Source organism: Helicoverpa zea, chromosome 10, assembly GCF_022581195.2.
Source record: "Helicoverpa zea isolate HzStark_Cry1AcR chromosome 10, ilHelZeax1.1, whole genome shotgun sequence".
Classification (NCBI taxonomy): Eukaryota; Metazoa; Arthropoda; class Insecta; order Lepidoptera; family Noctuidae; genus Helicoverpa; species Helicoverpa zea.
In genome coordinates this window covers 8,394,199-8,520,841 of record NC_061461.1, presented here as the reverse complement: position 1 = coordinate 8,520,841, position 126,643 = coordinate 8,394,199, and the positions used below count along the sequence as shown (strand labels likewise).

Sequence of the window (126,643 nt, the reverse complement as noted above, 5' to 3'; positions counted from 1 at the left end):
CGTTCTTTACCTAACGAAATAGTTTTGTTTTTTTAAAACAAGAATTACAAAGTTAACTATAATAAGATTGTTCACAGAATTTTCTAAATAATAGTGTCTTTAAACTGGGAACAGAGCAGGAGGAAGATGAAGAAACTGACGTAAAAACCAATCAATACTTACTATCAAAATAATAAATTCGACTCTCTATTCACTAGAGCAATTTAATTTACAAATATTTCCACCCCTACTCAATAAGCAAGCAGTGTACCACTACAGAAATCTGCCAAGACCAAACTAACGGAAGTTTATAATTTATGGACCGAGATCCGGATCCTTCAGGCTACGTCTACAGGTAATGAAACATCTGATCTATAATGCACGTCTGAGATCGCCTTAAAACTACGTCCAAGATTATACGAGGAAGTTTGCGAGACGAGATATTTTAAAACTTTAATTAATTAACAGTTTTGGAGTTGAAATGGCAGGAAACTTAGTGATGCTTATGACTTGCTTGTGATGGTTTAGATTGAGGATTGTGTACCTTTGAATGTATAAATACATGTCTTTTTCTTCTTATCTGTATACCGTTTCATCTGTCTGGTCTTATATCGTTATTTCTTTACAAAAAGGCATTGAGAGTTGGGTGTAATGCGATCTTAAAGTGCTAAAAGATAGCTTTTATAGCACTTCGAAAAACTAAATTTTTACACATAGGTAAGTACTTATTTTATTTACAGAGTTATGAAATAGACATGTTTTTCTCCATTAGGTACTGTAGAAAGACTGCCCATTGCAGCTGACAGAATTATTCTTATATCCGTTGCACGAAGTAATTTTACTTTTGGGTCAAGAGAAGTGTCAACCAGCTGCTTATCACATCGAACGGGAAGTGAGCATTAAGTAGGTACCTACATTGTTGATGAAGCTACATGGGTTTTTGCAGAACTTCTACGATGGGGCTGTGTAACGATATTGATAGTCGTACCTCCAGCCTTAGGTACTAAATAACTGGCCTCCACATCTTCTAAAGAACTATAAGGACGTTTTTTACTTAATCTGAAAATTTACCGAATCCGAAAAAGACGGTTGAATATATACTGTTCACCTCGGAATTTAAAAATGTTTTCTTCATGTGCATAGTATATTGGTACCTATCATTCCTTCCTCCGTAATTATATAGTACTCGATCGAGTACTCAATACAAAATGAATGATATACTGCCATCTACCTAATCTTCTAAGAACCGTTTGTTATCATGAACCCCATTTTCCATTCCCCAAGCAGAATGTAACGCGAACTGCTCGTAACGCTTACAGGTCTCGACAGATGGCGCCACATAGCGTGTGCAGAATGTGCACAAATTATAATGTTTTATTTGTTAATATGTACCGACGAGTTCTCATTCCAGTTACTCAAGTTGAATTTTATAATGGTTTAAACCACCCCTGACAAAATCCTAATTTCTGTTTCTACTCGTGGCTTCTACAGACGTTTCAGAACGCCCTGACTTGACCAGTGACATGAAATTTTAATTTGTCGAGAGATGCATGAAATTCATAGTTTGTAAAGAATGTATTAGTTTTTACGAAATTCATGGTGAAATGAATATTTCTTTCGCAACAATAATTGTAATATTCTATGTGATCGCTAACTTTTTCTTCCAGGTTTGCTTTTGTCATGATATACCTTTTTTCCCGAGAAACCTGTCATTGCGAATTTTAAAAGGTTTTCCAGCGGAACTTGGAGAGCTTCCCTATCAGGTGCTTATATCTTTTAACTTACCTAGCTTTCATCCCCAATGCGCGGAAAGACCCTGTACCCCTATGGGATAAATGTTGTTTATGATGTCCTCCTAGCCGATTATCGGCTACGGCGGCTGCTCTCATGTAAGGAGATTAGCCAACTGCGCAGGACATATTATAGTGCACAAGCATTAGCGCAGACACAGGTGCACTCCCTATTCCTTCACTCTCATAGCCCGATGGGACGGCAATCCGACACGACCGGAGAGAGATCAGGCGCATGACCGACATTTACGCGCTCTCCGATGAACGGGTGTATCAATCACCAACTTCCAGGCTCCGGGCTCGTTTGTGAAAGTCTTCTAAAACCCACCAAGCTATTTCGGCCCAACTCGGGAATCGAGACCTCGTGCTCAGCAGCCACACTTGCGACTACTAGACCAACGAGGCAGTGAAGTATATAGTCCACAAGCGTTTACGCAGATACGGGTGCACTCTTTATTACCTCATTCTTATACCTAGTCCGAGGGGAAGGCAAAACTAACACGAAGGCTGGCGTACGTCGGCGTAGTTATGCATCAACGTAATCGAATTATAGTAACCAGAAATTTCTGTAATCTTGAAGCCAGGGCCCAATTTTTTTAGAGTAAAAATATTAATACATTTGAGCAACTTGCTTTTCCCTCTTAACTAAGCCTAAAGTTATATTCTGAGAATCGTGTACTTGTGTCTATTATATACAAATATGCTTAGAATTCATCAAGCTTCTTTTGTTCCTCAGATTGCTTTCAAAGAAAGACATCATCAAGATCAAAATTTGTTTTACACGTTTTGTGGTGGCGCAATCATTGGCCCTACTAAAATAGTATCAGCTGCACATTGCTTCCTCGACGAAAAGCCAACGTTTTTAGGATTATGTTTGGAGTAAATACCTATTTTTTATGCAATACATTTACAGTTGTGTAAATTAATAGCGTATCCTCATATAGGCATACTATAAACATTTTAAAAAATCCCCTTCAACTTTGTGTTTACGCTTGGTTTTTGAAACAATTGCAGTGTTTCTCAAAAAATCAGAAACTCACAGTTGACAGATTTTTATGAACAAGAATATCGAACATCTCATCTCATCTGCCTTTTGTACTATGTACATCTAATGTTGACCTAAAAAGGCTGCCTGAATTCAAATATATTACTTTACAGAACTCGTATAACAAATCTGGACAATATATATGCAGTTGCAGCCACCCTAAGAAATACAGCCCGCAGTATGCAGAAGCATGAGCAATGGCGGAGTATACGTAACATTACTTATCCTAAGGGATACAGTTTTCCTCATTACGATTTAGCTATTTTGGTGAGCTTATACAACTCTTCGATTTATTGAATTTGGCAGGTATAGTGAAGTAGAACACGACGGTTTTTAGTCAGTAAGTGTCTGACACTCCCTCACCACTGCTAAACCATAGCGGGAGGGGTCATTTGGTGATTTTTGACATCGTTAAAAAAATGGTATAGTTAAACTAGATGTAGATACCAGATTGAATGAATTCTAAGAGCTTAATTAAATTAAATAATTCGTACACGGCACGTTTATGCCATCAAAATCTACGGTAAATTCATCATATGTATTTTGGTCAGCTTATGCTGTATGGGTCACAACAAAAAAACTTGTCGTGAACACGAGCTCTAAAGGCATTCGTACACCCCGTATATAAAACGATTTAAGAATTGCGATCGACACAGAACTTCTATCCTGCAAGGCAGTTTATTTCGTTTGTAGCAAGCAATACATACGCGCATCAGCATCATCAGTCCAAGTCATAATATAAATTATTTATTTATTTTAAAACAACTTTTATTTTTCAAACGTATTCCTTCTTTTTACAAAAACGCGCTATTCAGAAATGCAAGGTCATTTGTAATAAGTTATCATCATCATCTCCCGAGCCTTTCCCTGAGCTTTTTCATCTGTGTTAGGGTGGGCTTCCAGTCTGCCAGATGCAGCTGAGTACTAGAGTTTTACAAGGAGGTACTGCCTATCTGACCTCCTCAACCCAGTTACTCCGGCAACCTAATGCTCTTAGGTAAGACTTTGTCAAACCTGGCTTCTTACTACCCGTAACGGTTACCAAAGGTGTTCAAATGACAGCTTACCTATAGTTTATCGTGCCCTCCGAAACACGGTCGCTTTTAATAAGTCATCATCATCCTCCGAGCCTTTTCCCAACTATGTTGGGGTCGGGTCACTTTTAATAAGTAAGTATAATATTTTTTTTTACAGTTTGTAATGGAACCTTTTGAATTTAATAATTATGTGAAACCTGTAAAGCTTGCCCATAAATTTGAAGACTATGAGGGTCTCTGCTTGGTTTCTGGGTATGGGATGATCTCAAGTAGGGTGAGTTTAAATATTAATTTCACATATTTTGTGATGAACTAGCTTCTGCCCGCGGTTTCACTCGAGTCCCGGATGGTGACAAAAACTATGTCCTATGTCCTTCTCCCGGGCCCTCTAATTTTCAGCTTTAACGGTTCAGCCATTCTTGAGTTATAAAATGTGTAACTAACACGACTTTCTTTTAAATGTATATATCGAATGTGTTTTTCATAATCACATTAAATGAAATGCGTTAATATACTGGTTAATATGTCCATTAACACAAAGAAAAAAGAAAAATACGTAAAAATAAAAAAATGAATTTTTCAAACAAAGTAAATAGAATAAAAATGTGAGAAAATTAGAACACCATATATAAAAGTCAGTCATTACAAACAACTGTAATTCTCCCTTGAAAACTGACAGCTGTCAACTGATCAAAACATTCGATACTCCTAACTTTATCTCTGCTTTACACATGATGTTGTAAATTATAAAAACGAAAAATGACTCCTGTGGTTAAACCACTGAATGGATTAGGTTATTTTTTTTACAATTCGCCATAGAATATCATAAAGTATATGTGATAGAATTTAATGTGATTGTGAACGACACACCCGATAGATTAAAATAAATTTAAACTTAGACTAATGTATCGCATTTTATTCGTACCAATCAAAACAAATTACGAAAACGGCCTCTACTACAGGCACCACACGCATCAACAAATTATAGGGGTAATGCCTTCTGCATACGCAGCGTTACAGCTTTTAATAAATTGCCATCTCACCTGGATATTGATCTATTCTGCACTAGCGCACAAAAGATAAGAAAATTTTTGAATACGGACTATTTTGATGGGAGACGCATGTAGTTCATTTACCTGTTTCCTGCTAAAATGTTCCCATCCTCCTATTCCTACTTGAATTAAGTATAAAAGTGAAGCAAGTGAAACACGTTTGTTTGTTAAAAATATGAACTTAATATAATTCTGTAAACATGTGGAAGCTTGTCATTAGCAATTATTTTATATACTTTGTTAAATAATTGGTGTAATTAGTCTGTAAGCTTTCTTTAAAACAAAATAAATAATTTTTTTTATAATATAATTATGCCTGATAACTGTGTGCAATAATTATCGCTTTTGGTAAATTAGTCTCGCTTTTCAAATTACATATTAGCCTTGAAATATTTCCGACGAATACAACGTACCTACAACTAAGAAAGAATACTGCCTGTAGTAGTTAACTGCCGGCAGCTTATGCATGTAGCTTATGACCATCAAAATAATATATAGGCATTTTATCCATGTGCGGGAAATAGGTATTAATATTATACTAAAGGGGATGAAACCGCTGGTGGAAGCTAGCAAAGGAAAAATCTAAGCGATTAACGCTATCTAACCCTCTTCCAAAAATATATCGGGTGTGTCGTTCATAATCACATTAAATTCTATCACATGTACTTCATGATATTCTATAGCGAATTGTAAAAAAAATAACATAATCCATTCAGTGGTTTAGCCACAGGACTCATTTTTCGTTTTTATAATTTACAACATCATGTGTAAAGCAGAGATAAAGTTAGAAGTATCGAATGTTTTGATCAGTTGACAGCTGTCAGTTTTCAAGGGAGAATTTCAGCTGTTTGTAATGACTGACTTCTATATGGTGTTCTAATTTTCGCACATTTTTATTCTATTTACTTTGTTTGAAAAATGCATTTTTTTATTTTCACGTATTTTTCTTTTTTCTTGGTGTTAATCGACATATATTAACCAGTATATTAACGCATTTCATTTAATGTGATTATGAACGACACACCCGATATATGTAAGGTGTTGATTTGCATCTGTGCAATATTTCAGGAGGTTGACATAAATAAACGATTGGAATTACAGTAGACGAGATATAGCTAATTATATAATTTCTAATTAATCATAATCCTTTGAATAATTTCAGCTAATATCTGACACTCTGTTGAAGGCTCACATACTCGTTTTTTCTAATTCCTGGTGCACTAAATATCACCGCAAAGATATGTCACTGTTCGTTTGCACATCTCGAAGCGATGCAGATGTTGGAAAGGTACAAAATACTACTATAGCCAATCAATTATCAACTTTAATCATACTGAAATAAAACATATTTTGTATTGCAGGGTGATTCTGGAGGTCCTCTAGTTTGTTCACGTAATAATATCAGACCAGGAGAGGATGAACAAATTTTGATTGGTGTTGTAAATGGATATTTTGATGTACATTCATTTTTCGCAAGAATATCCGAATACCACAGTTACATACAGAGAAACCGAAGCGAGAAACCTTCAGTAGTTTATTTGCAAGTTACTATGGCTTTAATACAATATACCTATTCTTTTAGTTTTGATTTATTTGTGTTTTATTGTATAAAATACCTTATATACAAGTTAAACGTTTACGCCATGTGTGATTTTTCTAAATTAAAAATCACAAACTCGAGGCAAGTTCGACGAAGTACTTACCTTTTTCCACACTCTTGTATTTACCTAGTGGGCGCTACCGTTTTTTGATTCACCAGATGGTGCAACTGTAGCGTGAGGTCCTAAACTGCGGCATTCAAAGTTCGTTTTATGAGCACCAAAACTTATATCTGCATTAGGTTATTATATTAGATCATACTTAATACAATAGAGCTATAGTGTGAACGTATTGGCGATGCCACAGTGTTGCGCAGATTCTAAAAAAAAACAATATTCTTAGTCTATGTCTATACAAAAAACATGTCAGAATGCCATAAATAGACATAAATACACAGCACAGAGTACTTTTGATAAATCAAAATGTCAGTTTAGCGCTCAATCTTCCCTTTAAAATTAATTGTGTAAATAATGTTTGTAGAATGTTTACTTTGCATAATTGTATATTCAAGAGTGTGTTTGTCACAACAATTTGAGAATTTTTCAAATGTTACAAATACAACTTTGCTTCCAAATGCTGAGTTAGGAATGTTTGTACCTCGTGTTATTAATGGTGTCCCTGCAAAATTAGGAGATGTCCCTTATCAGGTACCTACTGATTTTTTTTCTTCTTCTTCAATTTAAGAGCCTAGCTTTTGTCGGTGCAGCTCCTTCCATTTACGCCTATCTAGCGCCAACTCCTGAACTTCCTTATACGTCACAATATACACCTTCTCTTTAATTTGCTTGATGTAGCTGTACCTCGGGCGACCCCTTCCCCTCTTTCCTTCGACTTTCCCTTCCAAGATGTTTTTGATAAAATGAATTATGAAAAACATCGCGGAATTTTATTGGGGGGACTTATTTTTTTTTCTGACACACCATACACAGAGGATCATGGAAAAGTTTACTGGAGGTAAATCTGTTGACCACGTTGAACATTGGAAGCCTCTAAAGCGACTTTTATTTAAAAAAAAAACATCTACAGTATATCTACACACTGTGATTCACACACATGTGATAGATTCCCTGAGCTTTGAACACCCACCCCTGTTCCATATATCATTTAGGTAACCAAGGACTATTTCAAAATCTAAAATAGAATCTCCCACCTGGCTACCTACATATACCTAAAAGGCACAATGCGACGGTTTAGTCCACTCACTCACTGCTCACTGTAATGATATATTTTTCAACAGTGTATGGACAGTTGCCGATTTCAAAATCTGGTAAAAAAATTGGATTTTTAATGAAATAAATAACATCTCAAATTCTGCTCATTTTAGGTATCTCTGAAGGCTTTAATTAGTCGGCGTAGAGGTGAATACAAAACATTTTGCGGAGCCACTATTATTACTGAAACTAAATTAGTATCTGCTGCCCATTGCTTCGAAGAAAGCAAAAGAAGTAACTGTCACAAACTTTTGTTTCCTGGGTAGGTACCTACTCGTTTTGTAACGCTTTAATTAGTCTATTTCACGGTTTTGTCCAAGCTTTACTGCGCGATCATGGAACTAAATCTGAGAAAATGTTATATGTATGTGTACATTCTTAGGCTTTTTTAATAGCAAAAATAATAGCTCTCATATAAGTAATAACTGAAGGTTAGTGAAGAAATTTTTGTATTGCCTTAGCTAGGACTGAAGCTACTTGAAATCACTTTCTCAAGCTTTTTGGACCCCAGTCAGTTGTGCGTAGCTGACGACTACTTTTATGATCAGTATTTTCTTGTATGAGCCTTTACACGTGTCTTAAGCAACTCAATCGCGACGATTCGAAGCGAGTGACGCGAGCTTGTGTACTAATGTAGTTTCGTTCAGCACGTGCGGTTCTGACAAATCGAGGTCCACATCTAAACATTATTAAAGCCCATTTTTACCACCAACATAAACGTCCCTTTTCCGTAAAACAACTGTTAACATGCTTTGAAACTTGAAGCTGAAAATTCGTAGCAAACAATAGTTTTAAGAAAAGTGACTTTCATGTGGTCGGTGAACTTGGGATTTCATTAATAATCTTGTATATTTTTTAAAGAACAACCAGCAGTAGTTATTTTAAAAACAAATACGCAGTAGCTGGTAATCTTATGAACCTAGCAAAATATACGGCTGATGGACCCGACGGCCAGTGGAGGACAATGAAAAGCGCAGTTTTTCCTAAGAAATACCGTTTCCCTAAAGACGATATAGCAGTCGTTGTAAGTGTCCTTTTTACCTTTTCTTTTTAAAAAATGTTTTCGTACAAAATGCTCTACTCATTAACGAGCAATAGTTTATATTTACTTCGTTTCCATAATTGCTAAAGTTACTCTGTCTATGCCAGAAGTAGGTAGTTTTTTTGTGTAGCCACGGATAATAGCTAATAGATCAATAATTTTATTAAGTATTATTTTTATTATTCAATGAATAGTATTTCCCCTTTAGGCGATTTTTAAATGGGTGATTTTCTCCCTTTTAAAAACCTATTAATCACAATATGAGATAATAACTCTAGACTGAAAGAATGACCGACTTACTAATCAAAATCCTAGCTATTCTATAGGATTAACAATTTAATATAATTATTCACTTTGTTGTTTCCAGGTATTAAATTATGGTTTTGTTTTTAATAGCAATATTGGGCCTATTCCTCCCGCCTCAAGAAATATGGACTATAAAGGAAAATGTTTAGTGTCGGGATTCGGAAGAACAGGGCATAGGAAGAAGGTAAAGCTCTTTAAATGATTTTTTAAAGGTGGGTCCTACGTGGGCATATCAACGAAGCGCATTGTAGGATGTTCGCATCACCCGCCATGTCACGTGGGACTTTGAAAGAGATTCGCATCGCCACGTTCGCATCCAGATCGTACACATAGAGCGCAACTTAAGTATCATTAAAAAGTCATAATCAACAATTGATGATTGCTGATTGATGATCTACACGATAGATTCTTTTGAATCTAAATAGTGTATGACTTGTGACTTTCCAGTTCAACAATTTTCCTCTGAAATTACTCTGTTAGTCTAAACCATTGGTAAATTCGTCCAGTACGTTTATTACGAACATGACTTGAACATAACCTATAAACACAGATTAAAGAGATATGACTTTGACTTTGTTTTACAACATATTATTTTCTTCTAGGACATAGCAGACAGACTTCTATTGGCGCATTTAGAGTTAATACCAAGTAGTTTGTGTTCAAGAATACATCGCAGACGGATGGACAAATTAATATGCACGTCAACAATGCTTGCAGATGTTGGAAAGGTAAGTGTACACGTCAAGGTATACAAATCTAGTATAAGTTGATCCTTCAATTTGTAGAAAGACCATATAACGCGAGTCCAAGACAAACTGATTTTGTTAACTTGATGTGTGTACTCTTAAGAAGCTACCACGTTGCAAGCCTAATTAGCAAGAGCTGGTTTACTTAAAATCTGCCATACCTTTGAAAATCATTATCATCAGCGTCATCAACCTTTCTACCAACCCAATGCTGGGCACAGGCATCCTTACACACATCTTTGAAATCATAAAGGCTTATTAGACCCCAAAACTGGTAAGCAATTCTGTTAAGAATTTTAGGAGTGGACAAGCATAGTAAAAGTTTTCAGGTCAGGTCACTCAAACACTTACTGGGTTCTTGTAGACATTTCTGAGCAACCTCATTGATAAATAGGTACTATCCAAGCAGAGAATTTATATCCATGTGCTTACCATGCGACAACAGTCATGAGCAATGTATGTGACTAAAACATAACTAAATGAGTTTGGACACAATACAGTTATATTAGTTACACGAGTTACACCTAAAAGTAATTAAATGCTTATGACGTAATGCATATTTGCGTATCTGATATGAGATTAAGGCGATTATCACACTGCCCCGCATGATGCAGCGTAGTGCGTGGATGCGTTTTTTTCCGTTGTATAGAAATATCTCCGTTTGTATGGAAAACACGCATAGTCCAACACACTGAAAATGCATCCACGCTCGTTCATGCGGATCACGCACATACATGCGGAGAAACACGCACCCCCGCGCGTAGTTGCGGGGCGAGACGCAAGGTATGGCACACTGAATCCCGCAATGCCGCGCGTGATTTTGAATGGGCGTGACGTGTATATTTGAAAATGGAACTCGCTGTGCGTGAATTTACAAAACGCACCTACGCGCGTGAGTGCGTGAAAAACCCGCACGATGGTGCAGATCTGCACTCCCGCAGGAACGCGCGTAGGTGCGTCGACACGCAAGATGCAGCGTGATGCGGGGCAGTGTGAAGATCACCTTACCATTCAAAGTGTGAAATTCTTCATTTGTTTTAGTGTAATTTGTCATATTATTTAGTATAGCTTGTGCTTGCGGTTTTACCCGCATCCCGTGGGTACCTCTGCACGAACCCGAAATAAAGTAGCCTATAGTCTTCCTTGATAAATGGGCTATGTAACACTGGTTTTTTTTTCAAATCGGACCAGTAGTTCCTGAGATTAGCGCGTTCAAACAAACAGACTAGCTCTTCGGCTTTATAATATCAGTATAGATCAAAACACCCTGCGAGCCTCTTTCCTAACTATTTTGAGGTCGGCTTCCAGTCTCACCGGATGACGGATGTAGCTGCTTTACAATAATTTATTTTACTTTAATATTCGTAAAGATATATTTTTTATATTTTGTAGGGCGATTCAGGAGGTCCCTTAGTATGTGCAGGGTCTGGTGACCCAAACGATCAAGGCAAAGGCGTTTTAGTCGGAGTGGTCAGTGGACACAGCAGAGGCCGAAGTTCATTCTTCACAAGAGTCTCAAGATACTCCAAGTTCCTAAAAAGTGAATCTAGTCCAATAATAAATAAAAACGGCATTGGACCAATGCCAATCTACTTACATTTGTACAATGCCAAAAAATATATGGTCATATCAATCATTTTAATATATGAAACAGTATTCCCATTTTAATTTGTTTTATTTTATTTGTTTCTGTTTTATTTAAGGCCTGCCGGGGCTGCGGGATTGTTTGAAAGACCGCGGCCCTGGTACATAAAGGGTTTCAGAAGGAATATGATGGGTTTTAGTCAGTAAGAGTCGGACACTCCCTCACGTTGCTAATCCACAGCGAGAGGGGTCATTCAATGATATCCAATCAAAAAGAAAAGCTGTTTTTGTTTCAATTTTACCTTACTTTCCTTTTCTCTCTTACTTTCCTTTTTTATACTTTCATTTCAGTTTAATTTTTTCTTACTGTGAAATTTAGATAAATCAAAAGATACTCAAAAAAATATTTATTAATACAAACAATAATGCAAGTGATCATTACAAATTTGTTAGCACACATATTGCAACTGTTATCTTTGACCCATTTGTTGAATAGCCCCACTTTCATGTGAAGGTTTGGAAGGCCGATGTTGATGATCGTTGTCACGGCAACCAACACCCCTTGGTCTGGATCCACCTCTGCAGGATCACCCGTGTCGAAGCATATCAGGCCTCCTCCTTCAGTTTCCTGAAACACAAATTATTTTCAAAGAAAATGTAGGTATATGAAAATAGTCGGATCCTAGTTACAACTCCTCCGTGCGACTGATTAAAATGTATCGCTGACTCTTTCTTCTTTAATGAGCTATCCAAATCTTGATCATTTTTTGATAGCTCCTAAGAAACCTACTTCGACACAAAATTAAATAAATCAAAGTTTAAAATTATGAAAAAAGGATTTTTAAAGGCATAATTTATTAATGCTCTCTACGGGTACTAAGACAAAAAGAAGAATACAGTTAAAGCTTGGAATACATACAGAAAATGCATATCGGATTCGATTATCGAATAACGAGCACATAAAGAGTCTGCAGCTTCTGCACAAGAGCCTCTCGCATTCCGCTCTCGTCATCATTTCTACTTCTTCTGTGTACAAATACTTCACTTTGGACCAGCTCTGAAAGACAATCCTATTTTTAGGGTTCCGTAGCTAAAGGGTAAAACCCTATTGTTTTCGCCCCTCTGTTCGTCCGTCCGTCTGTCACCAGGCTGTATCTCATGAACCGTGATAGTTACAGAGTTGAAATTTTCACAGATTATTATATATTTTCAGATTATTATTATATTTCTGTTGCCGCTATAACAACAAATACTGGAAACTAGAATAAAATAAATATTTTGGGGGGTTCCCATACGACAAACGTGATTTGCTCATTTTTGCTCTGGTACGGAGCCCTTCGTGCGCGAGTCCGACTCGCACTTGGCCGGTTTTTAAACTTGATCAGCAGTAGAAGATTATAGAATATTTGATTTCATCTTTTATATCTTTGGTATCTATAGTATATTTATCAATTGTATGTACACCCTTAACTGCCCATTTTCAAGGTATTCTCCAGATAAACTCCATCCAAAGGTTGTCTGGAAGAAATCGCTGATTGGCGATAAGACCGCCAATTGTACTCTTCTTTGTACGAAATCACAATACATTGTGATTTCCTGTGTTGACAATTTTCTTGGTGTACAATAAAGAATAATCTAATCTATTCTAATCTTTTATTGATACTTTGATTTATTGATAGAGTGAATGGAACAACGCACTTTGACAAAACGGAACTGTACAACCTCGTGAAACTAAAAAGACTTAAAAATACTTCTAAGGGACGTCTCACCTTCGAAGCTTTAACAGCTGAAGCTGTACACATACCGTCGAAATCATAGTCTCGAGTAGCGAAGGGAATTTTGTTGACCATGGTGTTGAAAACAAAGGGCTTAGTGACATTCTGAAAAGAATACCATCATTAAATAAACACCATGCACTACATACCGCCAGAACAGAACATGATGACTCTCTAAGACCAATAACTAGTCTTAAAACTCAAAACTTCGAAAAAATCATTTATTCAAAGATTTGGTAAAGTAAGCTAATGATAATGACGTAGGCTCACCACAATAGCAAGGTTGAAAGCAGGGAATCTATAGAATTTTTGCGAATACACATGGTTCATTGATCGCCATTGTTGAACTTCATCTGAGACCGGCTCTGCCGCATATGTCTTAAGGATACCGGCCACCACTCTTACAAGACGGTATTCATGTCTTTTCCTGAAATCAAATGGCTTTTAAAAACTTTTAAAAGGCAGTCCATAGTCTGGGACTTGGAGTTTGATACGCCCGTGCATCAGTCTCTCTCCGGTCCTGTCGGGTTGCCGTCCCATCGGGCTATGAGAGCGAAGGAATAGAGTGCACATGTGTCTGCACAAATGCTTGTGCACTATAATATGTCCTGCGCAGCTTGTTGATCTCCTTATATGAAAACAGCTGCCGTAGTCGACAATCGGCTACGACGCTTTTACTACTTTTCCCACCGGATAAAAAGTTAAATATTCTAGATTTTTAGCTTACCTTTTCCTGTTTGTAAGAAAACAATTGGCTGAAGTTAAAACTCTTGTCTCCCCAATAATACTCCCAGCGCAGAAGGCACGATATAAAGACTTATATTTATCGATTAATCGGAAGATGAGGACCTTGAAATAAAAAAAAAATATCAATAAAATGATTAGGCAATGTAGATGAGAAAAAAAAGAAAAAAAAAAAAATCTTACATGATGCGACCAGCGCCCTAATTCTACCTTAGTACCATATCTTCGAAAATTGCTGCGTCTCTGAAATACATATAGATTTATATAATCTCTAATTGCTTAGTTTTTAGTCTCCTTGTTTTGTTTATTTATTTGTATTTGTGCTCCAATTGCATGCTTAGCTGGAAGTCGACCCCAACATAGATGGAAAGAAGCTACGCAAATGATGGTAGATGCACCAACAGCACGACAAAAAATTGTTCTTGAATATGTATTAAGTACAAAAGATCTTGGAACAAGAATATGAAAAAATATTTTATGTCATTTCAAAATAAAATAAAAAATCTAAAAACAATACCTGTCTCTGCAGAAAGGTTGCATTTTCGGAACTAAGAACTATGCAAGCACACAATACTATAATGATTCCGTAAAACGACCCGGAGAGAATCACCTTTGTAGATTTTTGTGGTCTGTGCGGTCATCAAACACTTATATACTTTATCGATAAAATATATATCCACTAACATCGAATTATGGTAAAAGCATTAGAAAGTAAAACCGAATCGAAGAAATATTTACGTAAAAAGAACTAGTAAAGAAACATGTCATCCATGAAACTTGTGACAATACATATTTGACACGGTTATGGAATTTGCTATCAAAATCTCTATGATCATTTAAAAACTAATATTTGCGTTTATTTAGATCTGCATATATATTTCCATTTTGAAAAAATCTTTCATGCATAAATATTTAATTGTACCTATATCTTCAGGGTTCATCTCACATGCGGTCTGTAGCAAAGTTAAAATTCCCTCTTTACCTACTTGGTACAAAGTAGGTATTTCTCCTAACGAAGAACATGTAGGTACATTGTTCTTTCTTGAATAAGTGCCTGTCGATAATTTTCCAAACAATCTGCTCTAAGATAGTGAACTTCATCTTGTCTTGGACGGTGAATAGATAATAATGGATCGGAAATCGGAATGATGGAATATGGATTTTTAGAAAGCCATTCCGGCTTTATGAGGCCACCGTAGGTCATGGTGTCATGGTGATCATGCCTTTACTAAATCAACAACATCATATACATTCATTAAATAAAAGTATTTAATTGTTAATAACCTTATCACAGGCGGTCTCTAGACTTACAAATAACAATCATGATCATCATCATCTCAGCCGTTGGACGTCCACTGCTGAACATAGGCCTCCCCCTTAGATCTCCACAGATACCTGTTGGAGGCGACCTGCATCCGACATATAACAATGTAATATTAATCAATAAACAAAGTCACAAAAATCATTTTTTTTCTTGATGGGAAATCATCAAATGACTCCTCCCGCTATGGGTTAGCAGCGTGAGTGTTGCTTTCGTACAATCCCGCGACCCCTGTCACTAAGTCGTAACTATACGTTAAATGGACAAAACGTAATATTACGCAAGTTAATTGATCTTCTAGGGACTACTTTATCTGAGCTTTTTTTTTTTTTTTGTAAAGTGCGTTTTTTGCTTGTCCCCCGGATTTGACCTAATTTTATTCTTAAACCCATTAACTATTTGAGTTTTTAAAGATACTGGACCAAAGAAAATACATTTAATTTTAATTTATTATATTAGTTTATGTTTTATATGTTTTTATGTTTTAATTAATTATTATTTTGTTTTAACAGCATTTAAATAAACAGGAGTAGGTTTTTTTTTACTTGTCCCCAGCTGAATTTGTATGATTGGATCAAGAACATTTAGAGATTTTTCTACGGACGATATACTTTTTTTAACGGATGTAGTTTCTAAATGTCATCATTTAATAATATTCATCAATTCATTTGTAATATTCTGGCTTATTTACATAAAAAAACGTATAAAATTACGATGATGAAATTTTGATCCACACTGAACATTCAGTATTGTGACCGCATTTTATAGTACTTTAAGCCACAATTTTTGGGTCCTAATACTTTGAAACAGGCACTACTTAAACATACTACTGCGTTTTACTTTACTTTACTATTAAAGTCAAAAGGACTTTGAGGAACGTAGACGTTTTGTTGCTGGCCCCGTACAAGAACAGAATTTATGTTCAGATATGTGTTTGAATTTTACTACAGCGTAACCAAATATTAGGATTGCTGTTTATTTCTAGAAACCGCCATTTCTTTAAGTTACTGTTTGTCTTTGTTGCTCAAAGTCACAACATGACAGACCCTATAAAGTTAAGTTTACATGGAAAACAGTGATGTTGTTTCAGAAATTCAGAATAATAGTTTTCTGTGGGGATCAATTTTATTTTATTCATGTTTACAATCTTTATGTAAACGAGGTACAATATTTTTTTGTTATTATTTGTTCCATTATTAAAAAGATATAGTATTATATAGTATTTCTTGATTATTATTAAATGTTGATCTGGAATATTACATAATTATAATAATAGCATCCATGTAGATGAAGCTTTATTCTTTTCAGGCGTTCAGTGGTGTGACTGTCCCTGTTTTTTATTTTAAACAAAAAAAAATTAAAATTCTTTATAAAATACTGTTTTGTTCTGTTTTCGCTCGATGGACAGGAATTTAATTTTGATTCATAACTAGGGATCACTGCAGAAATATATTTTTATTATAGCTTAATATTTTAAAAATTAATATCCGATGTGCATCAAAAGTCACATAATTGAAATTGAAGTTTGATTTTTGTTATAAAACGTTCAAAGAATTGTCGTGTTTTATGTTTTTTCCTTTTGACAAGATTGCTTTCTTTAATTAGTAATAAAAATATTAATAATATTTTGAGTAGTTTTTTGTTAATATCATACTCAATAGAGTCACATTCTGGAAGTGATCACATAGCTTTTTCCATTATTTACTCAGATATTTATTATTCTAGCTATATTTTTGGCGTTCCAACTTAATTTTCGTTAATTTCAATCTATATACTATTTAAAAATAAAAAAAGATTCCATAAATTAAAGTTTTTTAAAATAACGAAGTTACATACATGTTGACACAAATAAAAAAAAAAGCTCATCTCTTTCTTAGGTCAACAAACTAATAACACGATACTTGAATCAACTTCTTGTAAAGTTTATTTAGTTTTAAGTCTCTATTTATTTTAGTTTAGTTTTAAGATTCTCTTTAATTCTTTTTGGTATGCGGTGTTTACCTTTAAGTAATGTTTGCATTGTACCTTATAGATTAATTGTAATTACTGTTATTGAATGCTTTGATGTACACCATTGTTGGTAGACCTAATAAATAAATAAAATAAAATAAAATAAATAAATAAACAGCTCAAATATTGAGCTCAAGCTTCCAGGTTACCAGGTCAATATGTACCTATTGGTACTTATCGCACTTTGCAATTAGTCGGAAAACACAACAAAACTCATTATGCACCTTTTAAATTGGTTTATTTGATTATTGTCGCTTATAAATATAACAATGGGTTATTATCACGGGTATCATAAACTTAAACGCAGATTTATTACACATATTGGTCACGTGATTTAGCTTCTAATTTTATAACTATCCAATGGCAATATGAGATAGCATGAATTAACTAATTCGTCTTATTTACAATGCCAGGTAAATCTCAAAGTCCGGATCCAATAAACTACTTAACTGTACCAATAAATAAAATTATAATATCACAATAAGGAATCAATCTCTATTAAAACCTCTACCCATCATTTAACTTGATTTATCTTTTACATCCCACACTTCATCACAGTTTTGTTCGTGTCCCCAAAGATCCGTTCCATCTCCAGTGCGTTTAATCCTTTGTTTTATCATATCCTCCGAAACCGTCTTCAGATCATATGCCCATCCGATTGCTGCGAATAAATCTATGAATTTAGTCGTCAGATTGAGGCTATTGTTACCGAGTTCCGCTGCCCGATAATCCCAGGGGAAGACATGGTGGTAATTATGGAAACCTTCTCCACCAGTGGCGACCGACACAGCTACATTTTGTGCAGGTAATATTTTTGCGTCATAAGGCTTGTTTCCCCATATATGAGCAGCGCTGTTTACCAAAAAGGTGACATTGAGGTTCATGATGTAGCGAAGCATGGTGATATGCCAAGCATTGGACCAGGTTTCTCCCCAGAAGTAAACAGGTATCATTGTAGGTAAGGCGAAACAAACAGCCCCAATGAAGGGTATGGCGTATCTGCAAAGAAAGTTGAAGTTTTTACACGATATATGTTTATCTGTATGTGCTCTATGTGTGTATCGATAGGTATAGAATTTTAATTAATTTAGTAAATCTGATAATTTTTTCGTTCCTGACACTGATTACAGTTTAATACATAACAATCGTAATCAGTTCATCAAATTATTATCATTCTAATTAAATGTATATATGTAGCAAACTTACTTTTTCTGAAACCGCAGGACAGGATTGTTGTAAATATCGGACATATTGAGTTCTTTCCCTCGCTTTTTGACTTCAGGATGTTTTCTCACAAGTAGCCATCCTACATGGGAATAAAAGAACCCTCGGCTGGCATTGTGGGGATCAGCATCTGTATCGCTATACTTATGGTGGAGTCGGTGGTCCCTCACCCAGTCAATGGCTGAGTTTTGGAACGCGATGGAGTTGAATACCATTAAGAGTATTTCTAATGGTAGTTTCGCTTTGTAAGTTTTGTGGGCCCAGAGTCTGTGAGCGCCAGCCGTGATTCCTATTTCTGCTAACACGAAGAGGATGTAGCCTGAAAAATATTTTGATGTTTTAAAGATACTAGCAATGCGTAAATAAAGATTGATGACATAGAGCATAATTTTTACGAGATTACTTACGCTACTGCAGAACATCTTACTTACTGAATAAAATCGTAGCCCATTTAGCAGAAGTGAAGCACAAGTAAAGGCCATAAAGTCCGGCTATGTGCCAGTAACCAAACGTAATGAGGTTCGGATACACTATTTGATACTTCCTGGGCGATGCTTGGGGCACCAAATGTTGCAGTGTTAGTTCTTTCTCCTCACTCAAAACCGTAGTTGATTGATAGCTTTGGGCCATTTTGGGCCAGGTCTGGAAAAACATTTTTTTGTAAATAACTCGTTCGTATTATGTACTATGTAATTAGGACGAATAAGCATTCCTATTGTATACAAACACAATCTCAACAAAATACGGGTAAAGAGATATTTAAGGCAAAAATCATCGCGATACACATTGCTCAAAATGGCGTGACAGGCGCTAAAAATCGAGTTGATCTAAATTGCGATAAAATAATAAACTAACTCGGATCATCATCTCCCTCCCTCTCTCCAACCTAACCGAATGCAACTGAACATCAATGTTTTACTCAGGAACGACTGCCTATCTCATCTCCTCAACTCAACAAGCGAACAAGCTGAGACAACGAGCAAACTGATACCGCTTGATAAGACTGGTTGTGAGACTTCAAGGCTTCTGACTATTCGTAACAGAAGAGACCCCGAACGTCATGCATGATATTGTCACACGTCCACTACTTGACCGCTGACCTTATTCTGACCGTTCGATGGATCCATGACGCTCTGTTACTCAAACACGAGCTGACCTATAAATTGTACCTATTATTTGTCAAACAAACATTCGTCATATAGGAGAAACACGGAAACTACCATCTAAAAATAAACGACTAACCTATTAAGATAAGAAATGTTCTAATAACCTAAAGTTTTAAACTGACGAATAAAGGTATTAACTTAAGGTTAGTAAGCCCCAGCGGGGCCCAGCAGGGCCAAGGCCTGCCGGGGCTGCGGGTTGTTCGAAAGAGATACCGCGGCCCTGGTACATAAAAGGCCTATGACGGAACACGACGGTTTTTAGTCAGTAAGAGTCTGACACTCCCTCATTTCTACTAACCCACAGCGGTGTTTAGTAAGAAGATACAATTGGTAGAACTCTCCCTTCAAAATATAAATAGAAATACAGAATAATAGTAGTGTGATATATTGACAGCCTTTACAATAATACCAATTTTCTGAGATGGGAAATCATCAGATGACCCCTCTGGCTGTGGCTACTCATCATCCTCCGAGCCTTTTCCCAAACTATGTTGGGGTCGGCTTCCAGTCTAACCGGATTCAGCTGAGTACCAGTGCTTTACAAGAAGCGACTGCCTATCTGACCTCCTCAACCCAGTTACCCGGGCAACCCGATACCCCTTGGTTAGACTGGTGTCAGACTGGCTGTGGCTACTATAACGCTCTATTATTTTGAAGCCATTTATATACCACAACCGCGGTAACTCAGAGCCTGCAGTATTTTAAATATACCGACCTACTGCATTGAGTGGTTACTACTGATTTCCATATTTGGGTTAATTTCTTAGGTATAGATAAGATGTGGATTAATTTTAGTACCTTGGTAGCTACTTATGTAAATCCTGTGAATTAAATAGCAAATGCAGAAAATTCTTGTATTTAAGTACTTGCCAGTTGACCGAATTACCAAAAACAAGTTAATTGATCCAAGCTGGTTTACGTTTGATATCAGAGTTAAAATTAATTAAATACACTTGTTAATTATTTTACGCACTACTTTTTGCTTATTTACTCGGTTTGTGTTAACTTAATGTTTTAAATCAAAATATGCTAATCAATATGGAAATCTACAAAAAAATATTATTGAGAAAAAATCCTGTTATTTTCCATGATATACTCGGTGGAAATCAGTAGAGACAAAAATAATAAAAAAATATCTTAGTTAATGATCATCTTAGTAAATTTTACTGTAGTATAAATACAATCTAAGCTTTACTGAGGTTCAGAAAGGTCAAAGAGGGCAGGAAAAATTTATGAGCCCTGTACTCATATCATAAAAATGAAGTACCTAGTTGCCTACTATGTTTCTAAGGCAAACTAGGTAAGTTAGTATCTTCATGAAACTTAGGCAAAGGAAGCATTTTAAGTAATAACAACGAACAGCAGTTTAATTTTCATCAAAATCAAGTCAGAATTCGAGTTGAAGTACCTATGTAAATTTATCAATTCCTTTTGTTTAACTTAATTAAATTAAAAATCTCACACTCACGCATTTCCTGACAGTGACTGATTTATGGAACATTTTATTGTTTCGAACTTTTGAGGAGTTTCCGGGCACTTCAGATTTTGATTTATTTGTATTTTTTTTAATTACTAGCCGACCCGGCGAACTTCGTACCGCCTAATTAATGGAGGCATACCTATTTAGTAAGTCACAAACACACGACACAATACTTTTTTAATTTTTTCCTTATTTGCTCACCGTTTAGACCAACCCTGGACTACGACAAACATTTTAAAACCAAAATCAGCTCAATCGGCCCAGCCGTTCTCGAGTTTTAGTCAGACTAACGAACAACAATTCATTTTTATTTATATAGAAGATTAATAATTTGTTTTTTTCCTAAAATATTGGAGTTGGTAATTTCACGGAATTTTTGGTTTTCTGGTGATACAACTAGATCAAATAAGCTTCGCTTTGTCTTATGTTTGACTCATATAAAACCTACTAATAATATTGGCAACATTTAAATTGGGGCAATACAGTCACGTTGCATGAATGGGACACAATCTGAGTAAGCAGAGTTAAGCAACACTAAATTAACTAATACATGGTACAGTATCATAAGCAAAGGTTAGTACGTATTCTAAAAAAGTTAATTTATGTGTATTGCAATTATATTATTTGTCGATTTATGTCGTAATTATTCCTTCGTGTAATAACGTAACAAATCCAAAATATTAGTTTATCTTGTTCTTAACTGGTTTATTTTTCTAAGAACACGCAAAACCTATATTCACAGATATACTGGGATCAATTAAATCCACACTTAAATAGCAATCAAAAATCTTTTTATTTTTACAGTGTTTGTTGTCTAAGACATGTATTTATCTTTAGTCTTTAAAAATAGGTAATCGATCATTATTAACGAAATCACGTAAGCACTCTTATTTTTTTTTTTAATTTGTTTTTACACTTACTATTTTTTTACGCCCTCCAAGACTCACAACCTTTACTTGAAGATATAAACTCTAAATGAAGGCGGAGACCAAAAGTCGACTCTTTTAAAGTTTCATTGGTTTAGTCGTACGTTCTGCTAAGAAAAGGGCACATACCATGTTTTCAAATAATTAAGTTACACCTTTTTTAAATATAGTGTACCGATGCAGTATTTATTTATGTTTTGTGCACAAAAATAAAATAATTTTACGCTAGTGGAAAAAAATATGAGCAACTCAAAAAAAAAATACTTTGTCCCGGCGCCAATGAATTTTTTCTTATTTTGCATATGGCAAGGGCCCAAAAATTTTACCCAGTATTTTTATATTATAGGTATTCTTGTACTGAACAACGAAACAAAGTTTAATGAAAAATCTGATCAACTGTAATGTTAGTAAGTAACGTTCTAACGCATAGAGACATACTTTTTTGTGTACCTGATTCTTTTTCTTTTTGACTATCTCCAGTTGTTTTTACAGTTCTCTATACCTATGTATTGAAAAAAATATTATAAATTAAATGTCATAACGCAAAAGCCGATTAATTACGCATTATTAACAAGCCATCGGACAACAAGATAAATTGTTCGAATAGACAGTAGATAAATAGTTACGCATGATAGTGATGTATGTTGTATAGGTTAAAAAAATGGTATGGAAATAAATGTTTTTTTTTTCTCTATTAAAAGCAAAAAAATATACTGCATTGAATTATCGACTCGAAGCAAATTTTCCAAAACCTGTTTTTTTATATATTTTAGAGTTATGCCACTTTACCGTATGCACTTTAATGATATCTTAAACGCTCGTTAGCCGCTTTTATATCTTCTAATCAAGTTGCCGTATCAATAGTGTCGCACTACTTTGTAGAAAAAAACTCACGTATTTTAGATAATCTTAAACAATCATCTCTTTGATAATATCTAAATAGCACCTGGATATATTTTTGTTGTTTTTAAGGTGGGAGTTTCCTACAGTTTAATGGATTGGTTGATAATGTGACTAGACAGACAGACAGACCTAGTGCGAGGTGAGTCCAAGAGCGACTACTGGGTCTCGGGTTCAATTCCCGAGTCGGACCGATTTCGCTTTGCGGGTTCTAAGAATCTTTCATAAAGCAGCCCTGAGTCTGGCTGGAAGTTGCTTTTTACCATTTTTAGACACCAGTGCCTCGCAGAGCACGTAAAAGTCGGGAAATAAACCCAAATCTGCACGAATTGAAGAACTTGCTAAACTTGTCAATGAACCTGTTAAGGCTTATCAACTACAGTTTCAATCATGTTATAAGTAAACAAATAAAACAAGTAAGCGGCGCTGCTAACTCAGGCCGCTCAATCGCAAGCATTGGAAACACCTGAGAGACCCAATCAAGTTCGCTCTAGTGGTGGGCACGCAGTGGGCTTCGTACGTCCGTCGCACCACTCCGTCACCGTCCGACCGGAATGGCGTACATGCGCGTGCGATCGCTCTTCGTTCTAACTTGTAAGTCTAACTCACATTACCCATACAATAATAATTAATAACTTTTGTATAGTAGTGCAATTTTTCATCTACGTGCTTTTTTATCGTGTGTGTGCAGTGAACGTTTTGTTAGATAATAATCGGATTTGTGTTGTGATCGTATCGTGCGTTTAGTTTTTGTTATGCATTTATTTGCGGTAATCATGCCTTCTTGAAATCGGTTTTAAATTGCGTAAAACAAGTGGGAATAAAAAATATGGTCTTTGAACTACTTATAAGTTAGAACTTGTAATATTATTCTCGGAAAAATTCTTATTGGTGAATGTTTTGTGTTCTTTTATGTGTCAAACTGTTTTTGTTGGCTCTACCATCTGTGAGTCGTGTAAACAAAGTAATTTAATAGTTTCACCTAACTGTATGTATGTTTTGAGATAAAGTTAAGTAACTAGGAAGAAGTTTTGGGCTGATTCCTGATGGCTACTAGGTATTATTCACTTTAATTTGTTTGCTACAGTTGTCTACTCTACTCTTAAGTTTGCTTTTCTCCTACGACATAATCATAAGTTTCTCATACATCCGAACCCAGGAAATTACATAAGTAACCCATTAAGTATAATAAAACCACTTTTCTTCTTCGGCTAGGCCTTACATAGTATGTAGATATGGCTTTTTGAGAAACCTACTTGGAACTAATAAAAAACTAACGGGACCATGGTAAAACGACAGCTTGTAGGTGTGACTCATGTGACTATCTTGTCTATACGTTTGCATGATGAATATTTAGTGTTTCTACATTCCAGACACGATCACTATTCTTTATGACCAGATAACCCATAAAAACTGTAGGAGCTATAGTAGCCCGTTTTTTCATTGTCCAAGCAAATGAGATTCGTCGATTCACAAGTATATTCATATTTAAACTTCATGCGTAACCTTAATATTTATTTTCTTGAAAACCGGCTTTGAACTTGACCTGGTCAAATAATTTGGGACATAGGTAAGTTTCATCGGCATGGTCACTAACCATTCATCCATTTATAGGAAAGGATTTTTCGAAATAGCTTATATCAATTTCGGAACCGCGGGTAACATCCCGTCAATACACCTATACACATTGAAACTTAATAAGACGGCAGTTTTAACATTAGTACCTAACGCAAACAGTTACGTTTCATTGTTAGTTATGCTTTAGCATGTAACGATAGTGCCTCGTATTCGATGCACGAACTCAATAGCGTTACGTAGTGTAAGCAAACAGTGTTGAATGTATCTCAACTGGCAGTCAGGTGTCTTGTAACATCAACTTGACCTACGGAGGATCGGGCTTCTAAATAACATTGTCATACTTAAACAAAGACTGGTCCAGGATCAAGCATGAGGGGCTACAAGCGTGTTCGAAAGAGTTACAGCGGTCCTGGTAAACAAAAAGTTTCAGAAGGAACAAAGGTGGGTTTTAGTCAATCACTAAGTTACAAAGTCTGACACGAAATCCCGCTGCACCCACAGAGAGTACGTCAGATCTCCAATAAAATAGGATCAGACATAAACGCGTAAAATCCATATTTTAGTTGAAAAGATATAATAGTTTTCCCTGCTTTTAAGGGATTTAATGTAAAATAATTTGTTTATCTAATAACTTCTGTTTTCCTTCGGCCACCCCCAATAATGGTTATTATTTTTTCCCCCTTAATTTATTACTTGGTACTAAATAATCAAAATGACTTGTGTGAATGACCGTAAAATCAGAGCCCATCAATTAGTAGGTAGTCGAGTGTTAGGGTGCGTCCACATCTGGCGAATGCGCCGCGAACGCGCAGCACGCGAGCCGATCGCGAGCTGCGCGCGTGCAGTTACTGCAATAGTTCGGTGCGCCTCTTTAGCGCAACTCACGCAAGGCTCGTATAGAGCGCGCGATCTGCGCGCAATCAGTTCTCGCCCTTACAGTTCCGTATATTGGCTCAGTACTATCGAAGATGGCAGACGTCGCGCGCCGCCTGCGCGCCGCTCGCGTGCGGCGCTTAGGTCGCGCGCGAGCTGCGCGCGGGCGGCGCAGAAGCGGCGCACGAACAAAAATGCACGCGCGCAGCTCGCGATCGGCTCGCGTGCTGCGCATTCGCGGCGCATTCGCCAGATGTGGACGCACCCTTAGGTAAACATATCGTCGTGGTTCCAAATTGTTTTTGTTCTTGCTTCATTGATTATCATAATAATCATCTTGTGATACTATCAACATTTTTGTATGTGTAAACAGAGTTGGAGGAAACACAAACGTTAAGTTCGCTTCCCTAAGGGTGCGTCCACATCTGGCGAATGCGCCGCGAATGCGCAGCACGCGAGCCGATCGCGAGCTGTCCGCGAGCTGCGCGCGTGCATTTTTGTTCGTGCGCCGCTTCTGCGCCGCCCGCGCGCAGCTCGCGCGCGACCTAAGCGCCGCACGCGAGCGGCGCGCAGGCGGCGCGCGACGTCTGCCATCTTCGATAGTACTGAGCCAATATACGGAACTGTAAGGGCGAGAACTGATTGCGCGCAGATCGCGCGCCGCTCGCGCGCTCTATACGAGCCTTGCGTGAGTTGCGCTAAGGCCTCTGCCGCGAATTTTGCGGGCAGCGGGGCGGCGGCGGCGGCGGCGCGGGAGCGGCAGGATCTTACGAGTATAATCAAATGGACCGGCCCTCGAATACAGCGGCGCGGCGGCGGGCAACGAGCGGTGCGCTCCAGTCAAGCGGTGACCGCCCGCGGTGGGCGTCTGCATTGTAGGCATAGTGTTATACATTTTTTTTGTGACGTATCAAAATGTCTTCGGACGTGCAAGAGCTAATTATTTCGGCCATCTTTGAAAGGACACCCATATGGAACAGCAAACACTACAGAACACAACACTACACTGCTATATTGCCGCGCGATCTGCCCGCTAGTTTCGAGAACAGGTATGCGTTGCCCGCCCCGCTCCCGCGCCGCCGCCGCTGCCGCCCCGCTGCCCGCAAAATTCGAGGCAGAGGCCTAAAGAGGCGCACCGAACTATTGCAGTGACTGCACGCGCGCAGCTCGCGATCGGCTCGCGTGCTGCGCATTCGCGGCGCATTCGCCAGATGTGGACGCACCCTAAGAAAATCTTAATCGTTCTATAGTTAACGAAGAACCAATTATTACCATGGCATGGCATACCTGGCCCTTCTAAAAAGTAGCCTTAATCTGACTCTATCTATTACTAAATAGGTACTAAATCGGTTCAGTAGTTTGAGCGTGAATGGATGTCATTCCGAAATTTATGTGAAAGGAACCATCCGTTCCAATGTGTTTCCTACAATTTGTTTCCTCGATAGTGTAAAAGGCTTTTAGACACAACAACTAGGCACAGTCACATAAATAATTTATTTGATATTCTTCTTATATCGAGTGAGTTTATTTCTCTATCGTCATTGAGCCCCAGTGACTGAGTTCTGTTCGTCTGACGTATCTAGAATGTATTTGCTGTGCACACAGTACAAAACAACGTCAATCACTGACAATATCGGGAAAGTTCCAAGTTATGTAAAGAAAACGATTTCTCAGTAACATCCCATGTTGTTCAACAATAGGTACCTACATCTTGTCGCCTCTAGTCGTTTCTAACAACTCCGACCGTTACACTCTTCATTGTTTTAACTGATACGTACATCCCATAGTAAGGGGTCAAGCAGGTTTACATATTATCTCTGAGAATATATGAGGTGATAAATCTTTGTGTACTTTCAAATATTTGAGTAGCCGTGGAAAAAGTACCTATGGGAGAAATATTCAATCACTTGTTTCTTTTTTGTGTAAATATGCTTTTTGTACAAAAGATTTTTATTGAAACTTGTCGTTAGTGAAGGTAACAATTTGTTCAACAAAAAATATGCATTTAGAATTTAGAAAGCAATTATTGTCATTCCTATACAAGTAATGTCATAGGCTAATTATACAACAGCATAACTTTCTCCAATTATTGTTTTTGTAATCATTGATTTGCAAGACAATTTTACTGTCAATATTAATTACTTCCATGGAAATACGACGTCTGTCTAAGGTACTCTCAGACACGCACAGGTTTCTTCATGGTTAGAGAATATATCTACTCAAATAATTTGGTCTTAAGATTTTGATTTTAAATAGGCCTATAAAAAAGCTCCTTTGGCATGTTAATTGTTCTAATTTAATCTTTTGGTAACGGGCTTAAAACCTGCCACCAAATCACCAAATGGAAATTCCTTTTAATTTTATTGTTCAAGCACCAAAGAAAAATAGAGCATTTGTATGAGTAAATTTCAAGCAACAATCTTGTAGGTAATACTTACTTCTTGTATTTCATTAGACTTTGATTTAAGTCCTAGTAGGTTCCAATCTTAGATACCAGGAAACAGTCCCACTTTCCACGGCGTCTCAACCCATTGCTCTAACAAATGAAGCGTTTAAAAAAAACAGTGAAACCATCCGTTATTCTTTCAAGCCAGTATCTAACGTATACTTAACCAGACTTATAATCCTGGTCATACATTAACCAACACGTATACGCAACAACGATTATCAACAAGCTTCAAAAACCGCAAAAAAATTGCTTATAACGCTCCTACGCAGCTAAAATGACTGTAAAGTCAGCCATTAACATTTCTATTAGACCAACATTTGGTAACCGAACCTGTATAATTTGACGCCTCGTTGCTATCTTCATTGCTTTTACATTTATCGTTGGTCTAGTGTGACTATGATCTACATATACTTATGTGGTAGTTAAGCGTAATGACCAAAATGTAGATCAGGAACTCCCGTTGTGAGGTGTATATTATATTAGGTCACCGAGACGATTTATTAATTGTTCAATCAGATTTGGCTCCAAATATTAGTGGTCCAACTAGTCACTTTCCAGTTAAGTCTGTGCCAACTTTTCAGTTTACCTACATTTAAAAATCCGTAGTAGGTATTTCATTACTTGGAAATAAAGACTACAGTGTTTATATTCCATGAATTAGACAAAAACCTCTTGCACATATCGACAACATACCCTTCTATTGTAAAACACTGGAAATCATCAATTAAATATTACCTACACTTTACCGCGGATACAAATACCTACTCAACACTTAGGTACCTACTTATGTTCTTTCAATGTACGTAGAGCTGACTTCACATGCTTTACAACTTCTATTTAAGAACCTAATATAAACCTACCAATACATCAATCAAAGTTAGTACTATAGGGCTATGAAAAGAATAATAAAAAATATTTATTGTCCTCTCTCACTTTTATGGGTTATTTACTAAACACAAATTTATACCTAATGTCAATGCAATAAAGTTCAATATTGATTAACGACTTTGCAACTATGTACTAAGTCAAGGTTCTATATGAGTACGAGTTCTAGACTTCACTGCACTGGCAACATTAGCAAATAAAGGGAAAATTATCTATATTAAACCTTAACACACGATCAATAAGTTCAAAATCCTGTAAGTATCGAGATCTCCAACGATAGGTAACTAGTTGACAAAGTCTAAATCCAAATGCATAGAATTCTAGGCTCGTGAATCATAGAAAATTCCTACGCAGTTTATTGCAAAACGTGTTTATTCATAGTTCTTAATCTTTATTGTTTACAAATTGAATCTTTATACCTACGTGTTTTCTAAGATATAAAAAAAACAACACAAAATTGCATAAGGCTCGAATTCTGCGTGGGTAGCTGACATCATCTGAATCTACTAAAGCAGGAAGTTTTAGTAAAGACTGTTTACAAAATCTATGAGTAGAATACCTTTTCATACCTAATATTTACATTCCCCTATCTTGTAAATGTAAACTAACTAAAACATCTACTTCCATAGAAATCACATCATCTTTTTCACACAACAATGGAAAATCTAGACAATAGGAGACTTTTTCAACGATCTCAAACAAATTGTTTTCTTATACATACAATAGTTTCATGGCATAGCTTAATGAAACTCAAAACATACATAATAATATTATAAAACAGACGTCCATAAATATTTTGGCGTTTGTAAAGGCACGGCTCACTGATCAACGAGAAAGTTCGAATTGGCGCGCCTACCATTCGTATTCATTGTGTAATATATATAGAGCATGCAATTTACTCAATGAAACAACACAAGGGTTCCGTCCCTGAGGTATTTGACCTCTCTGGAGACGAGATTCGCAAAAAGCGGACCTTGAAAACTGGTTCTGACAAGACGGGATGTGATGAAGCAAATATGCGTAAATCAACTCAGCGATCGGCTTTGTTTATTATCTCAGTGTTGCTATGCAGCTGTTTTGTATTTACCGTTTGAATTATAGGTAGCTCCACAACGATGCTTGTGATTGCCATCATATTTACAATGTTTTCAAAGTTATCAAACGTTTAAAATTCCCACAGCAATAAAAATGCGTATCTTTTGGGATGGTATTTACTGTTACAATAAATGTAGTTTTAACATTGTTAATAAAATCCACTCTAATGTAACATTTGTTTCCATTTTACAGTGTTACAACTATGCCGAGCTGAAATATCGGACTCCTTACCAGAATCGTGGTATTCGGCAAACGTGATCAATGATGGCTTCCAACCTAAACCGATTACGGAGATATTCTCAACTGAATCACCGTTTTCTACTACAAACCCGATAGTCGTTTTGCCGAAAGAATCCAGTTCCGTGCCGGACGAGATCTTGTTGTTATCAACATTACCACCTCCGAGGAAGATATCAACCACAGGGTCATCATCTGCATCAGTAGTAACAATACCATCTTCGACACCACTTCCACCATCTGTACACACGTTACCACCGTCGTCAGTGCAAACGTCAGCTCCAACTACATTCCCAACGACACCTTACCAACCGGCGCAACCTGAACTAATCACTCAGTTTACTGAACAAACCCAACCACCATCAGAACCAGCGTTCTCAATACAACCGGAGATCCAGCAAACACCTGAACCGCAGCAACCATCTGGACCCCCGCTAACTCAGTCGCAACAAATACGATTTGAACTGGTGCCAGGCCAGAGCCTCCCTGATCAGCCGTCTACACAGCGACAACAATTACAAACATCTACATTATCACCTCTATCTAACTACTTCTTGATCTACCAACAAGCGCCACAATCCATTCAAGGAATTCCAGGACAGTTTGGAACGTCACAAGAAGTACCGCAAACTAGTACAGTCGGGCAAGTGCCTACTACGAGAACACCAGCGACAGTGTTCATTCAACCAGCTCCCACTGTTTCTCCTCCGTCGACTCGCACGGCACCTCCAACATCAACAACTTCGGTGCCATCAACAGCTCGAGTTCAAACGACTACCAGAACCACCAACTGCCAAAATCTAACAAACACACCTCAATCTCCACTCTACCCTCTAAGAATTCGGGTGGTGGCTCCCAGTGGTTCTATAACAAATGTGAACTTCAACACTCCTGGAAGAACTACGACCACGAGACGACCAACGACGACCAGGACCCGTAGAACAAGTAGACCTAGGAAGAATAATTATGAGACGTGTACGGACGGATGCAGAGGTAGAAGGGAGCCGATATGCGCAGCTCCGTTGGCGAGCGGTTTCTTGGATCCGAACACTTTAAAGGGCTTCCCATCTGTCTGTCATATGGCCTGCCATAACTCCTATAGAAAGGATCGTAAGTTTATTTATTTACAATATTTATATTCTACAGGACTACCTACCAAATTGTATAGATAGTTCAACTCAGATTTGCGCGCGGCCCTATGTGTGCGTCGGCTTGTAAATATACAACTTTCGTTCGTGTGACAGTGACGTCGTCCGAGCATGACGTGTTCTTATCGCTTTTTCTTATGGGTACAGTCGTTTACAAAAATGTCTAGTTCTTCACGGAGAAAATGTTTAAGGAGTCAGGTAGCGTTTCAAAAAATGAAACAACATTCAAAGCTTTTTATTATTACATTTTACAGTTTTTCATTATTTTTTCATACGTTTTTTCAAATTGACATTGACAGTACCTAAGAAATAAATGAGGTGAAATATCTAAGATGAATTAAATACTTCTTACATATTTTCTAGCTCGGGGTACGAGGACAATAAATAAAAGTGTGGACTAAAAATGCAAAATTCATCATTTGATTTTTCAAGGAGCGATTCAGAATCATTATAAATAAATAAACATTAAATTACGTAATAACTATTTTCTTTAAACAGCCGTAACCCCTAAATAACTGTATTTGTACCCGACTGTACCTCTTGTCACGCACACAAAGTCACTGTATATATACAAGGGTTACCCACACATAAGGCCGCGCGCAAGACTGAGTTGAACTTACTATACCAAAGTTTTTTTAAAGTCTGGCAATCTATTGCTGTGACTAAAGTGGGTAACTCCCATTCATCATATCAGTTACAAATCTGTCATTATTTTGTATACTCATTGCTGTGTTGCATGTCAGCGCCCAATTTAATTGACTATCTTTTTTGATGATCAAAAAACAACATTTTTTAACTGATCCAACCGGATTGATACTGGCATTACACAAACAGGCGTTATCGCTTCACTGTTAAACTGTTATAAAAAAAAAACGATTTCCTCAGTCGGTGAATGAATAAACAATCTTTAACGGTAACCAGTGCATGGAAACCAGTTTAAAAAAAACTATTTTGCTTTAAAAATATCGCATTTCCACATAACAAAGTATGTACTCGCAAAACTATGCTAGTTGGTAACACCTAGAAATATGTTACTAACCTTACTATGATTATTTTGTATAGAAACCTGTTTAGTATAGTTTGGTGCCATGTAGCATTGCATTACAGCATTATAAACCATGTTTTTTTTTTAATTTTCAGCATATGAGAAGGTTCTAGACGGTCGCTGCGGGCGGCTGCGCACACGAATCAGGACGGTTGACTCCAACACAAAGCTCACCAGAGAAGAACTGAACAAGGCACAATACATCATTGACAACAGTGGAACTAAAACCATCGTAGAATTCTCAGGTTTACCCCAATAATGGGTCAAGTTTTTGTATAGACTTTAGAAAACCAATTCACGTACGGCAGAGGAAATGGCGTTGCGAAAAAAAAAACATGTCATGCCAGAGAGCTGGCGTCAAAACGTCAACATTTTAATGAAAAGAGCCTTTTTTTAGGTTTTTTACGACTTTTAACCACGAGTGAAAATAATACAATTGTGCCAGAATGTACTCAAACACTTTATATTTAAGTCGTTATCGAACGATTTATGTAGAAAATAAAATGCTCTAAACTATTCATTGTCGATAAGTGTCGATATACTGAGATAATGTAGGAGTAAGAGAGTTGAACTGATTTTATAATTATTGCAAATATCTTATAGTCTATGCTCCACTGGGCTCACCTATCAACTTTGTACGTTTGTCTTTAACTTAACGGTAAAGATATTAGAAGTAGGCTCCATTTATGTTGGTATAATGAGTTATTTTTAGTGAAAGATGAAAGTTCGTGTATGAGTTTGGGAAATGAACAGTCGATCTTTGCCGCCTGACATAATTTCTGATAGACTTTATTTAATTTTCTTGTAAAATCTTTAGCTGATAAATCTACTTTACTTTTTATTCCGTCCATAGAGATGTACATATTTGATATCTTATGATATTTTTTAATAAATATTTTTTTAAAGTAACTGCAGTTTTAATTAACAAATTCTTTGTTGTACTTTTTAAGATTTTTATTTTCAAAATGATTTTATACAAATTACACTTATCATCTATTATTTACACTGTTATTTCTAGTATTATTATAGTCATTTGTTTATACTGTCAAAATGGTTTTGTGAAAGGTATTTATGATTATATTATTCAATTAACTCAGATCATCGATATATTTGTCGATTAGGCCCAGCCCTATTCGCACAGTTATACGAAGTAAATTCGAACACATACAAAAAACAAACTACGCCTGTCACTTGCTTGAATGCCAATAACTAATTCATAAAATTAATATTCAATTTGTCTGTATGATATCTGTTTAATATCGATAAATATTATTTTAATGCATACTTTTGGTACTATACCTACTCAAACAAATTATGCATTATCGGAGAAAAAGATGAGAATACTAAATGTCAGTCTTTTACAAACATTTTGCTATGCTAAATACATTTGAATAACTTAAATACTTAGACAAATGCGTTGTTTGTATATTAAAACCTCTGTTGAAAGTTGCCTTGTTGTTGGGAACTCCCGCCTTGTTGTTGGCCACCAAACATCATCTGTTGTTGTTGATGGAATTCTTGTTGACCACCGCCGCCTGCGTTGTTGCCTTGATTCGGCCCTGGGTTACAAATACATTGAAATTAATATGGAGATAGTTTATTCATCATCGTGTCGCAAAATAACATTTTTGTCATTAGATTCGGGATATAATAAAGATCATAACACTGCTGAATACAGCTTGGTGCAAGTTAATCTGAATATTAAAACAGCAAAAAAAATCCAAGGGAATGACCTCTCTGACCATCGACAATTATGTAAAATATTTAAAACCAAAATCGAAAAGTTAAGATTTTTTTTTTGACATTTGTGCATCGATGATTTGGACTGATTCCTAAATGCGAAATTATGATATGTTGTTACTGTTGTTAGTCAAGGAATGAAAAGTACAGGTACGTAGTTACAAAATGCTTGAAATAGACACAGGTGGATTAGTTGTTTTCATGTCTGACATAGTTATAATGAAAACTAAAATCTACTGAAAATTCTAGTGCTAAGCTAATAACTATGTGAATATGAGTATACCTACTGGTCTCTATGAACGAACATAAATAAATAAAAACTAATAACATACGGTATAATGTACCTGACATTCTCATCCTCTTCGCGTTGTTCGCTCCGTGATCATGACTGTTTGCTTGCACTTGATTCTGTTGTGTCTGAAATTTAGGAAAACCAAACATTTTAAGCAACCCAAAAATATTACATGAGATTGAAAGGTTTGATAAGGCAATTTTTAACCGACTTGTCAAAAAGGCGGAGGGTTTCAATTCGGATTTTTTATGAATGAAATAAATACATGAATTGATTCAGTGAATGTTAACACCCCAGTGTACCCTAGGACTGGTTCAACTCAATATATTTTAAGTGAATGTACACTTCTATATAAATAGAACATGGTACTATCTACAATTCATTACAGAATACTACTCTATCAATTTACATATTAAACTGAAATACCAGTACCATTTACCATTCAGGTCCGAGATTTATTACTTCTCCTTTTCAAATAATTTCCAATTAGAAGACATTACACTAGAAAAAGAGAGAGAAAAACAAGACAGACCTCTTTTATAGTATTACTAGCTGTTGCCTGCGACTTCGTCTGCGTGGGCAATATAGACTTTCCAATTTTCTAATTTCGTTTATTTAATCGTTCATTGCTCAACCCCCGTAGGTGATAGCGTGATAAAATATAGCCTATGTGTTGAACCGGTCCCCAGGTAATAGTCATGCAAAATTTGATTTAAATTCATGCAGTACTTTTTGAGTTTATCCGGGACAAACATACAGACAAACAGACATACAGACAAAAATTTTAAAAACTACATATTTGGGTTCAGAATCGATTATGGATCACCCCCAAGTAATCTTTAAAAAAAATATTCAATGTACAGTTTTGACTTCCCTATCATTTTATAGATATGAGGTGTATGAAGTTTTAGAGCCATTTAATTATAGAAGGAAAGGCTGGCTGCATAGTCAATCAACGCACAGTTCTAACTGCCAAAATAGTTTCAAAAGATATAGACTTCATAAGAAACAGGGGCCCGATTCTCCTAATTTTACTTAAGCGACATACGATTCACATTCGACTCAGATCCAATCACGACTCAATTACGATTGAAGCGTGTGTGGCATTCCGCTATTTTTTCTTGGAAATAAACGTTTTTTTTTTCTGTCATTCATTTAAATCATTTTGTCTGCAAATGATTTACGATTGCAATACGATTGTAGAGCAAACTACCGTTTAGACCAAAATCACCAAAATAGCAAACCAATCGCAAACTAATCGAATGTCGTTGAAATACGATTGGTCTTATACTAGTAGCACAATGCCCGATATGGTTAAAACTGCTTTTGCGATTCAATTTCTATTCAATTTTGACATAATTAACTTAGGAGGATCAGGCCCCTGATATCGCGTTACATCGTTGGTCAATGAACGAGGTCGTATTTTATCAACAAAATACATACGTTAGGTTGTTGCTGCTGTTGATTTTGGCGCGCTTTGGAGTCGCTTTTATCCTCCTGGTCGTCGTCGGTCAAGAATTCCCTCTTCGGATAAGGGATGGGACAGCCAGCAAAAACATCCTGTGGACCAAAATATGTGCATAGTAATCAGTTACTTTCCGGAAATATAATTATAATAGTATTACATAAGGAAATAGATAACGATAGTGCATAATGGAGTATACATGAATGTTACTTGTGAGATGACAGCACATAGAAGAGTAGGGAAGGAGACAACATGCAGCTAACCAAAAATATAATTGGGATATGGGCAGGAGGACGACGATGATGATGATTATGAGTGCATAATAGAGCACTTATTTACGTTATATGTAGAATGTTCTGATATGAAGGAGTACAAGACATGTTATGGCTTATGTACTCCCCACAAAAGCCGAAACATATTTAATCTACAATAACTCGCTAAACTTTACCTGTGTTGGCAGTGGATCCTCAGTAAAGTAAGGGTCTTGCATGGCCTGTTCCGATGTGATTCTCCGGTTAGGATCCATGAGTAACAACCTCTGTAGCAAACTAAACGCTTTGCTATCTGGTTTTATTTTGTGCCTGTCCATGTATTTACTTAGAGAACAGTTCTGATAGCTGAAAAAAAAACATAAGTTGAGCATAAAAAAAAAAACTACAAGGCTTAAAGAAATAACTCTCCTCCATTTGATTCCAAATGATTTAAGACTTAATATTGGATGAAGAACTCCAAATTCAATTTAGGTTTTTTATTCAGCAAATGACATTCATTTTTTAGCTGTTATTCAGATTCTACATATGTTATACAACTGAAAATTTGGTTTCTTTGATTGCTTGAAGGTGCAAATCTAAGGAAAGGAACCATTTCAAAAATTATTTCAGTATTAGATAGCCCATAAACAGAGGAAGGCTGTCAACTACTCGTTCCAATGGGACACAGGTGAACCCACTAGTGGAAGCTGGTATTATTGTAATAAACTTACTTTGATCTTTTAAAATCTTTGACTAAAGTGGCATGTTCCGGCATTTTCCTGATGTCTTCCCAATCTTTCTCCTGTGGGAAGCCCATGACATTAAATATCCTGTCCAGTTGGTCATGGTGGTATGGATTGCTGGTCTTAATGTCCTCTTGCCGACAATGGAATATGGGCTCGGAAGTCAACAATTCTGCAAATATGCAGCCTATCGCCCAGATATCTGGAATCCCAAATATGTTTTATAGTTTTGCACGAGTTTTACACACACATCTATTAAAAAATGAATAGCTATTCTTCAAGTCAATCAAATTAAATTTCCAAAAAAAAACATGGTGCTTATTCACTACAAACTTTCATATTTTAAAGCGATATAAATCTTATTGAATATATTGCATGTCGAAACTTTTTACTCCTTGCTGAAAAACTGATGAGGCAACTGACTGTTAGCGGTATAACCATCATACAGCAACAAGTGCATTTTCCTCCTGTGATTATTTTAATAAATATATAACTTACCAATAGCTTTAGTATAATGTCTTGCACCAAGCAACAGTTCAGGAGCCCTATACCAGAATGTGACCACAACAGGATCTAAGTCAGCTAATGGTTTCAGTGGAGCATTGAACAGCCTTGCAAAACCCATGTCTGCTATCTTAACCCTGCCTCTCTCTGGTCCTTCACCCATTACCAGAATGTTTGCTGGTTTCTGGAATTTCATGAAAAAACTGTATCATCATTCGTCTAGCATTTTTACACAACTATCTTGGGGCTGGCTTCTCAGTCTAACCAAATGCAGCTGAGTATCAGTGTTTAATAAAACTGAAAAGGCCTAATGCATTGTGCTTGACTTTTTCAGTTTAGGAAGTCAAATAAGCAGTCACTCCATATAAAACAAAAAACTTATTGATATATTATGTATTACTAGCTTCCGCCAGCGGTTCGCCCGCGTGGTGTGTTGATAAAAAGTTGCCTATGTGTTAATCCAGGGTATCACCTATCTACTTACCAAATTTCAACCAAATCAGTCCAGCCGTTTTTGTGTGATTGAATAACAAACATACATCCATACATTCTCACAAACTTTCACATTTATAATACATATATATATATATATATATATATATATAAGTAGGATATAAGTAGGAAGTAGGATGTATAGTAATTAGGTAGGTTTAGACTGTTTTATTTTTTCTGGATGATTTAATCAAATCGCTGTAAAGTCATGGTCTTAATTTCTAATAAACTAATCAAATCAAATCTTACCAAATCCCTATGCAATACCCAATTAGAATGTAAATAATGTATCCCATCCAAAATCTGATAGAGAAGACTCTTCACCATGCCTTTTGGCACCATTACAGACTTCTTGTTAGCTTTGGCTGCTCTATGGAACTTGATAATGTGCCATAGATCATGTTCAGCATAGTCAAATAGCAACCAAACTTTGCGGTCAGTGTGAGAAAGGAATACTCGAATGAGGTTTATTACATTTGGGTGTTTCAGTTCTCTTAGTAGCTGGAAATAAAGAATTTGAACTTGAAAATTCATTTTATAGGCAACGTAGGCATTTACTTTGAGTGATTAGCATTTTGCTTTGGACTTAGTAGACTTAATAAAAGGTAATAATATCAACTTTATTGATTTGTCTCCAGATCAGTGGGGCAATGGAGAGAACATGGAGCAATACTGGCTGGCAGGCTATACCTATTCAGTACCTTTTATCATTACCTCTTACAGCCACATCAAAATGAAACATTATTATAACCTGTTATATGTTCATTCCACACAAATACCTTACAATTATTAAACTTACCGCTATTTCTCTGCAAGCAGACATAGATAGGCCAGTTCCTTCAATTTGTTTCAGAGCATAATCCTTGGTATCGGAGCCGTCTTTCCGCCTAGCCTTGTATACGTGACCATAGGTACCCCGACCGACTTTGCATCCCTCAAAGTCAAAAAGATCTTCGACCTTTGAACGTTCATTTTGAGTCTTCACTTTGAAATCATAGTCCATCATCACCGGAGCCATGGTTTTGTTTTGAAAATTATCACCCATCGTAGCTGAGTAATTAGAATTAAAATGACAGTAAATGAAACGAAACTTTTTTTACTAGATTTTGCATAAATAACTAAATGTAATAAATTCCGTTTTAATCAAGTATTTGCCCTTCTTAATAAACAGTTTATATTGAAAGGCTGACTATTATAACCATTTTGCATTCGTTTCCGTTTCGTGCAAATGTTTCGTCGTTCGTCGAATGAATGGTTGAAATGTCAAACAACAAGCAAATTGTCAAATCGCTGTCATAGACGAGTGCTGCCAATAGAAAAAAAATCTTTATTTATTTATTTATTCAACCTTATCACTAACATTATAGATACATAGATACAATCCAATGCGTTAGTGAGGTACTTTTCTTACAAAATTAGTCTTGATTCCCCGACGTCTGTTTTGTCTATTATTCATATTAAACAAAGTAAAAAATGTTGGGATTTCTTTTGAGAATTGAAAAAATATATAGTTCCCATGACAATGACAGAGGGTGTTGGACCTACCCATGACCTACCACGTTTCTGGGGCCCGATTCTCCTAATTTTACTTAAGCAACATACGATTCACGTTCGACTGCGATCCAATCCCGACTCGATTACGATTGAAACGTATGTGGCATTCCGCTATTTTTTCTTTGAAATAAACGTTTTTATTATTTTCTGTCACTCAATAATGAATCATTTTGTCTGCAAATGATTTACGATTGCAATATGATTGTAGAGCAAACTACAGTATAGACCAAAATCACCAAAATAGCAGACCAATCGCAAACCAATCGAATGTCGTTGGAATACGATTGATCTTGTATTAGTAGCAGAATGCCCGATATGGTTAAAACTGCTATTGCGATCATATTGCGATTCGATTTCTATTCAATTTTGACATTATCTCAACTTAGGAGAATCGGGCCCCTGTTTCGATTGAAATCGTTATTATTATTTGGATATACCTACCTAAAAGAAGATGGATCACAATCCATACAAAATTGCCCCACGTCCTATAACAATGTGACGTATCTCAAAAAAAAGATAAAAATATTTAAAAAAATATGGCATACTCTCTAATTTATTTTTTTTACACCTTCATATGAAAAAAATGCTTTAAAAATTGTTCAGGCGCTGTTATGAAAACATCGTTCATAGGACTATTTATGGACTATTTTATTAAATTATTTTTTTGTTTGATAGGGTATACCTCACAGGTCATCACAGGTATCAGGTCAGGATCTGATGATGGAAACCCTGAGAAATCCAGGGCAACTTTTGAAAGTTGTAGCCATGCGCAGGATAAAAACTTGACTATAAGGTGTATGTCCTATAACACTATGCAACAGTGAAGATTTGGAGCTGACCTGATGATGGAGACGAAAGAAGATCGAGGGAACTCGACAACCGAATATGTAAACTACTTCGTGTTAGGGCTTATATTGTTTGTATCGAATAGACCTTTGCAACAGTGAAGGTTTGGAGCTGACCCGATGATGGAGACCAGAGAAGGTCGAGGGAACTCGACAATAAAATATGTGAACTACCTCAGAAGTCGGTGTCTAATGGACGTACCTAAGTTTATTTTCCCACCGACTTCTAGGCCGATGCTCCTAAGAATAGTTTTTTTTTTTTACTTTTCAGTGATTTTGGGAGTCGGTTTTATTTTATTGTAAAAAGTTTTTTTTTTGGATTTTCAGTGACAAGCACAATTGTCACTATCCGCATAAGTGGAAAGTTCTCATCAATACGAATAATATAAGCGCAAACACGAGGTAGTTCACATATTCAGCTGTCAAGTTCCCTCGCCCTTATCTGGTCTCCATCATCAAATCAGCTTCAAACCTTCACTGTTGCAAAGGTCTACTCAATAAAAACAATATAAGCACAAACACGAGGTAGTTTACATATTCGGTTGTCGAGTTCCCTCGACCTTCTTTCGTCTCCATCGTCAGGTCAGCTCCAAATCTACACTGTTGCATAGTGTTATAAGACATACACCTTATAGTCAAGTTTTTATCCTGCGCATGGCTACAACTTTCAAAAGTTGCCCTGGATTTCTCAGGGTTTCCATCATCAGATCCTGACCTGACGATTATGGGACCACTTGTGAGGTATACCCTATCAAACAAAAAAATAATTTAGTAAAATAGTCCATAAATAGTCCTATGAACGATGTTTTCATAACGGCGCCTGAACAATTTTTAAACCTTTTTTTTCCTATGAAGGTGTAAAAAAAATAAATTAGAGAGTATGCCATATTTTTTTAAAGATTTTTATCTTTTTTTTGAGATACGTCACATTGTTATAGGACGTGGGGCAATTTTGATCCATCTTCTTTCAGCCAGATCTCAGTATGGTTTGGATTGTCCGGGTTAAGTGTGTGTTTTTTATCAATCCCCATACTCTCCTCTCTCTCTCTAACCCTGAATTCCCCGAAAATCCGGGAAAATAATGTACATTATTTGGACTTAAAAGTAATCTATGGTCAAATTAATCCCTATCCAAATGTTGCCATTTCAAAATAAAAACGATGTTGCCAATGAACTGTGAATGACCCAATTTATAAGCAAGTCGATTTATATAAAAACATCCATATCACATTATGATTGATTATGATGATTTTTTAGGCTTTGCTAATTTCGTAATAGCAATTACTGAATAAAATAAAACTGAAAAAATACTGCAAAGGGTCGTCACTACACCCTAATTAATGAATATTTAGCAATAAGCTCCTATAATATGGGTAAACTTTTAGATTTGCCTATGCACACGAAGTGTAAACGTAGTAAAGTCTCACCTGTCTCCATACAAAGTGCAGTTATTTTAATAGAAAGAAAGTATACATTAATATTTAATGCTTATTTATTGTTCGATCTTTACAGTAATAATATATACAAGCTTAAACTAAGTAAAACAAAAAAATTACAAATAATTAAAAAAAGGAAATTAAAACTATCTTTCCCACTGTAGTTGTATTACGCTATCAGTCAGCAACAATTTTTAGTGCAAATGTACTAAAGAAATGCGGCAACCCTTCGTATTAGACATGCGCAAAATATGTCATTGAAAAGAAATGAATGAAGTAGTTCTTTTCGCTCAACGAAGTAGTCCACTCATTTACTTCAGTACTTCATTTAGTTCACCAAATCTGAACGAGTCAATGAGTCACCCAGCTCCCACCTCTTAGTTAGGAATCATAATCGTAGTCTACTCATTTAGTTCACTAAATCAAAATGAGTCAATCTGTAGTGTGAGGGATAAGTATCAACGAATGAATCACTTGATTTTTTATCTCGATATCTCGATTTTCCTTCATACTTTATACAGGCTTAGGACTATCAACCGTGAAAATATTAATAAACAGAAAATTATGTAGCTTTAAAGTAATTTAGATATATTTTAGTTTAGGTTGGCGTATTTAAAAATCGAAATATGTAGCCGATCCGATCTATGGAAGGATCCTGAACTAGTGAACTAAATGAAGTAGAGACACATTCGAAGGAGTAGTGAAGGAATGATACGTTTATTTTCGGAAGTGAAGTAGTCCATTTCCTTCAATCGTTCGTGAACTACCCATGTCTACTTCGTATTTCTGGATTTCCCTGTTTCGATAGGAGGCATTGTAGTTTGTTGACGTCTTGTAGGTTTTCTACCTTGCGCGTTCCTTTGTTCCTTTTTATTTATAACACTATCAGCTTTCATGCTATTGGTTGTATTCATGTTGTATTTCGTTCATTCTTTTTCTTTGTGGTTTATTAACTGTCAAGTTCCGCGAGTTCCGACAGTTCCGCACTGTTCCGCACGCACGTCATTGGCTCGCTTCACTCTCACGTTGGCTCAAGTGATGCGATTTCATTGAATTATTCGTTCAGTTCGAAGTTCCCCGTTCCGTCTCTGTGTAATGATGTATTTCGTTTGTATTTTATTATAATAACACAAAATTGTGAAGGAGAAGATAGTTTCAACAAAAGTGTTATAGAGAGGATTGGTTTTAAGTTACAATATCTTTGTGGTTTTATCGGTGCAACCATGGAGCCCTGCGGAGATGATGAAAATAACTTTTCTGATGTTATCGATAATCTAATGAACATGTTCGGCAATGTGATGAGTAAAGATGTAATTTCAGCTGTTGTTGAGAGCTGCGAGGGTGATTGTAAGTAGAAAACCAACTTTTATTGTGTAAAGTTATGGCGAAATGCAGCTGAGTACCTCGAGACCTCCGATTGGCTGCGCGGCGTAGTAAATTATCGAGGCACTCGAAACGCAGTTTCGATGTTATCGGTCAATAAATGGTACCTATGCTGCATGTAGGTAGGTAGGTCGTTACAGGATGCTAATATGCGGAACAAGGATGACAAACCTAGATGCACTTTTCGTAAAATCCATATTCATAGGGTGGGAGTTCAGTCCATCTCCAGGGGCCTCGGAGGCAGGACACTCGTCATGTTGGCGGCACAGGTATAACATAATGCCATTAGTAACATGGTAAAATTCAAGTTCAGTGTTAAGTTGTAATAACAACAGTGTGGTTTGTTGACATGTTGGGTTGTTATCAAACAAAAGTTGTAAAGATGTTTGTTATGGTTTTAAGAGTTGATAAACAATTCTTGATTCAACATGTGGACCATTCTATAAGTATAACAAGCAATTTTATCATGTTATTGATTTGGTGTGTTTGACAACAAGTATTTGCTGCAGCCCGGGCGGGCAGGGATTGTGACGGGGAGCTGTGAAGGGCAGCATCCCCCTTGCACCTTGCCCTCCACCTCTCCCCTCTGTCTGGGCTCCTCTTTGTTCAAATACTTATTTATAACTGCATCAATACCTGTACATAAAAGATGAGTTTGAAGGGCTGCTTTGTTTAGTCTGAAAGAGACCTTGCGTGCTGTAATCAATAGCCCGGTTCTTATAATACAACTCTTTCACAGTGAACTTACAATAGCTATTGAATTCTAATACTGTATCATTTTGTGGTTTACTTGGTGCTTATCAGATATTCTTTTCAAGTCCAGTGGTTTTATTTGCATTATTATTATTTGCTTAGCGCACTATGAATATACTATGTAATCTTTTAGTAAGTATGTACGTATTTATGTAAATATATTGACTAGATTTAGTTCATAATTCAGCAAGCATTTTATAAATTCACAGTCAAAGTAATTTTTTTAATTTCAGATAAGTCTTGGCATAAAGCTCTTTCAAAACATCTAGCAAGTTGCACTTGTACTAATATTAATTTGAGTATGCATTTAGAAAGTTTTAAAATTAAAAAGTATGTGAGACTAATTGCTATAATTATGTTGACTGCTGCTGCTAATTACAAATGAGCCAATTTAGAACCCAATAGGGTATTAATAAACAGACTTAATCATTAATTTTTGCCTTGAATTAGCTTAATTACTTAAATCTATAGAAATGTGTAATGTATTTATGGCTATAATTTCTAAGCGACTGCATTAAATTAGATAATTCTATTATTGTGTTTTCATTAGTTGGGACTAGGTTTGTCTAACATTTTTAAAATAGATTGTTCAGGTTTGTCATTAATTTATTATTCTTATCTGTGTGAAACCGGGGTAGGTAGTTAGTGATCATTCAATCATCATTCATCATCACTGCTGGACATAGGCCTCTCCAAGTGCACGCCACTGAGATTGATTTAGTTAGTGATCAAAAAATCCTTATTTACAAAAGCCCTTCGTCATAATAACCTATGTTGTTGGTGTAGATACCTAAGAAACTACACAAAATACCACTTTATGTTTACCAGCGGTGCAACATTAAATGATGGGCTACAACATAATAAATCTGACAATTATTTGGTAATTCGTACTAAAAGAATAGAACTTACTGTTCTGTAAGCAGGGAACATAAATTATAAGATTTCAAATCATATACATATGTATAGTATAATGGACTGAACCTTCACATTCTAAGAAATGGATTTATATCATGAACATCCTACAATTAAAGTATTATTATGCCATCCTCATTCTTGTCATACTTATTCTAATATGTTCAAAAATAAATAAATGAAAGAAATTCTAATACATTGAACTATTGCTATAATTTAAGTGATTATTCAGTTGATCAAGTATCGGTAACTATTGCCTATTTTAATATTTTGTTAATGAAAATATAATGACATATTATAACAATGAAAAAAAAAAACATAACCACATTGATAAGCCCTCACGCGCACAACTACGAAAACTCCCTGAACATATTTTTTGTTAATTCTGGGGAATCCCCTTAGCCATATTGTTTCAAGTAATGATTTATAAATGACCCTAGTTTGTTTTCACTTCTTTTCATAACAGCTGCTATCAAGTGTTGTTTAATAAGTGCTAATAAATGTAACTATTGTGAGACTAACTACACAACTTTAATAGACATTATTAGTTTAGGTAGTAGTAGTTAGCAAAAGCTGTGATAGTTTTAAAATAAGCTATCCAACAGTTTGTTTTCTACAACAGTTTATTTATGTTTTTAATTTGATTTTTTTTATCCTCTTTGCCAGTGAACCTATCTGTGGATGCGATCATGAATATGACAAATGATGGCAATATAATTTGTGAAGAAGAACAGCCATCATCTACCGAAATGCTACCAGCGCACACAGTATCTCTATTGAATCCAATAGTAACGCAACCACAATCACAACCCGCAAATCCCATTCAACCTTCAGTTTCATATGCGGCTTCAGCTTCACAACCTGCCCAGGCCACTGGTGCTATACCAAAAATCGTTCAAAAACCAGTCCAACATAATGATAGCCTCTGGACAAATCAAATCAAGGAAATTCTAGTTCATCACAATCAAGGCAACAGAATATTGATTCTGATGAGAGGTGTGCCTGGTAGTGGAAAGTCACATTTGGCCCGACAAATCATAAATATGATGTTTGGACCAAGTCCAAACCACTATAAAACATACATTTTGTCTACTGATGACTATTTTATGGTCAGAGGACAATACCAGTATGATAAATACAGACTCTCCGAGGCACACTCATGGAATCATAACAGAGCTAAAAGTGCATTGAGAAGTGGATTAAGCCCAGTCATCATTGACAATACCAATGTTGAATTATGGGAAATGGAGCCTTACTTAAGAGAAGGTGTGTCGAACGGGTACATAATTGAAGTTGTAGAGCCTAACACGCCATGGGCTAAGAAAGCCCATCAGCTTGTTAAAAGAAATATGCACAATGTGCCTTTGGTGAACATTAAACGCATGCTAGAAAACTACCGCGATGGTTTGACTGGAGATATTTTAAGAAAGTCGTATGGACTGTCTTATCCTGCCGGCATGAATCCTCCCGTAAAAAGGTTGATACCTCCAATTCCGAAAGAAGAGTCACCTCCGCCTAAACCAAATGCTCGTGTACAAGATAGACCTACACGAGCGACTACCACTAACATAGTGGCGAATACTGATTTATTTCGCTCCTCCCCGTCAACAATAAACGTTCAGACACAGCAACCGAGAACCGACAATAGTCCAGAAAAGCATGATGACAATACTCCATGTCTAAAGCCACTTGTGGATGTCAAGGAACCAAAAAGTGATGCTGTTGAAATTGAACATGAAGATGATTTATCAAATGAGGAACAGAAAAAAATAAAATTATACATGGAAGCACAGAAAAAACTGGAAGAAATAGAAAAAGTGGAAAAAGAATGGGAGAATGGTGATAATTGGGATACTGACGATCAAGGTGCGGCTTCTGCAGCTCCACTGAAAAGGTCTACAAACGCAGCTGTTACTTCTGAACCAAAATTGAGCACTACTATTACCACTTCAGTGACCCAGGCTAAGCCACAAAGAAAGCTTAACTCGTCACCCCCTGTAACACCATCATTTGACTCAGCGGAATCTTTGATGCAGAACGTAACTGATTGTCAAGACTGGAGTAAAATATCAATGTTTATGCCTCCATGGGCTGATGCATCCGAACAGTCTAGTTCAAATGCAAACCAAAAAGTTCCAGTTGAAACAATGTCTAGCAGCACATGTATGGAAATTGGAGACACAAATGTTAACAGCTCATTCAAAGTTATTTCTGCTACGCCTCGTAATATTAATCTATTTCATATTTCATTCGATCGTGAAAAGATCCCACAGAAAAGGATGCTCGATAAAAGCAGCATGACTAATGAAGGTTTCATCACAAATGCTTATAGGTGTCCTCATGAAGAAAAACATTTCATAGCTTTTAGAAAGCTATTCAAGAACATTGCACGTTCGGATCTACGGGATATTTTCGATAAATGTTGCGGTGATGTTAATTGGAGTGTAGAAATTGTGCTTGATGGAATGAACAATAATCAGTTTAAAACTGTTGAAGAAGAAGAGCAATCAGATCCAGAAGAAGAAAGTTTTGAGCAATGTTCGTGTTTGGCTAATTACAGTATTATACCTGATTTGTCCACACCAGACGAACTAAAAAGTGAACCAATAGAAGATAAAGTTCCTGTTTCAACGAACGTGTCTCAATCACAGAAAAAGAAACGTGAAGTCGCAATGTCGGACGAAACTATTCAAATAAAACGACAAATTGAACAGAATGTAGTGATTGCTGACAATCATTATTCGAAACATTGCCTCAAGATACGCAGATTCCGTCGTGGAGAGCCAGATGTTGACGACGCTGAAGCTGGACCTTCGGGCATGTCAGCTGGCGCCTCAGACTTTACATTAAAAAATGACCTTAGCTTAGACATAAGTGATGACGAGGATGTCTCTAGTGTTAGCGATAATGACGAAGACGTAATAGTTAATGTTGATTTGGGGAGCGCTTTAATAGCTGAGTTAGACGAGAGGTTTGGCAGGAAAGACATGCAATACCCAGACTATATTGTGCCTAGGGTTAGCATCCCGCTATCATTATTGAATGAAATCAATGCGTTATGGATGGAATCATTGACGTTTCAGCTCGACGAGCACGCCAATCGTGCCGCGGCTATGATGCAACAAGACGAAGAGTTCGCGAGGTAAGCATCGTACTGTGATGCCGAGATACATAGAAGTTACTTAGCACGAGCAAGCTTTAAACTTATCCTTGTCACCCTACATCAAATTAACAGTGACGGAATCGCTTTATCTAAAGACCTTGCTAAGTAACTTTTATCTATTTCGGTCTAACACAAAATGCAATAAGTATCTTTAAGTTCAAGTTGGTTCCTTACCGTCTTACTTGCTTCATTTCAGACAAATCGCAATGAAGGAGGCCGAATTGTCTCTCGCGGGCAAAGAGCCGGAGGTTCCAGACTTCAAAGAGATTATGGACATGGATATGGCACTTGCCATTTACCAGAAAGACGTAGCAGAATGGCGTAATAATATGCCAACAGACTTGGCCGCCAAGATGACAAGGGACAAGCTTTACAATTTGTTCCCTGATGTTGATAAAGATACCCTTACGGAGTTGCTGATGGCTCATGATAATAATTTCAATGCTACTGTTGAGGTAATTACATTTAAAATGAGTTTTGTTTCCATAGTTTAATCGTCTCCATGTATCTCCATGACAAATGTAATTGTAATCGGTTTACCAATTATACTGTGAAAATGTTACAAGTAAACAAACACATTACTATTATACGTAGCATTGTTAGCAATATTGGTAACAAAAGTTTTAACAATATTTACTTTGTCTTCCTGATATAAACTTTGTTTCTTATGGTTGGTCTTCAAATCTTCTTTGCAGTCCCTGCTTATGTCCACCGGTCGCAATGATGTACTGGAACAAGAAAATGGAGTCAACAAATTCGTTGTAAACGAAGAAATGAAAGTCAAGGACAAGATACTTCAAGAGCAAAAGAAGGTAAATTATGACTTTTTAATTGTTTTTTTTTTTCAAGTCATTAACGACTAACGTTAACTGATAATTCTCTGACTCGTTTAAAAATACAATTTTTATCTTCAAATTGTACTGAGTCATCATTATCATATTGAATGTTACGTGCAAATTATTATGGACTTTAAGCCCATACATATACATTACATATAGTTTCTTTTATTTTACAACTTTATTTTTATGCCATTCTAAAATGAATTTAATACACATAGGGTTTAGGACGAAATTGATTTCTTGCAGGAACTATCGGAGGCAGAATGGCCATTGCTGCAGAAGGACCAGAAAGTGGATATGGCGACCATAGACGCTTATCGCGAAGAGGCCGACAATCATCTGGCTCGACGGAATCTGTATGTTATCCTTAAAATCCTATTACACGCTTTAGCTATATTGTAAACAGTTTCTAAGTATATATTGGACATCAATGTGTTTCGGAGGGCACATTAATCTGTAGATCCCGGCCCCTGTCTGTCATTGAACATCTTTGGCAGTTGTTACGGGTAGTCAAAAGCCAGTAAGTCTGGCAACCAGGCTTGCCAGGGGGTATTTGGTTGCCCGGGCAACTGGGTTGAGGAGGTCAGATAGGCAGTAGCCCCTTGTAAAACATTGGTACTCAGCCTCATACGGTTAGGGTAGCCGACCCCAACATAGTTGGGAAATGGCTCGGAAGATGACATTACTTTAGCTAAAAAATGATATCGATGACAGTTCATATCTTTAATGGATTATTTTATAGTATCGAATCAGTTATCAATGAATGGAATTGAATTTAGAGGTTTTAAAATCAGATTAGCATTGGAAAAGTAAATGTTGCAATATTTTTCCCGATTAAGAAATAGATTAATCGATGAAACTTGTACCAGCCTGTTTTTGATAGCACAACAAACAAATTGTTGATACCTATCATAATTATATTGCGTAGTACGGTGATAATTTGACACTGAATGCGAAAATTACATTATGATAATACCAATTCGCATTTGCTTGTTATCTTAAGTGGATATAAAATATTTTTTACTAATTGGATACTAATAAACGAACGTAAAAAAGTATAAAATCTATTTTGAGAACGCCGGGATGGTACCTGTTTTATATTCTATAAAAAATGCTAACGCGTTTAGCGGTATTTAGCATATTGATATGTTACCAAAAATTCTTGTTTTAATTCATAAATATATTTATTACCAAGTTTTTTCTTTATTTTTCTTCTTCACAATTTTAGTAAATATTCTCATCATTTGTATTTATTTTACAGAAACTACCAGAAAGCTCAAGATTGCATTCGTCGCGGTATGACTCAAGTTGCCAACTACTATTCGGAGCTAGCTAACTTTCACAAGCAGAAATATGAATATGCCAATGGTTTGGCTGTTGCTGCCCTCATGCAAGTAAGTGTAGTTTAACCTTTTAAATAGATCAGTAAAATCAATTAATTTTATTTAAATTTATATATTTTTTCGTCTCGACATTGTCTTTTAAATTAGGAAAAATCGATAACATTTTAAACGGCTCATCGTTTATGAATTGGTAAACACTTTCTATGTGATTCGAAGAAGGGTCTAATGTAGAAAAAAATGCCATGTAAAATACTTTTCATCTGAAATAAAACTATTTTTTATTAAAATTTTTCAGTACCATGCAACGAATAATCCTGACTCCACTACCATTGACCTACATTTCTTGCGCGTGAAAGAAGCCAAGGAGTCGTTGGATGTTTTCATCGACACTCATATATCGAAGCTTCGAGAAGAAGGCAATCGTCGCAATCAGGTTAGTATTTGTTTTCCAGTTTTTTGATGTATTCATTTATTTTACATATATTTTACTAGATTAATATTTCTTTTTCTGAAAATTCTTTTTCCAATATAAATCTACATTATTTGTCAGTGCCATAGGCTGTTTTTGTATCCCTAGTACGGGAAGTAGGTCTCTTGGGAAGCGAGTGTAACCGCGAATGACATAAAGTAACTCGCATTAATGTCACAATCAATTATGGATTCAACATTCAAAGCTGAAGTTGAGATTTGAACCTTAATGTTAATCGTTTAAGGTGCTATTCTTCATCACCGGCCGAGGAAGCCACAGCCAGGGGCGAGCTCGTATCAAACCAGCTACAATACGCCGCTTAAAGGAACGCGGTCTTGGGTAAGTGAAAAACCTCAGTAAAATTGTATTCATTTATTCAAAAGTCGAAGTCAAAATTAGTATAAAAGTACTATGGAGCCTTTATATAAAGTGACCCGTCTTATGTTAAAATTAATATATTTTATAAAAAAGTAACTTTTGTTGTGGAATAGGAATGTGAGATAGATTTAACTGCTGAGTAAAACCGACATGAAATAAATAGATACTTATGTAACAATTAAGTGGCTTTTGTCGCATTGTTCGAGCAAAATTTATGATTACTTTTTACAGCTAGTAACCAGGCTTTCTATGTTTGCAACTGCTGAGCTTTCATGGCATTTCTATTTGTCTATGAATGTTTGACCACATAATGCCATTATAATATTCTCGTACATACATCTCTACATAATGTCCACACGGCTCACATTAAATAACTTTGCCCCTAAATATTTTTACAGCCACCAACAGTAACAGTAAAAAAAACTGTTGCCCTTGCGTAAGACATCAAATGACTGACATATCTAAGCCCAAATTCATCTACAATATTAACGTCCCTTTTCTTAATACAAATGTTCACTTTGAAAATTGAATGTGAAAATTCATTTAAACTGTTGTTTTTTTTTAAAGAAACTGACTTTTATGCTGTCGATGAATTTGGGCCTTAGCAGTGCAGCATTTGTTTATCGTGAGCTGTACGCTAAAACATTCATGCATTACACTGCTTACTACATACAAGCCTTTATTTTTAATTTGCAGGTATTCGCTAAAGAATCCCGGCTTACTCGCTGCTAAAGTGAGCTCTGACACGAAGCTAACTTACCAGGTATCAGTTCCCTAGGGAACGGGGAACCAAGACAGTGACACGTTTTTCTTTAGAAGACCGTGTCGTGTCTTGTTAGTCTTCAATGGCGCTTTCATGTTAATCCGAGGGAAGGAATGCCCTGTATTTTACCCCGTTTTAGTCACATACGGATCAGCCGTCTTCTACTTTCGTGGCTACACCAACTCTTGGGTCACCGTAGAACATATCTTTTGGCCGGAACCCGACGATTTCGAAGTCCTAAGAAATATGGGCGATGCCACATTTATATATGATTGCCCGAGTTTTTTTGCTAATTTAGATACAACTGGCATATATCGTTATGAACAAGTTATATACTATCCTGTTTTGCCCGGGTTCCCTGTAATGTCTCCGCTGCCAATAGCGTGGGCTTATTAATTCTTTGTGTGATTCCTTAGGAATTTTGTGGCGGTCAATACGCGCCATTTTTTTTGAATCAGTAGTGTTAGTTACTTGTAGAAGGTTTTTGATTGCTGTCTATATGATACAAATGTTATTTGATGTTTTAGTAGTTGCGAACTATCACCATACTACATGGATAAAAACAGTTTAGGCTTTAGACTTTATGGCAATATATCTCAATTTGATAAGCAAGCGAGTCCGCAAAATTTACCATTATATCATAACGTACCTTAGTCTAAGTTGTAAATGTTTGCTCAAAAATAAGTTTTAGTTTTTATTATCACATAAGTATTACCAAAAATATTAAAACCAATACGTAACCTGTTAATTTTTCTACCGGAATTGTATACGGACCAATTTTGATCACTTCTACAATTTGAGAAATTAGATTTTGCACGATGTAGGTACCTGTATATTAGTAAAACTGAACAATATGACGCCCTGTTATCACGCTTTTTAGTATCAGTAAAGCACGTTTAAAACGCAAATACCTATTTGGATGTGTTAATTTGCACTTTGCTTGTAAGAATGCTCCTATAAAATATCGGCTTTTCGTCCTCATAGTTATGATATATTCAGTACTTATAATTTGCTAAGCGATAGTGAACGCTTTAGCGATTTTGCATAGCAAAAATCCCGCGTGATTTATTATGCCTATATGAGCGAGCTTCAAACACCCGTTATTTAATAATGTTATCTACTATAAGTTTAATGTCTGTGATCGTTACAGGGTGTAACTTTAAAAAAGTTTGTATTACCCCTGAAGTTAAAAAACGATGCCTGGTTTCGTTTAGCAAACCTCTATATCGTTTGTCTTTGTATGAGCCGTCCGATCATATTTAATTATTCTATATTCCCTCCCCAAATCTACAAGTAAAAACAAATCCTCTGGGTACCTATTTATTGAAAATTCTATCTAATCTACATCTAAAGAGCTACATTATTTCTCTATGTAAATATACGGAAAACAATTCATCAGATTATTTACGTTTATTTATGACCTACATTATTATAATCTTAGAAGATATTAGTTGTGTATTCATTATAGATGTGTATTTTTCTCAAATATTTCTGATCTTGTGGACCACTTTCCAATCTCCATTCATATCGTACCTCATTAATTATATTCACGTACAAAACTTTTTTTTTAAGCTCAGAGTACATAATATTCTTATTCAGATAGTTTTATGCGCCTAAAGCGGTCTACAGACGAGTTGTATTTCTTTTGTTGTGCTCTACTGATGCAAAATTTTGACTTTCGTCTGTAGAACACTTTATATTAAAATTAATATTGTAACTTTAGTATTCAAGTGATTCGGACAATTTTGCACGTTGAACCTTATGTAGTGAGCTCAATGGGCATTTTTGTATTTTGTAAGAAAAAAAAACTAAAAAGCAATGACAATTGTGCCAAATGAGCACCAGATAATAAAAATCGTAAAATCTTGTATTTTGAAAATTCAGGGAATTAAGAAATATTAGATTGTGATGATGCCTTTATCAAAAAGTACCTACAAAGGCTGAAAGTTTTTGAATCTAATCTTTCTTTTTGTTTCAAAATATGACTGAAAGTCTATTTTAATGAAATTATTGAATTTGGCTTTTTGGCCGCACTCTCTAAATTCTTACAACCATTTTGATAATATGATGGACTAAACAGGCGTTTTTGAACATTTATTGACAGTTATGATCGTCGAATTACTATTTTGGCCGTTGGCAATGCCATTCATTGAAACGAACAAACATATTTAATGCGAGTAAATGTACCTTTTTCACATTTTGATGTCTATGCTTATCACTAAGTAGGTATTCCATATCGTAGGGCTTTTGGCCATTATTTGAAATGTTGTCTTTGATCGTCCATTTATGGACATTAGGTTATTTTAAAGTAGAATTTTAGATGTGTAATTCAAGGATTTACTGTAGGATTAGAGATAGTTGGACTTATTCGCGCTTATACGGTGCTGATCGCATTTCGTACGGAAATGCCGTATGAAAACAGTAAGTCTGTTTCTATATGAGGATTCATGCGAGTAAGTTCAGCCGATTCCATTCAAGAATCGTAGAATTGTAGTTCGATTTTAAGGCAAGCGACCCACTTGGCAGGCTTTGCCAAAAGTCACACATACAATGTTGTACTGACTGTCAAGTGGTTCGGCTTGTCTCAGTAGTATTTTTGAATTCCCACCTCTTGTCGTTTGTGACAAATTAGATTTTTCTATTTGTCATTTTATTATATGAATGTGTAGAGCCCTTAGGGTGAATTAGTTTAAGGTCTATTGTATTGCGTTTGGTCCGGACCTGAATAGTAATCTGAATAAGAATGTGACGCGGAATGCAATCGAGTTTAAGAGTTGTAATTTGATTAACGTTAATTGGGCATACCAATGTCAGGTAAATTATTGTATTCGGATGGAATTTTCAGGAATTTGATTTTAAGGATTCGTATCAAACGCAGTTCATATTCGCACAGTTACTAGGTCGGTTAAAAGGCTCATAATTATCCTGGGTTTCGTAATTATAGATTAAAATAGTTTATTACGATTGTTTTGTACAAGTGCAGTTTTTAATTAATTGTTTCATTCGCAGCTGGTCTCGTGAAAACATGAAGAAGAGAAAGTGTTTTCTGTACTAGATATGCCAAAGACAGAATGACAGTTTTGATTGAAATTGTTACTGTTATCTCGTAGATATAATGACGAGCATAAGTACCAAGTCTTTTGCGCTAATGTATAAAAAAATGTGATAAGAATCATTGGGGTTGGTGCTTCGGAATCGTGTGATAATTGTAGAATGTTTTTTACAAGCGCTCAAGGGCTGCATAGAAAATCCTAAGAGATTTGAAAATTTAACGACATTATAAATGTCAGCTTTATCGCTTAATTTGTACATAATGTGCCATTAAGATACGATCGCTCGAGTATATTGCTGTTGCCATATATTATGTACTTCTGATAATATAAAATAAGACATCGAATCCTGAAAGTAAAACAACACTGGGTCAATTAAAAATGAAAATATAGGAACATCTTTAGATACGTAAGTTTTATTTTTTATACATGTAATGAATAACATACAACCTATTAGAAATAACGCGCACAAACTAACATAACTTTTTAATATAAATAATGGCAATATACTCATTGTGGTGGCATTAAATTTTGCTAACGCTACACTCAATTTTAACGCTGTCAATGAGATTAAAAATCGATTTGAAATCTTTGATTGATGCTTGAAATTCGCCTAATTATAGGGTGCTAATTAAAAAGTTCTGCCTTTTATTTGCTATTTAATTTTTATAACGAAATTTAATATAAGCTGGGTACTCATGTTATTAGCGTGGTACCTATTCGTTGATAGGACTTACAGGGTCATGTTTTCCTATTTGTGAGAAGACAATAAGACCCTATTTGAAAGTTTTATACTAGACTTGGAGAATGTAGTGGTTCCGAAAGCAAACAAAACTTGCGTTACTAGATATTTAAAGACTAGATCTCAAAGACAACATAGTTTCAGTGTAAGTAAATTTTTAAACGGTATTTTTATTTGGTTACGGTTAATATAACATTTATTGTTTTGTTTGTTATATACGAAAATGATAAAATATTGACTAGTTATTTTTGTTAGAAGTTTTAGTTTTTGAAGCCATTTTTTGAACAAGGACTATTTGTAATCTATGTTAGTATGTAAGTCACTCTTTACGTGTATTTTGATGTGAACTGTCTGTCAATTAAAAGACAAATAAATCTGTTATGTGTATTATTGGTGTTTTATTTGATTTCTCCATAATATTAGAAAGACTTCATTTACTAATACCTAACATCTTTGAGTAAGTAGATGGGCAGCATAAGTGCAAATGTAGGTATACATATAGGTAAATCAGTTATAATTGAATAATACCATGCCACAATGCTTGACACACTCAACATTACCAAATGCCACAAAAACCTACTCTTGTCGGCTGATTAAAATCGAATTTCTTGTTAATGGAGATCAAATATAAAAGAATAAGATAAGTCTACTTCGAGGTCATTATGCAAGTACTAAATTATACTAGTCCACCTATCTGCCTGAATAGATAATTATTAACTTTTAGTTACAATTTTAAAACCTTGGGTTCTAATAGGCAAGAGTGGGTTAGGTACATTGTTCGATCCGAATTATGTAATTGGAAAGGCCTAATTGAATTATAACGTTTTGTATTTCTGATTGGCTAGATTAAGATCGATGTTAGTTCATTGTGAATTGTAGGATAGTAGTAGATTGAAAATTGTTTATTTGAAACAGCTTTGCTTCCTAGTCAAGCAGCAGTTAGGTTACAAACCTGTTTATGATGTAGGATCAGAAAGTAGGTACTAGGTACATGTAGGTACTATTTTTGATTGATGCTTGAAATTCGCCTGAATATACAACATGTAACGTAATTAACGCACACCCTCAAACACCCTAATTAGAATATTATGTTATAATCATAATACATACACTGAATTTTTAACTTAACATGTATAGGCATTGTTATTTACTAAATAAGTTATTTGGTATAACTTTTTGGTCATACTACTACGCACGCAAATATCGCGCCGCGCGCCGCTCGTCTCGACACAACATAACGAAACTACGGAAAAAGCCGACAATACACGAAGTCTTATTACTTTGAGTTACGGTCTATTTGAATTTGTTTTGACTGTACAGGGTTATAGTTCGGCCATTCAGAGAATGCGTTCCTGACACGTCGCGATTGAACTGACGACGTAACTTTGCAATGGCGTTGCAGTTACGATAAAAATATTTTTGCTGGTTGTTTACCGTTTTAACAATTGAGGAGCATTAAAACAACATTATTATATCAATAATCAATGAATGTTATAATTTTGTGCCAAACTGAGTGTCAAATAACTTGGTAAACAATATTTTTCTAAATCTATACTGCGCTATTACAAGGTTATGTCAGCGGTTTATATTTTGTAGTGCTGTGCTAAAAATAACAGGCAAGTATCGTAATCTGTTCTTATACAGTTATAATATAAAATAATACGTTTTGATTTTCTTTTTAAGAATTGGAAAATAATGGACTATAAGACTTAATTATAACGTTTATGAAATATAAAAATAAAACTATGACCAAACCGCATTTTTATACTTAGATTAAAAATGGTAACCCCAAATGGCGTTATGGGCCGCCATTTTGTGACGCTAAAACAGTCGTCCGTTGTCGTTTCGTGCGCATAGACCACGTTTTTCAAGTGTTTTCGATCTGTTTTTATTTGATTACCCGGCTTTTGTTAGACCGAGATATCAGGATTGATTCTGTTATTGATAATAATATAATTATACATGTAGGCGAAGATGATGATGAAGACACCACCTCCTCAAGCAAATCGGAGTCTGATTAATATTCTGTTCGCACATTCAATTCAATGTACTTGTAACAAAGAATAAATAAAACAATTTTATTATATGAATATTACCTTTTTTTGGTTTCCACTTAAATAACTAAAATATAAAACAAATGATTCCGCCAATTTAAAACGAAAATAATCTTAAAATAATGCGGCGGTTCATTTTGAAGGAACGGTAACGAACTCAGTGTTATGTTGTGCCCATCACTAGTCGTGACTAACTGATAGGTGTCAGGAACGCATTCTCTGAACGGCCGAAGTATAATATGACAATAATTTCCGTAGTTTTAATTATTTTTGGGATAAAGAATTACCTATATTAAAAATGATATAAATCGATTCAGTAAACGATTCTGAACAAACTAATTTCAGGATGTGCGTTAATTAAGTTACATGTTATATAGTGCTAATAAAAGTTCTGCCTTTTATTAGCAATCTGATGAGCTTTTATTTACCAAGAGGCAGGAACAAAGAAAGGTGCTTAATGGAGGAGATTTTACCGTGTAGATTATAGGTACAAGATAGAAAATCAAATATTTTGTGAAAACACTTAGGTACCTACTACTTCAGCTTCAAAAAAAAAACTCGTTCTAATCTATATCTTAAGTAGATATAGATAAGAGCGAGTTTTTTTTACAAGCTTTAATAAATCTGTAATCGTGTCATGACCTAAAGCGAGTGCACTTGTTGATATATTAAGTGTACCGGTTGCAACATTACCGTGTTCGTCGTTATGTACGACATGTTTTTTTAACGATTTATGGTCAATGACCTTAGGGTGGAGACTGGGGGCCGTCTAAATGTAGCTCCTTTTTTGCACTCGCATTAGTAGTTAAAACAAGACTTAGGCCGTATACAGAAAGAAAGCTGGAATAATCTGGAACTTATAAGCGCTTATCGGCGCTTGACAGCGCTGGTAACCCGCGCAGGAAAATATCTGAACACGCGCCGATAAGCGCTGACCGGCTCCGACAAAAGCTGAAAACTTATAAGCGCTTATAAGTTTCCAGCTTCTTCCAGCTTTCTTTCTGTATATGGCCTTAGACTTACTTTTAGGACCAATGACTGATGTTTGTACCTACCTACGTATCAACAACTAACAATATTATTATGTCTATGGCCCGCACACGGAACTGCTTAGTCATCTAACGACGAATAAAAATGGGAATTTATATTATTTCAAATCCAAAATTTATAATTCTTTAGAACTAAAGATTTGTCCGTCATTTTAGTCATAGCACGACCACTGCTGAACATCCCCCGCTGATTTACAACGGACCGGTTGGAAGCTATCTGCGACCCTCTGCAATTGCTTTGCAGTTTTCATAGTCAGGTAAGTTAAGACCAATTTCTAAATACGCATGTAAAAGTCTATAATACCAATAATCCATATTCAAGAAGGTAAGTAATGTAAACAAACCTACCTATATATTTTACGTCACGCGACCGGTAGTTTGCAGTCCGGCCTTCGTGATTAATTTTAATAACAGTGCCGAAAGGGTATCAGCACTTGCGCCAGGAACTGTAGTGATCCGGTTTGCCTCGGCGTGGCTTCTTTCACTGCGACAAATATCAACTTCGTCAAAGTAGGTACCTTTACGAGCGTCCTTGGTTTGCCGATGTTTGAGGAGTAGGCGCTCTTACACTTACGGATTTTCCGCACGGCAACTCTTGTTGGCAAAAGGGCGGTGTCATGCGTGCGAAAGGTACCTACAACAACTACAACTGGTACAAACGAGGACACCTGAAACCGCAACAGGATTTTTGGTGCGTAGAAAAACTGAACAAACCTATAGGTACACACCACAAATCCGCTAGTGTGAATGCGCTGCAGTGTCGGATCTACCGTATTGGACACTATGTGCATGCTCATTGCCCACTTTTTTCTACTTTTTAGGCACTTTCTTCTTAATATATTCCTATAAACTCCCTTAATGTACTTCCTCATAAACTTCAATTTTGTACTGCCCTATAATATGTGCTCTTCTTATGCACTCCCTTATTCTTAAATAGTTTCTATTTGTACTCGTTTATATTACTTCCTCATGTACACTCCCTATGTACCTACTCCGTTATGTACCTACTCCTTCATATTCTTAGGTACTCCATATATAAGTATTCCCTTATGTTCTTTAATTTACAAAAAATGAATGTGATTTTTTTTTTGCCATATGCAATGGGCAGATTTCATAAAAACTTTGTCTAGACTTGCTTAAAGCTTCACTGAGATAGTGTCTTTGCGCTTATTAGTTACTTCGCAATATTGCGCAACCAGTAACAAAGACTTTAAAACTGCCTACACGTGCTCGCAAAGTTACAACCCATAGTCTTGTTCATAAGTTTAAGGAAATAAGATCCGACCACGTCCTTGATATGTCGGCCTGATTGTGTTTCGCCAATTTCAATTTACACGAATTTATTGTCGCGTACTGTTCCGGCTCTATATTGGCAAAAGTTCGTTATTTATAATTTTATGCAGGCTGGACTATTTGAATAGGCTATTGTATTCGATATTTTATATCTACTTACTTCTTTTTATTGAGCTAAGTACGTTTAGCTATAATAAAAGTTGGTAATGCCATGCTTACAACTTTTAGGTAATTAAGAAGATTCTCAGATAGGTATGCTAAACATAGGTGTATACTACGCTTGAAAATCCTTAACAATTTGACTAACACATTCGTAACATAATAATTAATTAATAAATTTTAATTTAATGAATCTTATATTACCTTCTAGTTGAGGATGAAAAATAAATTTAATTAATTATTTTAGAAAAGAAACACACACAGTTTGTAACAAGTTTACACAATACTTTTAAATTAATTAATAATCTTGCCAAAAACAGAAACGCAATTTTTTATTCACACACTAGATAAGTACGTAGTACTTAATTCTGACCTTTGCAGTGTATTATGTATAACGAAAAATCGATACTAGTTGCGATATATCATAAACGAGGACGAATAGTAGCCAAGTTAGTAGCTTCGGCCCAAGGCTGTGTCCGCCCTATACTTCTGTAAGCACGGAACAAACGGATTCGAAAGGCTATCTCTGAGTCACAGGCGTAGGCTACTTACCCGGCGCTCAGTACGCCAGCTCACCTTGACAATGAAAGTGAATTGGACAATGTAGACGCGATCTATTCGTATAAAAACCGGAGCACCTCCTGTCAAAATTATTCAGTTGCCAACATTTGCAGAATAAACATGTACGCCAAGGTACTAAAAAGATTTATTACTTAAGGATATAATTTTGTGTTAACAAAAATTTTGCGATTTGGGTATTCCCCTAAAAACAAGCAAATCCAGGACAGCTTTTTCTAAATGAGGGAGCATGTAGAAGAATTAATAATTTGAAGTGTGGCACTAAAAATATTTTAAATTAAACCAGGAAATAAAATTATGGATCAAACTTGTTTTCATAATTTTTGAATAATAATTAAATGTCTTATTTCAGTTGATCATCGCTCTTTGCGCCGTGGGTGTGGCCCGTGCCAGCGGCCTGTATGAAGCCGCTCCCCTGGCTTACAGCGCGCACGCCATCGCCGCTCCCGCCGTGGTGACCAAGACCATCAGCCCCGCCGTCTCCTCCATCTCGTCCTACTCGACCCAGACCGCGCACGGTGGCCAATACGCTGCCTACGCCGCCTCCCCGATCATAGCCAAGGCCTACGCCGCTCCCGCCGTCGCCGCGTACGCCGCGCCCGTAGCCACCTACGCCGCTGCCCCCGCCGTCGTCACCAAGACCATCTCCCCCGCTGTGAGCTCCATCTCCTCCTACTCCACCAGCACCTCTCACGGCTCCCCCGTCGCCACCTACGCCGCCGCCCCCATCGTGGCTAAGGCCGTCGCTCCCGTCGCCTACGCCGCTCCCGCTGCTTACGCCGCGTACGCCGCTCCCGCCGTGGCTGCGTACTCCGCCCCCGCTGTGGTGACCAAGACCATCTCCCCCGCCGTCTCCTCCGTGTCGTCGTACTCCACCCACACCGCGCACGGCTCCGCGTACGCCCCCGCCGCGTACGCCGCGTACTCCGCCCCCCTGGTGGCTAAGACCTACGCCGCTGCTCCCGTGGCTGCCTACGCCCACGCCGCTCCCGTCCTCAAGACCGTCGCGTACGGTAACCACGGTTGGTAAACTGGATCACAATGTGTTCTTGTAAATAGACAAATTATAAAATAAAACGACTCGCCATAATTTACCCTATCGTTTAATTTCTTATCCTAAATTTTAAGATATCGCATCACCTTCACACACTGTGAAGTGTACCTATCTATATGCTTTTATATTTGGTGCTCAAAGTACCGGAAATACTTAATATGCTATGTATGTTATACCTACAAAGTCTTATATGTACATAAATTATCTTACCTATTCAAAACATCCACTCTAAATAATCTAATATAATGATTCAATGTAATGCAATTTAATCTAATGTATTTATGATTGTTACTTTCCATACGAATGGTGTGTACACCTTTAAGTGACGTTTTTGCACTGTATGGAGGATAAATGTTTATAAAAATTTAAGCTATTTGTAAAAATGTCGTTGGTGTACCTTACTAAATAAATAAATAAAGACTTACTAAAAATACTAAATGCGCGTACATAGTTAAACTTGACACATTTTTGCGAACATTGATTGCGCATTTTATTTATTTATACAAACATTTTGCATACTAATTACAGCTCCACTTACAATTATATTACGAAAAGCAGTCTTTTGATTATTACAATATAATAAAACTGTGCCTATTCTTGGTCCATTTATGAATGAATCATGATTTTGTTTGCCATTGTTCGTGTAATTTTCTGATCGGTGTCCACTTTACACTAAAGAACTCGTGCTTAGATTAGTCAGCACGAGCAGTTCCTTTATCCCGTGACCTTAAGTGTTTATTTAAATATTTTTAGTAATACATATTTCATTGAGCAATAATGTTGTTAATATGTATAGATCGTGAATAATTTATAGATAATCTTAAAAATCTAGACTGCGATAAACGGAGTCCGTTTAACGGACTTTATTACTTTGAGACAAACATAATTATGTGATGATCGATATAGAAACCGATGCTACCAATAATCACCTATTACAGCGCACGCATTCCCATTCTAACATATAAATTGACTTTCTGCGCAAAAATTATGGCGCGATTGAAAAATCGCAGTACGCGCCAAGACGTAGTTTTCGTTAGAAATGCCATGGAACACAAAATACGAGGAAAAGTACATGAATGGGTGTTGGTCAGAATGAGTCTATAACAGCCTGTTTGCCAACGAGAAAAGCCATTAAAGTCCACCCTTATAGAAGAGTTAGGCCTTTTTTTTCAACGACGTCAAAAAAATTATCAAATGGTCCCGCTGTGGGTTAACAGAAATGAGGTCAGACTCTTACTGACTAAAAACCGTCGTGTTCCGGCGTAGGCCTTTTATGTACAAGTGCCGCGGTAGGTAACTCTTTCGAACAATCCCACAGCCCCGGCAGAAAGATTTAGGCCTTGCCCCACTCAAGCGGAGGAGAGAGTACAGCAGAGGAAGAGCTTTTTTTACAAATGACTGAATTTCATTCATTTAGTAAAAACGCTCAGTAGATACTACTGTAGTACAAAGTATTTCGAAAGTGTTTAACTACTTATGTTCCTCTTTGCATGGAAAGAGTAAGAGATTACAGACTTTCAAGAGCAATTTTATGTTATTTTTCCTGTAAAAACAAAGACAATCCATTCATCTTTTAGTTCCCCTTTCAGTCTCCAATCCAACACCCTCAACCACAACCTCCAACAAGCACATTAATAAATGCCTAGATTTCGTCAAATAACCTTCATTATTTCACAAATAAAGTAACGTTTAATTCAATGAAAGACGAATAAAATAAAATATTAAATTACAACAGCATTTAATTATGCTCATAAGTCATACCCAGAAATAGACTGTATAGAAGAGTATGAACACTCACAAATACGAATGTTAAAAGAATTTTAGAAATTATAAGAAAAAAATACATTCAGACACCTGAATTGAGAAGCTTCTTAGGGAATTCGATAAACAAACCACACAGGAACAAAGGCATATGAATGTAATTCACTTAATTGCTTAAACGCACTAAAAACAGGCTTATCTGACATTATATGTCCTGACTTACTTCTTACCTATGTGAGACGAAAAAGGATAATATCTTATACTTCCTGCTTCAAGAAAAGATAATAACATGACAATAGTCTCTGAGAGAGTAGCAATAGCAGAGTAACTACACTCCTAATTTGATGGTTTTAATAAGTTACGTACATATATCCCAATTACACAAATGTCAATGATGACACTTCAATCATTACATTCATTGAATTCACATTCACAAAACATCTTTAAAATTTCATCTTTAAATCATCATTTTGCGATCCTTTTCTCAACTATGTTGGGATCGGCTTCCAGTCTAACCGGACGCAGCTAAGTAGGAACCAGTGTTTTACAAGAAACGACGGCTTTATCTGACTTCCTCAACCCAGTTACCAGAGCAACCCAATACCCCTTGGTAGCACTGGTGTTAGAATTACTGGCTTCTGACTACGACTACCCGTAATTACGACTGCCAAAGATTTTCAATGACATCTGGGACCTACAGTTTAACGTGCCCTCTACGTAATACAACAAGCTACATACGACAAGCTTACCCTATCGAACGTAAGCGCAAATCAAGAATAAAAAAGTCTGTAAAAAATGATTCTTCCTGGGAATCGAACTCAGATTAAGCAGTTCCGGTACCTAGTGATCACAAGGTGAACAAGATAGTCCAAATAAACAGTTAAAAAACATGACACTTCCTGACAACTTGACGATATATCAACCTTATGTTCTTATCAATAAAGTTGAAAATTTGACAAGATATACGAGCTAACCAATCACAGAACTATCGTTATAATAGCTGTCATCTCATAATTCTATCCTGCCGAGTCTATGGGTTTAATTACTATCCCGAAATAACACCTGCGTAGCTGATCGATGGTGCTCCAAAATTACCATCCTTTAAAATGTATGAAGCATATTAAAGTAATATTGTATTTAATTACCAAAATATTGCGACTTTAGGTTATTTCTAAATAATTAAAAAATATCATTAAAACAATTAACGATACCAACAATTTTTAAATTAATTATTAAAATTCTCGATTTTGATTCATCGCCGTACGAACTTACTCAGTACGGTGGTACGGCTGCCGTCTAGCTTGCCTTGACAATGAAAGTGTATTGAACAATGTAGACGCGGTCTATTCGTATAAAAACCGGAGCACCTCCTGTCAAAATTATTCAGTTGCCAACAATTGCAGAATAAACATGTACGCCAAGGTACAGACATACATATTTCCTATATTAAATTACATTCTGATACAGTTTGTGTTCAATGAAATACCTCCAGTGACTTGTGAATAATAAGAACTTTGACGCCCAGATTAATGAATAAAATTTATTGTAATTTGTAAACAAAAATTGATTTGTGATCATCAGAGGAAGGAAATAGGTTCCTGAAAAAACTTTTTGAGTAAGTTCTGACTAAATCAAATGTGTTATTTCAGTTGATCATCGCTCTTTGCGCCGTGGGTGTGGCCCGTGCCAGCGGCCTGTATGAAGCCGCTCCCCTGGCTTACAGCGCGCACGCCATCGCCGCTCCCGCCGTGGTGACCAAGACCATCAGCCCCGCCGTCTCCTCCATCTCGTCCTACTCCACCCAAACCGCGCACGGTGGCCAATACGCTGCCTACGCCGCCGCCCCCATCGTAGCCAAGGCCTACGCCGCTCCCGCCGTCGCCGCGTACGCCGCGCCCGTAGCCACCTACGCCGCTGCCCCCGCCGTCGTCACCAAGACCATCTCCCCCGCTGTGAGCTCCATCTCTTCCTACTCCACCAGCACCTCTCACGGCTCCCCCGTCGCCACCTACGCCGCCGCCCCCATCGTGGCTAAGGCCGTCGCTCCCGTCGCCTACGCTGCTCCCGCTGCGTACGCCGCGTACGCCGCTCCCGCCGTGGCTGCGTACTCCGCCCCCGCTGTGGTGACCAAGACCATCTCCCCCGCCGTCTCCTCCGTGTCGTCGTACTCCACCCACACCGCTCACGGCTCCGCGTACGCCCCCGCCGCGTACGCCGCGTACTCCGCTCCCCTGGTGGCTAAGACCTACGCCGCTGCTCCCGTGGCTGCCTACGCCCACGCCGCTCCCGTCCTCAAGACTGTCGCGTACGGTAACCACGGTTGGTAAACTGGATCAAAATGTGTTCTTGTAAATAGACAAATTATAAAATAAAACGACTCTCTATAACTTACTCTTTCGTTTGATTTCCTATCTTAAAAAGATGATATAAAAATATGATATCATAAAAGCGTTAAGCTAAGTGAAATACCTCTATGTAACATCAACATTAAAGTATGACATTAGTTGATGTGGCAGAATCAAAAACATCCTCACTGATATGTAATTTAAATGTATTGGTGCCTACTTAATTCATCTCACATTTCAATTAAAATAACTAATTAGGATGGTATTGTTAATTATTTATATTTGATATGCTGACACTTCAATTATTATGAATCCAAAAATACCTCTAGTTATTATCATGAACAATTAACATGAATTCAGAAACAATTAACATGAATTCAGAAATGCCACTAGTCGAAATAGCAGTATGACCGAAACTTTTAACCAAAAGCTTAGATAAAATTAAGCTCTTTTTTGCGATAACTGCACTCTCAATTACCTTATACGGTAAACTCGTAGAAGGTTAGCTAAGTTATGAAAATGTTATTAACAAATATTTAGTGATAATTTAAAACACATCTGAAATTAAGAGTGACAGACACCTGTTAATTTGTCCTCAAAACTTTCACATTATTTTATAATATTATTTATCTAATTATGTAGGAATATGGTCTAGAAATTTTGTCATCGACGTAATTTTGAGTGAAACTTCATACATTATTAAATTGATTCTAATTAATAGTGTCGATAGTGGGTAAATGCTTATCAATTGTGATCATCTATTGAGGAGGTTTGTGATAGCAAATAAGGATATTTTATTTATTTATTAGGTTAGCCAGCAGTTGTTTACATCTAATATTAAATTACATTTTGAATTGACGTATAAAAAATTGTAAGTGTAACAATCATTTATACTAAACTTAAGTGATATGTTTAACATGAAGTTAAATGTATATTGATGAAATAAATAATATATTGATATGAAAATAACTCGTCAGCACAGGCATTTACACATATAAAAATAAGAGTCTTCTGTGTGCCGTTATCGAATATTTTTAACTAGGAGTAAATTGAAATAAGGTATGACGTTCGTATGTTGTAAATTTTAAGAAATAAAAGTGGCCCACATTCGTTTTACTATAAGGTCTAAAGGAACTTTGCCAATAATGTTTGTTAATCGAACCAGTTAAGTATAGTTGCTATAAGGAATACTAGTGACGTATGTACGCATAATCTGACATAGGAAACCTCTTTCGAGTCTTTACCACCACAATCTTAGCACGTGATAAATATACACCTTAACTCAACGCCATAAAGGTCATTTTTTCAATGACCGTCTTTTAAAATTTGAATTGCATAAAGAATCTTTTAGGATTAGATACCAGTTTTACGAAGATGGTATAAAAGTGAGTGCACGTGTTCACCGGTGTTATTTTGTCATCAAAAGTATCGGCATCAACATGTTTAGAGAGGTGATTATGTATTCTAATTTAACATAATATTATAATCAGTGACGTGATAATATCATACTAATGAGCACTGTGTTTGTTTCCAGTTTGCTATACTTCTGTGTGCTGGGATATTTTTATGCGGAAGTGCATCAGATTCCAAGGACCAGAATGCTGCTACGCATTATCCGGATGCAGATGCATACGCGGCGCCCGGTGATCACCTGGCTTTGCCCTCTGACGCTTCATATCAGCAAGTAGCATCACCTACATCTGCATACTTGCCAACCCAACGCCAGAACTACGCTTATGATGTCAAACCTGCAGTCGTACAAGCCTACAGAATACCTATTCAAAGTCAGAAAGCTGCCTCTACTTCGGCTCCAGTGGCTTCTCAATCCTCGTCTCAACAATACAAGAATGCAGGATACATACCGGTTGCTCAACCAGTAAACCAGTACTATACAGTATCCGTTCCTGCAAAAACCGTATCTATTGGGTCATCTGGCACTTACAATGCCCAAGGTTCCAACATTTACGCCAGCCAAGGACAAAATGTCAATCCTGTGGTATATGTCAATAATGTTGCGGCACCAAGGCCGTTCACTCCTGCTCCCATCGTTGCCTCAAAGACAGTTGTGGAATCCAACAGAGCAGTAAATGTTCAACCCCCTTCTCGTTATGTTAATCAGAATGCTGTACCTGCATACTCCATTAATTCTGCTCCCGAACAACAATACTACTTGGTGCCGCTTTCAGCGAATACTGCACCAGTGCAACCTCAAGGAGTTCAAGCACAATCCCCTGCTGTGGCCACATACCAAGTGAATCACGTTCAAGCTGTTAATCAAGCTCCACAACAAAACATTCCAGTCCCAAAATTTACGTACAATTATGCTAATCCTTTGGTAAAATCTATTCCTATACCCTCCGTACCCGTTGCATCTAAGAGCGTTGCAGTAGAGTCATACAACTCAGTCACTGCTCATCCTCCAACTGCTCCCAGATATGAATCAGCTCCCGCACTCATAAGGTATGCACCCGTCCAAGTACCTGTGACAAAACCCATACCTGTTCCAGTTATTTATCCCTCTGTGGAAACTCATCACTCTTCTGTGCAACAAATTCCTGTTCCTACAGCTACTACTTATAGCCAACAACAAGTAAACAGTGACCCTGCTCAGGTTACTTCTAGTGGTGCTGGGGTGAAATATCACTCAGTAGCTGTTGTTCCAAATGTTGCCCAACCGAAGGGCTATGCCAAATCTGTAGTCTTCTCTCCCGCTTCAGAAGTTTCTAGAGTCACTTTCAACGGTTTGGGAGTCACTTACGGATGGTGATGTAGATATTTTCAAACCATTAGAATAGTCATATTTATTGTTACATTTTGTTTTGTAAATAAATGCATTTGCTAAATTATAAAAATTATCGTTTTATTTTGACGCGTTGCTTGCCATTTATTTCGCAATTTAATAAAAATTTGATGCAATCATTTTAAGTTGCATTAGCTTCCGTGTTTGTCGATATGAATATGATCTCGCGTTTGGAATAAAAACGTGTTTTATAGTCTAGTCTATTTTGTTCTTCTGCTAGGTTCAGCTTTCAGGTTTAACATGTATTTTTGTATGATAAATGTTATTATGAACAATAATATTATTAAAATTGCATAAAACGACGAAAGAGTTATTTAATTCGCAGACCTGTTTTACTCTCAGCCTTGTTTACAACTGGCAGAAATAAAATTAACTCAAGATCGTTCGATAGTGTAAAAAAAGCGCTTTAATTTACATTGACAAGTATGTAATTCATTAACATATTGTTATAAAATGATAATGACGTAATATTGACGCCATGAAATATGTAATCAGTGTATGGGGTCGTCTCATAGACTAATCATGAGCTAACGGTGAATATCTTACTACAGAAAACACATTACCCTCCTTTTGTGGTGCGGTCGGATATCTGGTTGCTTCCGTATTTCGTCACTATACATTATTGCTTGCGTATTGGCGGTCACCATAACTAATATGTTTATTGATATAATAGAAGGGATTCGTGTCAGTAGTATCCTTATTATTTCTTTTGTTTTTCGAATATAAAACAAAAGTCATTTGTTTCTTGCCATCTATGCTTGTCAGTCCAACGCGTGTTCTGAAAGTATTTATTTAATTGATCGCACATTTTGTATTAGGAATGCAGTGTTATGCATTTCTACTGTGCTATAACATTAAGCCATGTATTCACTGAGAAACAATTGTTTATAAACACTGTTTCAGAAACAAAATATACGTGTTTCTGAAACAAATAATTTTGTTTCAGAAACATATAATATTGTTTCTGTGGACGATGTGGACGGCAGAATTTCCGAAACATTGTTGCTGTAAACATCTACGTGATGTTTCAGAAACTGTGTATCTGAAACATTGTTGCCCAGTGAATACGCTTACAAATGGTAATATTATAAATCGTAAGCTTGAGAGGTCAAGTTCACGAATTAGTAGGTAACCTGTTGGTTTTGACCTTTTAACCCTGGTATTGAACATACACACTTACGACATAGAGTCAAGATGTAACTGACTGGGTTACTTTTAAATGTGTGTCTGAATGAAGTTGATACGCATCATTATTGGTGATGAACGGCAGTTTCAAGCGACTCATAGTTCTATGGCTTTCTGTTAGGGATCAGTCTTCTAAGGATGTATGATTATCACTTTTTCACGTAAAATACTATTTAATGGATTTGGATGAAAATTGGTAGTGGCAGAATAACATAGGTAGGTTACTTTTTATCGTTGTCTGGAAATTAGTTCTTTCGGGACTTGGGTTAAACTGCGTCGCATAACAGTTTTCTGATTAAAGAGAAATACCTATAACTATAGGTACTTTTTTATTTTTCCTGGTTTAATACAATTTGTTATATTTTTAATCCCACCAAAAACATTAAATGTAAAAAAAGCTAATCCTCTACGCAATTCCTCCACCGTAAAAAGTTTTGAGATTGCATAGAAGCCAAGTCCTGTTCAACTTTATTTGTAATAATAAATCAATATTTTGTGACTCTATCAATAGTTTCGTTCACTTTACAATAATATTGACTTGGCCATGAGCACAATAAACTACAAATATAATACAGCATATCTTGGAGAGGTGAAAGTCAAACATGAAGTTTAATATCACAGAATTAAATACTTTTAATTTATTCAATTGTTACTAAATGACCGACAGTCAGTAATCATCCAACATCAATGAACTGCACATGTACTATGGCGCATGTTTAGTCCATGGTGATCTCAAATTCCAATCAGTCCATAATCAGTCCAATCGTAAAATCATGTCCATATAGAATTTATCAATCCAATGGTATTTACACATTATTACGAGGAGCGACTTTTAACTTGTGCTCATGGCCAAGACAATATTATTGTAATGTGAACAAAACTACTGATATAGTCACAAAATATTGATTTATTATTACAAATAAAGTTGAACAGGACTTGGCTTCTATGCGATCTCAAAACTTTTTACGGTGGAGGAATTGCGTAGAGGATTGGCTTTTTTTACATTTAATGTTTTTGGTGGGATCTAATTTATTTTTTGTAGGTATCTTTCTTCTCTAAGTATATAACAAATTAAATTAACTTACATGCAACTAACTAAATATATAACAAACTAAATATGTACACCTCTAAAGTAGCACGTAAACAACATTTTTTTTTTTAATAAAGTAAAAAATTTCGAAATTGACGAATTTTTGAATCGAATATCTTTAAGAATAAAAGAGATTTATTTCAGAGGTAGATGGCGCAATCACATGAAATTATTAGTTTTTTTTTAAGTACTACTTATACTAAGCTATGTAACGAAACCATAGCGCGATTTAGACCAGGACAACGCCATCTATCAAGCGAGCATGGAGTATTCATCGCACTGCATTAATATGAAAGATTTTATCATTATTCATTTCATTTTAACCTAGCTTTTTTATTCATATGTATGTATATTTAATACATAATAACAATATACCACACTACGTAACAATAAAACAAATACATTTTGTACATAAATAAATAACAAAGTTATCAATGCAGTCAAAATTCATACACAATGTTCTTGAAAAACCGCAAATATAAATTTGTTTCCTATTTTTTTATTAAGTTTTAAGGTTTTTATAATTTTCCCTTTATATGTAGCTAATAACCTATCTTGGTGCCAAATTTGAAGGTTCTAAGTTTGCTAGAAGTACCTTAGACTTTTGATGATCGGTCAGTGAGTCAGTGACAAAATGGTGTAACTTTGATCGCTCATAACTCGTAAACTATTTATTCAAATGTCTTGTAATTTTGAGACTGAGCTTGTTCTAATACTTACTCTTGGTCGTCGAAAACCTAAACTCCTAGCTTTGTTCACATGGAAGATACAGGGGGCTGAAATAGCCGCGAAACGCTCCGAGAAAAGATGGTACGGCCGTGCCCGCTTTGCTCGAGTCTTGGCTGGGGCACTGCCGTGCCCTCAGAACACGGCGCTTTCATGACATAGGTAACTTATAATATAGCAGTAAGAGGATTTATTAATGTTATACGTATTTCGTTTCCTGTTAAAATCCCAAGATATTTGCGAAATGGCATTTTATATGAGGAAAATATTAAAATGTCTTAGAAATGATAAAAAAACTCATTTCGTTTTATTTTTATGGGTATATTCATCTTATAATAGTAGTAGACACAAGAAAGAGGGCTCAACACAAGCTGCTAAAGTTTTTTTTTTAAATTACATCAATCTTGAACATTTTGTTTAAGATTCTAGTTTTGTCGAATCAATGGATAAAATTATATCTAGATCTGCTGGCACTCAAAAAAATTTGGTGATAATTTCAACTACCTATTTAACATAGGTATTATAACAGCAGCGAATAAATTGAAATTGAGCAATCAGTAGCCATCCGGCCAATTCGTATCATTATGAATATTTTTTTGCAAGACCACTAATCCATGTACGATGTGTAAATCAAACTTGCACTACAACAGCCGGAATAAACATAGCTTCAGGCGGTACCGGACAGAGATTCAATGCTAATACCAGTTCGCTCACACTCGTATAAAAGCGAGAGTAAGTGCTCCAAAATTACACACAACAACGACACTCAAAACAAACATGTACACCAAGGTACAGCATTGATATTTTGTGAATTAATTTTTAAAAGTAATTTTGGCGTTGGTCAAAGGTTACGAACGTGAAAAATGTTTAAGTGCTATAAACAATTTGGATTGTAAAACAGATGTGATTTAAAAGTTATACTATGATTTATGTATAATCTATTGTGTTCCTATTCTAGGTCGTAGTATTCCTGTGCGCGGCGAGCCTCGCCTCCGCCGGCCATCTTCTCCAAGCGGCCGCGCCCGTAGCGTATAGCGCGCCCGTCGCGTACAGCTCGGCGCCCGCCGTCTCCTCCATGTCGTTCTCTTCCCACACCGCTCACGCTCCCGTCGCCACATACGCCGCCGCGCCCGTCGTAGCCAAGACCTACGCCGCTCCCGCCTACGCCACCTATGCCGCCGCTCCCGTCGTAGCCAAGTCTTACGCCCCATCTGTGTCCTACCAGTCAATCTCTACCCACTCCGCACCCGCAGTCACCACCTACGCTGCTGCCCCCGTCGTGACCAAGACCCTGGCTGCTCCTGCATACAGCACATACACCGCTGCTCCTGCTGTCGCCACCTACTCTGCCCCAGTGTACGCCAAGTCTATCGCCCCTGCCGTGTCTTACTCCTCTATCTCTCACTCTGCTCCCCTGACTTACGCCGCGGCCGCTCCCGTCGTCACTAAGACCTACTCAGCTCCTGCTTACACCACCACTTACTCTGCCCCCATCGTGGCTAAGGCTGTTGCCCCTGCCGTGTCTTACTCTTCGTACTCGACTCACTCCGCCCCTGTCGCGTACGCCGCGGCCGCTCCCGTGGTCACTAAGACATACGCCGCTCCCGCGTACACATCATACGCCGCCGCTCCCGTGGTGACCAAGAGCTACGCCGCTCCCGCCGTGGCCGCGTACTCCGCTCCCGTACTCAAGTCCGCTGTCACCTACTCGGCTGCCCCCGCCGTCTCTCACGTCTCATACGCTGGACTCGGAGCCAACTACGGATGGTGAAGAAATAGTTGTTGATAAATATTTATTGTTAGTACATGAATACTCGACTGTTTAATACTCTATAATGTTTGTACATTCCAAATATATAACGAAATAAAAAAACGTTATAACAAAAATACCTTTTTACTTACCTACAAAAATAATTCCATTACCTTCTCCATACAACGAACAAACAATCCTGATTATTTCGTTGTTTTTTTATGTGAGAATGGCATAAATTGAATTGAATGCCTGTCAGAAATTATTTCAATTGTATGAAAATATACAAAAATCACAATAAACCATTTAACACACTCAAACAGAAACTAACACCAAAGGATGTATTTTTAATCCTTATTTTTCTTGACCCAATTTGCGTAATATCAAAGGTTACTCACATACACTTCTTTTAGAAATAGTAATATTTTATATGAAAGTGTATGACATGTGAATCATGTTAGTAGTGAACACCATATTTTATTATATAGTACCTATTATCATTGAAAAGCTATGATAATATGTACTATGAGATACAGGCTGGTGACATACGAAAAGATGTATAGCGCAGTCATCTAATATGGTCACCTTTAGCTTTTTGTTAGGCACGGTACCTAAAAAAGCAAATGCATGAAATAGGGGCCTACACGTTGCTTGTTGCAGCAAAACCCAATTATCTCTATTAAGGCATGGCAGTGCCCCAGTACTATTGGTTTTAAATTTCAGATTAAGTCAAATACCTGAATCTACAGAAAACGAGCGCATATGATTGAGCATCTTTTCATGAGGTACTATGGGGTACGATCGGAAGTAGCTTTTTTACCTGAATCATAATTATTATGGAAATATAAATTTTACTGACTTTCACATGGGGACCTGCGACTCTGGGAAAATAGTTCGCGTACGTGGATTAACATATACAACCTATCAATAATACCTAGTTACAAGTACCTATCTATAATACCTAGCTTAAAAGTAGTTTATCTGAAACTTAAAAGGCCTTTTTTCGAATCGGCCCTGTAGTCTAGTTGCAGAGATTAAAACTTTCAATCAAACATAAAATAATCAGACTTTAGGTTCCATAGGATTAACGAAGTATAATTTTTGAAAATTTATTTATACTACACAAGTAAGCTAAAAGTTATCTTCCCTTCAAAAACACACCAAACTGACAGCTTTTTACAGAACAATTCAAATATTCTATATGTTTAAATAAAACAACGTTCTGAATTTACTTCAGAAAATCGCGTTTTCCACTTCTACATAATAGTTTCTGTTTGGTATTGTTTTTAAACAAAGTAAATCTTAGTCTATAATCTATAATCTATGATCGATGTCACAACACTTCGCACCCTATTCGTCGAGCAATGTGTCCCATCCCTATTCCCTTTTTCTTCCGGTCGACCACCTACACATTTAAAATAATTGATAAAATATTTTAGAGTTCTACTACAAAAATTTATATGCGTTTTTTTTATGTAACAACGTGTCTTGTGTAACTTTACATCCTTACATCTTGGTAAGAGTTATGGGCAATCAAGCCCTTCTAAAGATTCAATATTTACGGAAATCTTTCTTGGTAATATTTGAAAGGGATCGGATGCTAAAAATAATCTCAAACTCAAATAAAAGCGGCAGTAAACGCCTCAAAAGTTGCATATAACAATTACCTTCAATCTCAACATGTACTTCAAGGTACTGAATATTTTTTATTTTATTTGAATAAAATGTGTAGGATTGAAAAAAGGATCTCTTAAAAATATTATAGCTGAGCCATAAACTAAATCAAAACCTTTTTGATCTTTAATCTCAATCAACTTGCGTTTCATTGCATTGCGTTTCTGAGAACCAAGGCCTTCTTAAATCAAAATACAAACTGGAATTTTATTTTCAAAATACTTGTTTCTACCTGACAAAATGTTAGCCGTACTATTTGTTTTGTAAAAGCCATTATCTTAAGTTTATATCTATTACAGGTCATAACTTTTATGTGTGCAGTCAGCCTTGTCACCGCTGGACAGCTCCTGCACGCGGCCTTGCCCATTGGGTACCATCCAGCGCCTGCCATCTCTTCATCATCATTCTTCTCGCACACCGCACACGATTTCGTAGGCACAAACGCGGCTGATCTCGTCTTCAAAAGCTACGCTGGAATCCCCCTCCTCAGCAAGAATTTCCATACATCCATTTATAACACCTACGGTACAACTCCAATTGTGTTTTCTTATCCTTCTATTTACACTCATTCAACTCCTATTGTGTACCCTAAGAGGTACTACACCAGTCCTGCAATTTTATCCTACACTGCTCCCATTTACGCCAAGTCTAAATTTAACCCAACCTCTGTGTCGCACTCTTCAATTTTCACCCGTTCCTCTGCCCTACCTTACGCTATAACCGCTCCTATTATTGCAAAAGCTTATGTCATTCCTACGATAGCTCACTCTCACCCAATATACGCAAAGACTGTCACTCCCGTTATATCCTACACCTCGTTATTTAGACACTCCATCCCACTGACGTATGCTGCGGCCGCTCCTACTATGTCAAAAACTTACACTATTCCTTCATATGTAAGAAAAACTGTTCCTTCTGCAGTGTCGTACTCTTCTGATTCGACACATTCGCCTTCTATTGACTGTGAGGCTAGCCATGATGTGGATAATTCTCATGAAGAACCAATTGTTACCAAATTTTCAGCAGCACCCGAATTTAAGTCTGTTAAGTACACAAGCGTGGTAGACAAATAAGAGTTTAAAAGTTCTACACAACAATTATAGGACGATAAAAGTATATTTTAAATAGGGCATGTATGTGAATAAATATTTGAATACTGTAGTTTTATTTTCAATTTGCATTGGAATGTTTTTCTCAATATTTGAATTGAATATGATTTAGCTTATTTGCCAGTAAATAAACGATCAAAACGTGAACGTAAATATAGAATAAAATACATTTGATGTCTATTTAGATATTTATGTAAGCTTTATCAAAATGATGCTAAATGATTATGATGGGTTAAATCACAAGCTTGCAAGTCCTTTTTAATCTTCACAAAATGTTTATAATTTTCACTATTATCACAGGTACCTATTTAAAGATTGTTCCGATAATTATTTTCACAATGTTTTATAAGACGGATTGTGTTTCTTCCTTGCTGTTTCAAGAAAATCGTTACTTGCAGAAGAATGTAAATAAAACTAAATATTCTTATTATCAGCCTTTATTAGGATTTTTGTTTTGAATCATATACATATTGGTTAATTCCCTCTGAGTTATAAATATCAATGTTAAACAAGGTTTTACCATCCATAGTTGGCTCTGACACCGGTGTAAGCAACGTGTGATACATCGGGTGCGGCAGAGTATGTCACAGCTGTTTGTACGGGCTCTGCCGCATATGTAGTGACAGGAGCAGCGACAGTCTTGGTTACGATAGGGGCTGAGTAGGCTGTAACTGCAGGAGCAGTGTAGGCCGCGTAAGCCGGAGCAGCTGCATAGGTCCTTGCTACAACAGGAGCAGAGTACGCAGCATAAGTAGGAGCGGCAGCGGCGTAGCTCCTGGTTAAGACGGGGGCGGAGTAAGTCGCTACGGCGGGAGCGGTATACGCGGCGTAGGCAGGAGCAGCTGCGGCGTAGGTCCTAGCTACGACGGGCGCAGATACTGCTGAAACAGCTGGAGCAGCCGCTGCGTAGGTCACGGGAGAAGATTGCCTGGTGACTGAGGTGTAGGACACTGCAGGTGCTACAGCCTTAGCGTACACTGGGGCGGATAATGCAGCTACGGCTGGGGCAGCTCCATATGTTGTGACGGCTGGAGCGGCACCGTACGTGGTGTACGCGGGTGCTGCAGCGTAGGTGGCTACCGGAGCCGCTGAGGAGAACGATACGGTGGAGACGGCGGGTGCCGAGCTGTACGCGACGGGTGCAGCTGCCTCCAAGAGGCCGCCGGCGGAGACGAAGCTCGCCGCGCACAGAAATACTATCGCCTAGAATAATAAATAGTAGTTAGTAGTTTTACCATTGTTTTGACATCGAGATGTGAAATTTTCTTCTCAATTTTGTATCTTGTTGTAAGGCTCGCATTGTAATAAAGCCAATCAGCAAACTTTGAACTGCACTGAATGGACATTTCATTAGGTACTGTCAGAAAAGAAGCATATTTTGTCTTGCCAATAAAAATGCCATGGAATCTTTCCTTATCAAATAAACAGCATTTTATTTCAAGAAAAGGTTCTAAGTATCACTTCACATTTGCACAATACATGAAAACTGTCCAGCCTGTGCGTCCAAGTTTTGTGATTAAATATTTACAAAATCGTAAGTACCTTTGCGAACATGTTTGAATTCAACGTAGTTGTCCGATGCAATACTTTTTGGTCCACCAGCAAGCTCTTTTATATGTGAGTTTGAAAACTGGTTCACTGAATCCTGACTTAGGTTATGCCTAGTTTAATTTGTTTATGAGGTTAATATCGGTCAAGTGCGACTGATTCACACATGTGTTTAACTGGAACAGAAAATGTTGTTCGTATTTCTAACTGCGGTATTAGTTAAAAGCTGATTAAACGAACAGGTTGTAGTCCGAGAAATTATTGAAAATTATGTCTGACTAGTTAATTTTGTTGCCCATGTTACATATGGTACAGAGGTGTTAACCTATATTCAGTCCTGATTGAATCGCAAAATATTACCGTTATTTCGGCTACTTTAGCTTTGCTGCATTAATCAAATACTCCTTGATTCAAAATTTAAAGAGTAATGACAGAATACTTTTTTACACATTAATGAATCCTTATGTGCTGGGCAAGATCTATATACAAGTAAGGTATTTGAATAATCGTTCTACACAGTTTGACTTTATCGTAGAGGTAACCTGTTCCTGTTACCCCTGTTGAACAACGATTAATTATGTCCTAAATGATAAAAGGTAAACTTGCCTCTTATAATTTTATTATAAGAGTATGTAATAGGTGTCAATCCTAACAATATGAAATGTTTATAAATTCAACAGTCAACTTGTAGAAATTATCCTGTATGGGAGATAGTAAAATCCAGAAATACGGTAATATTGCGATTTTTATTTTGCTTTTTCTATGTACAATCATTACGAATATACAATAAAAAACTTTTATAAATAAATAACTATTAACAAACAAGTTTTCACCATCCGTAGTTGGCTCCGAGTCCAGCGTATGTGACGTGAGAGACGGCGGGGGCAGCCGAGTAGGTGACAGCGGACTTGAGTACGGGAGCGGAGTACGCGGCCACGGCGGGAGCGGCGTAGCTCTTGGTTACGACGGGAGCGGCGGCGTATGACGTGTACGCGGGAGCGGCGTATGTTTTAGTGACGACGGGAGCGGCCGCAGCGTACGCGACAGGGGCGGAGTGGGTCGAGTAAGAAGAGTAAGACACGGCAGGGGCGACGGCCTTAGCCACGATGGGGGCAGAGTAAGTGGTGGTGTAAGCAGGAGCGGAGTAGGTCTTTGCGACGACGGGAGCGGCAGCGGCGTAAGTCAGGGGGGCGGAGTGAGAGATTGAGGAGTAAGACACGGCAGGGGCGATAGACTTGGCGTACACTGGGGCAGAGTAGGTGGCGACAGCAGGAGCAGCGGCGTATGTGCTGTATGCAGGAGCAGCCAGGGTCTTGGTCACGACGGGGGCAGCAGCGTAGGTGGTGACTGCGGGTGCGGAGTGGGTAGAGATTGACTGGTAGGACACAGATGGGGCGTAAGACTTGGCTACGACGGGAGCGGCGGCGTAGGTGGCGTAGGCGGGAGCGGCGTAGGTCTTGGCTACGACGGGTGCGGCGGCGTATGTGGCGACGGGAGCGTGCGCGGTGTGGGAAGAGAACGACACGGACGAGACGGCGGGTGCTGAGCTGTACGCGACGGGCGCGCTATACGCTACGGGCGCGGCAGCCTGCAGGAGGTGTCCGGCGGAGGCGAGGCTCGCCGCGCACATGAAGATGATGACCTGAGAATAAAACATTATTTTTTTATCACTCACATTTTAATGTACCTAGTTCCGATTATAACGTAACTAAAATAATCACTTATTTATGCAACAAACAAAAACTACGAGCAAAACTATAAGCAATAAGTTTAATTAAGTTCCTTTAAAGACTCCCAAAAAAAGAAAAAACAAACTGATAAAACTATTAATTCTTATTATTGGAGCTGTTTAATACCTTGGTGTACATGTTTGTTTTGTATGAGGTTACTGATTGTAATAATTTTTGGAGCACTTGCTTTCGCTTTTATATGAGTGTCTACAAACTGGTATTAGCATTGAATCTCCATGAGATATTGCCTAGAGCTCAGTTTGTTCCGTCAAGACAAAACCGGTCAAGCACGAGTGTGACTCACGGCTCGAGGGTAACGGCACAATTAGTACTTACGCAATTCTAGTAGTAGTTGTCAGTGTAATGTTAATGTCAAAGCGCACACTTGCAATTTTACGAGTGATATCTTTATGGCTACATACATAAATAATAATATGCTCAAGCTGATATTGGTGAGAATATATTTTTTTAACAGGGTAATTGTTATAGGAGGATATGGAGGGCTTTGGACTCTTCTTAATCGACTACCCAAAAAATAAAGGTTCTCAATTCGGGTGCTTTTTGAATAACTTTATCCGGTGTTTTAATATTATTAGAAATCTAATGTCGATTTGTGAGTTTGTGGAGAGATCTACAGCTGAAAAGAGAAAGACACGTACAATGTACATACATTCAAAATACGTGCTAGCTGCGAATTCATTTTAAGCCCCCAGGAAATATAAGTGCTTTAATACCTCTAGTTTACAACAACCTACAGGATTCAGGTTCAAAGTACATACATAAAATCGTAGAAGACAATTAGAGAGGAGCTTTCTTTTAGTTCCTCGATTCTTAATACGTCAAGGTCACAGGGTTATTGATTCGATCGAGTTCGGTGGAAATTCCATCCTCAGTTAAATGCAATAGCGTAATGCGTGGGTTAAATCATTAATAGAGACGGAATACGCATACAGCTTCATAAATAAACATATAGTGATAAAATTCGTTTTAACACTCTTTTAATTAATATGGATTATTAGTTTCAAAGTTTAAATAGATTCAAGTGTAAAATAACTTACAGACGAGTAAAACAAGAACCAGTAGGCAATGGGGCTTAAAGCGCTCAAAGTCTCCAGACTTTCTCCGGAGAGTCCGCTCTGAAATGTTTATTTGAGTAAAATAATATCGAGGGTCTGTTTGTATACATCTGTAAAGAAGTAGGTGTAAGTAGATTTTCCTGTAATTTTAAGCATATCCAGCAGAAGTTAAGGGTTTGATGCAAAATTTGTGTAAATTGTAAAACGTCTTTACCTATTGAAATAAAATCCAAAAGGGTTTGGTTTCGGTTTGGTGATACCGGATATAAACTACTTTTTACACAGCACCAAACAGGATTTTTTTATAGGATGCGGATAAATCTGATAGAACTAGCTAGTAATTAATATTCTCACATTATATTGATAGGCTAAATAGTTTAAAGGTCAAACCGCAACTTGTGTTGGGCACCTGAACTTGACATGGCATGCAAAGGGTAGTTAATTATTTTCCTCTTTGATATAGAGGTGAGACTTCAATCGAATAGAGTACCAACGCACTGCAGACTAAACAGTCGACCGAAAGTAGATAAAAATATAGTAAACTAGCTTTTGCCCGCGACTTCGTTCGCGTATTTTTTGTAATAAAAGCTATCACACCACGAAGTGCAACATGACACCGCCTATTCGTGTAAACACGTAGCTTTTAACTATTTTATTATTGTATGTATTAGTTTATAAGTTTTGTAATGTCAGTTATTTATGTATTGTATTTTCTATGGGCCCTAGTTGCCTGAAATAAAGGAACAAATAAATAAATAAATAAAATATCCTATGTCTTTTCTCAAGTTGCCAACTATGTATCAGTAAGAAATTTCACACAACTCGGTTCAGTAGTTTAGGCGTGAAGAAAATACAGACAGACAGACAGACAGAGTTACTTTCGCATTTTTAAATCAAAGTTTTTAGTTTATCTGATACCGGCCAACAAATACCTTAAGGCCTATTCAGACCTAAGCGGTATTCGCTACCGTGTGAGGCAGAGAAAACCCTGTGGATATGCGGTAATATTACTGTTCAGACCAAAACGGATTTCGCTATCCTTGTGGGTAGAATAACGCGCGGTAGTCGAGTTTCGCTCAGAGAGGTAAGAAATTTTCGCGGAGTGAGGGGCGGGATGCATGCCGATGCTCCCGCGCGGTATGTACTTCTACCCACAGCGGCAGTGAATATCGCTCAGGTCGCTCTAGCCGCGGTACTTGATACTAAATACCTGAGCGAAACCCGCGCGGTATGTACCTCTACCCACAGCGGCAGCATATAAAATATCGCTCAGGTTTGAATAGGCCTTTATATTGTTATGTGCACCTTCATTTCCATACTGATTTATGAGCCCGAATAAACTGTCAGCCGACTAAAAGTTGTTTGTATGCGGGGTACCTACTCTTAATACATATTTGGAAAAGGATTAGCCATAATAAACCTGTGTAGGTAAGGCTTACGTAATTACATATTTATGACTTTGTATATAGGTAATGTTATATGAAAGGTACGTACAGAGATATGGAAGGTACGGGTGCGAAAACTACATACTGATCAATTTTCGCTTTAAATAAATTTCCATTAAAGCTTTAAAATCTTTAACTCTATTAGTTTGATACAAACGTTGATACGAGATGTGAGGAAAATCTTTTCCTTTGTTGCGATCTTATAAAATGAGCTGGTATTTCTCGACTTAAAAGTTTATGTATCATACTTATGAGATATCAAAGTGATAATTTTTGTTTTATATGATATTTTTATACTTTCAGATAACTAGTACAGAAATCCCAAGATGCGCCTGATCATTAAAGAATAGAGAAAATTGACGCAGAATGAAAAACAACATAGCCATTTCCATTTCTTCAGCTGATATTTGTAACTAAAGCCTTGGCAGCTTGTAGTGATGAGGAAAGGGAACGAGGGTGTGTGTGAGACGCGAAGTGATTTCAAGTGATGCAAGTTAATAGGTCATAAGCATCGTGATTTGACTTTATTTTCATGTTATGATAAAATAGGTTTATTGGATACATAAAGAATACAAGGAATAATCTTTAGTTTTTATATTTTTCGTATCATGTTACGAACATACAAACATTATTTACAGTCCTTTATATATTTACTAACAATAAATATTAACAATCAGGTGATTACCATCCGTAGTTAGCTCCCAGACCGGAGTATGTGACGTGTGAGACGGCGGGGGCAGCCGAGTAGGTGACAGCGGACTTGAGTACGGGAGCGGAGTACGCGGCCACGGCGGGAGCGGCGTAGCTCTTGGTCACCACGGGAGCGGCGGCGTATGACGTGTACGCGGGGGCGGCGTATGTCTTAGTGACGACGGGAGCGGCCGCGGCGTAAGTCAAGGGAGCGGAGTGAGAGATTGAGGAGTAAGACACGGCAGGGGCGATAGACTTGGCATACACTGGGGCAGAGTAGGTGGCGACGGCGGGAGCGGCGATGGTCTTAGTGACCACGGGGGCGGCAGCGTAGGTGTGCACTGCAGGGGCAGCGTATGCCACGGGAGCGGAGTGGCTGGAGATGGTCTGGTAGGACACAGCCGGGGAGTAAGACTTGGCGACGACGGGAGCAGCAGCGTAGGTGGTGACGGCGGGTGCGGCGTAGGTCTTAGCGTATGCCACAGGAGCGGAGTGGGTAGAGATCGACTGGTAGGACACAGACGGGGCGTAAGACTTGGTTACGACGGGAGCGGCGGCGTAGGTGGCGTAGGCGGGAGCGGCGTAGGTCTTGGCTACGACGGGCGCAGCGGCGTATGCGGCGACGGGAGCATGCGCGGTGTGCGATGTGTGGGAAGAGAACGACACGGAGGAGACGGCGGGTGCTGAGCTGTACGCAACGGGCGCGCTGTACGCTACGGGTGCAGCCGCTTGGAGGAGATGGCCGGCGGAGGCGAGGCTCGCCGCGCACAGGAATACTACGACCTAGGATAGAAAATTAATATTAGTAAAAATCTCACTTTGGCTTGATAAGATTTAACAGTTTCTATTAATTTCAAAGGTAACACTGTATTGGATTAAGAATATAAAATCACAAATTGAACGCAAACAGTAATGGTGCTTAAAAATTCAGCGACCAAAAATAATTTTGAACGAATTTTCAATATTAAATTCACTGTAGTACCTTGGAGTACATGTTTGTATTGAGTGTCGTTGTTGTGTGTAATTTTTGGAACACTTACTCTCGCTTTTATATCGCGTCTGCAAACTGGTATTGGTATTGAATCCCGTAGTGGATCAGCCGCGGGCACTTTCGGTTTCAATGTCAAGGTGAGTGTTGAGTATTCCACCAGCAAAATATGGTTGTGTAATCTGCCGATGGCATTCAATACGAAGTACCGCGAATGTTTACTACAGCTGCTGATGAGGAAGTTGTTTTCGTTACTCTGATTGAGTGTAAACAAAATCAATCGATTTTGAGTTTTAGGGATGGGTAATAAAAATGATTTATTTGTTTTAATTTCATTTTATAGGGATATCCGGAATGGAGTATATAAACAAATCGGAATCAGTAATAAAAAAATATTTTACATTTTCAATACTTTATTTTCAGACACATCACTTTTTTCTTTACCATGATTAGGATTTACCAGCCCAGCTTGTTGCCATAGCCGGCATTACCGTAACTGCCATGTCCGTAACTACCATATCCTCCGTACCCACCGCTGGAGTAGCTAGGAGTATGTTCTTTGTAGACGGAGACGGTCGACACAGCATTACCAAGTCCGCTGTGTCCATAAGAACCATATCCTCCATTGTAACCTGACCCATAACCAAGGCTGTTGTATCCGTGGGAGCCATAACCTCCGCTATATCCACCAAGAGATCCGGAATATCCGCCAAGAGATCCGGAATATCCACCAAGAGATCCGGAGTATCCACCGTGAGATCCGAGGTAACCAGCTCCTGTATCTGGGACCACTTTGGTCACGGATGTGTAAGATGTTGCTGGGCCGAGACCACTGTAGCCATGTCCACCGTAGTTAGCGTAGCCACCGTAGCCACTGGCGTAACCACCGTATCCCCCTCCGTAGCCGGAGCTCCCGCCATAGCCGGAGTTCCCACCGTAGCCAGAATAGCCACCGTAGCCGGAGTACCCACTACCTTCCAAAAGGGCTCCTGCACGAGCCACGCCGAAGAGGCAGACAGTGATTGCGAAAATCTGTTGAGAAAAAAAAGTAAATTTTAAGCATTTTTGAGGTGAATTAGAGAAGTTATATTGTCATATGAACAAATTGTAGTGTGTATTAATATTGATCCATGCGTTGAAAGAAAAAATAAGGCAAATAAAAGGTATATAAAAGTTAATATAGTATGTATGCCCATCTACATAAAGGTATTAAAAACATAGAGAACTATGTGAATGGGATATGCAAATTCATAATTCAAAGATGAGCCTTCAAGGCTCAGGTAAATAAATATTAAGACGATGAGATACCTTCAACATCCTGTATACCAGTGGTTCTTAACCTTTTTGTCATGAAGGACCACTTTACCAAAAGTTTGGCTTGCCGGGGACCACCCCATTGGTTTGCGTAAATTGAGGGTTCTTTGATAAATAATACAAGCAACTTTATAATTAGCACTCATGTCTCTATTATTTAGCAAAATAACTAAAAGCTACAGATTTTAATGTAATGAGATAATTGTGACTGCATTCTCTTTACTAACTTTAAATTGTTGGGTCAGTACTACTTACAAATGTAAAAACATGAAACAAATGTGAAATTTTTTTCAGACTCGAACGGATGTAAAATGTATCCCTACTTAACTTTTTGTTTGTTGACAAATGTAAAAACGAGGGCCTATAGTTTCTGAATATGCGAGCGAACCGAATGGGAAATTTTGATTATTTTTAAGACTCAGTACCAAAACTACGTAAAATGTAGCCCAAACGTACTTAACTTTTTGTTTGTTGACAAAATGCTAAAACGAGATATAGTTTCTGAATACGCGAGCGAAGCGAGCGGGAAATTTTTATTATTTTTTAAGACTCCGAACCAAAATTACATAAAAGGGCTACATTTCAAACCTTAATTTTTTTTCTGTTGGTCAAGTAAGATGGATGGCAACGTCGCGAAGCAAAGCTTCGCGGACCACTTTGAATGCCTCCAGGGACCACGTGGTCCGCGGACCACCGGTTAAGAACCACTGCTGTATACCCATCATATCTTAGAAAATGTATGTGTTGACGTTAAGGATAATTTGAGCATCTTTATACCGTTAGGTACATCACGACATACATTGGGGAAGGTCAGTTATATGTTTTATATACTTATAAATTAAAAAGGTGTTTTTTGAGGCGTGAAACCGAACAATTTAATTAAGATTTTAAGCACTGTATAATTACCTTAGTAAACATGTTGCTAGTATCTTCAATTGTGATGAGTTGAATGTATTGTTTCACTCTTTTATATTCAAAACGTAGGAAATAAGATCTTTTTTCAAGGTTCCATTAGATTTTGAGAAAAAACGGAGCGTGACCGAATTTAATTAAGCTTACGTTTTAATGCAATATTAAGTAAAGGATGAGCCGAAACTACTCAAACAAATATGAACTCTATTGCCTTGGTAATAAGATAGTTGCTGTATCCATGAATGGTGTTAAGATGATAATCTTTAATTTATGTGTTTTATCTTGAGAATTATTTTACAAGGGTTGGCATTAATGTGCACTACAAAACGTGTATTAATTAGTTTATAACGCATTGAATGTGCGATAATTGATTTGATATTTGCGATAAACTATTTCATTGAGTTGTTTCTTGAACTTCTTTTTGTACGGTTAATTTACATGTACCTAGTTATTAAATTGTTTTATTTAGTACTTAACTATTAAAATACGCAGAATGCACTGATTCACATAAACGTATCTAAGCAGTGAAAGTAAATAAATCTAGTATGATGCCCTTAGTGTATTTGCCCTATTTGTCTTTCTTCAAGCCATAAAATATTTAAATTGTGGTTTGGAAAAGTAATATAATAAAAGCAAGCCCATTAGAACCTTCAAGCTTTTGACTTAATACTAAACAATAAAGCATAGTTGCGATATACCTACTATTAAACAAAAGATAAATGATACACTTTAAGACAGTGATTTGATAACTTTTCTTCAATTTTAAAGTATTATTTTGGTACACCTCTTATCATTATATTTTTTGTGAAACTTAAACTTGATTTATTCTTGACTTTTTCTATGAATAGAAGAACAAATAGAGTATGCTTTATTTGAGTAGCCACTGAACTAAAGATAACAATTACAGATTTAAAATATAACTAAGTTTTAAAATGATGTGCGGATGAAGATCAATATCAATACAGTATTTACAATAACTTAATCAATTGAATGATGATTTGAGCATTACTTAGTTTATTTGTGTAAAATGACCTATCAAGATAGTTAACCTTCAGTTATATGCTTACTCAAAATATATAATTTAGTAGTACCTCCATAATTTAAATGCCTAAATCAACCATTTGCCATTTAATATATAAAGCATAATTATTAAGATTCGCTAACAAGAAAAGCCTGTTCAAGTGACAGATTATAGCGAGTCGTTAAACAAGAGCTTTATAATCTTGTACACTAATTACCTAGTGAAGGTAATAGGTATGTTCAGAAACATAAATTAGATCTTATTGAACGATTTACTTAGTACCTAATCTAATTCCAGTTGCGCTTTTTTCAGTAGAAATTTGTATTTCCATGAGAGTATTTTTTAAATTGTTGTGTGAAATGAAATGTTTACCTTCGTTTCGTTGATAAAATATCTCGATAAAAGAGCAGGTCGATGTTTTTTTAATAACTCAACAATGTTGGAAACAGCAGTATGAAAGAAAACACCGTCGTGTATGTTTTATTTAAATTCAAAATAAGTAATAAATTCATTATCGTTTCAATATTTTCCTTACAGCATAAGCAAATTCATTGCAAAAAATTTCACCCGAACACGAACACATACATACATACATACATTGCAAGTTAAATAAAAGCTTGTAAAAATAAGTTTAGTTCGATCATTCCCATGCTTATCGCACTTCAAATCACATCAAACCACTTCACAAGGAAACCAAATAAAAATTCTTCATTAAGACAGGTACAAATTTATTGAACACATAAAAAAAGAAACATAAATCTGCTATAAATTAAAACAGCCATACTATACAGAGAGAAGTACAATAATATTTACAATTTACAACAAGATACAGAGTGATCAATTTTGCTAAGTACATATATACAATTTCTGTCCGTCATCTTACCAAAGGTACTTGGAAGAGTAACCGTGGCCGAGGCCTCCGTAGCCGGCGTACCCAAGACCACCGTATCCATGGCCACCGTAAGAAACAGAGTAAGGAGAAGCATAAGACGCGTAAGACACAGCAGGAGCTACATAAGACTTCACAATAGGAGACGAGTGTACTTGGTAACGGGAGACGGTAGAAACCGCTGGTGCATACGAAACTGCAGGGATAACCGCTTTGGTTACAATGGGAGCCGCAACAACGGCCTTAGTGACGATGGGAGCTGTGTATGCGGGTGCTACGTAGCCGGAATACCCGAGGCCGTAGCCGAGGCCTGAGGAGTAGCCAAGGCCTGAGCCGTAGCCTAGGCCACCACCCCAGCCGCCGGCGCAAGCCAAGCCGACCAGGCAGAGAATTACGGCGAACTGTAACAAATAACATAATATTAAGTATACAAATTGAAGCTTATTGGCTATAGTGCTAGAATTAAAGAAATAATTAAAGTTTAATCTAATGGTGACAGTGAGTTTTTGAATTAGATCATTAAAACTTTAGCGTCTTCTTGTCACTATTACAAATGAGCACCTACCTAATTCAGTTGCGACACTACTTAGGTAGCCTCTTTTTTAAAACAATCGCGAGTGACATCGTATTCAATTACTCAACCGTTCTCTCATTACTACTACCTTGAAGTTTTATTAACCCTTTAATAGTCATAGCGTGACGAAACAAAATTTTGACAACTTGAAAATGTAGGCCTATATCTTGGTCCGTCTGCCGTACTGCACTAGTCGTTAGGGTGCTTTCGAGGTCAATACCTTGACAATTGCGAAACGATGTAAACAAGTGACTGTCACAAGACAATCCACATTATTCTTCCACCTACGTAAATTAATAAGACTGGTATCACTAAAGTAATTAACAGTTTTCTTTGAGATGTCGTATTTTTACCCGTATAGGGATCACGGAACTTTGCTTTGTAGATTTATTGATAACCGGAATCGATGAATATTTACTTGAACCGTGTAAAGCGCTAATTATTTATTTTTATTACGCTAGAAGTGTGATTACTTTATTGCAATTTATAGTTAACATAGTCTATTCTGTATTTAATACGCAGTCTGATTAATAAATAAGTCGACAATTATAGAAATGGATTAAAATAAATCACAACAGATATGACTTCAATCACTTCACAAGGATTGGTTTCACTGTTATGATAATTGCGTAAAAGCTCACGCTAGTTTAATTCTAAACAAATACCCAGAAAATAAGTTCACTTACGCGGAACATGTTTAAGATTAATCCAGAAAATCAGAATACAAACAATCTACAACAGCGCGGCTTCAAGACCTATGAAGTGGTTACCTCGTATTCACGTTATAAGATTTATATGGAAGTAATCGACTCTTGATCATTTTAAAGCGCTTAAACTTTAGGAAAAGGTCAGGTCGGTAACATCAACTGATGATTGCAGGACATCCACATTGCAGGACATATTATAATATATTAAGGGGAATATCTTACTTATTAATTCCCATTAGACATTATGATTAATGATAGACTTGATTGCACATGTGACAGACATTATGAAAGCTGTCTCTTGCCAGAGATTTAAAACCTGTACTGATTGATTCGCTTAAAGGCCACCGTTACTTAATAAGAACTGGGTTAGGCAAGCCTTTCAGTGGATTTAGAATAATAGTAAATAGGTTGATCTAGTTTGTGGCTAGTCAAGTGTGACTTGTATGTTTTAGTTCGTTTATAAACAAATGACATTTATTCACGATTTCTTTCTTGTAATTTTGATACTGTAATTTTTTTTTTTGAAATATTTAGTGGAACTAAACTATAAACATCCAACTTAAATTAATCCTCGTTCGAAGACTTGGAAGTATTAAAACGTTTCAGAATAGGCTCATAAAAGACGTAAGAAAACCATAAAAGTCAGTTCAGGCTCAAAAATATTTTCACATGCCTGAGAGAAAAATTAAATTCTGGCAAAGGCCCAAAACTGTGCCAACGTCACCGTTTCACTAATCTCGATGTCGGTAACTTGGACGCTAAAAAATATGGTATCCGGGATATTTTTGAAGCTAGTTTTTGATTAAAGGCATCGGTTTTAGATTATTAGAATTTTAGATCTCAGTACACTTCGTAGTCGTCGTTACAAAATTCTGATGAAACTGGTATATTGCTTGATAATATTTTCAAATATTTCACTTTTTAACCGACTTCCCAAAAAGGAGGAGGTTATCAATTCGGCCGGTATTGTATATATATATTTTTTTCTATGTATGTACATCGATTACTCCGAGGTTTATAGACCGATTTACGTGATTCTTTTTTTGTTCGACGCGGAATAGCTGCCAGTTGGTCCCATAGTCATCAGGTCAGGATCTGATGATGGAAACCCTGAGAAATCGAGGGCAACTTTCGAAAGTTGTAAGCAAACATAGGGTTCAACGTTGACACTCATATGTATGCCTGATAGCACTATTCAACAGTGAAGGTTTGGAGCTGACCTGATGATGGAGACCAGAGAAGGTCGAGGGAACTGGACAACTGAGTCTGTAAACTACCGCGTGTTTGGGCTTATATTATTCGTATTGACGAGACCTTTGCAACAGTGAAGGTTTGGAGCTAACCTGATGATGGAGACCAGAGAAGGTCGAGGGAGCTCGATAACTGAAAATAAAAACTACCTCGTGTTTGGGCGTCGTGTGTGGGATTCTTCGTATCAATGAGAACTTTCCAGTTATGTGGATAGTGACCTATTCCTTTCACTGAAAAGCTCAAAATAAAAAACTTTTTTACAAAAAAAATATAACCGACTTCCCAAAACACTAAAAAGCAAAAAAAAAATTTTAGGTGCATCGGCCTAGAAGTCGGTGGCAAAATTAACTCAGGGACATCCATTATATAGACACCGACTTCTAGGCCGATGCACCTAAAACTTTTTTTTTGCTTTTTAGTGTTTTGGGAAGTCGGTTATATTTTTTTTGTAAAAAAGTTTTTTTTATAGCATAATATTTATTGATTGAATTTCGATTGGGTAAATATCTAATTTGAAGTTAACGTAATTTAATTTAAAATCAGTTTTCATGATAGGGTGAATAAAAAGTACTTGCACACCCCACGTCTTAGGCGATTACAATACTTTGTGCTTTTGCCATGGTACCAAAACTACATATTAGGCTTTTATCACCATTTGGGATATAATCTGGATTATTCCAGGATTAGTAGTTCCTACTTGGCAACTAAGGAACCACTTCATGATAATTAAAAATGTTCACAGACACTTATTTTTTAACACTGCACTAACACCGCAACACTGTTAATAATTTTAATAGTATGTTTATACGACCTCGTGATGATGCATTATAAATTGACAATATATCACTGTTCTTACCTTAGCGATCATTTTGATGTAGTATGTCGGAATATGATGTGTTGAATGTTAGCCAAACGAAAAATGTCAGCTTATATAGTTAACCAAATCTCAGGAAACAAAGCGGCCTCGCCATTGTCAAGTTTCTAGGTAATTTTAGTAAAAATGGCGCATAATTGTATCACAAATGTTGTGTGTAAGGTCTCTTTTGAAATTAAAATTATTTTTTATATCATTATAAAAATAAAATGTGAAACGAAGGTGAACTAATTTTGTGAATGCAGGAAGTTGAAATGTGTGGATGCGTTTTTTTGTTTTGTGCAACACTTAGTTTCAACGGTTATTTTTTCTAAATTAATTTAATGTTTAGCTTAAATGTGAGGTTTTGTCTTCTATTTATCAAGAAATTGCAATCGGTCGATTTGGGGTAGTAATGTGATGACTGCGGATTTCATCCTTCATTATGTGAAAGTCTCGGCTACAAGGGCTATCCTGAGACTTTTTAATTAAATTGAACTTGTTAATGGTTCCCCTAACGGTAACTAGCCACATTATGTTGACTTAAGTTTGCATAGCTGTGAACTGGATATGATACATTATTTCCAAACTCAGATGGACAACGAAGAATTACTATAAAAGAGAAGAGAAACCGCTAGGCGCGGCTTGGATTTCACAGACACACTTCAACTTTATTCATATTTAATCTACATTAAAACTATTTCAGTAAATTACTATCCCGTAACATGAAACACGCTCCATCTACATTGTAACATCAAATTCCAGACATTTTATGACATTTTACGTTTATCGAGTAATATCGACACTGTAGGCTCTGATAGTCAGAAGCTCGCTCGCATTTTTTTTGAACCCCATAGGGGTAATATTAATTACCCACTCGATCCTTTTATAGTCCTTAGCTCTTTTTTTGGAATATAAAAATAATCTCTGAGCCTGGCATACCTATTTTTTATATGACTCAACTAGCTTCAGGCCGCTGCTTCGCCCGCGTGATGTGTTGACAAAAAGTAACCTGTATCCAGGGTATCAACTATCTACATACCATATTTCAACCAAATTTTTCCAACCGTTTTTGGGTGAAAGAATAACAATCACACATCCATAAATTGTCATAAACTTTCACATTTTAGCATATTAGGAGGACGCATGAATTGCAATATTTATTAGCGCCAGGGATCACAATCTTTTTAATAAGGTACATGGTAAATAGTGATGATGATGATGTTAGTAGAGTGTCCTGTCACCTTCTTGCAAATGTGTCAAGATCTCATTAGACGAATATTGCCAAACTGCATTATTGCCAAGGCTAATCAAATGCGTTTTTGATGAAATCAACAAAATAATTGACATCTGATACATAAATATTTCGTATTTAGAGTAACTTATATTATTCATAGATATATTATGCGTAAATTGAAGGCACTAATATTTATATTTACTAATTCTTCCTGTTTATATAATTATGAATGCCGTATTTAAAGGCCGATGCGAGTTGTGATACAGTTATTCTTTGATTATCATCTTACATATAGCACCTGAAATACGTTTTGAACATCGCTTTCTTAACATAAAATACTTGTATTATAACATATGAGTATGTAAATAAAAAATACATTATAAATAAAAACTCAAAAATTCTAAAAACAACTGCGTGAGGCCTTGCATAATAGATATTCTATGAATTAATAGCCATAAATTTTTTCAAACAAAATCTTGTCAAGCAATTTATTCAGTTACATTTATATATAAATAGCTGTCAATTTTCTAAAAGAGCAAGTGTTCAATTGGCACATAAATAGACAGATTAATTAACATGTATCACTTATTCTTATCTCTTATCATAAGTACCTACGCTTGCTCGCAAACGCATTAAACTCGTATAAAGTAGCGCAGACCCTAGCAATAAAATATAAGTAACTTAAAAAATTAAATCTTTATTTCCATATAGTGCTTAATTTAATTAGGTATGTGCCTGTGGCTTTGATCTTAACAACATTATATTCTGGGGTCAATGTAGCCAAGAGGTCAGTGACCCATAGGCTTGTTGGCGCTCGATAACAGGTCACGACAAAAACTAGGTTTCTATATGTTAGTAAGTATTTTGTAATAACTGTAGTGACTTGTACTGTCTTGCCCCGCGGCGACGTCTGTTTTAACAACGTGATTAATGATGTTAGGCCGTAATTAGACACGTCTGTTTTGTATTAATTGTTTTAAATAGTAAAGTGAGTGTGTTTATTGGACCGTTGACTGGTATAATTTTATCTGACGTGCATTCGATTGGTTCATTTATTTGCTGTTATGGGGTCAATAATCCGCATTTAAGATGTACTAATCATTAAACTAGTGCATGTGCATGTTTCTGAGTTAGAGTAAAAAAAAATTGTTTTGTCTTCGAAAAATGATTATATAAAAATAGATATACCTACCCGAAATTGGCAAGCATTAGGTGTATAAGCAACATATACATATACCTGCGTTTAGTAAAGTGATTAAAGAAATAAAGTCACACTTACTAAGTACCTATACTCCATTTAAAATAACATTAGAAATTTAAGTAAACCTTTTTTACTGTTTGTGCAACCGATTTTGACTTCTATTGCGTTAGTAGTATGATTAATGGCGGCTGCAGTAAATACTTGGTATTGTAACCACTATTTTGCTTTCAATTCCGTTCTTTTGTCTACGGAATAGAAGTCAAAATCGGTTGAACAAACAGTAAAAAAGGTTTACTTAAATTTCTAATGTTATTGTAAATAGAGTATAGTTGCAACAGTTCAGACAAAAGGACCAGGTTTCGCTATTAGTCAATAAGGATAACAAGTTTCTGCGCACACATGCAACATGTGTTGTCACAATAAAAGATAGGCCTTTATGTGTCGCACCACTATTTCTTGTGTCCAAATTATTACTCAACGCATCTTGTGTATTAGTGTAAGTAACTTTAGATGTAAAACTTCTTCACTATCTAGAAAAACTGGCTAAGTGTGAGCCGTTCGAAAACGGTCAAAATATAATGTTTCCTGTAGGGAACCCCATAAAATATTTAAATATTTCATTCTAGTTTTCAGTAAAAGCGGCAGCAATAATACATAAGTAAGTCTGTGAACAACTGGCTTACTGTTACGGTTCATGAGATACAGTATGACGGCGGACGGATGGACAACGAAGTCTTAGTAAAAGGGTCTCTTTAAGTACGGAACCCTAAAAATAAACAAGCAGATAACACGGAGGAAGAATAAATATAAGCAAATAAAACCGGCAGTAAAGAACTTTATACACTAATCATAATGATGAATAACCGTAATATTAAGGTTTCCGAAGAACTTCCTTGCTCTTTGTATATGGAAGTAAATAAATAAAATCCCCTTTCATACACAAAGATATGTAATAAACGGAAAAATACTCATGTGTTGGCAGTGGACCAAATATGTTTCTTTTTACTTGATGAATTAGCGTCAGTGAATAACCCTGTTTTCATTGCGTTAAATGAAGTGTTTGTGTTGTTAAAGAATAAACTGTTAACGGCCAAACTTGGGAAGATGTAAAAGGTTCTTTCAACATAACTTACATTATTTATTAATTTATTTGTTAATTATTAGGCACTAACTTCCACCAGTATTTTCACTTACGTCCCACAGGAACTACTTCGTACACCCGTTTAAAAAGTAGCATATAGCTTTTCTTAAAACATGGATTATCTAGCTCTGAAATAATTTTTTAAATCGTACACCAATGGTTACAATGATTTGTGTTTGTGTAAACAAACTCTTCAATAATATTTTTCATATTTTCCACGACTCATTTTCAGCCTCCTCAAATATCAATTTTCCACATGATTTTTCTTTCATTCTTGTTGTTACGTCCTAAGACTTCTTGGAAAGTACCTAAAGCGGTTCAAACTTTAAAGGTGTGAAACCATGACCTGACAATTATAATACCTCTATGTATGATTATGTCAGAAGTCAGACGTAATAAGCACCTGTGCAACTGCACATCATAAAATTGTCAATTGACACGGAATCCAAAAAATGAAGCCAGAAGCCGTTATTTCTGAATGAACGTTGCGTGCGCGCAAGTTGCAGTTCCATGCGAATTCTTTGAGCAATAAATTGTATTTGTGTGAGAATTGAACACGTAATGATATTTTTGACATATCTATTATATGGGTTAGGCTCATTTTACTGACTACAAACTGAATTATTCTTTATTGAAAAAGAAAAATAATAATTCATGTAACTTTTTTATGCCTTGATTATGTCGCGTGCTTTGTCACTAAAATTAGTGGTCGATCAAATATAAATTGCAATTTGCTTTATTGCTTTTAATTTATATTTAACTGAGAAATAGAAAAGTCATTTTTTAATTAATTAGGCTCTAATTGCGATAACCTCATAACAACATAGGCAATTTTCTTCAACACTATACTTTTCTTTACTATAAATAGAATCACACATAAGTAGCCCAATGCCGTCAACCTAATATGAACTTACTTCTAGTAAGTACTTTTCAATTACGCAATCAAACGGTACAACATTTTTATTTCACTGCCTAGATCAACATGGGAAATAGGCGTTTAATATAATCACTTAGTAATGCATGTCATTGCACTAGTCTAAATGCAGACTGGTACTATTAAGTTGTAATCTGTGTCAAGTGAGAAAATTGTGAAATGATTCTACTATAATAAGCTTCATATTTTGGTCCTAGTTTGCGACAATCTTGTTCATGTATTGATGAGTTCATTACAATTATGGTCCTAATTACTTTATCATAATGGTATTAAAGAAAATTGACTTAGTATTACAGCAGAATTTAGTAGCATTATGGAAAAATTTTTGTCGAAAGATCGAGAGGTCTGGACAAAATGGGGAGGCCTTTGCGCCGCAGTAGGACAATAGGCTTAAAATAATAATAATATTTTTTTTGGAAAAATAAGTCATTTTATGCATACAAGTTTAGGGGGCGCGCCATTTTAGCTAAACTATGCTATAGGTACCTTAAAATCGGTGAGAACAAAATTTTCATACTATTATATTGTAGCCTCAAAGTCAGACCGAATTTTGTGACACATATTATTTATGTTGTCAGAGTGCGTGATAAGTTGCAAGTCGCGTGATGTGAGACAAGGCTAGTTCCCATACTTTCGACATCAATCCTTAACCTTGTACAAAACAATGATCGTGATTATAGTGATGTCTATCTTGATGTTAACACGTCATATCTTTGTAAATTGTCGGTATGTTAATTACTAACTTTACGTCCGTTTTAGAATACGCGTAAACTGCAGACTTTTAGTCGGCAGAGAGTTTGGTTGGATTAGTAAATCAGTGTGAAGATGAAATGTAGTACGCACATTGTAAAGATCGCGTATTAAATCGGTATCAGATCGACTAAAAACTTTGATTGGAATCAAAATTTTCATTAAAAAAAATTGGCCAACTGTCGGCCGACTGTTTAGTTTGCAGTATGTGGGTATTCTTCGACGTTACTATGTTTTCTTTTGTTATTTATATTATAATTAGAATAGATAACATCTATGAATTTATTGGAAATAATAGACGCTTCCTTTTTTTCTAATTGCTTGTTATTTATTTGATTAATAAAATAATTCGTTCAGAGCGGATTTTCCTTTTTCCGTTGATATTAGAGGTTTCGAGAAATACTTCACGAGACCTTGATAATTAGATTTAGGCCGGATGATACGTTACGAACATGTATTTATAATCATTTATTTTTTATATTTTAAAATAAAGCAAATAATTATTTCTGTCAGGTAATTAAAATGGATAAATCCTTAAGTATCTAAGCTCCAAAATAACAAAATCGTTAAAAAAATAATCCACTCAATATTATAAAGCCCTTTCCTACTTATTTCAAACTCGCACTTACGAGTATTTCAAAGACAATCCAGTTATTTGAGAAATCTTTCCACTATTAGATAGATGATAGTACATCGAGGCAGCGTATTTTCTTCTGGTTCTACGATGTAGTTTTTCGGAGTGCGGGGTGACCGCGGAAAACGGATAAGTAATTTAAAGTACTTTGTAAAATTGCTCAAATAACTCCAATGAAAGCGGATAGAGATAAAAAGTGTCAACGTGGTTAAAAATATCATGAAATTGGATCGAATTTCTAATGTGCAACATCGAAGTACATAACTGAAAATGTAGTTTATAAAATAAATTCTGAGATAGATTTAATCAATCCGTTATTGTGTTTTCTTTTTCAGTTAGTATTTCAATTTGAGATCAAAAGCTGAACTTTATCTTCAAATAGATTTATTTATTTGATAAGGGGTAACGACGTATAAGCACAAAACAAGTACATTTAACTTTTTATAAATTTTATTCTCATTGTATAAAAGTATATATACAAAAAACATAAACAACTAGATTTGTACAGTCGTTAAGGCGATCACCAGCCGTAGTTGGACGCGAGGCCGTTGTATGACACATGTGAGACAGCAGGCGCCGCGGAGTAAGTCAGGGCGGATTTATAAACTGGGGCAGCGGCGTATGTGGCGATAGGAGCGGCGTGGGCAGCGTAGGTGGCGACGGGAGCGGCCTGGGCGTAAGTCACAGCAGGCGCGTACGACTTGGCGTACGCTATGGGAGCAGCGGCGTATGTGGCGACGGGAGCAGCGGCGTAGGTCGCGGGCGCAGCGTAAGCCGCGTGCGTAGCGTACGCAGCGGGCGCGGCGTAGGCGGCAGGAGCGGCGTATGTCGCGTGCGCGGCGTAGGCGGGCGCAGCGTAGGTCGCTACGGGAGCGGCGTGTGCGGCGTATGTGGCTACGGGAGCGGCGGCGTATGTAGCCACGGGAGCGTAGGACTTAGCCACCAGAGGAGCCGCGTGCGCAGTGTGTGTGGAGTACGATGAGATGGATGAGACCGCGGGAGCGACCGCCTTCACTACGGGGGCGGAGTATGCAATAGGTGCGGAGTACGCGACGGCTGGAGCCGCGTAGCTCTTGTATACGGGAGCTGCGGCGTATGTAGCCACGGGAGCGGAGGCGTATAAGCCACCCGCGCGGACTGCCGCCACCGCGCACAGAAGGACTAGTAACTGAAATAAAATAGATAAGTATTAATTTATTGATCTCTTGAAAATAAATAAACATCCAAACATAAATTTTAGATGCGTGTGCATTGAATAATGTATAGAACTAAGTGATTTCAGTGCGACATTTTGTAAAAAAAAAAACTTGAATTTTATTTTATGTTCCATATTAAATCTAAAGCTGCCCTTTTATTGTAATTTATTATTTTTCAATAACTTTTATATAAAATCGGAACTGTAAAGGCCAGCCGCTTATCAGTCATTACGAGAAAAAACCTTCCAAAATTATTATTAAACTTAATTTTATTTTTAAAACTGCACTTAATGCAATAAAATAAAGTACCTTAGCAGCCATTATGATATATAAAATCCACTACGGCAAGTGATACGGTCTGAGTACACACAAGCACTTTTATAGTAGACTCGTTACCCCCGCGAGCTCAGGCGCATGTACCAAATGTGGTCTAGTATCGCAAGCTCTAGTTAGAGCCCTGTCACAAATTGACCGCCCAAAATGAATGCAGCTATACCGATATGTAACATACTGAGAAATTTTCCAGAAACTGCCAGTCGAAGAATATTGAGACTTTGGAATATTTTGCTTGAAAAGAAAATAAAGTGATGTTTTTCACAGATTTGCACATTTTTTTATCAATTAGGAATAATGCCTAAGAACGAATGATCCATGGTTCAAGAACCTAAATCAGATTACATAATCTATGGCCTTGAAAGTACATTTTTGCCAAAAAAGCAGTTTGTAGAATTGGTCCTTTTATACGACGAAACATTTCTAAGAGCATTTTCCGACTAAACCAGGCTTTAACTACCTCGAACCAGCTTAAACGCAAAGTTGGCCCTAAAGTAACGCATCCTTCACTATTTACGAGTACAGGAATACTTGGTATTCTTATTAATTACCCATTATAAACATTCGCCTTGATTTCATTCATGAATCACAGTTACAACTAGCAACTTCTTAATTACTCATTTCCTTATCATTGCAAAATGGAGTAATCTTAGAATTACAACTCTGAACATTAATGAGCGAATTTCCTGCTGCCGTCATAATACCACTTAAAGGTCTCTGCACACAGCGGGCGCGGCGCGACGGGGCGCGGCGTGGCGGGGCGGCGACGCGGCGCTGGCGCGACGGGATCGGTCACACTGCGGGCGCGATCACGTCCCGCCCCGCCTGTATTCGTGTGCGTTGTATACGTGACTTGTATTCCCGCTCGGCGCGGCGGCGGCGTGGCACGACAGTTACCGTCGCATCGAGCGGGACGGCTCTGTGTGATGTCGTCCGTAAAATCTAGTACATTACAACTGCTCAGTGTCACGTCGCCGTCCCGTCCCGCCGCGCCGCGCCCTCTGTGTGCAGAGACCTTAAAACAGTAATTTATCACACAGTTAATTAATTTGTCTTTATAAAGTTTGTGATAGAACAACCAACTGTTCGTTATCAGATTGCCGATACGGGGAGTTAGAATATCGCTCATTAGTTCCATGATCGATTTCGATGGGGAAATTAATATTGTCATGTCGAATTAAGATTGAGGTGTAAGTAAATAATGCAGGCAAATATGTAGATCCGAGGATTATGAAGTAGTTTAGAACTGGTAACCTATTGAGTAATCTAGTTTAGTACCTACAGGAGTTGGTTCATAGTAACATTTACAGCCAGTTTCTTCATCAAAAGTTAAAGCCAAAGTAAAAGTCAAAGTAATGTCTAAAGTAAAAGTAACGGTCAAATTCAATTTTTCTATTAGTTTTGCTGTCACTTTAGCCTTGAAAAAACGTATTTGACCGTTACTTTTACTTTAGACATTACTTTAACTTTAACTTTTGATGAAAAAACTGGCCGTTAGTGGCATTTTGTTGGCACTTGATGTATTTAAGGTCTATGATCTGTTTATAAGAATTTAAAATTGATTCTTGTAGATCCTACAGCTAGATACAATAAAAATGCATACATAATGAAATAAGGTTACTCGAATCGAGTTTCCTAGAAAATCATTTACTTATTTACAGATTCGTAGTTAGTAGGTATCAACTTTAATCCCTGTCTATATTTTAAATGCGGCTGCGATCGAATTTTGTTTCGACATTTCTTCTCCGAGTCAATTAGGAACTGTCGTAATTGTTACGTTATAATTGTAATGATTTCACTTGAGAGACTTATATAATATTTGATAAATCTTCAATTTGGGATGATGGTGAATGGTGACGAATTTCTAACACGTTCATCTTTATAGCGTAGACTAATTATATTATGCAGGCTTAGTATTAATTTATTTACCAATGCTTACATACTAGTTACTGAATCAGTCCCTTTCGAGTTTAATTATTAATGTAGCATGTGGTATGATAGATGTGGGTGTCCTGATAATAATTTATGACAGCTTAGCTTACCCTGCGGTGTGCATACAGTTTCATATGAAACTTTAGTACTGTCGTTATGCAAGCTTGTGTGTGCTTTTGTCTAAGGGCGATATACTGGTATTTCAAAGGACTGGCGTACATGTGTCTAGACTATTTAGCTTACGCTGACTATAAGGAACTTTTTATATTTTAAGTACCGCAATGGAATTGCTGAAATGAAGCATATAGGACGTGAATAAGGTACACATGTAATGATTTTATACCTAAAGTATATTATTATAATTATAGGCACGAATCTTAAGCTCTGACCTTCACCTGCGCAGAAGTAATTTATTGGGTCCCTTTTGTGGTATGAAGTGAGGCGCGGGGGTGGGCTAAAGCGGTGATTGGCCCGCAGTGCACCGCGTCATAGCCGTCACTCGGCATTGGTTCTTTGCTAATAAATCACTTCTGCGCAGATGTAGGTCAGAGCTCAAGATTCGTGCCGATAACTATATCTAAGTGTTTTTTTAAGCTCTTAGGAGACCCGAAAAGGCTCTAGTTGCACTCTTCAGTAATTATTTTATTTTTACCCTCAAAAACCATATCTGATCTTCAAAACCACTGAGTTTGACTAAATATCCGTAAAACTTATCGACGCCGGTAATTAATCAAACGTTTTGTCGCCATTGATCTTTAAGTTCATTAAAATTCATTTATTCAAATTAATTCGTTCATTCAGTTCCGTTTCATTAGGTTTGGATATACCTACAACCGTCTGGGTTTTCTTAATTGACCATTAATATTTTACGCCACCATGATTTGATTATAAATCATAACAGATGTGTTGGTGTTTATTATGTAATTAAAGGACTAGATCTAGACACACGGCAGTGTGTCCGCCAAGTTCGAGCAAAAAAAGCGACACACCGGCCGTGTGTCTAGATCTAGTCCTTTAATTACATAATAAACACCAACACAACCAAGTTTTAATAGAAAATTAAATACTTGATTCATTGCGTTTAGTAGGTTTATAACAAGGTGTATGAAAACTTTCCAAGTAACATCATTAAAAAGTAACTATTTTTAACTGAGGTATGTGTATGGAACTTGGTACTTATTCAGATCTCACTTCTTTTATAGGCGAAGCATTCCCATATTATCGAACTTGGCAGTCTTTCACATTTTTGTTTTGGGTGGGTTTTATCTCCTGAATTTGCTCATCTAGACTAGATGTGGATACTACAAAAATGTGAAAAACAACCACTTTTCTTTGCAAATTGTCAGGAATTCAGGATATAAACATAAGTAGTAAGTACACAAGGTACTTGTAGAAAGATAAGACGTATCAAAATATGTATAACAAAGGAACTATGAACATATTATTTCATCAAGATATTCAAACCAAAAGCAGACAAGTTTCCTTCAAACGATTACAGTAACTAAAAAACCATTCATGTTAATTGAATGACTTGAAATCCTACAAAAATATACACAGGTATTACGTTAGCAACATTTACCTACACAAAATCGTGGTGTAAGTTCAAAACCGTGTTAGTCATAATGTCAACAAAACCTACTTCGTGTTCTTTTCAAGGTCAAGATTATAAGAACAAGATAAAGTATTCACACAATAAATGAGACGGCTCAGAGAGTTTCACTCCCACTCCAAAACAAATCGGCCAAACATCTGGTTTTCCGTTTGCCAATCTTATTACTTTTATCTTCGTACGGAATTGAAAATATCTGAAGATGTTGGTGGAAAATTAGTTAGGCGGAACAAAGGAACAAAAAAGGTCTGTCATTTAAAATTTTATTGCCTGATCTTTCATGCTCAAGTAAGTTATAATGTTTTCAGTTTATATGGAAAGAGCATCCGCACGCGGCACCTGCGTCCCGACGGGTCCACTTCCCGTAAAATGGAGACAAACGTAACTTGTGTCCATTTCCTGGTTATAAGCTACCTTCCCACCTATTTTTTGCCAAATCGTTTCATCCGCATTTCATAATTAGCAAGACTTTGTCGTCACAACTTTTTGTCCGTTTGCAACGACTCAAAATCAAAGACAAAATACTTTGGTTCTTTCATCACCAAAACCAGCTAACATTCTGGATCGATCCATCACCATGTACACTGAGCTTAGCGTGCGTTTTGCAACGCACATGGACATGGACAGGTCAATCGTGCGGGCTAGTCGAGTGTGTAACGTAAATGCGCCATAATACATCTTTATCAAGTCCGGTACTGTGACCAACTATTGTGGCCACCGATTGGACCCGCCTGCGTGTGGAAATCTGATCTTAGATTGTGAACGCACGTGATAGGTAATGTAACAGGATACTGTTGGTAAATTATATGTTAAGTTTTGAACAGAGCTTATTTTGTATGTATTTAATAGATAGATTTAATAGTGGCTTACGGATTAAAAAAAATATTTATCTATTCCTGGCGTCCCAGCTATTATTGTATTTTTTTGGGAAAGTGATTCTAATTGATCTATTTTAATGCCTAAGCTAACTGAATTTGGGTTAGCAACCAAAACGAACAATAGGTGTTATTTAAGCGTGGCGAGAGAAAAAAGCTTTTAAAATTTCAATACCTGAAAGAGTTTATTCAGTTCACTGTTCTGCTTAATTGGTTGAATATCAACAACGTTTTAACTTAGTCTAGTTCACAAACTTTAATAGACAGAAAAGTGAAAATATAATAAATTCGTACGAAAGGACCAACGATGTTAAGTGTTGCCAGTTACTGACTAAAATTTGAATAAAGAAAACATTTTTGATAGGTACGTTAAGTCTTTAAAACCATGGCTCACAGTTAAATATGCATACAGATTCAATATCTACTAACGAAATAAAAAGAGTACGAAGTTTGAAATGCAGATAAATATTTTTTACGGTCCACGTGGGATATAGATTTCGGGATTTGCCAAAACTGGATTACGTACCTACCGAATGAATTCTATTTTTGTTTTTTACCGAAATATTGAATCATTTTTTCGTATCGAAATTCTCAGACTGAATAAAACCTAACTTAGTTTACAGACGAAGTTGGAGTCCCAATTATGGAAATGTTGAATGAATAGAATCTGTCTCTACTGGAAATTATATTATCATCATGAATTCGATTTTGAAGATCGTTTTATTAGCCTGATGACCATGGGCGTAGCCACACTGGGGCAAGCTGGGGCACTTGCCCCACCCTGGGCCCTGGCTCTGACCTATAAGGTGTCTGATTAAACAATGTTTTTTTTACTAACTCTAACTAACAACATCAACAATCATATGTACTATCCGTAAGTTATTGCACAAAAAAAATGTCAACTTTGAAAAGAGCGCGATCAAAACAAAATGCGCGCTCGAGTTCCCGAACGTGCGCAGTTCGCAAGTAATTTGAAAGCGAGCCGTATTCCCTAAAATAATAGTTACTATGTGGCGTAGCGAGCCGAGCCGTCCATCTAATCCAAAAAATAATGCATTGAAAGAGATGGAACTGGTAGATGTGAACAAAATTTCGGAAATGCAATTTTATCCTAGTGTAAAAACCGTGCTCGCTATTATGCTTGCCCAGCCATGTACGACCTGAACAATAAAACGATCGTTTAGCACAGTGGTTCTTAACCGGTGGTCCGCAGACCACTGGTGGTCCCTGGAGGCATTCCAAGTGGTCCGCGAAGCTTAGCTGCGCGACGTTGCTATACGTTATCTAACTTTATTTTTATCGACTTATCTATGCGAGCGGGGGTTTTCGTACGGACGTATATCGAGTGTGTCGTACCTAGTCCCCCCATTCATGAAAATGTATATTTCGGCGACATTTTACGTGGTTTTTGGTTTTGAGTCTTAAAAAATAATTAAAATTTCGCGCTCGCTTCGCTCGCGTATTCAGAAACTATATTATTCTTATATTTGTCAAGAAACAAAAAGTTAAGTACGTTTGGGCTAAATTTTACGTAATATTTTGTTTTAGTCCGATAAAAATTTCGCGCTCGCTTCGCTCGCGTATTCAGAAACTATATGCCCTTATTTTTACATTTGTCAACAAACAAAAAGTTAAGTACGTTTGGGCTAAATTTTACGTAATATTTGGTTTTAGTCCGATAAAAATTTCGCGCTCGCTTCGCTCGCGTATTCAGAAACTATATGCCCTTATTTTTACATTTGTCAACAAACAAAAAGTTAAGTACGTTTGGGCTACATTTTACGTAATATTTGGTTTTAGTCCGATAAAAATTTCGCGCGCGCTTCGCTCGCGTATTCAGATACTATATAGCCCTTGTTTTTACATTTGTCAACAAACTAAAAGTTAAGTACCTACGTTTGGGCTAAATTTTACGTAATATTAGGTTTAAGTCCGATAAAAATTTCGTGCTCGCTTCGCTCGCTTATTTGGAAACTGCTCAGGCAAGTTTTTCTTTCTTTGCATTTGCTTATCTAAACAACTGCCGACATGCGTTTAGCTTTGAGTAGTACTGTACCAAAAATTCTGAAATTAGTAAAGAGAAAGCAGTCACAAAATAAAATCTGTAACTTTTCGTTTTTTGCTAAATATTTTTTGCCGTCTTCTCTTGAAGTAATAATACTCATACACATACTTAGTTAAAACTTTAATTTATAAACACCGAGTATTCATAAATAGAACTATAAAATGTGTCCTGTGTGTGATTGTTTATTTTCTGTACCTGAAAATAGAAACATCTCATATTAAGAGATTAACAAGTTTGAGATTAACGGCTCAAGATACAAAAAGTCGGAGGGCCCCCGGGGATAGGTTGACTGCTGCCCCACCATGAGCCCAAAGCTGGCTACGCCCATGCTGATGACGGGCGCCGCTTTTAGTATTGAACAACAAAGCATCAGTTAGGTACAAATCAACTTTGAAAGTTAGAATTAATTGTATCATAGCTACTTATCGATACTGTAATACTCAAAAACTGTTCCTCGTTTTGCTTACTACTAATAAAATGTATTTAATCTCTTTAAATTAATATGGAAAACCGTGTGATTTTTAAACTTTTCCAAATTTGTTAGTGTTCACTTATTATATTTAAATTTACAAACAAAACATACCACTAAGTTATGCTCATCAATGGAAATTATATTCCATTTCTTCCAGCTTCAAAGTTTTATCATTTAAATGTTGGTTGAGGATACGAAGGAAAAAGACACGCCTTTTGTTCTACTTCATTAACATTTGATTGGTGTCTGTGTTTTGTAGTCACAGCATTATACAGGTCTTTTTTACTTTTGCTGGAAGTAATAGCGCATAGTAGAGGCGACTGAAAGAGGTGAATCATGATACAATATGTAATTTAAATGGTCCTAGGCAATTTATTAACAGTTTTGTACGCAGTTTATTAATTTATTAAGGAATGATGAAGAGATAAAGAAAAGAGTACGCAAAAACCAAAAACTGTGAGGACCAAGATCTATGTAAAATTCATAAGATTTATTTTGATGGTTGTGTCAAATCGTTACGTATGTATTTGATAATTATATTATGTGTAGTTTGACAATTATTGAATTTAAAGAATATATTTCAAGATGCATACAAAAATCGAAAACGAATATCGTAGAATGGCAGAGAGCGAGTAACTTCATACCGTAGCGTAGTACGCGAACTTTCTTGATTCTATTGTTCCATATTGAGTATTATTTATCAAATCAAATCTTGTTATATGCGCTCGCCGTAGATTTCTATTTATTTTGATGTTCTTGTTATTATGGTAAACAGAGGAAATATCATTGAACTTTCTGGTTCAAAAAGTTTGTCGATAACACTGTTAACACAACCAAGTTATGAGTATGTGTATGTGTGATATGAGTAATTTTAATGTGTCGCATTCTTGATATTATTGATAACACTCGTGTATTTTGTTACCTTTATGTAATTAAATAGAATATGTTAAAATCTTAATCTATTAGTTAAATAAAATCTGAGAAACTTTCAACAAAAGTTGAGATTATTTTAGCACATAATGTTTATCTAGTCTAGTCCTCTACAAACCAACTTAATGACGGCATTCTAAGTTAACACGTTGCTTAACAATTATCGTGTAGAATGTGGAAATTGAGTATGGTTGATGTTGTTAACTACATCTACTTGGAATTAAGGTTTGTTTTGCAAAGCTGTGATTTATGCGTTCATTTTTCTGAAAATCCAAAATTTTTGACTTCACCATCATGTCTTGAGCCTGTTCGGCTTCCAGTCTTACCGGATACAGCTGAGAACCAGTATCTTACAAGGTGTGACTGCTTATCACACATTGAACCGACCTCCTCAATCCAATACCCCTTGGTAAAACTGGTTGTCAGACATCTTGGCTTCTGACAGCCTAATTTTTTGATATGTACAAGAAAAAAGTCACAAATTCTGATGCAGAAGTAGTTTATTTTACAAGATACAATTTTAGACTTACCTAAACATAACATTTATAACATAAATTAAACTTAATCAAGCAGTCAGTCGCGCATACCATGAGAAGGAACAATTTAAATTATTTACCATGCGTAACTAGCTCCTAGGCCAGTGAACGACATATGGGAAACTAGAGGGGCCTCAGAGTACGTAACAGTTGTCTTAATTGGTCTAGACTCAACTTCAGGTGACTGAGAAGAATAAGAAGACAAGCCTGTAGCTACATAATTACTCTTTTCAAAAACAGGACTTGTATATGACGTCACAGGAGTAACAATAGTTTTAGATAAAGGTACATTATGAGTGGTGTATACAGGTACCGCTACTGATTTCGTTGATGAAGAATCTTGGATCGTATGAACTACGGGAGACGAAAGAGTGTAGGCAGTTCCTTGGTGATAGACAATGGGAGAGTGAACTGCAGTTGAGTATATACCAGGTATTGTATTCGCTACAACATCACTATCCTTGGATGATTTGGAGTCATAGTTCTTCAAGCTTGAATAATTCGTGTCCAAAGTTTTGGTGTATGTTGTCGTGTGTTGTGAGCCATCTGGGCTTTCATAGTTTCTTTCTTTAGTAGTTAATATTGTATGGTATACTTGTGGTGATTGAACAATTTTGGTATAGCCAATAGGAGTTGCAATTGTTTTTGCATCAGCGTTAGTAGGAACAGTTGCGTAGGAAATTGAGGTTTGAGGAGAATATTCAGATCCAATGACACCAGCACTGACTATAGCTGAGGAACACAGCATTAATAGAATCTGGAACAAAAACATTAAATGGACTTAATTAAATATTCAGTTGTGTCATTTCAATATGGCTGCGACGTGAAATGTATGTTATGTGGTATGTATTATCTAAATTAAGAATATTTTTTTATTTCTTTAATGTGTGTTGGCTGCGGAACTCAGGTCCAAACATGCAAAAGCCTTGTAATATACTTAATTTATTTTCACGTAACGTATATTGGCTGTTATCGTACATACCTAATTACCTACAAAATGCACCAAAGAGTGCACTCAAATATAATTTAAAAAATAATCGAAATAGCCGAAAAATATGCTTTTGAATTTATCGATCGCAAACTTACCTTCCGCATCATCTTCACGTTTATTCCTCTTAGACTTTGGTTAATGTGTGACATTTTCATCAAAAGCTTCAAGCTTATATACAAGTACATCGATCGCTTCAATAATTTCTCCCTCGATGAACAATTTAATGATCGTTATGCATCACTACATAACAGCTGTTAAACCAGTTTGAGACATTAAACCCAGTGTAACCTTTGACTTTAATAACTCACCATAAAGGTATAATAAGCGATTATTCATGACTGCCCCATACTTTCCTTGTATTTTAATGTAAAACATGGCATACTGAATTTGGAATATTTCCAACGACATCGACGCCTAGCGAGTTCCATTCTTGATAATTTTCTTACTTCTATGGTAAGGCCTTTATAAGGATTTAATCTGTAGCAGTGGTTTTTTTTGTGCATTTAATATAATTTGTGTAAATAATCAGTACTCTTTACAAGCTTGTAAAGGATATAGTGTTGAATAATTGATTGGTTTAAAATACTTTAAGTCGCCTACCTTCCATAATTTATTTATAACTTAATACATAGCGTGGCTGCTTCAATTTCTTGAATTCTACTCAGTCGTGCTTCACATTTCAATAATTTCAATACAGCCGTTATTGAAACAGACAATTTTCATCGAGTACCATCACGCATATTGGTTTAATTTAATTCAATTTATCATACCATTCGATTGTTTTCATTAATAAAATGATCCCGTAATTACATGAGCCTGTTTATTCGAGCCAGCGAATTATGAACAATCGATATGTTTTATTCATATCACACGGAGAACAATTCGATGGATGCTCGTTAGCGAGGCATCGATAAATATGAGTAATCGATTCCCGATGGGTGGGCTTCAGACGGCACGTTCGTTACTGCCGCCTGGCAGTCTAAACATCGATATATCAGTTCTACATGCTCGATTTGTTGCATAATCGTTCTGAGAATTTATTTGGTACGTATGTTTGTTGCAATTGCTATGTCTGTGAATGGTATGTTTTAAAATATTAGCTTTGGTTAGCGAGTGCCTACATGCGATAGAGTTTCATGCGTGGGTGTGACCTCAATTGTCTGATACTTGAAACAGATTGTGTTCATTGATTTGTTTTGGATAGAGTTTTGGCGATGGAAGTACTCTTTTGTGATCGGCAATTGTTTTGAGTGTAAAGGATATTGATAACCACAGCTTTCAATGAATGAATGCATTGTTGAACAAAACGTTTACTTCTCGTGTAATGTGATTAAATAATCTTGCAAATTGGGTTTAACTTGTTTGGATTTAGTATTAACAATATGAATTTAAAGGCATCCTTTTAAAACTTTATTCCTATAACGCGCGTTTACTCTGTCACGGAACTTTTTCAATAACGTTTTCATTCAAACCGTTTTGCTCACGGAAAGGAGCGGCCCACAAAAATAATGAAAATGAAAACCCGCATTTTAATTTCACTCAGAACGGTGCATGGAAATGCCTGAAGTTTTCAATGGTTCAAACGTCGTGTATGAAGCAATAGGGTAGTGTCCAGGGTCGAAATAATGAAATAATATTTAGTCCGCTTTTTAGATAATCAAAAAATATTGGATACGTATTTTTTCTTTTTTTAATTAAACATAAAATGACAAAGATAATACACTTCAAAAATTAGGAGTGGGGGCCTTTTACGTCACAGTGTCCTGAAAATTGTAGCAACTTGTGACGTCACACTCAACTTTAACACGCTATATCTTAACAAGTTCTGATCCAATTTAAAAAAGAAAAAATACGTATCGCTTAATTTTGGACAATCTACAAGACGGACTAATTATTATTTTTTAGGAAACTAGCCTATTACTATTCTCATACATATCACGGATGTTGGGTGATAAAGCAATGAAAATTTAATGGGACTTGGGCGTCGCATCAATAAAACATAGGATGGTAAGTGGGAACCCCTGTCGAACCACTATGTATGGCTTACACGCCCTCTGTTCCTTATTTTTTTTAGAATTTTCTTTTTGTGAATTCTCGGGATTTGAAAAGGGCGATGTATTGTAATTAAAATGTTCAATGAAGAATGAGATGTCTTAGTGTATGTTAAGTGCAGTCTTTCAGCTGTCCATATACAGCTAGAATGTATGTAAATGTTTTGTTATGATTTGTTACAGTGAAGGGCTTTCAGACTAGAAATTATGAGACTTATGAGATATGTCAAATAGAGAAGTGTGATAGACGAAGACATGCTGCGTTGATCCTAATTTAAAATTGGGAAAAGGGTAGGTTGATACTTAATGGGACATAACAGATTAACGAAATATTTTTTTTATATCCTGTTAAATATGTACATATGATCCACCAAAACAGGAGTCTTCATGTTGTCGCGTTATTATGTTCAACAATCATGAGAGGTTAACATAACTGTCAGTATAGAACAGATTAATTATTGTTACAAAAATACAGTTCACTAAAGACAAAAGTGAAAAAATAAGTTTTTTTTATAATATCTGATTTGCTCAATATAATTTATTTAGCAAAGAATGGGTGTGAATGAGAAGAGGCGCGCATTTGTTAGTTCAAAGGATTCTGCATGACGTTTTCAACCATCGCTAGTCATTGGTGTCTATAAGAAGTAGTTACTTGAGACTTTCAAAAAGATACATTGGTACTTTTCAGGTTTAAAGCCGTGTACTTATAAACGCTATGTAGATGTCATAAACACTAGATTATCACGACTGGAACATGAACGTCATATCACAAAGTTAATAAATCACTAGTTACTAGGACATTTCAAAAATGATAAATGGAAAGATATAAGATATTTTCGTTTAGCTTGTTAATTAAGGCTCTCATTTCTAACACTAAGTTAAAATTTGACGCAACCAATCCTAATTTGCTATTACGGTGTAGTGTCAAAAAGATTATGATCTTAATCCATCTTTCATAATAATGTTGGGCTAATTTGTCTCTTATGTTGATGAAATAAAGTTCAAAATTATAGTTGGATATTTGGTGTAATTGATGGTAGTGCCTTTAACACTGTCGTTATGATTATGAAGTAATTTCTAGTACAAAAACTTAAAATTGTGTCTTGATAATATGCCTTTCATAATTGTAATTAAACGACTTAAGTATTTCTCAGATTTTTTTGTTATAGACTATGGTATTTTATTTCAAAATACTATCATATACCTGTATCTGTATCTAATATAAGCTCTTACTTAATTTACTACTTTGCCACTATGTCTTTAGTTAGTGTTTGACCACTTAACCTTGAAAGGCATACTATGTATATGTCGCAGGGATATGATAAAAACGGGGATATGATCAATTCCCTAAGGGACTTGATCAAATCACGGAGGATGTTAAAATAACAACACGATTTTATCTTTTCCCTAAACAAATCTAGTGAATTGAACAAATCACTAGATTGGTTCAGTGAAATGACAAAAATAATTTTGCTTTGATATTTTAAAGGTTTATTTGGTAAGATATATCTACATAATTATGATAATCAGGTGTATGCAATACAAGGAAATATTGATATAAAAATCACGATTACTCAGAACAATATTTTAATTTTTGAAAGAATCAACAAAAATTTCTTTAAAAAATATTTTAGTTGCGTATGATATGCCTATTTGTAATGATCACTTATTAAAACGTGCAGCTGATTTGTGGCATCGTGAATAACATAAAACATTATTTTTCTTACAGGCACATCTATGACACCTACGGCTTGCCTAGTGTTTGCAAGCGCGACCCAAACAAGAACTGACATTTTTTTTGTCATTTCACTGAACCAATTTAGGGATTTGTTCAATTCACTAGATTTGTTTGGAGAAAAGATAAAATCGTGTTGCTATTTTAACATCCTCCGTGATTTGATCAAATCCCTTAGGGAATTGATCATATCCCCGTTTTTATCATATCCCTGCGACATATATATATTGTTTGATATGTTTCAAATACATCTTCTCTGTCGGTAGATGTATCAATGTAAAACGTTGGCGTTGACCAGCCAACATTTGAACCAATATATGTTTTCGAGCAAATAAATGTTGCAACGCATTGTAGACATAATTAGTCCACATTATCTACGCTACAAGCTGTTATTTAGCATTTTAGTGCTTAAAGCTATGGTCATAATAATGGTGTTCGTGTTACATTTCTTCCTGTATCGTTATAGTCTGCGCAACATAGGATTGCGAAATCGTATTTATTGAGTTGCTTTGTCGGTAACCTTATTTATATATGTATTTTGTTTTATTTACTTTCGCCGGACTTTTAGCTGATTAGCCAGTGAAGTAAACTCACATGTAAGTATGCATATTTAGCTACAAAGTGACGATTTTCTTAAACGTTGTTCGATTTAGTAATATTATATAAACAAGGGTGAACCATGTAAGTAAGATTTGTAATACACAATGTATATAAATCTCAATGAAATGTTCTGGACGGCTGGAAGGTTCGAGTTTTTGCACACAGGTAGTACATAGGTACATAATTATGTAGAATTAGCATGGTAAAGTTTTGTCTAGTCAAATAACTTAAGAGGTCGACCAGTAACTTACTACATCATAGCTTTTGTACTCGTTAAATATTGTCTAGTAATACAAAATGGGCACATTACAATAGTGCATTTATTTCATTCGATTGCAATCAGTACAGATTGTAGATAGCCAAATTGAGAACTCGATGCCTTAATCGATTCGAAGGTCGAGTAATCGAACAATATCGATAAGTTAGTTACTGTTAACATCTTTGTTCTTTGGATTACAGCAAAGTAGTATCTTGATATTCGGTATTTTTGCATAGTCATAGTTTAAACGGGCTAGTCTGGACAGTTTAATGTTATCAGCCTGGAATGAGCGCAGTTTCGGTAAATGAGTTGAGAAAATTAGCAAATAAAACTTGGTATTGTTTTGAAACTTATCAGGAGTATAGGTATATTGTTGTGCCTATATGCAATACTGAATATGTAAATTATGTGTTAAGAGAAAATAGTATACAAAAAAATTTAACATACATAGATGAGTTAAGTCAGAGTTATTTTGGAGACCATAATTTGAGATTCTATTTTCAGTGCCAGACAAAATTGAAGGGGAATAAATATAATGACCACCATAAAATGCTTTGATACCCTTAGTTTTGTAACCAAAAATATCTACTTAACACCAGAAAAATAGGTCTGAAAATACAATAGTACCGGCTATTTTAGTCACGACTCCACTTTAAATTGTATTCGACCACCGATCACCAAATCTTGACGACCAAATTAATGTAATATTTTTGCCTAAATAAATCACTGTGATTGCCCTAAAATGTAGGCTTATTATCAAATATTATGTATTATGATGCTATATAAAGTTATGTCTCCGACTTGCAATCCCCTCCCACCGCACCGCAAACGCCGCGCTGCGCCCGCCCGGACACGATTCAATGATTTTGGTGATCATTTACTACTTTTGGGGTAACAATGATTTATTTGGACTCATTTTGCTTAAATAGGATAGCAGAATTTAAAAACTTTGGTTATAATTTTTCTTTAAAATGTTGGTTTAATTTTGGTGATCATTTACTATTTTTGGTCTACTCATGATTTACTTAGAGTAATTTTACTTAAATAGGAAAGCAAAGTGTTAAAACTTTGGTTATAATTTTCCATTAAAATGCGAATTTCATTTTGGTGATCATTTACTATTTTTGTCTGCTATTTGTTACTATATTTGGTGGTAGGTTAAACATAAGCCAAATTGAAGTATGTTTCAAAGTAGTTAACAAAAGCTCAGATATTACTAAAAATGCATAGTAATAAGAATTCAACAGGTAGACTTTTGAATTTCAGACAAATACAAACGGGGATACAGGGATACAAACAGGGGAACATGCTTCGTTTAGGAAGGTTCAAGGAACACAGGTTTTCTAACTGAGATGGCCTTGCATAATTATAATTGTTAACTATAACCTTCAAGTCCAAAATCAGATGTCGTAAAACTCTTGTCTGATAGGTCATTAATCTATCTTTAGAGTACCATACTGCAGACTAAATAGTCGACCGACTGTTGATCCGATAGTTGTAATTTTTTTTTTGTAAGAAAATCTTGATACCAATCAAAATTTTCATTCGGTCTGATATCAGCTAGAGACCTGATCTTTGTGATGAGCGTTCTACGGTGATCTTCACACTGCCCCGCATCACGCTGCATCTTGCACGAACACGCACCCCCGCGCGTAGGTGCGGGGCGAGACGCAAGGTATGGCACACTGAATCCCGCATTGCCGCGCGTGATTTTGAATGGGCGTGACGTGTATATTTGAAAATGGAAGCCGCCGTGCGTGAATCTACTAAACGCACCTACGCGCGTTCCTGCGGGAGTGCAGATCTGTATCATCGTGCGGGTTTTTCGCGCACTCACGCGCGTAGGTGCGTTTAGCAGATTCACGCACGGCGGCTTCCATTTTCAAATATACACGTCACGCCCATTCAAAATCACGCGCGGCAATGCGGGATTCAGTGTGCCATACCTTGCGTCTCGCCCCGCACCTACGCGCGGGGGTGCGTGTTTCTCCGCATGTATGTGCGTGATCCGCATGAACGCGCGTGGATGCATTTTCAGTGTGTTGGACTATGCGTGTTTTCCATACAAACGGAGATATTTACAAGCAACGGAAAAAAACGCATCCACGCACTACGCTGCATCATGCGGGGCAGTGTGATAATCGCCTACCATATATTTTCATATTGATGTTTGAGCCCAAGCAAATTATCGTTCGACTAAAAGTTTGCAGCCTGGTACTCTTGTAATCTAGATATCTGCAATTAAGTATTTTTTATTTTTACGCCTTGCAATGCGATCTAGGATTAGACATGCAGTTGAGATAGTTTCGTCATAAAATTGATTTATATCGATAAAAAGCTTTAGGAGCTGTATAGTAATTATTTATTCGATATTAATTGGTTATAACATTTTAAATCTGTGTTAGCAGTTACGTACATTTGCTATTTTCGTTTGTCAGTATATGGAACTGGCAAAAAATAAATGGCTCTTTGTGTAAAGTAACTTAGGTTTCATTTTTTGTAATGAATTATTTTATACATATTTTAGTGCTTTATCATTTAGCTTTAGTTTTGATACGAGAAAGAAAATGAAAATGGATTAAGAAAATATAACTTAAATTCATATGTAAGTATTATGCATTTAATAGTGACAATGAATGTTTCATAATAGCAATATAGCATGTTGACTATGTGAGCTGTGTGTTTTAGCTCTATACGTAATGTTCACTTAATTATTATAAGTCTAACGCCGGCCTTGCATGCATATGACCAACATCAAATTAGGTACAATCTGCAGGCTAGTCATTTAAAAAGCAATTAATAATGCTGTTAGTTATATATTTTCTATAGCATGTAATTTTTATTTTACGCTAAGTTTTTTGAGATATCCTGGACTACAAATATACATACAATATTCAGATAGGTAATTGTAACATAGAAAACTTTAAAGACTCTCTTCACACTTTCTTTCTTGCTTTTTTGAAAAGCAATCTGGCTGTTTTTACACGCTTTTTATTAGCTTCACCTGTATGTTTGTAACCGACTTCTTTGGGCGCGATTTTGACCCACTTGAAACGGCCAGATTTCGTTCAAACTTTGTAGATTTATTGAGGACTGATGACAATACAATAATTTGATAAAATAATTCCATTTTTAACCGACTTCCCAAAAAGGAGGAGGTTACACATACACATCGATTACTCCGAGGTTTATAGACCGATTTACGTGATTCTTTTTTTGTTCGACTCGGAATAGCTGCCAGTTGGTCCCATAGTCATCAGGTCAGGATCTGATGATGGAAACCCTGAGAAATCGAGGGCAACCTTCAAAAGTTGTAGGCATACATAGGGTAAAAACTTGACACTCAGGTGTACGCCTAAAAGCACTATTCAACTGTGAAGATTTGGAGCTGACCTGATGATGGAGACCAGAGAGGGTCGAGGGAATTCGACAACTGAATATGTAAACTACCTCGTGTTTGGGCTTAAATTATTTGTATTGACAAGACCTTTGCAACAGTGAAGGTTTGGAGCTGACCTGATGATGGAGACCAGAGAAAGTCGAGGGAACTCGACAACTGAATATGTAAACTACCTCTTGTTTGGGCTTAAATTATTCGTATTGACAAGACCTATGCAACAGTGAAGGTTTGGAGCTGACCTGATGATGGAGACCAGAGAAAGTCGACGGAACTCGACAATTGAATATGTAAAATACCTCGTTTGGACTTGTATGGATAGTGACAACTATTCATATCACTGTAAAGCTTTAAATAAATAACCTTTTTACAAAAAAATTAAACCGACTTCCCAAAACACTAAAAAGCAAAAAAAAAAACTAATTTTAGGTGCATCGGCCTAGAAGTCGGTGGCAAAATTAACTTAGTAACATCCATTAGACACCGACTTCTAGGCTTTTCAATTTGCAAAATATGATTTTTGTTAATTTATATAATTTTCATCTATAGTCGATAAGGTAAGAAAATTAATTAAAATTTTCTAGAATTTTTCTCTACAGTCGATAAGGCAGGACTCGATGTTAATTTTTATTTCCAATAATTATCTTTAGCAGTTTTCTATAATATTGACAAATTTTTGTATACTAAAGAGAATTTTAATTCTACAAAACAAATAATAGTTTTAAAACAAACTAAAAAGTAGAAAATAAATAATAGTTTTAAAAAAACTAAAAAAACACGCTTTTTATAGAAAAACGAACCAAAAAATAGAAAATAAATTTTAATGAATTTAAATTAAGAAAACAGTGTTAAAAATTTCAATGAATATAAATTAATAATAGTGTGAATACAAAAAAAAATATTAAAAAAAAGCGTGGGGTGCATGGTGTCAATAGTTATAAATATTTTATTGACAGATATGAGTACAGTGATTTTCATTTCGATAATATCTTAAAAAGCACCCCACGCTTTTTTTAAATATTTTTTTTTGTATTCACACTATTATCAATTTATATTCATTGAAATTTTTAACACTGTTTTCTTAATTTAAATTCATTAAAATTTATTTTCTATTTTTGGTTCGTTTTTCTATAAAAAGCGTGTTTTTTTAGTTTTTTTAAAACTATTATTTTTATTGTAAATTTTTCCCTCGCAAATCAATTTCTTTTGAATGAAAATACTCTTTTTATCTACTGCGAATAACACAAACGGAGTGTAATATTATTCCTTTTAAATCCATTGCATCCAATATTCTAAAACTACTAAAACAAAAATTGAAAATTCTAAAAATTCAGACCACTGAAATGTCACACGTATGCAATCTCGTTTGAAATTCCTGCCATCAAAATTATTTTCCATCCCAACATGAAATACATAAACTAGGTGACAATTTGGTTGGGTTGCGGGATTGTTCGAAAGAGTTACCGCGGTCCTGCTACATAAAAGGCCTACGAAGGAACATGATGGGTTTTAGTCAGTAAGAGTCTGACACTCCCTCACGCTGCTAACACACAGCGGGAGGAGTCATTTGATGATTTCGCATAAAGAAGGTAACAATTTTGTTGCTGGCTGTACGGGTACAGGCGAGTTCCGTTTTCCCAGCCGGCTAGTTTATTCAACATGTGTGTAATAGCCAGTGGGTTCGGTCTCAATTTTCTTAAGTAATTCAAGTCTGCTAGACGTAAAATTAATAAGGTTTTAATGGTTTTCACCTTGAAATGCGGCCTACATTCGCGTTTTTTTTTTGCAGTAGCAAGTTTTTTCGGAATCGGAAGCGTTTTTGAACCTTTTATTTTGGCAGTAACAGTTTCCTCCAAATACTTGCATTGACCATTTTGGACAAGTCTTTTTGTCGTCAATGAAGTTATAAAACCACAGAGTTTAAAAATACGTCAGGAAGAACCTTCGCAAGCTCATTGAAAGTATCCTACCTACCTATTAAAAAGACTGAAAGCAAGTAAATAACTTTGATTTACATAAGTTTTAACAGATCTTTGAATGATACCTACACCCACCAGTCGGAATCTGTATCTTTTTATAACGACTCATTGTGTTCACGGTCACTTACAGTGAAACTTCTCAATGCAACTTTGGCCGACGCTTAACTGCGGTTTTCCTCATATCACAGTCAGTGGACAGAAAAGGCATGAACTGTTTGATTCAAAATATTTAAATGATTTAACAATTTTCTGAAACTACAACTAAAACTGTAAAACACCTACGTTTGTATATCTACTTCACGTTTATATATAACATTAGACTCAACACAAAGAAACCGCTTGGCAGGCAGTTAAGCTAACTCATAAACAATTCTAAACATACCCACCTAATTACTGAAATGTTTTATGAACGATATAAAATTCTGTTCCCATTATAAAATGTTATGTATGTGAATTATAAGTGTGTGATAATATTATACCAAGTCTATGCATTTCCAAGGTTACATTAGTATGTCGAGTAAAGGGCATGGGAGAAGTACTTAAGCTCAAATTAACCTGTACCTTAGTCTGTTACTGCACATAATTATGTTAGATAACATCTATTCTGGGTTACGCAAAATTCAACCTTATGTTAATGTTCTAAGAAATTTAAGTTCTCAAGGTCGTACTCATGCGATGGGTGGTCTTAGCTAGAACAGTAATTTGATCTTCCGTTCTATTAATTGTCATAGATGTCAAAATGAGCAGTCAATGATGCGATGACAAAAAAGTATCTTATGTCTCATGAATGAAGTAATCTATACATATAATAAATCTGTAGAAAAGTAATTTTTGTACATTGAAGAAATTGACAAAAAAAATAGCCAGCATGTTGAAGGATAACTAACAGAACCCATTTCCATCATTTTTGTCATTTTTGTCTGTTTGTCTGTTTGTCTGTTTATCTGTTTGTTTGTTCGGGATTCACGTAAAATCTACGAATTAAATGCAGACAATGCTTATATACAAAAATTCTACGTAACTTGGGGTATTACTTAGTTTTTGTTTCATCGAAATCGATTCACTCTATCAAAAGATATGATTAATTTTGTGAATTCAAGATGTAAAATATTACGACACGCAATCTATTTGTCAAAACTGTATATTTGAATGTTGTACTTATATTAGTTGATCGGCCTATTATTAATCTTTACACAGAAAATCACACCTTTATAAGTAACTTCGGAAGAAAAAAAAATATGAAAATTTTGTTTAGCCAAGGTTAAAGTAGCTCCATCTGTGGTAAATAAAATACATCATCAATTTGTCAAAGGAGCGAGGTGGTAAATGACAATATTACCATACATTCTTTATAGAGGATTATTATTTCAACAGATGGAGTTGTGTATTTTCCGTAATTCACCATATTTTAACACGTAGTGTAATTTTTCGATAGACATTTCAATAGTGTTTGTCAGTTTGCCGTGCCACATCAAAATCCAACTATAATTATTACCTTGATGAAAAGAAAATTAATAGTTCTCAGCCAAATTTAAAACGGTGCCATCTAAATTATTTTTTGAACATTATGTCAAAAATGATGACTTTAGTGGAACAATTAATTATCATTTAAAGTTACAGATGGAGTTCATATCAGGATTTTTTCATAATCATAGTTTAGCTTAGGTGATCTTCACACTGCCCCGCATCACGCTGCATCTTGCGTGTCGACGCACCTACGCGCGTTCCTGCGGGAGTGCAGATCTGCATCATCGTGCGGGTTTTTCACGCACTCACGCGCGTAGGTGCGTTTTGTAAATTCACGCACAGCGAGTTCCATTTTCAAATATACACGTCACGCCCATTCAAAATCACGCGCGGCACTGCGGGATTCAGTGTGCCATACCTTGCGTCTCGCCCCGCACCTACGCGCGGGGGTGCGTGTTTCTCCGTATGTATGTGCGTGATCCGCATGAACGCGCGTGGATGCATTTTCAGTGTGTTGGACTATGCGTGTTTTCCATACAAACGGAGATTCCATACAACGGAAAAAAACGCATCCACGCACTACGCTGCATCATGCGGGGCAGTGTGATAATCGCCTTAAAGCTACAGAATCCTACATTACCTTCCTCACGCTTAGCAGCGCTTGCGAGAGATAGATCCTCATTTCTTCTAGGATTAAGTTTACATATTTTGCATCAGAAAAAATAATTAAGGTCTACTTAATACTACTCACTCAAAGTAATTTGTTTTAAGTAATTAGTACATTAGTGAAAGATAAGGCGATTATCACACTGCCCCGCATGATGCAGCGTAGTGCGTGGATGCGTTTTTTTCCGTTGTATGGAAATATCTCCGTTTGTATGGAAAACACGCATAGTCCAACACACTGAAAATGCATCCACGCGCGTTCATGCGGATCACGCACATACATACGGAGAAACACGCACCCCCGCGCGTAGGTGCGGGGCGAGACGCAAGGTATGGCACACTGAATCCCGCAGTGCCGCGCGTGATTTTGAATGGGCGTGACGTGTATATTTGAAAATGGAACTCGCTGTGCGTGAATTTACAAAACGCACCTACGCGCGTGAGTGCGTGAAAAACCCGCACGATGATGCAGATCTGCACTCCCGCAGGAACGCGCGTAGGTGCGTCGACACGCAAGATGCAGCGTGATGCGGGGCAGTGTGAAGATCACCTAAAAACAAGCCCAGATACAAAGTGCAGATAAGAAATGGGAGCTCTCTCTATTTAATACCATACACACGTAAAATGCTTTATGCGTCTGAAAACGTACAAATTACGCGCCGCATACCAGAGACATGCTTACTTTCAACTTCTGATCGCAAATACACTGTTCACGATTACGAACAGTCTCAGTAAGACCCGAGCCAAGTCTAAAAACCCTAAAAAACACCTTTTATATAAAACTACGTTTGATGTCATTTAATCACAAAGACAGAATTGTTCTCTGTTGCAAATCCTACCTATATCCTGTCCTAATCCAGAATGCGCGTGCGTCGCGAGCGCGTTGCGTGAGCGACGCCCGCGCTACTCACACGCCCGAGGATCGCGCACGCCTAATGTGTGGTCAGCCTTACCATGAGTAAGTGAAACTATCCTACCCTATGCGCCTGCTGATGATGATGACTCATTTTATCATCCATCCAGCTATTCCCCAACTATGTTGGTGTTGGCTTCCAGTCACCGAATCTGTTTTAGTACCAATATTTTGCTTGGAGCGACTACCTATCTACAATCCAGTCAACTACACAAGACGATATCCATATTATGGTAAGATTGACAGACTTTCTGGCTTCTGATTAGTCGCAGCAGCTGCAGAAAATGTACAAATGACAGCTTTGTCAGACTCAAAGCATGTAGACATAGATTATAGCTGTTTCCTGTGAAAATTACTTACGCACCATACGTAATAATTTTCCAAATTGGCTGAACAACGTCACAAACTTTACTTCTTTTGTTTAGATAAATGGTCACATCCACAACACAACCTTGATCAATGAATCTATGCGACTGCTAAGTGCTAATCCTAATTATACTGTCACGTGAAAGAATGCACCTACGGGATAAGTAGTATTTTGACGATTCTATATTGCCCACGCAGACGAAGTTGCGGGCAACAGCTAGTTAATATATAAAAATTGCTCTTAGGACTATTTCCAAATTATTTGGACCACATAGAATTTGTATGCGTAGGTAATTAGTATAATTATTGAAAATATCTTCATTGAAAGTCTAGAGATGCCATGGAGTGATTTTCCCCGTGAAAAACTTTGCTCGGAATCCGAGAATCTAAAAACACTCGTTTATGAAAATCATTTTTTTCATTCAATCGTTCAATGGCCTGCATAGTTGCTCGAAAGAGTTACCGCAGCCCTAGTAAATGAAGGGCCTCAGAAGGAACATGTTGGGTTTTAGTCAGTAAGATTCTGACACTCCCTCACGCTGTACCTACAGCGGGATCATTTAATGATTACCACCAAAAAAAGGTATCGTACAATGAAGCTTAAACCTGATTTTTTTGTTCTAACTCTAACATCAGGTGGATTCCAGAGCAACTAAAAATGTCTTGGGCTTGGTCCAAGCTTTAATTGAATTTGTCTAAGCCAAAAGAGAAAAGGAAAAATCAATTTGTTCTACTTTGGGACAGCTAACTCTTAAGTTTTTTAATAATATCCGCTAATCCCAGCTTTGAACGGATACTTATGAGCACCTAAGTTTCAAAATCTATACATATAAGAATTAATGCCACTTTTCGTTGTAATTTTCTCAAACCCGGGATCACCTATCCAAACCAAATGCTTAGGCTTTGTTCTGACTATTTACTAGATGGTTTATGTGAAGTTTGCACAAAATCGGTCGAGCGGTTCTTCATATCACATTTTTTGACACAATGGTGGACTTTATACGTAGCGAAGCACGTAGGTACCGTGGGCCACTAGTAATACATAGAAGGTGACTTTCACACAGCTGCCAGTAGATAAGTCGTTAGTTGAACTTATTATAATAATAGTTAACACTACTACTACTTGTCGGCCGAGTTGGGTTACAAAACAGTTGACTATCTAGTGACTTTGATGCGTGTTGCGACGTTGTCTGGCTAACTGATTGTAGGTTTTATATTGTTGTTTAGTGTAACTTATTTGCACTAACTTAATTGTAGCGCCATGTTGTATCATTTTATTTAAAAAATCATTTTAATTAACTTCATCAACAAAACAGTTGACTATCTAGTGACTTTGATGCGTGTTGCGACGTTGTCTGGCTAACTGATTGTAGGTTTTATATTGTTGTTTAGTGTAACTTATTTGCACTAACTTAATTGTAGCGCCATGTTGTATCATTTTATTTTAAAAATCATTTTAATTAACTTCATCTCTATATCTGGTTTTAGCCGTCCGAAAAAATAAAATCAAACAATTGACAGGCAGAGAAATCACTGTTAATTCCTTTAAGTAGTTTCCTATCTTTAAGCCATTATAATTCGTCTTTTAAAAGAAAGTAATTACAACCCTTGCCACTTTCATTTTCTTGTATTACATTCAAGTAGCCTGTTTCTATAATTATTATTAGACATACTCATAATCGCAGAGGTTGGCGCTGAGCCTAAGCTATGTAACTCCTCTGCCAATATCGCAGAGTAGGTGACATTTAACCACCGTAATTGGCCTTTCAGCCTCAGATGTTGCTGGATACACGCCAGAGGTGATTTTTGTGGCTGATAACGACTCCTGCGCTTCTAATTGACCACGCTTTTCTTCAAGAAATGGGCCATAAAGAATCACCCCAAAAAAAGGAATTTTAATGACCTATTTTCATGTTTAAAATAGGCACATCTTAACTAGAAGCGGTAATTGTGTACTTAATTTTATTAAGCACCCTGTCTTGGCTAGTAAATGGAGGACTTGTTTCTTTTTCATTATCTTTCCCTCAGAAGTTATTAAAAAGGAAATTGCAAATATTTTCTAAGTGTCTAGCTTCGTTCTTAGTAATTGAATGAATGGTAAAAGGTGTTAAAATCGAGCGACTGCACACATCTTGCTTCTGTATTCACAGTTTCTATCATGCATACATGAGCGTTGAATAATTCTGGCGTATTGCTTTTAGAAACAGTAAGATTATGCAGTCGTGAATATTCTATCGCTGTATGGAATATTGGTTATAATCTGATGTAAAATTTAACAAGGAGTGAATTCCAAAGCCGGATGGTAGAGATAATTTTCTTCTTCGGATCGTGTTTTTTTATTTTTCATGGTTTTGTTCGTGAGCTCATGTTTAATATGTATAAATAATAAATTATTATATTTATCTCATCACTTTTACTTTTGTCTTTGTTACGATAGCTAGCTTTTAAAGTAAAGTGGTGTGTATAAACTTACTACTAAACTGAAAATTATATCAAAGTATTCCACATAGTTTCAGAATGATCAATTGCTCTTTCTATTTTTACTCGGCTACAAATCCTGAAAATATGAGTCAGACATACTATGGAACCAGGAAAAGGAATACTCAACAAATAGCACAGTCTATGATGTCACAAGATATTTCTTCATCGTTTTAGAACAATACGTCCAATGCCAGTCATAATAAATTACATTACAAAACCTAATAACACAAAGATTAGTAACACTAAGGAGATAATAATTGAGATTGTTAGGTAGAATACTAATAGAAAAAAAAAACTCCGAAATTCTTACAAGTTGTACGAGTAGTAGCCATACTCTTTTAAGGCTCAAATATTGCGTTGCTTGACTGTACTTGGTTTATTGTCTCAAGCTTTGAAATTGTTTTAGTGTCAACGTGATAATTAAAAAAAGAACAAGAAGTAATTAGGTATTTTACAAATGCATGGCATGAATTCGACAATTTATTATTGACCCTATATCTTCCATGACGACGACATCGAAATGAGAAATGTTATTTAAACTGTGGTCGTGTAAAAACAGTACTGAAAAAGACGAACAGTTTTAGTAGCACGAACCAGTTACAGTTCACTTAAATAATGCAAATATTTAAATGCCTATATGTACAAACTATTACTTAGCTTAATCATTCAAGATTTCTTCATTGTATCGAGCGAAGCGATGTATGTGTAATAAAATGTCAGTCCATCAAGATACATAAAGGCCTATGTAGATAGATTGAATGCTTGTGGCAGCCATATATTACAGGCAAACTATTTTGTACTGAAGACACAAAAACTTTAATGATTGTATTTTCTTGCGCGTTATTGATAAATATGATTGATTAGTATATGTGGGCGAGCTTACAGCTTTAAGCAATTCATTCTGGTTGACCTTTATGAATCTATAAAGTTGCGGTTACTTAAGGGACGTTAGTTTTAGTAACGATGTTTAGGATGGGAAAAGGTCAACCTATGTATTTTGTGACAGAAATTAGGCCTTTGGTAGGCATATAGATTATGTTCCTAAAGGTCGCATTTAGGACATGGGAAGAATTGACCAATGGCTTTAATAGTCACACTAAGCAGATGTGGGCTCACGAAGATATTGTATATATTCATGTAATTCGGGGTGGTCCCCATATTTTGTACGTAAATTATACTTTGCCATGTAGCTTAGGCTCTGAAAACATATATAGGTACTGTAGAATGTAGAGATAAAAAATATGTTCAATTAGTTGTCAGTATATTTTAATATCGGCCTCATGGGTATATTTAGTAACTTCAATCTATATCATAAAGACAAGATACAAAGAGATTTACAAAGGATTTAACAAGTTTGAATTTTAATTAATTGGTAAGCAATAGGAGGCCGGTGGATAAGATGTAGTTAATTGATTAAATTAATGATCCCGTTGCAATCACAAACGGACTTTATAGAGGTATTGGCAATGTCTGCTAATGACTTCATTTAATTAATGGAAACAAAATCTTTGCAAAAAGACTAAAATATGGTGAGATTTGAACGTTTTTTTTTTCATATTTATACTCTGTGTTCATGATACGGATACGGATGGAACTTATTTTTTGGCCATTTTTCTTGTAAAGTAGTAGGTATGCTTGACTTGCTTGCTTGTGAAATGACGGCAGATAGAAGAGTATGGAAGAAGAAAACATGCTGCGCCGACACCAAATAAAATTGGGATAAGGGCAGCAGGATGATGATGAGTAGTAGGTATGCTACAAGTAACCCACTACTTACAAAGGTAGGTATATTTTGATTGCTGATTATTTAATAAATATCTACAACGACCCTACCACGTGCCCTTCAAACTTTTTCGGCAGAAAGAGCATCCTATTGTACGGTAGACCGCTCATCAGTGGTAACTGTCATGCACCTTAACTCATTAGTAATAAGTACGATTTTCCTATAAAACTGTTACCACTGACCTGAAGTTGACTGTATGTCACTGAACAAGTCCCATCATAAAGACCCCAAACTACTGACCTCCAAAAATAATATAAAACCTCCTTTTAATGTCCACAAACCGAAACGGAAAATTACATCTCACTGAACATAGGTACTTAAACCTATATAATAAAAAAATAATAAGACCGCGGTGTAAGAGCACACTGCAAACTTTTAGTCGGCCGATAGTTTGTTTGGGCTCTTCAGTATCAAGATAAAAGGTACGCACATTTCAGAGATAAGTGCTCTTAAAAAAAAATTGATAACCATCGGGTCGACTGTCGGCCGACTGTTTAGTCTGCAGTGTAGTAGTTTTTTTTTTTTAAATCGTGATTTTAAAATCACGATTTAAAAAAAAAAAAAAACAAAGTTAATGACGAATTTTTTAATCAAAGTTTTGGAACGGTCTGATACCGTACAAATACCTGATCGTCGTTGCGTGTGTACTTCCACTATCTATGAGCCCAAACCGACTATCGGCCGACTAAAAGTTCATAGTATGTGGGTACCCTTAAGGGAACTTATATCAGAGCAAAGTAGGGGGCGTAATGACCGGTGTCAGACATAAGTTATAACGATGGGAAAACTTGGGGATACTCGTGTGAAAACGAACTTATACGATTGTGATACAGACCTAGTTCCCCTTGTTATGAGATATTAACTTTCAGTGCGATGCTATCTTTGAAATGATTCTTGGATCGGCTTGAAGAAAAATAGGCTAATCGATGTTTGGGACTGGGAGTAAGGTGACAGGTTTAAATATATTTCAATAACCTTTCAATGATTTTATGATGAAAAAAACTAAGGCTCAATTAACGAAAAATAAGAATGGAAAATTATTTATGGACACAATACAAAACAAGTAAAAGTAGGGCATAAAATTGTAACAAAATAACTATGTTTGTGCCAAAAAGGTCCA

General features: G+C 36.5%; 17 protein-coding genes across 21 annotated transcripts; 7 read left to right on the top strand and 10 right to left on the bottom strand.

The window, feature by feature from the left end:
• Window positions 1–8,579: 8,579 nt before the first annotated feature.
• Window positions 8,580–11,475, top strand: LOC124634148 (transmembrane protease serine 7-like). The gene is made up of 4 exons (XM_047169571.1): window positions 8,580–8,737; window positions 9,123–9,245; window positions 9,664–9,789; window positions 11,200–11,475. Exons 1-4 carry the CDS (start codon window positions 8,627–8,629, stop codon window positions 11,473–11,475), a joined length of 636 nt encoding a protein of 211 aa, XP_047025527.1. The 5' UTR covers window positions 8,580–8,626.
• Window positions 11,476–11,743: 268 nt separating this feature from the next.
• Window positions 11,744–16,686, bottom strand: LOC124634146. Its single transcript, XM_047169570.1, has 5 exons — window positions 14,094–16,686; window positions 13,437–14,015; window positions 13,161–13,271; window positions 12,311–12,448; window positions 11,744–12,019 (listed from the first exon to the last, which is right to left on the bottom strand). The coding sequence occupies exons 2-5, from the start codon at window positions 13,494–13,496 to the stop codon at window positions 11,744–11,746; spliced, it is 585 nt and encodes a 194-aa protein (XP_047025526.1). The 5' UTR covers window positions 13,497–14,015; window positions 14,094–16,686.
• Window positions 16,687–17,462: 776 nt separating this feature from the next.
• Window positions 17,463–22,140, bottom strand: LOC124633820 (acyl-CoA Delta(11) desaturase-like). 2 transcript variants are annotated; one of them, XM_047169177.1, is made up of 4 exons: window positions 22,032–22,140; window positions 18,897–19,107; window positions 18,448–18,784; window positions 17,463–18,240 (listed from the first exon to the last, which is right to left on the bottom strand). In XM_047169177.1, the coding sequence occupies exons 2-4, from the start codon at window positions 19,093–19,095 to the stop codon at window positions 17,760–17,762; spliced, it is 1,017 nt and encodes a 338-aa protein (XP_047025133.1). In that variant the 5' UTR covers window positions 19,096–19,107; window positions 22,032–22,140; the 3' UTR covers window positions 17,463–17,759. The 2 variants fall into 2 exon arrangements, with proteins under 2 accessions (XP_047025133.1, XP_047025132.1); XM_047169176.1 differs by lacking the exon at window positions 22,032–22,140 and adding an exon at window positions 21,100–21,147.
• A 797-nt stretch (window positions 22,141–22,937) lies between these two features.
• Window positions 22,938–33,156, top strand: LOC124633738 (mucin-2-like). Of its 2 annotated transcripts, none has more exons than XM_047169058.1 (3): window positions 22,938–23,531; window positions 30,010–31,218; window positions 31,826–32,294. In XM_047169058.1, the coding sequence occupies exons 1-3, from the start codon at window positions 23,492–23,494 to the stop codon at window positions 31,972–31,974; spliced, it is 1,398 nt and encodes a 465-aa protein (XP_047025014.1). In that variant the 5' UTR covers window positions 22,938–23,491; the 3' UTR covers window positions 31,975–32,294. The 2 variants fall into 2 exon arrangements, with proteins under 2 accessions (XP_047025014.1, XP_047025015.1); XM_047169059.1 differs by lacking the exon at window positions 31,826–32,294 and adding an exon at window positions 32,343–33,156 and having other exon boundaries at window positions 22,951–23,531; window positions 30,010–31,164.
• Window positions 33,157–33,186: 30 nt separating this feature from the next.
• Window positions 33,187–38,987, bottom strand: LOC124633737 (cyclin-dependent kinase 8). Of its 2 annotated transcripts, none has more exons than XM_047169055.1 (8): window positions 38,534–38,987; window positions 37,984–38,235; window positions 37,237–37,426; window positions 36,727–36,940; window positions 36,193–36,361; window positions 35,723–35,839; window positions 34,320–34,404; window positions 33,187–33,806 (listed from the first exon to the last, which is right to left on the bottom strand). In XM_047169055.1, the coding sequence occupies exons 1-8, from the start codon at window positions 38,777–38,779 to the stop codon at window positions 33,676–33,678; spliced, it is 1,404 nt and encodes a 467-aa protein (XP_047025011.1). In that variant the 5' UTR covers window positions 38,780–38,987; the 3' UTR covers window positions 33,187–33,675. The 2 variants fall into 2 exon arrangements, with proteins under 2 accessions (XP_047025011.1, XP_047025012.1); XM_047169056.1 differs by having other exon boundaries at window positions 34,332–34,404; window positions 38,534–38,986.
• A 3,562-nt stretch (window positions 38,988–42,549) lies between these two features.
• On the top strand, window positions 42,550–55,751 carry LOC124633651. Of its 2 annotated transcripts, none has more exons than XM_047168941.1 (9): window positions 42,550–42,916; window positions 45,284–47,759; window positions 47,977–48,235; window positions 48,476–48,592; window positions 48,845–48,975; window positions 49,881–50,013; window positions 50,258–50,395; window positions 50,676–50,770; window positions 51,506–55,751. In XM_047168941.1, the coding sequence occupies exons 1-9, from the start codon at window positions 42,793–42,795 to the stop codon at window positions 51,585–51,587; spliced, it is 3,555 nt and encodes a 1,184-aa protein (XP_047024897.1). In that variant the 5' UTR covers window positions 42,550–42,792; the 3' UTR covers window positions 51,588–55,751. The 2 variants fall into 2 exon arrangements, with proteins under 2 accessions (XP_047024897.1, XP_047024900.1); XM_047168944.1 differs by having other exon boundaries at window positions 42,551–42,916; window positions 48,866–48,975.
• A 4,742-nt stretch (window positions 55,752–60,493) lies between these two features.
• Window positions 60,494–65,697, top strand: LOC124634145 (ice-structuring glycoprotein-like). The gene is made up of 4 exons (XM_047169569.1): window positions 60,494–60,612; window positions 60,851–61,526; window positions 64,650–64,735; window positions 64,963–65,697. Exons 1-4 carry the CDS (start codon window positions 60,601–60,603, stop codon window positions 65,638–65,640), a joined length of 1,452 nt encoding a protein of 483 aa, XP_047025525.1. The 5' UTR covers window positions 60,494–60,600; the 3' UTR covers window positions 65,641–65,697.
• Window positions 65,698–67,042: 1,345 nt separating this feature from the next.
• Window positions 67,043–68,504, top strand: LOC124633985 (actin cytoskeleton-regulatory complex protein pan1-like). The gene is made up of 2 exons (XM_047169377.1): window positions 67,043–67,109; window positions 67,193–68,504. Exons 1-2 carry the CDS (start codon window positions 67,098–67,100, stop codon window positions 68,423–68,425), a joined length of 1,245 nt encoding a protein of 414 aa, XP_047025333.1. The 5' UTR covers window positions 67,043–67,097; the 3' UTR covers window positions 68,426–68,504.
• Window positions 68,505–72,214: 3,710 nt separating this feature from the next.
• On the top strand, window positions 72,215–73,346 carry LOC124633986 (cuticle protein 16.5-like). Its single transcript, XM_047169379.1, has 2 exons — window positions 72,215–72,248; window positions 72,418–73,346. Exons 1-2 carry the CDS (start codon window positions 72,237–72,239, stop codon window positions 73,228–73,230), a joined length of 825 nt encoding a protein of 274 aa, XP_047025335.1. The 5' UTR covers window positions 72,215–72,236; the 3' UTR covers window positions 73,231–73,346.
• Window positions 73,347–74,889: 1,543 nt separating this feature from the next.
• LOC124634144 lies at window positions 74,890–75,988 on the top strand. Its single transcript, XM_047169568.1, has 2 exons — window positions 74,890–74,901; window positions 75,183–75,988. Exons 1-2 carry the CDS (start codon window positions 74,890–74,892, stop codon window positions 75,954–75,956), a joined length of 786 nt encoding a protein of 261 aa, XP_047025524.1. The 3' UTR covers window positions 75,957–75,988.
• Window positions 75,989–76,413: 425 nt separating this feature from the next.
• LOC124633912 (cuticle protein 16.5-like) lies at window positions 76,414–77,571 on the bottom strand. Its single transcript, XM_047169282.1, has 2 exons — window positions 77,535–77,571; window positions 76,414–77,195 (listed from the first exon to the last, which is right to left on the bottom strand). Exons 1-2 carry the CDS (start codon window positions 77,544–77,546, stop codon window positions 76,509–76,511), a joined length of 699 nt encoding a protein of 232 aa, XP_047025238.1. The 5' UTR covers window positions 77,547–77,571; the 3' UTR covers window positions 76,414–76,508.
• A 696-nt stretch (window positions 77,572–78,267) lies between these two features.
• LOC124633935 (cuticle protein 16.5-like) lies at window positions 78,268–79,428 on the bottom strand. The gene is made up of 2 exons (XM_047169316.1): window positions 79,397–79,428; window positions 78,268–79,182 (listed from the first exon to the last, which is right to left on the bottom strand). Exons 1-2 carry the CDS (start codon window positions 79,406–79,408, stop codon window positions 78,370–78,372), a joined length of 825 nt encoding a protein of 274 aa, XP_047025272.1. The 5' UTR covers window positions 79,409–79,428; the 3' UTR covers window positions 78,268–78,369.
• Window positions 79,429–82,379: 2,951 nt separating this feature from the next.
• LOC124633936 (cuticle protein 16.5-like) lies at window positions 82,380–83,497 on the bottom strand. Its single transcript, XM_047169317.1, has 2 exons — window positions 83,464–83,497; window positions 82,380–83,264 (listed from the first exon to the last, which is right to left on the bottom strand). Exons 1-2 carry the CDS (start codon window positions 83,473–83,475, stop codon window positions 82,473–82,475), a joined length of 804 nt encoding a protein of 267 aa, XP_047025273.1. The 5' UTR covers window positions 83,476–83,497; the 3' UTR covers window positions 82,380–82,472.
• A 390-nt stretch (window positions 83,498–83,887) lies between these two features.
• On the bottom strand, window positions 83,888–85,720 carry LOC124633939 (glycine-rich cell wall structural protein 1.8-like). Its single transcript, XM_047169320.1, has 2 exons — window positions 85,690–85,720; window positions 83,888–84,501 (listed from the first exon to the last, which is right to left on the bottom strand). Exons 1-2 carry the CDS (start codon window positions 85,699–85,701, stop codon window positions 83,926–83,928), a joined length of 588 nt encoding a protein of 195 aa, XP_047025276.1. The 5' UTR covers window positions 85,702–85,720; the 3' UTR covers window positions 83,888–83,925.
• Window positions 85,721–87,441: 1,721 nt separating this feature from the next.
• On the bottom strand, window positions 87,442–91,019 carry LOC124633940 (cuticle protein 16.5). Its single transcript, XM_047169321.1, has 2 exons — window positions 90,994–91,019; window positions 87,442–88,006 (listed from the first exon to the last, which is right to left on the bottom strand). The coding sequence occupies exons 1-2, from the start codon at window positions 91,003–91,005 to the stop codon at window positions 87,596–87,598; spliced, it is 423 nt and encodes a 140-aa protein (XP_047025277.1). The 5' UTR covers window positions 91,006–91,019; the 3' UTR covers window positions 87,442–87,595.
• A 6,300-nt stretch (window positions 91,020–97,319) lies between these two features.
• On the bottom strand, window positions 97,320–98,436 carry LOC124633938 (cuticle protein 16.5-like). The gene is made up of 2 exons (XM_047169319.1): window positions 98,393–98,436; window positions 97,320–98,055 (listed from the first exon to the last, which is right to left on the bottom strand). The coding sequence occupies exons 1-2, from the start codon at window positions 98,402–98,404 to the stop codon at window positions 97,408–97,410; spliced, it is 660 nt and encodes a 219-aa protein (XP_047025275.1). The 5' UTR covers window positions 98,405–98,436; the 3' UTR covers window positions 97,320–97,407.
• An 8,373-nt stretch (window positions 98,437–106,809) lies between these two features.
• LOC124634143 (larval/pupal cuticle protein H1C-like) lies at window positions 106,810–107,933 on the bottom strand. Its single transcript, XM_047169567.1, has 2 exons — window positions 107,922–107,933; window positions 106,810–107,592 (listed from the first exon to the last, which is right to left on the bottom strand). Exons 1-2 carry the CDS (start codon window positions 107,931–107,933, stop codon window positions 106,912–106,914), a joined length of 693 nt encoding a protein of 230 aa, XP_047025523.1. The 3' UTR covers window positions 106,810–106,911.
• Window positions 107,934–126,643: the final 18,710 nt, after the last annotated feature.

Coding starts and splice junctions, on each gene's coding strand:
- LOC124634148 (XM_047169571.1), top strand. CDS start 8,627: ATGAACCTAGCAAAATATACGGCTGATGGACCCGACGGCCAGTGGAGG. Junction 9,246..9,663: donor GAACAGGGCATAGGAAGAAG/GTAAAGCTCTTT, acceptor ATTTTCTTCTAG/GACATAGCAGACAGACTTCT. Junction 9,790..11,199: donor TGCTTGCAGATGTTGGAAAG/GTAAGTGTACAC, acceptor TATATTTTGTAG/GGCGATTCAGGAGGTCCCTT.
- LOC124634146 (XM_047169570.1), bottom strand. CDS start 13,496: ATGAACCATGTGTATTCGCAAAAATTCTATAGATTCCCTGCTTTCAAC. Junction 13,272..13,436: donor CTTTCAACCTTGCTATTGTG/GTGAGCCTACGT, acceptor TATTCTTTTCAG/AATGTCACTAAGCCCTTTGT. Junction 12,020..12,310: donor GAATCCGATATGCATTTTCT/GTATGTATTCCA, acceptor TTTGTGTTTCAG/GAAACTGAAGGAGGAGGCCT.
- LOC124633820 (XM_047169176.1), bottom strand. CDS start 21,132: ATGTTCCATAAATCAGTCACTGTCAGGAAATGC. Junction 18,785..18,896: donor ATGGGCTACGATTTTATTCA/GTAAGTAAGATG, acceptor AATATTTTTCAG/GCTACATCCTCTTCGTGTTA. Junction 18,241..18,447: donor GTCCTGCGGTTTCAGAAAAA/GTAAGTTTGCTA, acceptor CTTTCTTTGCAG/ATACGCCATACCCTTCATTG.
- LOC124633738 (XM_047169058.1), top strand. CDS start 23,492: ATGGCGTACATGCGCGTGCGATCGCTCTTCGTTCTAACTT. Junction 23,532..30,009: donor ATCGCTCTTCGTTCTAACTT/GTAAGTCTAACT, acceptor TCCATTTTACAG/TGTTACAACTATGCCGAGCT. Junction 31,219..31,825: donor AGGACTACCTACCAAATTGT/ATAGATAGTTCA, acceptor TGAACTTACTAT/ACCAAAGTTTTTTTAAAGTC.
- LOC124633737 (XM_047169055.1), bottom strand. CDS start 38,779: ATGGGTGATAATTTTCAAAACAAAACCATGGCTCCGGTGATGATGGAC. Junction 38,236..38,533: donor CTGCTTGCAGAGAAATAGCG/GTAAGTTTAATA, acceptor CTTTATTTCCAG/CTACTAAGAGAACTGAAACA. Junction 34,405..35,722: donor AACAGCAGCAACAACCTAAC/GTATGTATTTTG, acceptor CCTAAATTTCAG/ACACAACAGAATCAAGTGCA.
- LOC124633651 (XM_047168941.1), top strand. CDS start 42,793: ATGGAGCCCTGCGGAGATGATGAAAATAACTTTTCTGATGTTATCGAT. Junction 48,593..48,844: donor TACTTCAAGAGCAAAAGAAG/GTAAATTATGAC, acceptor CATAGGGTTTAG/GACGAAATTGATTTCTTGCA. Junction 50,014..50,257: donor CTGTTGCTGCCCTCATGCAA/GTAAGTGTAGTT, acceptor AAAATTTTTCAG/TACCATGCAACGAATAATCC.
- LOC124634145 (XM_047169569.1), top strand. Junction 61,527..64,649: donor GTACGGTAACCACGGTTGGT/AAACTGGATCAC, acceptor TGAACAATGTAG/ACGCGGTCTATTCGTATAAA. Junction 64,736..64,962: donor GAATAAACATGTACGCCAAG/GTACAGACATAC, acceptor GTGTTATTTCAG/TTGATCATCGCTCTTTGCGC.